At 38.8% G+C, this 121,896-nt stretch overlaps 3 protein-coding genes and 1 long non-coding RNA gene across 12 annotated transcripts; 2 read left to right on the top strand and 2 right to left on the bottom strand.

The window, feature by feature from the left end:
- Positions 1–8,798: 8,798 nt before the first annotated feature.
- LOC125183484 (uncharacterized) lies at positions 8,799–19,024 on the bottom strand. Its single transcript, XR_007165560.2, has 3 exons — positions 18,756–19,024; positions 16,059–16,138; positions 8,799–10,878 (listed from the first exon to the last, which is right to left on the bottom strand). It is a non-coding gene; the product is annotated as an uncharacterized lncRNA (long non-coding RNA).
- On the top strand, positions 18,922–56,853 carry FAR1 (fatty acyl-CoA reductase 1). 2 transcript variants are annotated; one of them, XM_048070005.2, is made up of 12 exons: positions 18,922–19,073; positions 31,251–31,445; positions 34,573–34,748; positions 37,324–37,503; positions 38,534–38,711; positions 39,735–39,779; positions 39,869–39,996; positions 40,565–40,632; positions 42,132–42,303; positions 49,912–50,041; positions 51,749–51,876; positions 53,963–56,853. In XM_048070005.2, the coding sequence occupies exons 2-12, from the start codon at positions 31,257–31,259 to the stop codon at positions 54,123–54,125; spliced, it is 1,557 nt and encodes a 518-aa protein (XP_047925962.1). In that variant the 5' UTR covers positions 18,922–19,073; positions 31,251–31,256; the 3' UTR covers positions 54,126–56,853. The 2 variants fall into 2 exon arrangements, with proteins under 2 accessions (XP_047925962.1, XP_047925963.1); XM_048070006.2 differs by having other exon boundaries at positions 18,923–19,073; positions 39,869–39,987.
- LOC136790883 (basic salivary proline-rich protein 2-like) lies at positions 19,094–20,462 on the bottom strand. Its single transcript, XM_066997506.1, has 2 exons — positions 20,397–20,462; positions 19,094–19,861 (listed from the first exon to the last, which is right to left on the bottom strand). The coding sequence occupies exons 1-2, from the start codon at positions 20,460–20,462 to the stop codon at positions 19,094–19,096; spliced, it is 834 nt and encodes a 277-aa protein (XP_066853607.1).
- Positions 56,854–57,057: 204 nt separating the features above from the next.
- Positions 57,058–96,334, top strand: OVCH2 (ovochymase 2). Of its 8 annotated transcripts, XM_013189154.3 has the most exons (23): positions 57,058–62,193; positions 64,316–64,424; positions 77,964–78,063; positions 78,759–78,868; positions 79,542–79,633; positions 80,787–80,959; positions 81,146–81,241; positions 81,824–81,975; positions 82,634–82,829; positions 84,025–84,048; positions 85,424–85,514; positions 85,617–85,750; positions 86,192–86,332; positions 87,335–87,465; positions 87,862–87,955; positions 88,786–88,917; positions 89,313–89,393; positions 90,072–90,258; positions 91,732–91,804; positions 92,374–92,569; positions 92,991–93,142; positions 93,478–93,646; positions 94,073–96,334. In XM_013189154.3, the coding sequence occupies exons 3-23, from the start codon at positions 77,973–77,975 to the stop codon at positions 94,093–94,095; spliced, it is 2,538 nt and encodes an 845-aa protein (XP_013044608.1). In that variant the 5' UTR covers positions 57,058–62,193; positions 64,316–64,424; positions 77,964–77,972; the 3' UTR covers positions 94,096–96,334. The 8 variants fall into 8 exon arrangements, 5 of the variants coding, with proteins under 5 accessions (XP_013044608.1, XP_047925961.1, XP_013044605.1 ...); XM_013189151.3 differs by lacking the exons at positions 57,058–62,193; positions 64,316–64,424 and adding an exon at positions 70,507–75,871; XM_013189155.3 differs by lacking the exons at positions 57,058–62,193; positions 64,316–64,424 and adding an exon at positions 70,507–76,325.
- Positions 96,335–121,896: the final 25,562 nt, after the last annotated feature.

Below are 121,896 nucleotides of genomic sequence, written 5' to 3'. Positions count from 1 at the left end.
TTTGTATTAGCAAGTGGTGTAGCACAGTAGTAATGGATCTGTAGAGTAAAACAGTTGATTCTGGGGTCCTGATTTCACTTTGTATGTGTCTTGGTAGGGGGCTACTCCAGACTAACTGTAGTGCTGTGGACTGAATAACCAGTTATCTGTTGGGGCACATTAGGAGGTCTCCCAGAGTAAATTTCTAGTTTCAGGTTCTCCACTGTATGAACAAAGGCATGATAATGAGAGAGGATCAGGAGATTTGTTTTGTAAGTGCATGCCTGATTTGAGTTAAAGTGCTGATGTAGCTGCACCCTAAATCATCAAACTTGCACTGCTTCTGAAAGAAAACCTGAATGCTAAGGTGAACAAGAATTGTTTTGTTCTACATTCTCCAGTGGGAACCGAAATGTCACATGCAATCATCATTTGAGTTATGAAATTATGCCCTTAGCTCTTAAGAAGAAAATAGGTTTCCAGGTATTAGAAAGGTTGGTGCTAAGTTCTGGCATGCAATAAGCAAATCTTACTCAGCGGAGTTCCAAATTTTCAGTTTGCTTTCTCTGTTCTCCTCCGTTTGGACTCTGGAACATGGTTTTGGATATGGCATGCAGTATCCTTTCTGAACCAGTTTTGATATTTTTTTTCCTCCTGGCAGAATTAGTCAACATGCTCTTATTTTCTTACATTTTAAATATGCCAGGAAAAAAAAAAGAAAGAGTCCTCCCTAACTGTGTCATTTCCTTCATCACAGGAGGATTCAAACAACTTCAGGAAAGAGAAAACATTCTGTGAACCAATAACCTACCTCTTTTTCATGTAACATGTAACAACTTGAATATCTAAGAAAATAATGAGTTCCAACAACTTTCTAAGCTCCTTTATTGTTTAGAGCTTCCTTTATCAATTGTCCTCCTCAAGATACTCCATGCCAAAGTTGCATGTGTGTCTTGTCCCGTTGTACATGGCAACACAGGGAATTTCTCTGTGAAGGGGAAATTTTCTTCCTTTCACCTAGCATTGGCTTTAACTTCTCTCAAGTGTGGGCTATGACAATTTCAGCAGATAGCCATGAGCAAGAAAATATATATTGACCCATAACATTTTTCTAACTTTTGCTAATGAAAAGCTTCATGGATTTTACAAGAAAATTAGATAAAACGTGGTTTTGAGCCATTTTTGGAAGAATTTCTATTAAAAGAAATATTACTTCTAAAGAACTCTGGTCAGCAATGATGAACCTTTTTTGTGTTTTATGAGAAATTTCTACAAAAACCTACTAGTTTTACCCAAGACTATAATATTTACCCGGAGTGTGGCACTCTAAGAGTAATATCCTCTGTTTCAAGGTAGAAGTGCTTTATTTAACATGAGCAGCCATCTGAAGTGTTTTAACAACACTCAAGTATTTTCAAATCAAATTATTATGATCATAATCATTTTCAAAACACAGCATTTTTTGTTGTCATACTCATTTCACGCAAGTGAGCCATCATTTTGAAAGTACTAAAAGAAGCTATCAGATTAAATATGATCCAAATGTGAGTTTTGTAAACATAAGCTTTAACTAATGGGAAGACCAGTATAAATGCTTCTTTAATACGTTTTAAAATGTCAACGGGAATACATAAATATTTTATTGTTTGAAAGATGAACTCCTCAGAATTCAGCTGGGATTTGATAACTTTCAATTTTAACTGAGAACAAGTCTTCCACCACTGTCTAGGCAGTAGAAATATCCTAACTGGGGAATAAGAAAGACAGACCCTGAATCCCAGAAGCACTATATTGCCTGTCACAAGGAAACTACCAGCAAAAATGGTTCAGGAGCTGCAAGTGAAGTGGATCTATAAACAGTAAAGTATTCTGGACAATGCTCCAAGGTATGGTAAATGTGTCTGAAGAACTAGAGGAGCGTGTCTGCAATAATCAGCTTGTGGCACATATTAAAAGAAAGTATGTGAGAAAATCTGAATTTCAAACAGAAAGACACAAATCCTTAATAATGTAACATCCTGGAGAAACTGAAGATAGCAGCTCAGGAAACAACAGAGGATACTAATGTGCACGGCAAGATTCCTTCAAAAAGTGCAGTAAATGAAGGTGTGTGGGTTGGTAATTTGGGTAATCTCATAAATTTTTCAAAGTGAGGCTGACCCTCTACTAAAGGATAGGGCTGAACAAATGAGATATGGTAGCCTTGACTACACTGAGAACTGCAGGATACAAAGCTAGCCACTAGTGCACCAGTGCACTAACAAAAAGGGTTATTGCAGCTAGAACAAACATAGCAGTCCATGTGAAATATATGTCCTGATATAGGATAAATCCTTGCAGAACCCCCAAACAAAATACATTTGTTGAAGAATTAGAACATGGTCCCAGGCATAAATTATAAGCAGGATTGACCTGCCTGAAAGTAAGATTAAAATAAAACAGCCATTGCATCTTTGACTGGAGGGAAACAAAGAACACTCATGAAGAAATACCATGATAGCTGGGGCAAAGAATAACTCTGAGCTGCCCTAAAAGAAGATTAAAGAGGTAGAAGAAAGAGATGATGGGTGAAACTGTGTGTTGCATATGACATGTGAAAGCCAAACTAAAACTAAAATCCAACTTTTTCTCAACCTTAAACAGCTGAAGCCTTGTAACAGAAACTCGAAGTCCTTTGTGTTACATTACACCACTGAGAGGATGATTCCATAGGTACAGGCAAGGGAAGAATAAAAGCATGTTTTCAACTTATAGAATCATAGAATCATAGAATATCCTGAGTTGGAAGGGACCCATAAGGACAATCTAGTCCAACTCCTGGCACCACACAGGTCTACCCAAAATTTTAGACCATGTGACTAAGAGCACAGTCCAAACGCTTCTTAAATTCAGACAGGCTTGGTGCAGTGATTCTGTGACTCTATGATTCTATTAAAGATATGCATTGCAGTGGACCTTAGAGTCCTTGTCCCCTGACCACATAGATAGTGAACCGTCTTTAGAATGCTGCAGAGTCTTGCTAATGCACAACCCCTAATTTTATTCTCCTGCAAACCCAAGCATGAGAGAAGAAAGAAGGGGTGATGTATAGTCAAGTCACACCTTGTTGTGGAATCAGAATAGAGCTAGGGCTTACATCTATGTTTGTGCATGCAAAGACGATCCCATCAATCTAGACAGAGAAAGACTGTTAATCAGCCAAATCTCCTGTGTGTCCAGAAGGCAGCATGTTTGATCAGCAAGGAAAGCCTAGCACTGTTTCTTACTTCCATTATGACTAAGCAGCTAACTCTGTCATCTGAATTTTTCTAGATTAAGTCACCTTTAAGAGAATATGCAACCTTGTCCAGAGCACAACTCCTAGTTACTTAACAGTGCCGCAATCAAAAAATTATTAAGGGAGATAATCAGGCTAGTCTCCCTTATACACTGACTATATGTGTGTCTATTGCAGACTGTAGAGATATCACATAACCCATCTGGCTGCAGTAACCTCAGAAATGGAAGCAGTATCATTGCATCCTCATGGCACTGCACTCAAATTAATTAGCTGGCCAATCAGAAACAGAGCTTTTCCAGTTTGCCCTGTGGTGTATAATATACTATAGCCTGGGCTAATATCTCCACTCTGCTTCCTTCTGGGGCATGTTAGCCTGCTGGGAATTTGCTTAGGGTTCTTTGTGCTCTGCCTCCTGTGGGGTGCTGTCAGTTCTTGATCAGACAACTCTATCTGACTGCATGGGGCCTCAGGATGGAAAAAGGCCTCTGAGTGCAAGAGGAATACAAGAGGAGCACATCACTGCATCTTCAGCTGGACGCACAGCTCCATTTAATGACATATCTAAGGGGAAGAAGTAGGTACTGATCTGACTACTAGTCTAATTCACTTACAAGCATCTGATCCCAGTAAAAAACACAATGGGTCAGCACTGCTGCTATGCTTTGGGAACTGTCTGCATTCTTTATCTTCCCCTTTGAGTGATGTAACAGACAAGCAGAGACATTTCATGCTATTACATGAAATTTAATCTGAGATCACAAGCCCTAAAATGTCTTTATCTCCCACTCCCTTGATTTCTGCCTGGTATCACCAGCGAGTGCCAGAGCTCCATTGCCCTATCTTGATACAGTTTGATTTTCCTTTCAAGGTAACCTTTTTTGTGAAATTTCTTGTTTTGTAATACTTGAATTGAGGATTAATTTCAAGATCTCTGCAGTGTATTTTGTCCTAAATTACTGCTGGATGCACTTACCTACATAGTAATTTAGGGTTTGGAAATTACAGAGCCCTGCAGTGCTGTGGTTGTACATGATTCTTTGTTCATAGGCGCACAGCAGAACTTACCACCTACACACTAATGCAAAGAACAAAATGAAACACTCAAGCTCTGTGCTTATAGTGCGTCTAGGTTAATTCCAAAACAATTATGTCTCCTTTCTCATGCATAGGCATTTATACAAGCAATAGAGTTGAAATCAGTATATATTAGAGTAATGGAAAGACCGGGGGTTGCAGAAAGAGCAGTCAGATTTCATTTTGAAGTTGGTCAAGAGTTGGCTCTGCTTTGAGTCGGGGGTTGGACCAGATGAAGCCCCTTCCAGCCAATTTTTTTTCCATGTTTTTATGATATGAAGAGATTCTAAGAGATTGTAGCATCCTGTCTAATAAGAGAAGAAGAAGATACAGGATAGTGAGGACAAGAATGGGAATATTGGAGGAAATGAAAGAAAAAGTTAGCCTCTGTAAAACAATATGGAGGCTTGATTTATCTCCAGTTCTTTCTACCAAATAGATTACTGTAGTTTAGGCAAAGTTCGTGGAACTTTGGAACAATTTTCATTCCCATGAAATACCAAAGAATGTTTAGCTAGTGGAAACAGTTAAGCTAAATGCAATTGATATGATTTTAGGGAAACCAAGCTTGGATAGAATAAACTTACAGTACAAAACAGTATTTTATGCAATAGTAATTTTGGCAAAATCCTGCCCTGCATTAAGCAGAAGAAAAAAGTAAGATTTAAACTCCAACTATACCCTGAAAGTCACACCCAGACTATGGCCAAAGACTGGACATCCTAGGCCATCATGAAGTAAGAAGAGCTATTAAAATGTCTCACGGAAGAAAAATGCTCAGTTTGATTTCTTCTACAGTTGAGCCTCAAAGTTCACCAAATTAGTCTGAATAAAGTTTGCAAAGGTGTTTGATTTTTAGGCATATGATTGCTTCAGATCCTGATTGGAAACCCAGGTTATCTAAGTAATGCACTCAAGTCTAATCCTGCTAGTCAGTCCTGCCAAGAACAGGGATAAGTGTAATTTACAACCCAAGAGATAGACAATTGTTTCTCTCCTGAGGAGAGTGGGATCTGTTTTCCCCCTTAAGAGGATCCTGGCTAGAAGGAGGGATCTATTTTCTAACTCACATACTGCTTCTTATCCACATCTCTGTTCTGAAGAATTTATTATATAAAGTGGAACAGTGAGCAAGAGATTATTGAAGATTCACACACAAGCTATATTATAGCCTGCTGTCAAGGTCTTTCTCATGGACCTTGGGAGAAAGAATTAACACTAAAGATACTAATTGGGCAGTGAGGACTGAAGTCATGTCTGCCAACACCTGAATGGAGGTGCCTTAATAACCAGATTACTGGACCCTTAGATATCTACAAGATGAGATCCCAGCTCAGAATTATTTCTGCGTCCTGCAGAGTTGATGAATGTTGCATTTAGACCGATATTCTTAGGGCGGGGATTCTGTGTCTCTGCCTGCACAGAAGTATATGTGCATAAGTTTAGCACTTAAACAGTGAGTCTGACACATTCAGGCTGCAGTAGACCATCTTTACATATGCTTCATGGGCAAACAAGGCATTTTCTGTAATTCCAACACACCCTGAGCTTGCTGGATTTGCTGTGCATTTGCAAACCATTGTTACAGTATATGCAAATTAAATCCAAATCTTCTGGGAAATGCCATGACTAATGTGTGTTTGTTAGACTGTTTGGGATTTCTGAACATCCTGCTCTGTGCTGAGGACTGAATGATAGTACAACTAGAAACCTTTGACAAATGGCCAATATCCTTCAGTTCTCCTTAGTCAAGATTTCTACAAAGTCTTCAGCAAAAAAAGGCTGGGTCCTTGGGAACCTGAAGACCTGATATCCTTGCTTTAAGAGTTAAGTCCTGTTTCAGATTGCAGAGATGTTATAGCAATATTAGAGCTGCAATCAAAAATCAAAGCATAGAATATAAATTCTAGTGTCTTAAATAGAAATCATTTAATGGCAGCAAGTGTTACAACAATGCCTTGGGAAAGTTTAAGTTTACTGTGTTGCCAAGAATATAAAAGTACTGTCTAATATGGCAAATGTTAACATGAGGCTCTCTAGTATGCTCAACTGACTGCAATTTTTCTGAGCAAAGCACTTTCTGGTGTTAGAATTCATATAGTTCATTACTTGATGAGAAATTATCTTAACAGAGCTGTCTCAGCACCGGTGGCATCTCACAGCTGTGCACCATAAACTTAGATTACATTGCTCAATAGCTGTAAATTTGCTCCGTGGACATTAACAAAGATAATAACTGCCAAATTGAGCCAATACTTTTCTCAATGTTATCCAAAGTAAGAGCAGTAGCAGACACTTAAGGAAATGGAATAAAAGAAAAAAAGGCAGGATGGTGCTCTCTTTGATATTCAACATCTGTCTTTCATTGGTGTTTACATGTCATAAATAAGCTGGACACTGTATATGGCATTGTGGCAATGGCTGCAAATCAGTGTAATATACTATTCTTACACTTAGTGCTTGTGGGCTCTCTCTGTCTTTTGTACGTTTTTTTTCTTTTTTTTTTTTTTTTTTTTTTTTCTGTTGCTGACTTGTGGCTGTGGGTGATTAAATTAATTAATTGCAGGAAGTTCCACAGTTTCTGTGAATGTGATCTCCTACCACTACTGCTATTTTTCTAAATTTTAATTTCTAATCACATTCCGGGTCATACCACTCAATGACCTACATAGGATTCTAGAGTCAGCCTCAAGCAGGTGGGAAGAAAGTCAAAAACCTCAGAATGGGTACCAGGACCATGGCTAAGAGCCAGAAGATACACGTATCCCAGACTGATCCTTTTGTCTTTGTACTGCTATATCTGCTGCATGCTATATCATTTAGAGATAGTTTCCAGACTCTGGCCAGGGATGATAGCAGAGCAACTATTTCACAGTAGCAACAGGAATTGCTTTTCAACATAACATTTGTTTCATCATGACATGGTTTCCTAAGGTAGGATTTGCATTTGTCCATACTTTAATATCTCTGACAACATGGAATCTCCAGCAAGGATATTGCTCTCATTTACCCACTGAAGTTTTGTTTTGTCATGAGTCTGTAGCTGTTCTTGTGGTTTATCCAGGGCTCTACATGTTTTGCCAGCCTGAAAACCTTGATGAAGAATGACAAATCTTTGCTAGGGGGCATGACCACATTACAGGAAAGAAAGTCAATGGCACTTCACATCACTAATGTTCAGCCACTCATTTTCCAAAATGAATTTCTAGCATAAATAAATCTTGCTGTCTCAGACTGTGCACTTATTCATTTCTGTTAAGCCAAAGATGTGTTTTGACCAGGGGAGTACAGCTATGTTCTGGCAAAGATCTGCAAAGAAGATGTAACCCTGTAGTCTCAACTGAAATAGCAGGAATATTTGAAAGAATTTTTCCAGCTCAGTTGGTCAGATGGGAGCTCATCAAACCAGGCTATGGGACAAGAGTTTATTAAATGTCTTAAATAGCTAAAAAGACAAAGGTGAAGATCCAAGGATGGGGAAAAATTTTGCTCTGTGTTGACTAGGCATCAAACTATTTTCATAAAACCAAAGAACATTGCAAGTTGGAAGGGACCTGCAAGGATCATCGTGTCCAATGCCTGGCTCCACACAGAATTACCTAAAATTTAAACCGTATGTCTGAGACCATCATCTAAATGCTTCTTAAGCTCCAGTAGGCTTGGTGCCATGACCACTCATCTGGAGATTCTGTTCTAGTGTCCGACCATGGTGAAGAACCTTCTCCTGATATCCAATCTGAACTTCCCATGTCGCATCTGTATGCCATTCCCTCGAGTCCTGTAGCTGGTCGCCAGCAAGAAGACATCAGTGCCTGCCCCTCCACTTCCCTCGTCACCACAGTGATGTCACCCATTTGACATCATTATATTCATTTACTCCATAAAAAGTAGGTAGCTGGACTTGTTCCCTTAATGTAATTAAGATTTCAGCATCAGAACCCAAGATGAGCATAAAATCTACCTGGAACAGTTTAGTGAGCTCTGTACTCTCTGTGACCCTTTTGGTGGTGGAAGTACAACCATGCATCCAAGTAAAGGGCTCAAACACATTGCAAAACAGAAAGCACATCACAGTCACTCACAGTACTTACATCACAGAAGTTTTAGCCTTGGCATGCGAAGCAGTTTGGAGGCAAACTCCAAGCTGACTTTGATGATTAACATTTCTGAGAGTTCAGTGTACAGATAAATTTCACTCGATATATTAGTTTCATACACAATGGAATCTTCAAGTTGTCTTGTGTTCAAGTGTTCTGACAGAGTTAAAATGGCACAGGAACTAGTAATAGTAGTAAAGGACCAGAGAGATAATTATTTCAAAATTACTAGCTGCATATTTTATTTGTTGATAGATATTATTATATGCATAATGACAAAAACCTATATATAAAAATAGAGATTTTAAATGTAGATTTTTAATAGAAAGAATATAGATTTTTAATTATATGTTTTTAAATTGCATCAATCTAATTCTTTATTTTTCATAAAGTATAGTTTAAACTTTCTCATATGTGAAGATAATTGATTAAACTGTGACATGTAATTACGGTGACATCCAAGCTCAAATGAATTAATCACTCTATGTTTCAAAGACCTTTCCTGAAATTTCTGGAAGCACAAGAAAAAAAAAATAATTTGCCTGCTGGAAGCAGTGTAAGTCAAAATAAATTTTGTCCTGGGAACAGAATGTCATAAAATCTTCCTGGATGGATTTTCTTTATATCATGTTCATTTTTAACTTTGTAAATAGTATAATTGCATACATCTTTTCCAGTTTTATATTCAAGAAGGCCCGTATTTGCCCAGTCAGTAAGTTAGACTAGGTTAATCATATGTGACAACTCAGCTGTCTAATTTTAAAAGATAACTTTTTAACTTCTTTGATGTGCTCTCATACTAGCCATCCTCACTTGTTTGGTCTTGTGTTGCTGATGAAGCACTGACATAAAAATGCAGATACACGTATATAAAGCCTATGCTTGTATACCTAAAAATATTGTTTTTTGGAAACACTGATATACTAATGCAGTCACAAAATAGGCACATTGCAAGTAATGAGTGTGCATTGTAATGCCGCTTTCATGAAATACGCACAAATCCATTCAGGATTCTAGTATTGTATCAACATCTCCATTTGCTTTTGATGGCCAGTCTTCAGCTCTTCCCCATCCATTCACACATCTTCATGTTTGCAATTCTTTTCTTTCTTTTACCTGCCCTAATTTCTATAGCCATTCTCTTAATTATGCCATTCTCTTCTTTCTTTTATTATTGTCCTGTTCAGAAAATAATTTTCTTGTTCAGAAAAATCCAGACAGGTACAACCTGGAGCCTTAAGAAAATGATACTCCTTGTGAATCTGTGTCAAGAGAAAGCCACATGTTTCTTGCATAGCAGGATTACTCCATGGCAGTACCAGAGGGTTGCTAGCCTTGCAACAGCTGTTAGGGTTGAACGGACTGTTGCATTAAGTTTGAATGAACAAAGGCAGTATTCATGAAGACCAAGAATGATAACTAGCCCTTGGGGCCACACAGCAGAGATGCGGCTATGAAAGAGAGCTTGAAGAGATCCGCAGATGGGAGCACTCCACCAAGCTGGCAGCTCCTCTGCTCTTCTGCACCCTCAGTACTATGGTCACTACACAGGAAAATGTGCCTTCCAGCATTGCTCTGGGGATTCAATTCCAAATCCCACAGACGAACTCTGTAAGGGCTTTGTCTTTAACTGTCTCCCCAACCCAATCAGCAATAGCAACTCCCTGTGCCAGTGCACCTGACTGCAACTAAGATAACCGTAGAGCTTTTTAGATAAAGTGTCTCTAGGGCAGAAAGTATGGGCTTCTGGTGGACTAACAGCAAATAGCTCTGAGCTGTAGAGAACTGATATACATTGCTGACCTGATGACAAGACCATAGTTCTCTGTGCTATCCCTGCAGCTCCGTTTGGGTAGGCAGTCGTATGGTATAAGCAAATTGATGCCCAGAAATCTGGTATGTATCTTTTCTGAACATATAGGCTTTACCCACTAACTATCCCTTGGAGTCACCTGAGCAAGCAGGAGTTTTTTGACTCACTTTTCATTCAGTGCAGGCTACAAAAAAATAACGGATCCACCTTTCTTTAGGGAATTTTTCTGTTCTCTCTGGCTTACCCAACTCTCTGTTCTCTTCCTCAACTGCTGCAGATGCCTCTTTCCATTCAGCATTTTTCTGCTACAGGATCCACAGGCAACTTCACAGGAGATACTTAGGTAACTGTGCCGGCCACGACATTGACGTAACTTATCACTACTAGGTGTAACTTCACGTTCAGAACTTCACTTCATCCATCCCTCTCAGTGGATAGTCAAGGCAGAAACAGCTCTGTCACAGTTCTTCCACTACCCTACTGAAATCTGTTCTTGAGAACCTGGGCACTGTGGGGACAGAAACCAAAGGCAACAGAAAAGTGCCCTGTATTTGACAGGCTAGGTTTTCTCACCTCTGCATATTCCTTTGATGAAGAGGGGCTTTAGCACAGCTTGCTTCAGTCTTCTGATCTTCCTGTCATGTCAAGTGGCAAAGAATATAATACAACATTATCAAACAAAGGATAAAAGATCCAATAAACACCAACAAACTGCGAGCTTCTGAAGCAGTGATTATATTACTGATGAAGACATACCACCTTATGTCATGGCTGAAAGCATGAAATGTCTTACTTTTACCAGACTAGACAGGGAAATGTATGAATTATTTTGATGTTACAAAATCAGAAACAGTCACTAAGCTAAAAAGAAATAGCTATGGAGGTAACACCGTTGAGAGAAGATGTGCTGCTTATAACAAAGGATATTATTAACTGCATACTAGAACAACAGCAAAAATTATGAAGTAATCATAAGACAAAAGCTTGTGTAATTTTATGTAACTACAAAGATTGAGAAGATTGTCCTTGACATTGTAATAACTTTGTTATTTAGATTGAGATTGTCCTTGTTTATGTGAACTAGATGTTGGTATGTGTAGTCAGTCCTTGAGAACAAACTGGAAGCTTATGCAAGAAAAATACAGCTAAAATGTAAATAGAAGGGGGAATAGAACATGAACTCAAAGGTAGCAAATCTAAGAATACGTTATGAAATTATTAAGCAAAAGAAATAAGCATATTTCAGCAATCATATATGGAAAACTAATAGCTAAAATGAGTGAAAGTGAAGCACGAAATAAGCTGACAAAAGGAAATGGCAGCAGGCAATGTTGATGTGTGGACACACTAGTGTAATTCAGTGATAAAATGAAAAAACATCATCAACACAAATAATTAATGATTACCAATTTGAATTGACATTAAAAGAGCCTATAGCCTAGAGAAATATGTAGGGGAAGAAATTTCATTTATATAGAAATGCTTATAGAAATGTGCTTAAGAACCAAAAACACTATGTGCTAGAGCCTCAACAGTTTTAAATAACAGAAGAGGAAATGAGAACATACTTAACAAAGTCACAATTTTTGTGAACTGCTGACATGAGGTAGTTATTAGAAAAACAAATATAAGGCTAATCTTTCATCAAGAGATCCATTTTCTGCAGAGGCATGAAAATATTTTTGTTTTGTAAGATCTCAGTGAAACTTCTTCTGGAATACTGTATACAATTATGAATTGAATCTGGAAAAGAAGTGAGGAAGGGCTCCCAGAATGATTAAGAAGGAGATTCTCTATACAAAAGAAAGTTTACAGAATGTGGCTATTCTAGCCCAATAAGATGAAAGCTGAAATGGGAAATAATTGTTCTCTACACATGGAATCATTGAATCAAAAGGCAAGTGGTGGCAGAGAAACAAAGTTGTACATTGATAAATACATTTAGAATGGAAATTAAAGGACAATTAAAAGAAAGTTAAAAGAAACAAACTAAAACTGTGTTAAAAATAGAATACAATCATTATACAAAGGGACCCTTCTGACTCAGTGCCTCCAATAGCTGGGCACTAGAGCCCATTAGACTTCCTTTGATCCTATGTACATAACTACACTGCCTGTCTTACAGCTTTTTTCAGCCAGTCTGCTGTTCCTAACTGAGCAGTAACTTTCACATCTGTAATATCTGGTACCTTTCAACAACCTGTTCTTTACTGGACTGTTATATTTTAGTCCTATGATCTGTATAGCCACATTCTTAAATGGTGTGATGACCTAAGCCTCACATGGCCATAACTAAGCCTCTGTCCTTCCTCTTAAAGGATCGCCCTTCCTCTTAAAGGTTCACCCTATAGCACTTCTTGTAGATATCAGCCATTCCAAAATGCAATTACATCAGAAAATTTCAATAGAAAAGAAGAGAGAAAATATCAAACACAAATATCACTAATATTGAGTTGACAGAACATAGCATGGCACCAGTAAAGGTAAGAAGTGTTTTAGTCAGCTTTTTCAAAATAAGGAGATTTTCTGAGATTTAATTTCCAATTTTCTGAAACTTAATTTCCAAAGAAAAAAATAAATTTCTTTGGAAATTAAGTTTCATACTTTTGATCATACCTGTCTCAGGACAGGTACTTTTGCTGCTTTTAAGTGAAGCACCAAGAATGCAAAAAGAGAAGTGACATTTGTGTGTAGTCATGCAGGAAAAGATAAGAATCAGCCATAGCTGATAGCTGAGCAGCTTAAGGCCTAAAAGGCAGAGTATGGCCCAATGAAAGACAAAGTGTGAAAGGCCAGTATTTTTCTGTGAAAATTTTTCTAGTGAATCTAGTCTTTTTGAACGAGCTTAATGCAAAGGAAACACGCCGTTGCAGACTGATTTTAAGCAAAGAAATCACATCTAATGATGACAACATCCACTAGAAAATAATCACCAGTGCTAAATACACAAGTGGAAGTAGAAATTACTTGCTGAATTCCTTTAAAGTCTGTTTTGGCAGTACAATATATAATGTCGTTATTAATGGCTTCAATACAAAAAGGGAAGATATAGTTAATAATATGTATGGAATCAGAAAGCTGAAACAGCTGAAGTGTACAATATCAGAGTACATTTTGGGAATATCCAGGTACTCCTGAATACTGAAGCAAGAGAAAATTGAATGAGATTTGATAGTACTGGATGTTAGGCAGTGGACCGAAACTGTTACAAAACTGCTACATGCTAGAGACTTGTTCACTGGAGAATGACACAGAAGGAGAATTACATGTGTACGCATATGTAATTTCATGCAACCACGAGAAAGACAGATAAAACCTAGGAGAAAAGTTTCCAGTAGGGGTGAGTTAAATATTGCCTTAATTGCTCTACATAATTATAGTTGCTAGGCTCACACTAAAGAAAGATGAAATGAGGAAAAGTGCAGAGAAGCACTACAAGAATGACTAGGGATGTAGAGATCTTTCATGAGAAAAGACTAAAATAACTTATTTAGCCTAGCAAAAGAGACCGCTGTAGAATATCATTATTCTTTATAAATTCAATAGAGAATGAATATTAATTAGCATGAAGAGATATTTAAGGTAAAATAAATGTGTATACACTTGAAGAAATAAGGGGCATAAAGTGCCCATGATATATTTTGTTTGGAAACTAGAATGAGGTTCATAACCATCAGAGGAAGAAAAATCTGGAGTCGATGCAAGCAAGAAAGCTAGATTTGGGAGAAGGATTATACAGTGTGGTTTTCCTTAATAGTGTAGTTTTGCAGATGATACTAAATTGGAAAAAGTGGATGATAAACCAGATAGGTGTGCTGCCATTCAGAGGAACCTCGGCAGGCTGGAGAAATGGTCCAGAAAGGGCCTTATGAAGGTCAACAAATGGAAATGCAAAGTACTGCTCCTGGGAAAGAACCCCGTACACCCATATAGATAGCATCAACTGGGTGGAAAGCAGCTTTGCAGAAAAGGCCCTAGGGATCCTGGTGGACAGCAAGCTGACCATGAGTCAGCAATGTGCGCCCACAGAAAAGAAGGCCAACAGCCTGGACTGCAACAGTAAGGGCATTGCCAGCAGGTCAAGGGAGTTGATCCTTCCCCTCTACTCAGCACTAGTGAGACACTTCTGGGGTCACAGTGCAAGAGATAAATGGACACGCTGGAATGAGTCCAGCGAATGGCCATGAAGGTAGTCAAGTGACTGGAGCATCTGTCATATGTGGAGAGGCTGAGAGAGCTGCACCTGTTCAGCCTGGAGAAGAGAAGGCTCAGGAGGCATTTTATCAATGTGCAATGTGTGTATGTTGTGAAGAAGGTTGTGTATCAATGTGAAGGTGGAGCCAGACTCTTCTCACTGATGTCCACTGACAGAATGAGACGCAACAGGCACAAACTGGAACACAGGGAATTCCATTTAAACCAAACAAAAAGCTTTTTTTTTTTTTTTAACTGTGGAGGTGGTCAAACACCAGTACAGGTTGCCCAGGGAGGGTGTAGAGTCTTCATCCTTGGATACTCAAAACCCAGTTGGACATGGCCCTGATGAACCTGCTCTACTTGGCCCTTCTTTGAGCAGGGGGTGGACTAGATGATCCCCAGAGGTCCTTTCTATTCTGTGATTTAGTGGTTGCATAATCTGTACCAAATATACATTGTAATTCTAAGAGTTGCCACTGAAAAATGAAGAACTAGCACATTAGCATGGAAAACGTACAGCGTGGAAAACATGAGCTGTACATTAGCACAGAAAATATACAGAAGATAGCAGAGTGCATTCAACTCCAAGCAATATAGAAAGTAACCCATCCAGTTTGTACCTCTACACCTAGTATGTGTTAAACATATTCAGGATTAAATTTAAAAAACACCCAGAATGCTAAGTAAGTATATTCAATCAGTTAATTCATTTGTAAAAGACAAAAGCAGCACTTGACGAAAACCAGCATTACATCCTGGGAGAGTAAAATTGTAACAGTTTCTTCTCATGAGAGGTTTGCTCTGTTTTGAAGCCAAAGAAAGCTTTTAGTACTGTGACTAGTTTTAATACACAGATGAAAATAATTTCCTGGACTTTTCCTAAACTGGTTTAACTACTTTTGGTCAGGCCCTTTGCTTTCAACCATAGTATCTCAAATTAGAAAACAAATAGTTTTACCTGTATTAATTACAGTATCCTGTACCTCATACAAAGCCCTGGATTTGTGCTTTTGCGAAACTGCATCTCCCATATCACAATGAACCACAGAAGCAAGTTTGTAAATTCTAGCATAAATTCTGCAGTGCATTCCAGGACTGGAATGCACTGCAGCTTAAGGGTAAGATCTGTTAATGCTCATAACATCATAAATACACTCTTTATAAACACCCATACATACAGCTGTTAACTGAATTTAAGTATCATATCATCACAAGCACAAATGAAGTGCTACTACCATGTAAGTTTGCTGTACAGAAACTGCTTGTGTGCATACTTCTGGCAGCATGGAAAGTAAAATTTGATGATGACTAATCCTTGAACTAAATGGTTGAATTTACCATATAGAAGCTCACCAAGCAGAAGTGAGCATCCATTTGGCTCTCATAAGTAGCTAACTTGTGGTAAATACATGCCTTATTTTATGCAGAAAAAAACACCCTTTATAGTATGTCCACAGCCTATTGAAAAAAGAAAAAAAAAAAACAAAAAACCACATGACTGTTGTTTGCCTAAAACCAGTAGTTTCTGAGGTATATAGTGATGAAGTTATGCACAGAGAAACAAAGTTTTTATATGAACAGCCTGTTCCTGTGGCATGGCTGTCATTTCTAGTGATACCTCATGATTTTGGTACTTGTCCTTTCTCACTTCTGCTGGTGGCACTTTTCTCAGTTTCCAAAGCAGGGAGACTGGGGCACCTAGTATGAGAAGCAGGGTGTAAAAGTAAAGATTTAAAGGTCAGTAATATGCACAACATTTTTACAACTCTTGGGCTCGTTTAAAATTGGAGAGATGCAACTAAGTCAGTCCCTAGAAGATTCCTGTGAATGAAATAACTTGTAGGTAGGGGTCAGAAACCTGAATGGATATAAAGACGTGAACTGGGTCTCAGTCTCTCTTTCTCTTCCCCTTGACTGTGACTATGGTGGCATTTGTTTCATACTCTCACAGATAACAAACCAAGGTTTGCCTTTGGAGGCTCTTGTGTTTGTTCACCTGGAGATTTATATAACCCTGTGTCACACTACATTTTTGTGCTGGGTAACAGGCTTTCAAACACCTTTGTTATTTAAACTAATGCAAACCTATGTGTTGGTTTTTGTTTGTCCTTTTTTTTTTTTTTTTTTGTAATTTATTCAGCATTCCCAAACTAGAGCATGTTTATGTGCCTTCTCATTTTTTTCCTCTGATGAAGATTTCGCATTGCTACCTAGTATAACCAGTTGGGTAGGTTCTTTGAGAAGCAGCCGTATGTTACTGTATTGAAGTGCAAATGCATTGTGATACCATGTCACTGTGATGTTTTCCTGCTCATAAATAATTCAGGAAGGATAAATTAATTGTGACTTTGAAAGGATTTTCTGGAAAAAAAATCAAATCATTGGATCTCACAGTATCCCTAAAATTTCTAAGGCTCTTGAGAAGCTGAAAAAGTTTTACAGCATTGTGAACTCACTCCATATCACTGCGATGCTTTGCTTTGTTGAGACATTTTGTCCTAGTGCAGTAAGAGACTGAGTCAGAAAAATGTTACTACATTGAAACATGTTGATATTTTGAGTTCACTGAACAGAACTCACCAATTATCAGTGCAAATGGATAATGCTGTGCTTTGGCTGTTCTTATACTTGTAATGATCTGATGGCATTGAAGGTAGCTTTGTGATGTTGTGCTCTGCTGTGTTGCCACTAAGTCACCTCGTGGTGCTGCACGGACCTGATGTGTGCTGATGACATGGTGATCTTGTCAGAGGTATGGAGCCCACAGAACCCATGAATGTGAAGAAAACCTGTGAATTTCAGCCTATCGATTACATGCTTGATAACTTCTACATGTATTTTTCTGGTTTTCCCCTATTCTGCCAAGAAATTTGATTTAAAGTTCTGATGCCAAAATTGCTTTATTATTATTATTATAGACTACAATTCATATTGAGTGCATCAGCTAAGGTATTGTCATTGCATTATAACATATCATTAATGAGCTATGACAATCATTAGATTATACAGCATTTATTATATAGAAAGTTTAAAACCCCACCATTTTTTAGCTGTTATCAAATGAGAAAATGAGACTGGACAAAACAGACTGCTTTGCCCTTGTTGAAATACCACTAATACCTGCCATTTACTTCCAGCTGATGTCATACACACATTTTACAAAGTGACTTCTGAAAAATGCACCCAAATTGAACCACTGTAATAATTTGTATGTGCCTGATAGGATGTGGACTTTTTTTTCTTTTTTTTTTCTTTTTTTTTTTTTTCTTTTTTTAATAATCTTTCCAAAGAGTACATATGCACTGGAAGTAATTCTGCAACTGTATCTCTGAGCTGCTATGGGCTCCACCATACAGGGGAATCTGAAATGCCTATTTCACATAGGCATTCATTCCTATAGTCAGAAAGACTACAATATGTCAGGATTTCACCAGAACAAGAAAGTGAAACATCGGTGCCGTAATAGCTATAGCGAAGTAGTAAAATCTTTCAGCAGGATCGTGGGAGATTTGAACTCAGACCTGTGCACTGCCTGGGTTTCCTGGTTCTCCTGTATAGCAGATGATCGGATAATGCTTCAGCTTTAATAAGCAGGTATTAACCTGAGGAATAACGTCTTTGAAAAACTGCCCACTAGATATTCTGATAGAGTCCAGCGTTGTGTGATTCTAAGTGCTCTGTTAAGAGATTAATGTTTTCATATCCAGAGTATGGTTTAACTGCTATGTAATAAATAAATCACGGGAGACTCATCAAACAATGAGGAAAACATAAATTGAATAGCTGCTGATTACATGAGCACACCTCCCATTCTAATGGCCTGGATCAGGCAGAAACTGTTCCGAAAAGTAGCATGCAGTTGCACAAGCAAAGTCAATGTTTACAGCAGTTCTCATATAATAATTTATATGCACTGTAATGTGAGCTAATACCAGTTGGGCAAGCTCATATTGGGTATTTCCTAATTTTTGAACACTTGATTTTTTTTTAATCTGATGCATGTCCACCTGTGCAATGCGTAGTTGTGAAACGAATGGTGTATGGTGACAGGGCATGGCACAACGGCACATTGCCCTGTATGGCCTGGCGATATTTGGTAACAAACGTGGGGTAATGTAGCACAATGGGTTTTGTAGCAGAGGTGCGATGTGTATGGGCAATAGGCCGGTAATTACAGCAGGGCACAGGGTCCAGGGGCGTTTGGCTGGCTGGCAGGCGCAAGCTGCCGAACGTTTCTCAAGCGTCAATTCAGCCAGTTACAACCGAAGCCGGCCTAGCGCCGCACTGCTCCAGCCCCCAGCAATTTCACACATACGAAAGCACTGCAGGGCGACAACGGGCGAGCGGCGAAGGCCTCCGGCCCTCCTCACGGAGCCGGCGTGGCGGAGGCCGCCTCAGGGTCGCTGGGTGTGACTCCCGCCCGGCCGCCAACCCCCGGCGTCCTCGTCCCTAGGAGCGGCAGGGCCGAGAGCCAATGGGCGGGCGCGAGCCGCGTGCGCAACGGCCAACGGGAGCGGCTCTTTTAGGACCGCTGCGCGGGGTGGCTCATAGCGCAGGGGAACGGCGGCTGGCGCGGGGGCGCGCGTCCGGGGAGCAGCGCACGGGGCTCGGCGGGGGTCGCCGCCCGCAGCAGGTAGCGGCCGCCGGGCTAGGCTAGGCTGCGCCGCGCCGCCCCCCACCCCCCTCCCCGGCCGGCGCCGGTCCTGCGAGGCGAGGCGAGGCGGTGGGGTAGTCGGCCGCCGCTGTCGTGCGCTTCCGGGGGCTGGCGGCGGGGGGGCCCTGAGGAGGGGGGCCCTGAGGAGGGGGGCCCTGAGGAGGGGGGCCCTGAGGAGGGGGGCCCTGAGGAGGGGGGCCCTGAGGAGGGGGGCCCTGAGGAGGGGGGCCCTGAGGAGGGGGGCCCTGAGGAGGGGGGCCCTGAGGAGGGGGGCCCTGAGGAGGGGGGCCCTGAGGAGGGGGGCCCTGAGGAGGGGGGCCCTGAGGAGGGGGGCCCTGAGGAGGGGGGCCCTGAGGAGGGGGGCCCTGAGGAGGGGGGCCCTGAGGGCCGGGGAGCTCGGTTCGATACTTATAAACGGGGTGGGATCCCGTCCTGGTGCCGTCGCGCTCTCGCGTGGTCGAGGCCTGCGGCCGCCGCTCCACCTGCAGCCGGGCCCGGGCCCGGCATCGGCATCTCGGCCCGGCGGTTCCCCCTTCTCGGAAACGTCGCCGGAGGTGGCCGTGCGGGGGGAGGCCACGAGCTTCTCGGCCCGGCACGGGGGACGGGGACGAGAAGGGAAATGGCCTCGTTCCGCAAACGGCAGTCCTGCTCGTGAGGAGGAGATCGGAAGTCGCGGCGGCCCATGACCGGTTGGGGAGCCTGGGAGGGCCTCGGGGCCCGCGTGGAGAAGGAGCCGCGTTGGGCCGGGGAGTGGGGCTGATGGGTGGCTAACAGTAGAGGCACACTGACTGGTAGCAGGCTTGGAATTGAAGCCAGCCTGAGTCCCAGGGAGGTAGAAACCTTTAATTTCAATTAATCTACTTTAGAGCTGTAGCAACTGGAAGCTTTTGATATTTTTATAACTGTTTTAGTAGTAATTAAAACAGAGTTGGAGCATGTAAGAGTTTTACTGGCTAGGACATCAGTCTGTACAAGCAAGCTTGAAATGCCCCTGCCCTTATCTCCTCCAATTTGTGATATCTTGTATACACCTCATAACTGAGGTACCAATACTTTAACAACTTGCAGGTTATGTATTAGGAGTATATTTCTAAGATCTCATATCTTCAGTTTTTCTACTCTGTTTTTGTACCACCTACTCAAATATAAATCATTAAAAAAATGCGCTTTCCCCACCCAAAAACTCCTAAAACTGGATATGAAAGATTGGCTGTATAGTTCTGCAACAGCTAGAACAAACTGTAAAAGCAATATGCAAATGCAGGTCTGTAACTTTTTACTGCGAGTACTGGGTTTAGTTACCTTATGCAGGGCTGCAGGTCTAATGAAGTTTACCAGAGACAATAGTTTCAACGGTAAATGCACCATATGCAGTTGTTTTCCATTTTGTGTGACTGATTAATGTAGAGGTGTATGTTTGCTAAATACTCCTTTCCTTCCAATAATTACAGTGGTACAAACCATCTTAATTCTCCCTAAGAGCTGATACTTGAAAATAAGTTAGGAATGAGGCAGAACTGTGAATCTGGTAACAGTGAATGTTTTCTCTTCATCCAGTACTTGGTGTTCCTCAGATTTTTTTTTTTTGCAAGCGTATAGGATGTCTGCTGGCTAGGTGTGAGCAGAGAGCATCACTAAGTGTCAGTTCTCTAGTGTGTTTCCTGACAATACCTTTAAAAGTTGGAGTAACGCATGTCTTGAAATACGTGTACTAACATATCTCCTGGAAATGGAGGAGATGGAAGTGTCTATCCGTAGAACCTCTTAGCTCCTGACAGGCTGAACTAAAGCTCCTCTGAAGCTAGCTACCAAGTGCTAGAGAACATGCTAGATGTAGTCAAAGGCACAGCTGTATCATTGCAGGGAGCTCAGGTTTGGCTAGCTTCTCACCTGAAATAATGTGTTAGTTTTCTTTTTGTGTGTGTGCCAAAATATTCAGTGTCTGAGGAAGGTTTGTGTTTGGTAAAACATGCCTCTTGTCTGTAGGATGCAGAGCGGCCGTGGAATTTTAAAATGCAAACCTTTTGAAAAGGAACCAGTAGCATCAAAACTTGAACTTTGCTACTTTGGTACTCTGTGCTACTTTGGTACTCTGTAGATGGATGGATGGCTTATCTCATGTAGTACTTTAATGGCTGGGCATGGTTAGTGCTATCATGTACATCCATACTGTTTCTCCCAGTTGCTAATTTTAAGCCTTGCAGCAATCTGGCTGTAATGCAGTCTTCCAGCTAGGTTTTATTTAGCCTCCAGACTTTGAAAGTGTGGAAGTTGCAAGCAGTCCTAGCAAGCACTGTCTTTCTGAATCAAATAGATACTCTTTTTTTTTTCCTTCTTATCTATCTGAGTATGTCCAACATGGGGTTTCTTATGAGGCTTTCTTTTATAAAACTTCCTCCTCGTCTTTGAGCTTTTTCAAAACCTTTTCAAAGAATGTGACTCCATTTGGGTGCCCTATTGTGTTTTTCCTTAGGGTGTGGTTAGAAAGACTGTGTCTAGTAGGTTTTGGTAAGCAGCCTTTGGTGTTACCTATACACAAACTACATCATGCCAACCTTTCTGTGTCTTTGCTTAGCTTGATGTTTGCACAGGAATTCCTACAAATTTACAAAATGGGCGTAATGGATAGATCCAAGTAACGTGTGGAGCCCATATCATCTACATAATCAATAACAGCTACGGAATTGGAATAAAAAAATCTCAGTTCTTCTGAGAACAGGGATAGGGGCTCTGTGTGTCATTTAATTGATGTTCACTTGTGTTTGTCCTATGAACAGGACAGGTAGGCAATAGGTTAGTAGCATTTGCTTTAACTATTTATGTGTGTGAGCTATTTTTTCAAGACACAAAAGCTGCAGAAAAAGGTCTTTTAGTTTTCTGATGGGTTTTATTCTACAAGTTTTGAGAAGAAGAAAGGTAAATTATTTTTTTAATAAATATATGATTAGGCTTCAGATATAACCTACTAGAATGGTTGTTAATGGGTTATTTTTAGGTTCTAGAAGTATTCTTAGGCACATCTGCAGGAATGTGATGGGAAAAGAAAGGATCTTCATTGATTTGCACTGGAAAGCTATTGAATTAACTCATGTTGAAATGTTATATTGCTTGATGGCAATATACTTGTATGAAAAATTTTGAAAATGGCTCATTTAATGTTAAAGAACTAAGTTCATGGTTATGGAGGACTGCTGTAAGTTTAATGGCTGTAATTTCTGGAAGTCTTAACTTGCCTTTTTTTTACAGCTGTTTTACAGTCTGCTCATCAGCAGTGAGTGTGTTTACTAGGTGTGTCCTTTACTACAAAGGCATTAGAAGCCAGGGTTTGGTGAAACATCAAGGGCATTTGAGGATTTTCTTGTGGAAGTGTAGGGAATTAGTACTAAACATTCACATGTACCTGTCAAATGAGGAATTACGGTATTTTTGTACCTTTAAATCTCTCTTAAAATACCTGAAACTATTTCAGTTGGGAGAACTCAGAGGATCACAAAGAGCGATCGCTTAGGATTTTCTTTAAATTGTAGAAAGTATAGAAGGAGCCTGGAAGTGGTGATTCCTAGGACTTCAGATCCATTGTATAATGTCTGTTGTAAAATGTGACTCACACCTTCCCATTCTGTGATAAATGTGTAATTTTAAAGGAAGGATAAGAAGGCTTTTTTTAGATAACACAGAATTTGCAGTCAGAATATTTTAATAAAAGTAATCACACAGTTCAAGGAAATACTGCTAAAAGACTAGCTCAAATGGCTCATTTTGGCCTTCTGATGTTTTGAACAGCATGTCATAGAGGCTGCAGTTTGAGCTGTTGTCTCTGTCCTGGCTGATCAATATGAGGAACGTGAACCTGGGTTTTAATTACCTAGCTTTGTCTCTTAGCTATGAAACTGGTGAATCCGTTTCAGTTGTTGTTGCTTTAGTTTTGTTTCTTCCTTTCCTCTTCGCATTTTTTGTTTTCTAAACTATTTCAAAGAATCTTCCCTGCCACTGCAAAATGACAGTATCACAGTAACAACTGGAGCAATAATCCTGCTGCCGTTCAGGCTTTTCCTAGTGGATACCTGGACCGGTTCTCAGAATACTCTTGTATGAAGTTTTAATTGATGCCTTTGGCTTTTCTTAATGCAATGAATAAGCATTGAGCCATCTTGCCTCTTCAGCATTTTCAGTCGTAGGCAACTGTGAGACAGTGTTACTTTGTCCATCTATGTTGCAGGCAACTTACGCAACTATCTTGATACACAGTAAGACTTTCTTGTAATGCTTTCCTAACCAAAAGTGCAACCAAGACTTCTAATATTGATTTCTAATTAGATAAAATGATCTGGGCCTATGGTCCTGTTTGGTTAATCTTGATTGAAGCCTGGCTCTTGCTTCCTAAAACAGGTTTGGAAGTTCTTGTGGTATAAGTCTTAAGCACAGTTGCATGTGAGCTGGAGATGATATACAGTAAATGTTCTTTCTCTTATGCGGTATGTGCTTTATTATAATAGCTTTTTTTTTCCCTGGGCTGACTTATGCCTTTGCCTTCTGTGCAACTTGGAGAAATGAGGTTAATTATGTCAAAAGATATTTTCTTTCAACGTGTGCTTGAAGACTAAGTTCAAACAGTAAACAGTTTAGAAAAACATCACGGTTACAAGTGTGACTTATTATAAAGGGATAATAAAAACCTTTTACTTAATTGAATTAAACTAGCTCTTAAAAGAACTTTTAATTCCTTTTCAGTGCCCTTACTGCAAAGGAAGTATAATTACAGCAGAGCATGGGTCTCTCTAGTACTCTGTGGAACACAATGCTTACTAGTCAAGAGTCATTTCCATGTTAACTGGTACAGAATCCCTGAATAGAGGCATAAGTGAACGCAAACTTGTAGTAAGATCAAAATTATGGGTGAAAGGTGTGCGAACACGCACATAGGAATTAATTGTATAACTACATGCATCAAATTTGTGTAATGACAAAGTTCTGCTGAGATATCTCAGTGCAGGCCACTTGAGTTTACCTTCCCTGCAGTAAGACAGAAAGATTAGAGGAGGTTAAAGACCCCATGACTTCAGGCACAGCTCTGGCTTTTTAAGAGTCTTGTTTTCACAAAGGTGTTTTTGAACTGCAAATCAAATAGTTTGTGGGTTGGTTTGAAAGGGAAACTGAATATTACTTCAAATTCTGCTAATAAATTATAGGGTTAATTGGTTCGAGTTCACTGTCTTACTAAAGCAGTTGAGTGAATACTGTACTTTTTTGTCAGGGTCTTAAAGGAGTTCACGGAACTACTTCAGCTTCTGATATAAATTTAGATTTCTGTATCAGAATGCTGTGGTGTAGTTAAATAGTTCATATGCAGCATTACTTAAGCCTAAACTAAAGCAGTTTAATAACGCTTCTTAACTTGAATGTATGCACTGGAAAGGATAGTATTTTATCCAGGATGAGAATAACTTGTGGAGTCTGTAGTCCAGGAAAAACTTCTAGTATCCAATGTATTTCTATGGGCAAGAGGATTTTTTTTAAAATCAAGCCCACTCGATTTGTGGGCATACATCTATATGCTTAGTTATGTAAACTTTGGCCTGACTATATTAGTTGCTCTAACTGGTGTCTTGTTTCAATACTTAAATGATTTAAAGTAGACAGGTATCTTCATTGCTAGCAGGCTGGTCTGTGAACAATTCAAGATTGAAGAATATAGCTAGTTCGAAGCATTTATTATTTAGAAAATCTCTAATATACCCAGCGAGTGTCAGCCACATGTTTGCCATGTATAGTTTCAGGGAAGCATGAGACACTTACTGTCTAGCATACTGCCAGGCATAAATGAAAGACCAGCTAGCTGGTATTAAATTAGCAAACCTGTTTTGATAGCTCTTCAAAATGTAGTTCTTCTAATTAGCTTCCAGACCTGGCAATATGTTTTCCAGCTCCTGGAAACATGATAAATTTTCTTGGCAGGTTTATCCTGCAGGGGACTGTGGCTTACAGCTAGTAAAGAAAATGACCTTGCAGAGAGGAGATAAGAATGTTAATGATAGTCTAAAAAACGGATAAATGTCTTTCTCTAGTTGTGGGAAGAATCCCAAATCTTCCACATGACTGTCAAGTTTGGAATAGATACGTTTTGAGGTTAACTTACACCAAAAGCAGTTTACAATAGGAAATACTGTTCCACCATTTCAGTCTCTACTCGTCTTCCAAAACAGGTATCTTTCACAGATAAGGTTTCTCAATGGATATAACCTTGGACCTTGAAGACAAACAAACTATCCTTCTTTGGTGATATGCTGGGTAGGTATTGCCCAAATAGGGCAGATCACTGACCCTTGTGGTTGTTGAAAATGTGGACATTTTGCTGATAGCATTCATTGATTTACGTTTGTGGAAACAGGGCACCAGATGAAATGAGACATGATACGACCCAAGCTTGTCTTTCTGGCAGTAACTTTGTTTAGATGAGTTAAATATTACTTCCTTTGCTGCCTGAATCTATCCAGTTCTTAAATTTTATTCTGGCTTGCACTAGTGTTCTTCCAATATGACAGCTGAAGCCCTACATGACGGGCTTTACCTTCTGTAATGATTTATCTGTGATGTGGATGCACGTGTGTACAATTCTTGAAAATACTTGTTGCATTCAGATTTGACGTCTAGGTGGATTATATCCCCTGAATATACACAAATGAAATGTTTCTTCCACCTTATCTGTAGACCTTTTTGTGTTGCACTGCTGCTAGGACTAGGTTCAAGCTGTTAGGGAAAGGGGGAAGTGAGTTTATCAGGCTCAGTTTTGTAGAACTTTGTGGTTTGTTGCAGGTCCTTGAGAGGTTGGTTATGGACACTTCCAATTTCCTGTGACTGGATAATCTCAGTATGATTGAATTGGGAAGGAGCATGTTGCTGACCTAATGCTTGTCAGTGATAATTTAGAAAACAGGCCATTTATTCTCAAGGACATCAGTGCACATTCCTAGTTGCTGGATTTAGTATTTAAACATTTGCTGGAACTGCAACAGGCTCTCTTGGCAATTAGAAGGCAAATTTTTAAGTATCTTGATTTGTGTTTGGAAAATCTGAGAATTGTTCTTTTTCTCGTCTACAGACAGACTCGTCCTTGTTTTGAGAGCCATAGAGACCTCTGAAGCAATGAGTTAAATATTGCAGCAGTAGCTCTGAAAGCAAACAGAGCTGCCATTGTTTGCTCCATAATAGCTCTTGCCCAGCCTCAGACAGGAGATTTTTTTTTACAAGATGGCTAGGATCTGGGAGGTGGCTTTTTGTATGCTTGTTTTTCTGAAGTGCTTAGGAGCCCTTGATGTCTTAAAGCACAACACCCATCCAATGAACAGTATCTTCCAAGTGTCACTGTTGGATTAGCCCTCAGCCTGTGGATTTGGAAGTACAGTAGTGTCAGTTTCTCTGTAGCAGTTTAACAGAAGCTTCCTCTTCCAAAGGCAGTTTATCCCCATAAGTCATCCGGTAATTTTGATCATCCCTGTTCTATACCAAGAGCTCTTGAGAGAACTCTTACTAATCCTTCCATCTTTTAGATTGTTTCCCCCCCAGCTGTTATTAGCTCAAAAAGTAGCTACATTATAGGAATTCATGCATTCCAAAGTGTGCATTAGACAGTGTTGTATTTGGTAGAACTGTCACCATGTGAAGGAGCTATTAATAAGTCATTGGATAATTGGTGAAAATATGTATTGCTGGTTAATAGATGCAATTCAGCTGTTGCAAGCATGTAACAAATTGTACTCTAAAACTAGATTAAAAGATTGCAGACACTTGAACCTTAAATGCTAAATTTGATTTTGCTTCATTGTCTTGCAAGGTAGGTATCCTTTCTGGACCTACTTCAGCCTGTTTTGTATTAAAAGTCAAACTAAATTTACTCTGGGAAATACCAGTTTCTTAACTATTTTTTTTAAAGCATAGGTATCATGTCGTTCTTCAGTAATTTGCTTTCATAGGATGGCTTCTTGTTATTCTTTGTATCCCTTGCCAAGTTTAGTTCTGTCAGTGCCTTGGCACTTTCCTGATCCCATCCCTGCACATCTGGACAGCATTTCTGCACTCTTCCCAGGGCATGTGGCCATGTTCCCACTATTTGTGCATTTTCTTCTTTTGCTGAAGTTTGACCAGCAGATCCTTACTCAACCATGCTGGTTTCCTACCTTCCCTGCTTGATTTAATAACATATGGGAATAGAGAGCTCTTGCATTCCAGGGAAAATATCCTTAAAGAGTTGCCAGCTCCAGTCAGATCCTCTGTCCCTAAGGACTGTGTCCCATGGGATCTCATCCACTAATTCTTTGAGCAGCTGCAAGGTGGTTCTTCTGAAGGTCATGGTCCTGATTTTGCTCTTAGCCAGGCTCATATCCCTCAAGATCACAAACTCAACTAGAGTGTGGTCACTGCAACCTAGGCTTCTTCCAATCTTAACCTCTTATTGAGCTCTTCTGCACTGGTGAGCACCAGGTCCAGTAATGCTTCTCTTCTGGTTGGTTTGTCTAATACCTGGGCGAGGAAGTTGTCTTCAGTGGACTTGAGGAGTCTTCAAGATTGCTTACTTCCTGCCACGTGGCTTTTCCAGCAAACATCCAGGTGGCTGCAATCCCCCAGGAGGATGAGAGCCTTTGAGTGTGATCCTTCCTGTAGTTGGAGCAAGAAGTCTCATCAACAGGCTCCTCTTAACTGGGCAGCCTGTAAGTAGACCCCAACCACAAGAGGTCCTTTGTTGGTCTGGTCCTTAATTTTTACCCACAGGCTCTCAGCCTGCTCTTGGCTGTTCATTACAGGGAACTGTTCACAATCTATCAATTTCTTAACATAGAGGGCAACACCCCCACCTTCCTTCCCTGCCTGTCTCTCCTGTAAAGCTTGTAGCCCTCTGTTCCAATGTTCTAGTTATGTGATTTGTCCCACCACATTTCTGTGATAGCAATTAAATCCTAGTTTTCTAATTGCACCATGGCTTCCAACTCCTCTTGCTTGTTTCCCATGCTGGGTGTGTTGGTGTAGAGGCATGTCAGCTGGGCTATGGGCCACATCACCTTTTTAGAGGAGTCCTTCCTAATTTCTATGTTATGATTCACAGGTGTTTCCCAACACCTCTAAACAACTTAAGCAAAAAGAATGTTAAAAGGTAACACAACTAATGTATCATACCGGTAAGGAAAAACCTCTTCTGAATTTGAAGTTAGGAGTTGCCAGCAATACTGTGCTAGCTGGTGTGTTTTGACTTCTTCTCAGAGAAGGCAGGAAAGGGTGGGTGGAAAATGGGACCATTCTTTTCCTTTCCTGCAGTTGAGATGACTCCCTTTTCTTTTTGGTAGGGCATAGCATAGGCTGCTGCTTTATTAGTTTTTTCTTCATTCATCTCCAAATTCTGTGGGTGCTTTTTTATCCTTAATTCAACTGTAGTGCTTCCAGGCAATTCATTCACAATCCCAGTATTTATTGCTGTAACTTTGACAGCAATGTATGCTTATGAAAAGGTAAATATCTTTTGTAGCTGGAAACTTCTGGAGGAATAAAGTAGGAGAAGACAGTGTGGAAAATTGCTATTAATAAAGACTACCAAAGGCTGTAATTGTTGGAGAACAGGATAAAGGGAGATGCTATTGAGACTTTCTCAAAGGAAATAGTTCAGTTAAGAATCCTTTTAAAAAAAAAAGACAGCAAAATAAAGACAGCAAATGTAGGTGTTCCTGCCTCTTAAGAGTGGATATGAGTATTTATACATGTTTGTTTTTTTTTGCCTAGTGAATAAATTTCTTCGTATGTAATCATAGCTGGATGATGTATAGGATGATATATATGATGATATATTTTAACTCTGTAAAAGTTTCAGGAGAATAGTACTGATATTTTGGATCTGATACCAGCCCCATGCTCACAGGAGCATAGTCAGAAATAACCGAGGCAGGAAATTTTATGATTGTTCTGGCTTTTAGTTTTCTTTATACCACATGACCCTAAATATTGTCAGATTTTTCAGCTAGCTAGCTGAAAGTTGGACCATAGGAATACACTTATTTCAATGCCAGCAGTATTAATTTTTTCAGTTCTTTACAAAACGAACAAACATTGGACTGTAGCCTGTGTGCTGGGGGTTGTAGTGAGGTTCCTGTGCTTAAAGATTGTCTCTGGCCATGCAAACAGGTTAGCAAACTGGGGATATGGCATTGTCTGAAGTAATACTAAACTTCTCTTAAATGAAGGGCAGGTGAAATAATGGTGCGATGTGCTGTGGCCAGTAGAAAATAGCAGTACTTGTTCAGTTCTGAGCCTGCTACTGTATCCCGCTATTACTTTATTGCAATTCAGCAATAATTGCAAGAGCTATTCTTGTTAGTGAAGGGAGTCAAACAAAGTGTTGGCACATTGGACAACAAAGCACAAGACTTTGTATCCAAATTCCTGATACTGAAGCTTGTGCAGGTGATAACTCATTTCTGGTAAGTGCTTAGAGCACATTCAGAAGCATTGCCATGGTATGAGCACATGAAAAAGCACAACACAAGGGCTCTAATATAGAAGGTACCTGACATGTAGAAAAGTATTCCAAAACTACATGTATACTTTCTCTGGGCAAAAATGCAAATTAAGCCTGCAGTTCTTTACACGAGATGCTGTATGTTAGGAATATATTCCATGGTAAGTTCCTGCTTGCAATACTCTGCCAAAAAAAAACCCAAAACAAACAATAAAACAACAAAAAACCACTTTAGAAGTTGCATCCCTGTATTCTTGGGTGGTAGGTGAAAAAAGGCTATCATCCTCTTCAGGTATTCAGTACTGAAATTCTTCTTTGCTTAAGAAACAATCTCCACCTTTGTTTAGGGGGACTTTTTTGTTTGTTTTTAAACCATGTTTTTTATGTAGTCTGTCCATTCTGGTAGTGTTTCGTAGATCTGCTATGGGGGACCACAAATATTCTTTATAGAATCGTAGAATGGCTTGGGTTGGAAGGGACCTAAAGGGTCATCTAGTTGCAAGGCTGCCACCCACTAGATCAGGTTGCCCAGGGCCTCATCCAACCCGGTCTTGAACACTTCTATGGGCAACCTGTTCCAGTGCCTCACCACCCTCTAATTCTACTATATCAGCTTGTTATTTTTTATGACAGTCTAATTAGATTAATATACCATCATGGAACTATAGCCATGTTCTGTGGTCCTGTACAGTAAAGTTGTTTTAACGTTCTGGTGAAGACATTAGTGTATTGGACTGCACAGAATGGACTGAAGTTGGCCTGAGGTGCAGATTGAATTCTAAAGGTCATTAAGGTCATGTGAGAGAGCATTATATTTATCCTTAGGAATTGTTCCAGTTTCTAGAATCTAGAACTAGATATGGTCCCCAAACAGTTGACTGGGAGAGGGGAGAGAAATAAGAATTTTATAGTAACTGAAGCAAAAAAAAAAACAACCCTACACCACTTGAGCTCTGTGCTAAATTTGAGTAAAAATTCCTTTCTCTTTGCTTCATTAGAAGGCATATTTAAATCTTCATTCTGCGTGAGAATTCTAATACTTTTTTTGGATAAGTTTTATATTGATGAAAAGATTAGAACCTTGTATCATCTGTGGAAATGTGTTTTTTGTAATCAATAGAAAAAACAACAGATCTTATGCCAGGCAACTAACAACCGACTACCTTCTCTGTGACATAGCATCCTTTGTAGAAAGGCTCAGCCTAATACTGACAGGGGACTTGGCTCACTCAGGCAAAAATGCCAGGGCCAGTGTCAACATATTTGAAGTATCTACTTGTGATTATATTTTAATGATATGACCTTTTGTTTACATGGAACAGCCACTTAGTCTTAAAGGACTATGCACACAGATAAAAATAGACTAAAAATTGAGCTAATTAAATGGGGTGGATGTCCAATTCCTTAAAGAAACTATTAATTGAGACAATTTACAATAAGATCTAGAATGACTGTACTGACCCTGTGGGACTCTTTAGACTCTGGTGGGAAAAAAAAGACATCAGGCACTGGTTATAGGTTTAAAAAAAAAAAGTCAGGTAAAAGCTTCTTTCGGGTATGAAGTTCAGTGTTTACATCTGTGCAGTTTATGTATCTTCTGCAAATCTGAGCTCCTAGAGGTTCATTAATATATTTTTGCTTTTTTAACTTCTCTTAAGGTCATAATGGTTTCCATACCTGAATACTATGAAGGAAAGAATGTCCTCCTGACAGGAGCTACAGGTTTCATGGGAAAAGTGCTTCTGGAAAAGCTGCTCAGATCTTGTCCTAAAGTACAAGCGGTGTATGTATTGGTAAGACACAAATCAGGGCAGACACCTGAAGCACGAATACAGGAAATAACCAGCTGTAAGGTATGTATCATGTGCTCACAAAGTGCATTTTTGTCATTCTGTATCTTGTTCACGTAATGAAATGGAAACAACTTTGGTTTGCCTAAAGCAAAATATTGTTACTTTTTTTGTTCTAACAGAAATCCTAAACCTAAGATCTTGCAGTGTTTGTGACGGCTTTTCAAACTGTTATTCTCTAGCAAGTCCAGTAAAGGAAAATTATTCTGTATTTAATTTAGAAGGAGGGTGTTCAGCTGTAATGTAGGATTGAGAAGTCAAATACCTGAGTTAAAACTTGTTAAGAGAATGTGTAATCAAGTGCAAAAGGTAGTGTGGCCTGAGACTTGTAAAACTAGATTAAGACCCTTCTTAGGAGGGTCTCAGGTCACTTTTTCTCCATGTGCCTTATTTTCATTTCTGTAAGATGAGGTTTAGTGCTTCACTTCTCTTGAATGTGCTGTTGGATCTACCAGTATGCAAGGAGATATGTTTTCAACAGGGTGTTTAAATAGCTCGAACTGTCTATCAGTATTGCGTCTCTCTCCAATATGGTGTGTCCCATTTATAATGGGAAGGGGAGTGATCTCTAGCATAAATTTTGCTAAAACAGAGTTTGTTTATTCCTATTTATGCCTTCTTCTCTTATGGGATGGCAGGGTTGGCAGTTTAATATTTCAGGCTTAGGAAATGTGTTCAGATGCAGTATGGTCTGTTCGAAGTGTGTGCTTAGAGGGTGCTTAAAGGGACTTGGTAAGAGCATGACTGCATTTAGGACAGGAGAAGGTAAGTTATTTAAAGCAGGACTCTGAATTTCCTTACATCTCTTGACTGGTTAAGATTATAGCAGATGAGAAGATAGCTTTGTCACTAATAAACTCTTCTCGATAACCTTGTCAAAACTCTAGCTCGTTGCCCAAAAGCATCTGCTTGCAGTTCAGTACCATGTCATATAAAATGCAGCAGAATCAGGGTTCTGTCTTAAAATCCAGTTTCAAATTCTGTACATGAAGTCGTCAGTTTTTTACTCTCGAAACAAAATTTCAAACTGAACTCCGAAAGGAGAAAGGAAGAGCTTCTCAGTCCATCCTTTGTATACACTATTACCCAAGTAAAAAGTGGATAGTATTCAGGCAGAGGGGAGAGTAGTGTTAGTCTGGGCTGACTTAAGCCTTGCTGAAGTTCAGGCCCCTGTATGTAGCTTTTGGGAAGCTCATGTCTTGTAAGAGGCTTTTACATTTCGGTCCAAATCTTCTGCTTATAGCCTATACTAACTTGTGCTCAGATAGAACAATCTGATGTGTTTTTTGAATCTGGGTGAGCATTTATTGCTGGAAAAAGTTCAAATCTGATGTCCTGTTAAAAAGAACTGGTGCTTGAGATAGTCCTACATCTTAGTCCCTAGAGTAAGAGTGTAAGTGGATGCTGTTCCCCAACTATCTATGGGGATAGCTAAAACCAGATGTTCTGTCTTTATCTCATGGTTAGGCAAAATAGGTTTGAAAGTGTATAGATTAACTGGGATGCCTCCAAAAGACACCAAACATTTTTAATGGGACCTGTTGTCTTGATTTGTCCTTTGTAAGGGCCCTGCCATTAACTTTTTTTAATTTAGATGGGCCCATTAATTGGTTCTACAGATGCTTGGGCATTCTCTTTCTTGAAGAGTCTAGTCTAAGTGGGTCAATGCAATAGTTAAGATGAACTGGTCTGCAAATAGCCCCAAAAAATTGAGGTTTCTGTTTCTATTGGACTTCAGATATCTAATTCTTATGTTAATTTGTCATGTGTTGCATGTGCTCTAGCTGTTTGTTCTTACTTCCCTTTTGTACTGGTGTTAGTGCTAGTATGAGTAATGCGATAAGAATGTATGGCTATTCATGTGAAAAGGAGCAGAACATACAGATTAAAAACACCATACTGGTTCTGTGTGTTTTAAATGCTTATCAGTGGGACTGCTTTCTATTATAATTCATGTCACACATCTTAGTATGGTTAAAGGGCAGTGGTTTCAGTATGCTAGAGTCAGGCAACGTTCTTCTGAGTAAAAACATTTTTGTTTTAAAAATGACAAAAGGCTTCCAACCGGTAAGTAAGCACTATTTTGCTGTAACATGTGAACTAAAAATCACAGGCTTTAAATGCTGCCTTGGCAACTTTGTCCTTTAAGGTGAAATCTCATACTTGGAGGTCAGTCTAAGACTTGTACCACTGGACATGTCCCCTGTTCTCACTGCAGTGTTACCACTATAAAATATTGGCACATGTGCAATTAAGAAGGGCTTGCTCTGGTTTAAAAAGGAAAAAAAAATAGGTGTTTTATTTCAGTCCCATAGTATTTTGCTCAGGAAAACTTGCATGTTGATTAGCTGTGTGTTAAGCTGCATGGTTAGAATCCACTTAATTAAGAGGGTATATGATGAATGCAGTTAACACAGTTGTGGGTAAGGTTTTCTTAAATGAGTAAGATTTGCTCAGATGTTCTAATACCGCAAGAAGCCTTCAATGCTGGCTTTTTCTTTCTTAACTGGCCAGAGAAACAGATGTTTTGTTGTGTTTTTTAATCTGGAAGTTCCCCAGAACTGGCACAAGTCAAGGATTTTCTTAAATGGTTGGATTTTTTTCAAGTTTGATGAAAGCTTTCTAAATCTAAGAAATAGAATGACTTGTGCAGGTTTGCAAGAATCTGAATACACCATCTACCTTGGAAACTGGCTAAGCTGTCATCTTTCCCCTGTTGAAAGAAAAGATAACGCTATTTAGACTGCTACTGAAAATTGTGTTAATTTTGGGTGTCTAATAGCTTCTTCTGACATTGAGAGATCTGATCTTAAGGATAGGCATGAGCATTAGAAAAATTTTTTAAAAGTATACATTGAAATCTCACTGCTTTTCTGTGCAACGCATGCAATACTTCTGTTTTCACTGCTTGGGATAAAATGCATACAAACAACTTCACTGAATATGTTCATGGTAAGTCAGTAACATGTTGTAGGACACCTAAAACACTATCCTAACAGTACTGATTTTGAGAAATAAGGCAATATAGTTATATGTGGGCAGAAAATGTCTTTTATCTTCACTTATAAAACCTGTGCTTTTATCTTCACTGGCTATTAGTTTGAATTTTTAGTCCTGTTTTTTTTGACAGCTCTTTGACAGGTTGAGAGAGGAGCAGCCTGACTTCAAAGAAAAAATAATAGTAATTACAAGTGAACTTACACAGCCTGAACTGGACCTTAGTAGCCCAATCAAACAAAAACTTATAGACTGCATTAATATTATATTTCATTGTGCTGCTACAGTCAGATTTAATGAAACGCTAAGGTGAGTTTAAAATACTGTACTATCTAGTTTGGTAAGCTGATGGTATTCAGAGGGAAGGGGTAAATCAGGTGTCTGCAAAATCTTGCAAATATTCAGGCTGATTACTAATCTCATTTGGTTTTTGTGTGTCTGGTCAATTTAATGATTTCCCCTCTGATATTAACCTTTTCTCCCTACCTAAAACTTGCTATTGGGTGTTCATTTGCTTTTCATAAAAAGACAGAAGATACAGTATTTAAACCTGCTTTGCCAGCAGTTACAATACACTATTTGACATGGAAAAAAAAATCACATCTTTTTAAAGCTTTAGGCAAAGACATCTATTCTTGGTGCTTAGAAGCAAAATAAATGATTTTTGTACTGTTATAGGCCCTTTAGTGTTTTTACTAAATTCCTGTACCTGAATTTCAAAGCCCTTTTTGAAGGGAAGCTGTTGAGAGAGACTTGAGAACATGTTGCTTTTCCAAGTCTTCCTAACATCACGTGTTGCTCTGATTTCTGGGATGGCTGAAGAAGGTATAAATAGTGTGTAGCTGTATGTACTGTGCTCACTACTTATATCGGAGCTTTCTTTGTGTAAGAGAACACAAACTATTCCTTTAGCTCCCCTTGTTAGAAAGCAAGCGTATGTGTTTAGAGGATGACTTTTCCCCAAAACTGGGGTGGGGTGGAAGCTCTAGTACTTGCTTTCTTTACTTGATGAACAAATAGTGAATTAAATGTTGCTCAGCCTTCAGAAAGTCCTCCAGTAAGAAGAATGCAAGTTTGCATTGGAGGGTGTAGGGAGAATTAGGTGCAGAGGGAGAAAGCTTAAAACTAACAAATGAATAACTTCCATCTTGTGCAAAGTTTATTAAGGAAATAAACAAAAAAGGATTCACAAAAGCAAGAAAAGATATTTGCTCTTTAGAAAAAATGACCTGATTTAGTGTTGAACCACTAGAATTAATAAACAATTTGGAGAAATGACTTTGAAAAATAACTCCAATTTTTATGAATGTAAAGCGACTCTTAAGTAAAGAAAATCTGAGTTGAGAAATATTTTGAGTTTTTAACATGTTGGCATTGCCTCTCTGAGTGCTGTACTGTATACTGAAATGACATAAGGTAGCCCATATTTATCGCTGTTTCATGGACCTTCAATGCTAGAGAACTGCCAGCCTGTTAAAAGTCTAGAGGGACTTAAATGCGATTGGAAAAACTGGTGGAAAGGTCTTGATACAGCAAGCTTCTGGCAGTTTACACTTTCCTGGAGGGCCTAGTACACTGTTTAGCAAAATAGAAAATCAGTTTCTTGGGAAGGATTTGAGGCCGGAGCACATAGCAGATGTGCTAGAATGGCTTTTTTTTTTAGAGGAATCTTACAAATCTGAATATCACAGCAGCCTTCATATATTTATTAATGGAATTAATTGATGTAAAGTTCAAAGTATTTAGCTCAGGGTCAGTGATAGGAATAAAGCAAAATACTTTTGGCTTATTTTGGAACCCTTCCTGATTTGTATTGGCTGTGTGTTTCTATATCTTAAAATGATGCTTACAGCTATGATTATGAACTTCTTTCCTTTGACCTCTTCGAAAGAAGCACTGAAGACTTAAAAACCCCTTATTTTAGATAAAGTAACTTTTTCCGAGGTAACACTTTCTAGACTTAATTGCTTTGGGACAAGGGTTCCTTGTCCATTGCCCACCTAATGTTTTAGTAATAATGTGTGATAAAGAAGCCTTAAACTGTAACACCAATGCAAAGATTTTGATGAAGTTTTATTTAGCAGTATTCTTAAAACTTAGTTGATTTGTAAATTGTAAACAAGGCTAGTGCTTCTAATAAGTCTTTAGAGGCTGGAGAGAAGGTCTGAAATACATACAAATCATCATAGCAGTTGGTCCATTAGCTGTATTCTGATACAGTGCAAAATGTAGAGATACACCTTGTCTCCTCCAGTGTATTTAAGGAGTCTATTTTAATGAGAAGCAGTCAGGTTGGAGGGATGAAAGTGTGGATCTTGATTTTTTTCCTCCTTTCACTTTTTCTGCCTTCCTGTAATCCTGTTGTACTATTGAGTCTTGTGCTATCCTACATGAAGATCAATTTGCTAGCACCCTAAACCTTCATTCTGAGGTCTTGACCTAGGAAGCTCAAAGCTGCTGTTAAAATTGACTGGCATCTGTATCCTTTGGTAGCTATGTGTCCTTTTGCAGTTGTTCCATCACACTTTAGGAAACACTTACTGGATTAGAATTTAGCTTGAGCAGATCAAAGGTACGCTGACTTTGCCTGTTTAGTAACGGAGCATGAGGATGCCAATAAGAACAAGGTGAAACTTAAGAAAATTATCCTGAACACAGAGAAATTTCTAGGTGGAATGTGTCATCTTTTAAGTAGAAGGTTAGGATACTACTGTCCATAGTGTTTTTGGGGGGTGGAGGAGAAGGGGTTCAGAATGTTAGAATTACTGTATATACACCCACCACTGAAGCATTTAGGAAAGAATTAGGGGATTGACCAGTTATTTCTTTTTGCTTGCTGTTTTTGTTTTGCTTTCTACTAATCAAGTTTCTGTTTAATCAACAGAGATGCTGTTCAGTTAAATGTGCTTTCCACAAAACAGCTCCTCTCACTGGCACACCAAATGACGAATCTAGAAGTATTCATACATGTTTCAACTGCATATGCATATTGCAATCGAAAACACATTGAGGAAATTGTTTATCCACCTCCTGTTGATCCCAAGAAACTGATGGATTCTCTTGAGTATGTGTTGTTTTATCAAGTTACTTCAGTCTGTAACTACTTGCTTCCTAGTAATGAAGTACCAAACAATGATTAAGAAACAAAGATGAAGAAACTGGCTTATGGTGTTCTGTTGGTCTAACATATGGCTGATGCTACCCTTTCCTGTAAGGGAAATAGTCTAAGGTTTCATGGTTGCTTTTTAAGCTGAGCTAGATGTGGAACAGTGCTGAAAGAGGGAGATGCTCCAGGCTATTCCTGAAGCCTCCTGTATGCTGAGACTGGTGGCTCTTCAGCTCTATGAGGAGCTAGATCAGGAGCTATTAAAAACAAACAGAAGAAAGCTGCGCTGTTCCAAATGTACTGGTGCTGGTACTGTGAAGGACAGAGAGAGCTAAGATAGCAGCTCACCTTTGGCAGCAACCTTCACTACCTCCACCGAAGGCCATTGCAAGATGAGTCTGATATACTGAAATACTATTATTTAACTGCTCAGAAACAAAAATGTACAAGCAGTTCTGTTAGGTCTTTAATGTTGGTGCTTTCTGAATACCTGTGTTCTATGGATTTTTACTCTTAAATTGGATATTACTAGGGGAAAGTTACTTGTTCTGTATTGTCTGTACATTTGCTGTCCTGAGATCTTATCTAGTAGTCTTATTTAGTAGTTGTCAAGTCCTAAGTGAAATGGGACAAGTATGAGATGAGTAATGTAATTAATAATAATAATCGTATCTCTAAATCAGTCTGTTCCTTCTTCCATGTCATACAAAATCTTACCTCTTGTAAGGTAATCATTTTTAGTTTCATAATTATCAAGGTAAGGAAGACACTTTACTACTTATTATAGATGTAATTGCACAAGCATTAAAAATGAACTGAGGTAATGATAATACTTCTATGTGTTTGGTTTCCTGGGTGGTGTTTCGAAGAAAAGATTGTATTTTAATTGTGGAATTATTTTTGATTTATCTGGTTATCCTTTTTTCTTTGCTTTCCCAGTAAAATAGTATGCAGTAACTTACACTTGCCTCTTATTTTATTTTTGTAGGTGGATGGATGATGGCCTAGTGAATGATATTACACCTAAACTGATTGGTGATAGGCCTAACACTTACACTTATACAAAAGCCTTAGCCGAATATGTAGTACAGCAAGAAGGTGCAAAATTAAACACAGCCATTATAAGGCCATCTATTGTTGGTGCTAGCTGGAAGGAGCCTTTTCCTGTAAGTTGAGTTTTCCCATGACTCATGCCTGTAAACTGTAGCACATACTGACAGCTTGTGTATGTAGTGACCTTCATAGAGGAAAATCTCTTAAACTTAAAGCTGTGGCTTGACTGCTCCTGGGTAACAACTCTCATACAAAAGATACCAAATACAGCATTCGTATGTGGGAAGCTTGGGGGGATAAATTACTTCTAAGCATAGAACAATACATTTCTGTCCCAATGGGAGATACTATTTTACACACAAAATAGTTATACAGAATCTTGAAGGAAGAAAGGTAATTTAATCTATTTTCCCTCTTCAAGGTGCTTTGGTGTGTCAATAGCTGAATAGTACCATTAAGGAAACTGGGGTCTGCAGGACATAAAAATGTTTGGACTCCGCTTGTTTTAGTCAAGGCAGGAGATGGCAGAAGTTTTATGTACTTTGTTATATTGATATATAGTATATATGCTATATGCTTCTTCCAGTATGGGAGATAGTGCTGAAACAGCTTTTCCAGTTCAACGCTGAATATTTCTTAAGCACTTAAAAATACATTAACATCACATGCCTTTTTGAGTAGGTACAATGTACATATATGTCAGACAGTAAGTGTATAAATTTTAATTAAATATATAATGTTTAAACATTGGCATTGAAGTTGAGTGAAAATGTTTATGTGAAAATTAAAATAAAAAAAGACAGATAAACAGTTCTGCTGTTGACTGTTAAACTGAGTTGATGTGAGCTAGTGAAATATTTTCAACATAATGTATTTATGTAGAAAATACTTTGCGGTTTATTAACTAAGAAATAAGCAAGCCAGCTACTCATTTGGAGGGGCCAATGAAGCTACGGATGGATCTCATGTCTGAGTTGTAGCAAAATCTGATGATATAACAAGTTACTATGGAAGAACTTCATTTAGACACATGGAAATTAGTATTGCTCTCCTGTGGTAACTTGTCAAATTTTCACTTTAAACTGTTGACTTCACTACACTAACTAAAACCTTTCCTTCCTACCTGTTTGTGATAGGGATGGATTGATAACTTCAATGGACCTAGTGGCCTCTTCATTGCTGTAAGTAATGAAAAAAACGATTCTTCCTTTTGGAGGCAGCAAAGCTTCATGTGTTTTACTGGTGGGTCTTGTCTTTTTTCTCTTTTAAGGCAGGAAAAGGAATTCTTCGAACAATGAGAGCTACCAACGGTGCAGTAGCAGATCTTGTTCCAGTAGATGTTGTTGTCAATATGACACTGGCTGCAGCCTGGTATTCTGGAGTTAATAGGTACAGCAGGTGATGATAGAAAGTACTGAGTACTTTGAAGTGATGGTATTGTGCATTTTGATAAATCAGTCTTCTGTTGAACTTCTAATCAGTGTCCTGCTGTTCATCTAGGACAAAAGGGTTCTAAGGTTTTGACAGCATTAGTCCACCAGAGTGTAACTTAGGACAATGGCCAACATTTGACGATGAAGAGGAAGACATCACCTATGATACTATTGTATAAGCTATACCTGATTCCTTTTTTCCTGGGCCTCAGTGCAATCAGTATGACTTAAAATAATGTAAGCAAAGCCTTCTCTGGGGAAAAATATATACATTTTTTGTCATTGATGTATGTATATATACACACAGTTTATATATATACATAGTTATAATTATAAACTATCATATATATAGTAGTTAAAGATGGATTAAAATACTGGAAGGATTCAGGAAGCAAAAAACCTAATGTGAGGCTGACAACTTTTGCTTTATGTAAATAATGGTGAGGGTAAAGATAACTTTAGATATGGCTTTTGATGTGTTTTGTGTGTTTTTTTGGTCTTCTGATGTGCTCTTTGGTCTTTTTCCCCTCCAGGCCAAGAAATATCATGGTATATAACTGTACAACAGGTGGTACCAACCCTTTCCACTGGAGTGAAGTTGGTAAGACATATTTCTTTTTTATGAGCTTTAATAGAAAAATAAGATTAGTAATAAAAGCACAGGCTATAGTCTGTAGGTCAAATTTTATTTTTATAGTTGAAATTAGTATAACAGCCATAACTCAATTTTGCAGTGCATCATGCTTTTTCATTCTCTTCTGTTAATTTTCTCTCCTTGTAGAGTTATCGTTCCATTTTGTTCTTGTTTTTTTAATTCAATTTTTTTAAAGTATGGCAGAACTGATTTTTCTGCTTGATGCTTCAACAACTTAATCTGTAGAGTGTGGGTAGTGTGCAGAGAAAAGCATTGCTGAGAGGAACAGTACTAATGTTAGGTTTAATGCCAACCTTCCTGTAAATATATGGGTAAACAGCTCAAAATTGGGATTACTTTATACAGCTGCATAATTGAGGGTGTATGATAAGTTTTGCACTTGAAGCTTTTCTGTTGTGTCTAGCTTCAGTTAATTGTTGGTTGAGGTGGCTCTTAATCTTTAGATGGTTACATGAGACGTCCTTTATTCATGCTGAGGGAAAAGTAATCTTCTAAGAAGGTGTGGCCACCTATTTTCATCTTAGATATCCTGACTAAAACGTAACCCACATCTTAAGAGCTCTGTAATAGACTTTTATTATAAATAACAATGCAAGTGGGCTGGTATGGTAAACCTGTTAATTAGCTCTACATTTTTTTAGAAATAATTTCTCAGTAAAGATCATTATTTTTATTCTTTATCTCAAATGCTTAAATCCCTGTTATTTCTGACGACTTTCTTCACCCTTTTACTTGCTTTTGCTGTCTTATGTATCTGTATTTATAAGCCTTATCACTTCAGCTGAAGTTGGAAAGTTGCTGGCTTCGTTTATATTGCGATTCTAATTGGGGTATTTAAAGACTTCCTGTAAGCAATGGAATGAAGTTACAAGAGATGATTACAAAGATAAAGTGAATTTTGATACATATGTACAGAATTTTTAGTTGTCAACGAGAGTTTGACCTGGAGTCCAATCCTAACTATTTTTTTTTAGAAAAGCTTAAATATGGATAATTTGTTGAATGTAACTTGAAATGCACTTCAGATACTTGCAAAGTCCTCAGTCTACTTTTTTAAAGTGTTCTTCATTTAAAAGATTAGAATAGCCTTCATGAAATACAGATGGATATTTAAATAGCTTTACATGCTATATAAACTGAAATTGCTGTGAATTCTCAAAATCAACTGAAGGTAGGGAAGAAGACCAGAAAGAGAAGCTACAGTAAAGCTACAGTAAAATATTCTGAAGATAAAGGTATAAAAAACTTTGATATAATAAGAACCAGTTTAACAGTATCTTAGATTTAAAGCTTATAGCTGTTTTAGTTTTTGTGGTTATTAGAAGAGTTAGGATGGTTACTTAAATAGCATACTAAAGTAAATATTGTACGCTGTAATGTACTTGGAAAACCATTGAACTTTACATGGTTACTATCAAAGCTGTTACGCAACTTTTCTTTCTCAGAATACCATGTAATTTCTACTTTCAAGAGGAATCCTCTCGAACAGGCCTTCAGACGGCCCAATGTTAATCTAACTTCCAATCACCTTTTATATCATTACTGGATTGCTGTAAGCCATAAGGCCCCAGCATTCCTGTATGATATCTACCTCAGGATTACTGGAAGAAGCCCAAGGTAATGGTGACTAGCTCTGTCTTCTCTGTTACTCTTACTTTTAAACAAAGCTATGCTTACACTGTGGTGTATATTGATTTCTTCTTCCCCTGAATGTTGTGTGACTAAAACTCACCTTTTCTATTTCTTTTTTTTCTCTCTGAGAGCAGGTCATTGAATTCAAAGTGAGTTTAAACTTTCTTGCAAAAATGAGGATGTTTTTTGTTGGATATTTTGTTTGGGGGGTTGAGTATTCAAGGTAAACAGAGTACAAGATATAGAAAATTATGTTCATTCTTGAATGATAAGTAATTAAAATGTTGATCCTTATCTTTTCCTACAGTAAAGCACCTATATTTGAATTACACGACAAATCCGTTAAGCAGTGCAGTAAGGCACCCTAGCATGAGTCTTTGTTCAAACCCCCTTTTGCATCACTGTCGGACCACAGTCTCCCATATATTGCCTGCGTTTTTTCACGATGTTTTGCTCAGATTGACAGGTCATAAGCCATGGTAAGAAGGACAGGGCTAAAAATATTTTGATAAGGTGGTGGAGATGAAGACAACATGGCATGGGTACTATCTAGACTTACTAACTATAAGCAATAACAATCCATTGACTGCATTTCTAAGAGATTAATGTCTGACTCACCAATGTTGTCCAAGATGTGTCTCAGGTCAGAATCCTAGTCAGTCATTAAACTCAGGGAAGTGGTTGGCATTAAGATTGTTGTTGCTATTATAAACTGAAAATGGAAGGGAGGCAGAGTAAATAACTGCAGGTTATTCCTGTAGATGATACAGGTTGATCTGGTATACTTTGTATCATCTCAACATTCCATTCAGTTTATAATAATTACACTACTAGCTGACTAACTTCTGAAGTGGTGAAAATTGCATAATTCTGCTAAATAGGCCAAACTAGATTACATAGAAAGAATATAAGATGTCACTGCAATCTGTTTCAGATTTGCCAAGCCATATGATCTTAACTCATTGCATGTATTATGTTTTCAAAAGTATTCGTCATCAGACTCTTAAATCTCCACTGTGGTGACAGTGTATTAATACAAGTGAGTATTCTTTCATTGTCCTGTAGTCTAGGTCTATCTTACAAGGAGGGGAAAATTATTTACTGCTTAGCACTGGATCAATAAAAGGAAGCAATGTAAGTAGTTTGCAGGCAAAAACTTCTAAACTGCCTTGGGTTCCATTGTTCCAAGCCTACTCAATAGCATAGCACTCACAGCAACAGTAGGGACAGACAGCTGTGCCTGTGCAGTTATCTCCACATTGAAAAGATTTAAGCTCTATGTATCAAAGGAAGGTATTAAGCATGAATTCCTAGCTTTTTAGGTGGTTCTGCAATATAAAATGTTCTTAATAAAAACTGATAGAAATTCCCTGATATATGTCAAGACTCCATCACTTGCACTTAAAAATAATTACACTACAAATATCAACCTGCTGTCTTCCAAATGGGAAATAATGCTGCCAGAATCATGTCAGTCTTTGGAAGTCCAGTCTTTTAAGTATTTGACCTATGGGAGTAAAACAAGGCTATAAATAAACACATTGTTTAGAACACTCTTAAAGGCATGAAACGTTGAATCTTGTTTTTTTTGCTTTTTCTGGAGTTCCTATTTAGTGTTCAAACACAATTTAAATCTTAGTCTGTACTAGTTCAAGAGGTGACATCAAACATGTATCTTCTGGCCTGTGAAGTATAAATTATGAGTATTCCTAATTAGTTTTATGTAGTAGCAGCTGAATAGGTTTCCTATCATGTACAAGATTTCAGGTTTGGAGGAAAGATGGGAGGTTCAACTAAATCAAAAAGTGATTATTCAGTTGCTAAGGAAGCAAACTGTAGCACACTTTATTCAGTTGCTTGGAATTAAAACTTTTTAAATTTGATGCCCAGCACGCTTACAGGAATGTAGCTTTCATTATATAGGGATTCTTTTCTTTAATTTTAAACCTTTTTAAAAAGAGCTTTTCTTTAAAAGAGTAATAGAAGGAAACTCTGATAGAGGTGCAAAGGAGACATGCAGTTTTAAATCCTAATGGGTTTCATGCATTATTTAATAATAGCAGAAAATTGAGCCAGATCTTTATTCTTCTGCTTTTTTCTAATTGTCTGGCTCAAAGTACTTTGAAACCTACTTTAACTGATAGGCTGGAGATGGCACTAGTATAGGGGTGTACTGCTGTTGCTGTTGTCATTCTGTCTGGTTGACCTCTGGTTTTAATTACCAAGTAGCATGCACTAGGAAGCTTCTAAAGCCTTGGGAACATAATTGCAGATTTTTGAGCTTGTTATAATGCTCTTCTGAGTGAAGGGCTAGCTTAATCTAAAATGTGACCTGTCTGCACCACAATTTAGCATGAAAAACTTGACCGTGTAGTAAAAAAAATAAAATAATTATGAAATCAGCACAAGCAAATCTGAATATTGTAGACCACATGAAGTCAAGTTAGCACAGTCTGCTGTCTGTGAATCTGAATACATTTCTAGGCTCTTTATTGCATATGTTATAAATGACTGAGTCCCAAATAGGATTGCAATCAAAGTTTACAATTTATTAAACGAATAGAGGCAAGCAAACAGCGCTGGATGTGCTGGGAGTCTCTGCTCCAGCAAGATGCACACCTGTTACATAAGACAGCTGATCTTTATGATCCTAGGCTAATACATCTTCATTACTACTTCTAGAAGAGGCAGGGTTATTATAATTGATTTCCGGAATCCGAAGCCCTCCCAGGGGTGCCTGCGTATCAGTCTCTGGTGGTCTCTCAGGGGTTGTTCATGTTGAAGGCTCATGGTCTTCCTCCCAGACTTTGCCTTTCAATCGTCCTTCAGCTCCCCCTTCCTCCTTATTTGGTAGTCTCTTGGCCGGATGTCAGAAACTACTGCATATCCTGTGCAGTAGTCAGCAGTTTTTCTCAAAAAATCCCTTTGTTCTATTATCACCTAAACCTGGGCCTCAATGTTAACCCTTCAAATTCCTTAGTGACATGAATTGCTAGACCATTCCTTACACGTATAATGTAGGAAAAACTAATCAGTGAAATTGCTGCATAGGTTGAATTGCACTATTGTCATACTGTCAGGATATTATACCGTCACTATATGAGAAACTCTTAGCAAATAGAACTACTTGGGTTTTATAACCCTTTAGAACTAAAGGAATATGCTCATAATTATTAAAAAAAAAAAAAACACACAAAAACTAAGTCTTCTGTTGAAGGGTTTGAATTTTTTTGGAAATGTAACCTATTGAAATCTTTATGCAATATGAAATTGTTCTGGTACACTGTACTCGTGGAAGCAGATAAAGCTTTTAGTGAGATGGAGAACTTATTTTTCATTGCTTTTGCATCTAGTGAAACATTGTTGAAGTTAACAATTCTCTGAGTAAGAGTTAAGGAAAATGAAGGAAGAAATAATGCATGTAATTCTTCCGAACATTGTAGATGGAATAAGTACAATAAGGATCGAAATAAGTACAATAAGGATTGAATGACATAATGAGGATTTAATATTTTAAACTACTTAAGTAGACTTTTGTAGTATTATGCCTCTATATAAATAGTGGTGATAATTCTCACTGTACAAGTTTGGCAGTGTTGTCAGTAGCTTGCTATATGTACTTAGTTGCATAGCAAAGCTTATTAATTGTCTAATATAAGGCATAGTTCTTGCCTGTAACTTTGCACAGGACTTATCACAGCAGAACCATCTCTTCTCAAAAGCAGCTCAGTGCGTTTGAAATCTTAAAGCCATTGAAAATATACACCCAGCAGGTCTTTCCAATTACTCTGGAAGAACAAGCACAGGGAGTACCACCTGAATATGACAGGGCACTTCTTTACTGTGAGGGTGACAGAGCACTGGAACAGGTTGCCCAGAGAAGTTGTAGAGTCTCCTTCTCTGGAGATACTCAAAACCCAGCTGGATGCCATCCTGCACAATGTGCTTTAGGTGATCCTGTTTGGCAGGGGGGTTGGACTAGAAGATCTTCAGAAGTCCTTTCCAACTTCAACCATTCTGTGATTCTGTAACAGAAAGTAACATGAAACATTGAAGCTCTAATTCATGTGTTTCTCCAGCAATTCATTTTCTGCTACTGCTTCTTAAAAAGCTTCTTAAACTACAGAGGAGGTAGAGCTGATGAGTGCAGGGAGGTATAAAGAGATCAATTCAGTTAAAGCTTCTTAAAACTTAACATGAAGCACCCTTGACATAGTCTCTGTCTTAGAAACCAGAAATGAGCGAACAGTATACTTTCATTGAATAGATGACTGATTTTTCCCCTTGCAAATACTTTGGAAAAAAGTTCTGCACTTACAGGAACAACAGAGTTGCTAGAAACAAAGAATTCCTCTTTGTCTTATACTTCAAAACTTACAGCTAAATAAAAACTTACCATTTGACAAATGTGAATACTTGTATCATATATCTTAGGAGGAATCTTAATTTTTTTTCCGACTGTCTCTAATGCTTATGCAAGGACTTGTGTATTAACAACACAGATCCTCTGAAGGATATCTTGTATTGGCTTCAGAACTTTTCAGCCTAGAAACAATAGATGGCGTAAGACTTGAAAATGTGTTGATAACCTTAAGCCAGGTTACTTTTTGTCTGCTACAGAAACATGCCCACCTAATTTATGGATACTTGATTTGTTTAACTGTTGCTTAAAACTCAATTTCTCTGTGCTTCTTGATTGGCTGTGTTTTGTGTGTATTTTGTGCTAATGGCAATAAGGGCTAGCTAGTAGAGGCAAAATTATACCTACTGTAGGTGAAAGCCTTGCATATTGTCACACTGGCTGACTGCAGCTAGTGTTCAGCTCCTTATGATCAGCAGGTCTGATTTTTCTGTCCTAAGCTTATGAAGGTGTGATGCAGTGTTTGATATTACACTGACTGGTTATATATAGTTTTGATATTGAAGAATTGTAGCTAACTGCTATCAAGTGTGTATATATAAATTTCAGGCTGAGAGAGAAAGCCTCATTACATACTTCTCACATTCTTCTTTGTCATCTGTATTTCCATTTGCAGGAGGAATGTGGTGCTATTAAAGTTTGAAAATCTCTCTAACAAAACTTAGTTTGCTAGAATAGGTGTCCAGTAAATGACACTTATTGCTGACATCTCTGAATATAAGAGGTTGTCACCATAAGTCCTTTTCTTTTGCAAAGCGGGTGGGAGAGGGAAACGTAGTTTCATGTTGATTTAGTGCAGGCTACCAAGTTGTCACTGAGGAAGCTGCCCTCCTTTTGCCACATGTTCCTGTCACTTCTTTTGTGTCAGATCTAGCAGTTAAGAGCATGTAGAGACATTTGATTATTTTGGCTGATGAGAAGCTAATCCTAAAAAAAAAAACCACACTTTTCTGATGAAGAACTTAATTATCTGGTTCTGTTGCCAGTCACTAAATACAATGTGAGACAGAATCTGCAGCTGAAGTAAAAGAATTGTCTTTAGCCACTTGGGTTGTGTGTTTTTTGTTTTGTTTTTTAAATCGGCTTATCTGTGTTCTAAAACCATACCCCTAAGTAGAGACAGCAGGATTCCCTGCAAAGGTTAGAGACTCTTCTTAGAAAAAGAACTAAAAATAATGTCAGGGGCTGGTAGCAAGCTCCAAATCTACACTTATTCAGATTTTCATTTATACCACTTAGTTTTTTGCAGGGATGCAAGTTTTCTTGTACTGAAGCAGTCTAGGCACTCTAACTAGAATCCAGCTATTCTTCCAGTTTAGCATAACAAACCGGAGAGGCACAATAAGTTCAACTACATTAAATAAACTTAAGACTGTCAGTGGACAGGCATCCACAGTGTCTAAGCATGTAGCTGCCATGTCCTATTTTGCATTATTGTTATCCAGGGCATTTTACTAAGTTGTCTTTCTGGCTATTCTGACCAGTGAGCTCTTTGTTTTGAGTTTATATTTTTGACTTTTTTGGACTTACATCTGTTAAGACAGTTGCTGGAGGATCATTCCTTTTTTTGGATGTTTAGTTCAGCCTTGTTAGCACTGGATATATACTGGACACAGTCTACATTCTTAATTATTTTTTGAATCGGGAACTCCAACTAAGCTCCTGTATAGCCAACTTGCCCAGCTGGGGAAACTGTAAATGAGTGTTAGTTTAATTTGAAAGCATCTAGGAATGTCTACTAACTGTTAGTCTAAAATTGGAATACAGTTCTTTAAGTATACTCCTGTGGAAGGTTTTAAGGAAGTGTTCATATTTTTTGTACTTCAAATACATATTGCTTTTTCAGTGGTCTTGGCCATTTGTAATACTCCGTTTCATGAGACTTAGAGGCAATTTCACTATTGCCTTACATAGTGAGATACCAGTCATTAATATTAGTCAATGTAAATGTTTGGAAGAGTTTCTGGGATTGTGCTGACTCCCCTACAAGTACGAATGTACCCAGGCAACTTCCAGAGAAAAATCAGGGAGTTATATTGCAGCTATGTATTTTATTGAACAAAACTTATCTTCAGAAAGCCATTTCCTGTTACTGCTGGGTTGTTCTGCTTTCTTTGCTTTTCCTATATGTCCCTGTGCTCTGCTTAAAATGACCATTGTGCCCTGCTGTAAGGATCAAATTGGAAGCAATTCTGTGAGATGGAAATAGCTCAAGCCCTGTAAGCAGAAATGTAATAGCATTTCATGTAAGTACTACCTAGTACTTACTGAAGCTGAGTGATCATATGTAGCTCTGTAACACTTGCAACGTTCCTACCTTTACAACAAGAAAATTCTTTCATCTAAGAGTGGATAACTCATGTTTTTTGGGTCTACTTCAGGTGTTCTGATCAAAGGGAAATTTGCCCAAATTGATCCTTATAACATAATTTCTCTGTATTCTGTGATATTTTTACAGAGTTGTCACCCCTGCATAATAAAGGATAATGGAAGGTTATTTTTGCATATTTTGAAGTAGCCTGGAACTGATCACCCAACTAGTGGGATATGCTATGGTTTATCTGCCCATTGAATAGAACCTGCTGTTTGCTGCAGTAACAGTAGGGATAGGGGGCAAAGCTGTATTTCTGGTTCTAAGCCTTGGTCTCTTACTGACCATAACAAATGAGTTTTCTTAGAGACATGGCCATGCGCAGTGTGCCAGAAAGTTAGGGAAACTTACTTCCTTGCTGTGTTCTGCACTGTGTAACTCTATTTTAAACATGTTCATCAAGTTAAATTGTTCGGTACAACTAGATGCTTGTTATGCTGAAGTGAAAAGTGTTAGGTATCACTGTCCTAAATTACAAAGAGAGGATGGTAAAATGCTGTCTTCTGTTGGCCACTCTTTTTAGAGAGGAAACTTACTGTTCCAATGTAGAATTAAAAAAAAAAGCTGTCCAGCAAGTTCTGCTTTCATATCAAGATTGGACAGCTAAAGTCCAGTAACATCTCACTTTCGACTGATAGGATATTTCTGTGTATTAATAACTTTTTTCATGGTTTGGATACAGAGTAGGATGGGTTATGTTGAAGGAGAGGTGCGGGGTTATAAAACTTATAATCCTCTTGTTTTACTTGTTTGAACTAATACTTACCACTGTAACCTCTACATTCTCATCCTTGGACTGTAGGATGATGAAAACAATATCACGTCTTCATAAGGCCATGATGTTATTAGAATATTTTACAAGCAATTCTTGGATCTGGAATACTGAAAATATGACTATGCTAATGAATCAGCTAACCCCTGAAGACAAAAAGGTAAGTAGCTGTGTGATATGGAGACAAAGTGAAATACAAACTTGCTGTTCTAAGATGACATGAATCAGTAATGCTGCTTACTGCAATGTGGAACTAAGCATGGTATTAACTCAGTTCTGGATAATCCTGCCACAGCCATTTGAGTATGCCAAGGTGTCTGTACAGGGCTGTGTTGTAAGCCGGATCAGTGATCTGATCAGAGATGAGGAAGGACAGGACCCCTTGAAGGAGGCTGTATACAAAAGATGGTTCTTAGGGTGGCTTGATCATACATGATCAGGTGTTGTCCTATATGTCAGCCAAGTAGCCAAGCTCTTACTGGTTTTACATGCATCATGAGTAAAACAAGGCTTTATTTCTTGACCACTATCTCCTTTTCCTGAGGAACAGGAGGTAGGTTTTGAGGGGCTTTTTTGTTTGCTTTTTGTTTCAAACTAGTGACAGCTTCTGTGTATGCTTTTCATGCTTTGGCAATACAGTTACCTGTTCTCAAATTCTCTCACTCATTGTGAACTAAAACTGCCCCATGCAGTGGGGAAGCATACCTAGAAGCAGGATGACAAAAGTCCTGAAGGTGGTTGAGGAAGAACAAAAACTGTTGTTGAATAGAGGACCTGAGTAAGAGTGAATGACACTTCTCATAAGAAATATCTTAATCTTCCTGCTGTTTCATCCCCTCCTCCCAGATTTTGATAGTTTTTCCAGAGTTACGCATGTTATTTTCTGAAACACAGTGGAACTGTGTATTTATTGTTGCTAACTACATTTTATATCATAAGCTGTAGTCAATTTCTGACTTGCCCTGTTTGGTGACATTTCACTATCAGCTTGTTCAAATGTCATTAAATACAGTATTCCTAGTAGTTAAGCATCAGACTTCCCATCTCTGCTCAGTGGATTATTTTTTTCTGCTCTTTTAACATGTCAAAGCTGATCCCTCTGAGCACTGCAAGACATTTAGTGGGAACATCCAACCTAGGAGGGATTGGGAACAACAGAGGAGTGAAACTTGCAGTAACAGTAAACAAGCTCTTCTATTAGCTTGCAGTTTCATAGAACAGTCCTATTAGGCAGGTTCTTACAGAGCAATGTTTAAGTATTTAGTTCAGAAACTGAGCTAGAGGTTTTATTGTCTTTGAGACTTAACTGGCTGCTGTACTGTAGTATTGTTTGAGATGGGGGTAATGGACATCAGTGAGAAACTGAAGTTGTGAAGTTACCGTAGTAACTTCCGCAGTAGATATTCTTATGACTCTTTTTAAAACATAGTGGTACAACTATAAGCACAGTTAAAAGAACTGCATCTCTATCTGTGAACTTGATACAGAGCAGTGTGCTTATTCTATAGCATGTGAGAATTATTTCCTGGCTAGAAAGGAAACAACAGAAAATCATTACTTCTAGAATAGAGTTCTTTACGGAGAGATGAAATGTGAAACTAGCACACTTGGAAGCTGAGGGAAGAATATTACTCAAGAGGAAAAACAAGGCATGGAATGGTTGAAATTTGCAGGAGATTGATTGTATGAGAAGCTGGTGGTTTGGTCACAGATGGATCTAAATGTGAATCATTCTTACAATAAAGGACAAAAAATTTATCATTGCAACAAAATTAATCTGATAGAAAGGTAGTTGTTTTCTTTACATCTTTATCAGAAATGATTGACTTTCTTGGCAGTTAATAATGAAAGCTTTTATTTTATGCAGACTTTTAATTTTGATGTTCGACAACTACATTGGGCAGAATACATGGAAAACTACTGCATGGGAACAAAGAAATATGTGCTGAATGAAGAAATGTCTGGCCTCCCTGCAGCTCGGAAACACTTGAATAAGTAAGTGTGCATCTTATTTTCGTTTCTCTGTCCTTGTCAAGTTTTGCTTTTCCATTTTATAATTTACTGTTCTTTATAGCACTTGCTTAATTCCACCAGAGTTCTTCTATTCCAGGCATGTTGTCTAAAGCATTTTCTAATGCTTTAGTCAGATGCTATCTTTCTTTCATTTGTAGATCTTGCTTTGTTCTCTGTATTAATAATCCTAGTATGTCTGGGTTTATGGCTATAGCTCTGATCACTAGTGTATACTGGAATCCAGGTTTCTGATGTTACTTGTGTATGCTTTTTGGAACATCAAAAAGGTACACAGTAATACAGGGTCAGAATGGTTTGTTCAACTACGGTGGTTTAATACAACAATAATTTTCTTTTGGGAAGATTACTGCTGGAAACAGGCAAGTAAACAGGCATGGACTTTCCACCTCAGTGCAGGAAACTTTGATGTTGGTGCTGTAAGATGAAGTCTTTTAGCCTCTTATCTGTGGCTTAACTCCTCCAATTTGAATGCGTTGTAATTATTCAGAGCTTCACTGGTGTAGTTCCATTTGTTTTATTCTTGGGCGATTCATAAAGACAGTTGATAGTCTTTTTCTTTTTTCTCTTTAAAGAGTGAAAAAAGAACAATTTATCTTGTTCTGCAATATTGTTTATCTGTTATGCTGACAACCTGAGGGAAAGTGGTCTAAGTCATCTTCAAAAGAGATTAGCATGGCACAATCTCAGTGAGAATTTTGGCCAAACTTGCCAGTGTTAACCTTACAATAGCATATTCAGAGACACAGCTGTAATACGTGCTTGTAATATACACATGGTATAGCAACAAAGTAATCTGAGTATGTGAGAAATTATGGGTTTCAGCTAGATGTGTTGTAAGCCTGAATTACACGTTTGCAGGCAATTTTTAATGGGAATGAAGGTTTTCTGGATTTTCAGAGATTAATTTTGAATCTTGACTAGGACTTGACTGACAAAATTAGTGCTGATAGAAAAAGACTGAAAAAAGTGAGGGATCTAGAGGACTAAGTGAATATCCTTGTATGTTTACTTTGACTACATTTTTCCTGAATTCTCTTATGATGTGGCTCTTTTCAAAAAAGTAAAAAATGAATAAATTTAAAATCTCAAATATACTCTTTAAAGTTGATAATCTTTGATAATGGTGGGCATAGCTGAAGAGGTGTCCCCTTCTAGTTTTGGATTTAGATGCAGTTCAGAAATGCGCTGAACACAAGTGACATTCTTTGTACAAAGGATTGTGCCAAAATAACATGAGAAATAGTCTTATATTGGAATTGCAACTGGTCATCCTATGTAACGGAAGGCCTGGCTGTAATAACACCCGGTATGCCTGTACAGCAATGTAAGGCCAGTGAGTATTTTCTTAAAAAGAGCTGCCTTTCAAATACAAATTGTTATGGTCTACTGAACCAAAGATGTCATGTTCTTTTTAAGAAATCTGAGCAAATTCTGGTTTCAAGTCATCTTGGAGCTTCTCATTTTTACATGAGAAGATTGCTAAAAATCACAGATACCCTAAAACAGCACTTCCTTTTTCCTAATCCTTAAAGGATTTAGAAGGAAGGAGTTTAAAATTGCCATGGAGGCTATGAACTTTGCAGCTGGAACAATCTTAAACTTTTTTGTCAGCAGTAATAGATGTTTCTACAAATACGTAATTTTAAATACTTGGAAGGGAGCTAGGGTGAAATTAGCCCGGTTTTGGGTGAGTGGCTGTCTTGAGGTGAGTCAGTGTGTGACCTTGGCATTCAAAGGGTTTACCAAGCAACTATGAAGCAGTTGTATATGTAGTTAGCTACAAGGCTGGTTCTATTCCTGAATTTTCATGTTTCTCTTTGAGCAGCGAACAATCAAAAAGGCCTTCTCTGCTTGTTCTTCAACCTTCTCTGCTTGTTCTTCAACTTACTAGCTTACTTAATGCACTAACTTAATACCACTTTAATAAAGTATCCTGAGATTAATAGATGAACAAGTTAAATTCTACATTAGAAGTTATTTTAATGTTCTTTTCCCTGTAGTTCTTGGTACCTTGGCTTTTATGTTTTTTTTCTTTTTCCCCACTTAGGTTAAGGAACATACGCTATGGATTCAATACAATTCTTGTGATCCTGATCTGGCGTATCTTTATTGCAAGATCACAAATGGCAAGAAATATCTGGTACTTTGTGGTTAGTCTGTGTTACAAGTTCCTCTCGTACTTCAGAGCCTCCAGTACTATGAGATACTGAAGAAGAGAATTGAGCATTAGGGCTTCTATGCATATGGTGGTTTAACTACACAAAGCCTGTAACGTAGTCATCTCATATTTTGTAAAAGCATAATTTCATCTTAAATTGGAGTGCAAAATAGATGGTATGGTATATGTACTGTTAGTTACATATCTTCCAGAAGACATAGAAAATAAAATGGTCAAGTGCTGGTCTGAACTGGTGTTAGACAAGCATTTAAATAACTTTAATTCATTGACATGGGGGGAGAGAATGTTTTAGACCACTGACCAACATAACTGTGCAATTTGGAACATTTTGATTGAAATCTGCCTTAACATACTTATTTTTTTCTTTTAATTTTTACACCACATTGAGGAAGGTAAATATTGTCATAGTAATTGCTAGTTTATTGACCTATTTATTTGAAATCCTAAAACTTCAAAGGATTTTGAGTTTCAGAAGTGTATAAATGCTGGTGGATCTCCTGGAAAAACTAGTGGAGGACTTCTATAATTTGTCTTTACTTTTGCCGCTTCTTCCCTTCTCAAAGTAGGGTCATAATGGTAACTACTTTGCTTTTAAAAGCAAAAAAAAAGTCTCCCTTCATTATGGAAAAGCCTTTTGTCCTATCTGGTTTTCAGAATGCACTCAGTGATTCAATTCTGTGATCAAAATTGGCACCATTCTATTTGTGTTTGTCAGCATGAGCAATTTGCTTCTCCAAAAGCAGAACTGATCCTATCATTGAAAAGATGAAAGGGAACATTACCATGAGGGGGGAAATATTCATTGACCATCCTTTTTTAATGATTTTTGTTGGGAATACAGAGCCAGCACTTGATTGTTACATTTCTGACTTTAAAAGGTAAATGTATTTAAGAAGTATTTATTATGCCTAGTTGATACTTGTATTACTGGTAACTGTAGTTGGACAAACTGTAGGCTTTCATTGAGAGATACCTGTTCTTAAATTCTAAGTAATGTTAGCAAATACTTCATGAATTTATAGCTTTTTAAAAACTGAGCTATGAAATTTGATGCATGGATAGACCATTGCATAAGCACACTCTCATCTCTGCCCCAATAAAACCCTTTTGTTTCACTGGGCAAGCAGAGCAAGAGGCATCTTGCTTCAAAATTTCAAATATGTTAACAGTTTTTCATCTATTACTTAGATTTCTTCAGATTTAAACCTAATAATTTAAACTGTTTTTTCTGTGTAATTTGTTTTGGTAGGTAAAACTCAGACAAATAACAAGTTGTAAGAAAAGCCTGAGTCCCTGTTTAAGGCAATACATAAAGATTCCTTGAAACTCCTGGTTGCACAGAATTCTATTTGAGAATACTGTTCCTCTAATTGATGCACTGACAAGCACCCTTGCCCAGTGTTTGTTTATTAAAATCTATTTATACTGTATGTGAATACGTTCTTGGAATCTGCTTGGAAAGGCAAATAATGACTTAATTACTCAAGAGCTACATTATACTTGCCCTTGGTAGTTTTTCGTCCTATTTGAATTAAGTATGTAAAGAACTTATTTTGCTATTCTTGTGGAAACTTACTTTAAAGAGAACACCTTTCATGCAGGTGTATATCATTTTGAAAAGATAATGGCTTCCTTGTTGAAGCTAAGTATTCTGTAGTAAGTAGTTAGGCTGTAATTCCTTTTTAAAATGACCTGTGTGTGTATATATATAAAGCTAGCGATGGAAAGCCTGAAAGGTCTAGGACCACACCTTGTGTGAGAGACCTGACTGTGGCTGAAAATAAATTATGGCTTCTGTGACTGAAGATGTTATACTTTAACAAATACATTAGGTATGCTACATTTTTAGTTACCTCCCCAAGCATCTTACTAGATCTGAAAGTATGCTTAAGCATTCCTGCACTGCAGACTTTTTTCAGAGGTGCCTACAATCCAATGATATCCCTCTTCCCGTGTTGGTATGTGACTGAAGTTTGCAAAAAAAAAAAAATGCATCATATTCTGAAAATTATTTCTGTGAAGCAATTGACTTAAAATTTTTGTTCTTTATCACCATTACACGTGATACTTTTAATGTTGATTTGTTAATACTGGGAATTATGAAGCCAATTAATTGATTATTTCTGATCCATGCTACTTAGGGATCTATTCTGTTGAATGTGACTGAAGAAAAGGATTGCTTCAAATGTAAGGACACTTAACCTCTACTCTTTAAACACTTGGCAGTTTAGAAACCCACCTTTTTCTTTGGAGGTTGTGGTTATCTGTTGACTATTGGTATCTTAAGCTCATCAGTCGTTCTGTTTAATTGACAGTAGATTCAGTGTCACACTTATTACATCTGTTTTTTGTGGTCAGTCTGTGAAATTTCTATCTGAAGATAATGTTTTATTTCCATATCAGAACCCTGTTTTATTGCATTTCTTCGTAAGTATTTGCACGTAATGGATGTTGGTCAGAAACAGACTTGAACTTTGTTTTGATAGAGAAAGTTCGATTCACTATACTGACTAGCAAGTTACAGAAGGTATTCTAATTGGTTAAATAAGAGAAGCAGTTGAAACAAGAAACAACGTGGTCACTTAACAGTTACTGGTATTTAAATTTGGGACCAGGGAAAAACTGCTTTTTCCTGTAATGTTTTTCTGCTATAGGAACACATGTTTGGAAACAAATGCTAAATCTGTGAGCTTTTATAAGACAAACAGAAATATTGGGTGCCTTTGTTTGTAAACCAAAAATAAACAAATCCCATAAAAGTGTTGTTAGTGTTTGTTGTATTTTTACATGGTTTTAGTGTAATTTGTGGAAAATAACTGAAATGTATAAATTCTGTCTTAATATACATATATATGAACATGTTCTTTCCCTTACAAGAGACTTGGAAAATGAAGTTAATGGCTAAAATTGCATTTAAAACTCAAAAAAGCAATCCAACAACACCTCCTTTCTCTCCCAGCATCCCCCCCAAATCAACCCAAAAATAATCAAAAGATAAAAAATTAAATCTTCATGAAGTGATAACGAAACACATGGTGCATGGTCATGGAAACTTCTTGAACTTCAGGTAGTTTTCTCCTTACTATTACTGTCATCTCACTTGTAGTATCAATTTCGATTTTGCTTAAATAGGTAGGTGCTTTTTCACATAAGTTAGAAGAGAACTGTAGTTTAGCAGTAGCTTGTGGATTACCATTTCAACAACTGCAAGAAACCACAGCTGTTGTAGCATCTACATTTTGTGGTGAGGCAGAGGAAAGTACCATTGTTATTACCTAAATGCTGTGGCTTAGTCTGGCTTCTGTTTAAAATGTTATTTTCTCAGAATCCTCAGACTTAATGGATAACAACCTTAAGGTGCTGTCCCTCATGTTTTGTGCTGTTAAACATTTTGCCCTTTCTGTGTAGTACAGTATTACATAATGTATTTTCAAAAATGATGTACAGGCTGATAGTGGTAACTTGAATCTGAGAAGTATTCTGTACAGTGTTGGGAAGCATAACTCTTCATAATACTTTTTTTTTTACATATTTCACAATCTGATGAGCAGACAAAAAGAAGGGAAACAGTAACCAGAGAAGGGCTACTCAGGAAAAATGTGGGTTGCATTAAAATGTGTTTTGCTGTTTGTCCAACTCTGTGCTGACATATGAGATTTGTTTGGAGGCATTCATTGTGTATTTGAATAAATCCATAGAAATTTTAAAACAGCTCTAAAGGAGCTAATATGAGTTGTCTACCCCAATTTTTAATATATACTATAACTGTAAACTTAAACACTAAAGTCAGCAGGTCTCACTCTTTAAATTCTAGGTTTTCTTGCTTTCTTTTTCTAGAGCTTCTTCAGACACCTTTGTCTTCCTTTCTGTCTGGAGATGATTGCAAGTTAAAGGCGACTTAACCAAACTGAGCTACTTCTGTCATCTTGACATAAACTTAACCCTGTGCTGCTTTTTAGATATTTGTTGTCTTCTCTAATGCTATCCTGGAGCTTCAGTGCATAGTTGATACATACTTTGGCTTTCTTTGCTTTGCAACCACTATGACTCACTGGTAATTATACAATTGGCTTTTCTGGAATATTGAGCAGTGACAGCTTTGAATGGCTTTTCTGTATGTGTGTGCTCTTAATTCAGCTATATTCATTAATCGCAAGTGTATTGATTATTACCAGAAGCCTTTAATTTCAATCTAATTGGTTTTTATTTTTTTCAGGGTGGTAATTCTGTAGTTACAATCACTTCCAAAAAAAAAAATCCTGGTGTAGAAGCAAGACCTATTAATTGTTTTTTATGGACACAAGGAAAATTAAAGCATAAACTTTTATCCTGAATCATTATCAACTTCCCATAAGGTTCTTTGAGGAAGTGAAAAGTTAAAAACCACTGTTTGATTAACCTTTTCTGGATGTAGGAAAAGGATTAAATCTTCAATTGCTCTTGGCTCATAAGGTATGGCATACAAAGGACATACGGGACAGTTCTATCTGTACTGTAGAAACAGCAGTTCAGCCTCCTACCAGAAGGGTCAGAAAGTAGTTGTGCTCTTGCTTTTGTTGACAAAAGTCTGATTTACTAATTGCACTTCAGTGCAAATTATTTAATGCTTAGCCACTATAAGTAGCATGTTACCCTTAATTCAGATTCAAGACAGTGTCATGTACCTGAAAATTTTTATCCTTATGAAGTTCCATATTTCATCTGTTCCTTCATTTCTGATGAAATTATCTCAGAACTGGATGTCTAGAGACACAAATAGTTACTGTTTTAGACACACAACTAAGGTGGAATTCAAGAATCTGAAGTTAGGAGGCATGATTTCCTCTATTATAGGTATTTTCTTAGATTCAGAATCATAAGGCAAATGTTTAAAATAAACAGGGTCTCCTCAAAAGCAGTCATACTGCAGGGTGGAGAGAAATATATCCTTTGGAAGTGGAAGGAAATAGTATTAAGGCTGTTCCCATCATTCAACTGTCAGTATTTGTTCTCATTTTAATAGGTATGTGGCATTGTGGCTGTATTGACACTGTTGTTACGTGGATCATAATTTGCATTGTATATAAAGCTTCTTGTCCAAGAAGATAAATCAGAGAGCAGAAGTTAACTCTTAGTCTGAGTAAGTCTGTCATCTGGTAGGTTCTCACTTAATATACTCTCCTAGGACAGTAGTCATCCCAAGTTAAGGGACAGCAGCTAAGGATATTTCTGTTTACAATATTGCTTACAGTACATGGAAGCCTGCAGAGTCTGTGGAAGCTGAGATCTTCTTTGCAATTTATGGCATAGAAATTTTCTTGCAAGTTTATTTACATGACATAAAAGGCAGCAGTGTGTTCCTCAAACACACATTAACCAGTCCTATGCAATATCTTTTCAAATGGGCTTTAAAAAATGTCATGTACTTCAAGGAGCTAACTAATCTTGAACAAATTGCGTAGGCTAGAACAAGACATCTTGGTATCTACTGTAAGTCCTTAGCAGGGAGAATGGACACTTCCAGATCCATTTGCTGTACTGGACACTTCCTTGCTTTATGTTCTTTCAAGAACATCTTGTTCAACACACTTAATTTTTAAATTGTAAATTAATAGGTAAGTATAATTATTCAGTTGTTAGTCTAGCTTTTTTTGCCTGTATCTTTCAAATCCATCTTAACCTTTTCAGTTTCACACAGGCCCTCCCAATTTTCATCAGAGATGCTTTTTGTTGCATAAAGCACACAACACATACTTTCAGAGTTTTGTGCATAGTAACTAGGAAAAGGATTCAAGCCTAATATAGGCCAGAACAGCACAATCCTCCTGAATCTGATGAGCCTTCACAGAGTAAACTGTGAATCAACAAAATGCTATTCTGACTGTTAATGTGATGTTTTCCAAAACTGCAAGTAAAAGACCTAATCTGATGTTGAAGGACTCATAAAATCATTTCCCACTACATTGTTTGTTGTCAGAGCACTTGTCTGTAATCAACTATTTAACAGTAGATAACTTAGGACTCACAATCATCACTTGTCTCTATATCATACTGTATGAATGACAATCCCATAGGTTGCTTCTGTGTTTGGATTTTTACTCTCCCATTTCTGAGGGGGTGGTTTTTTTGGCTTCTTTGGTTCCTTCCCCCACTCAAGTTCTACCATTGGTTCCTATGCTCTTGCCACCCACTCAGTTGAGTGACCCTAGCCATAGTGCTAGGCCTATTGAGATTAAAAAATTGTATGCTTTTGATTGTAAACGCTTCATTAATTCCAGGCACTGAACACATGGGGAAATTGGCTGGTTTGTTTCTTTAAGAAAATATTAAATTCTGACTCTTGGAAACAAATGAAAGACTTCTAGTTCCTCTGATAACAAATATCAGTTTAAATTATATGCTTGTATGGTCACTTAGCAGAGCAGATCCCTCTACTTTTCTATCCATGTGTGTGGTTTTAAGCTACAACTAATCTTTCCTTATCAGTGACACCTGTGTTTTTCCTCTGTTAAATATTTGATTTGGAAAGAAAAACATGCAATGTAACTTCCACTCCTTGACTCCAATATAAAACCAAGCCTATTCATTTTTAATAGGAATGTGCTGCTCTTAGGCTAGTAAGTCAGTTTCTGGATGAATTAGTTACTTCAGTGCTGTTTTGTGCCATGTAGTTTCTGCATTTCAGAACCAATAGGTGCTTAGCATCTATATATGCACATTCAAAGAGTATTCCATGAAGGCTTTCTTTATAAAAACTTTTGGTTAGACTTTCTTTATTAAAACGTTTGGTTAGAGAGAGGCAAAGAACACTTGACTTTTACAAATGCTAAGTGATACCACTTTTAGATCAGTCTCCATTATTAGAATGGAGAGAGAGTTAAACCATTAGTAGGAAATACTAACTAGCTATATCTAAACTATTTTTAGCTTGTTAACCCAACTTCATAGAAGAGAAATACTGGAAAAATTCAGAGCTGCAGAACATGGAAGCAGTTGGTGCTTTTCTCTTTAAACATGGTGCCAATACCTATCATAACTTTCTTTTCAACTAGAACTTTACTGTTACTTTGTTAGTTTTTTTCCTTACAAACCCAACAACAGAAAGTAAGTATTGGGGGTTGGGGTAGAAATCAGTCCTTGACACTTTTTTTCTTCTAGAATTAAGTGTAATCTTCTCATCTTAATCGTTCTGTTGTAGACTCAGATTTTGTGCTTCTTGTTTTTCTTTTGTGGAAATATCAGAAGTTATTACCCTGTGTGCCAGCAGTGATCACTTTAGCTGGCATATTAAGCTGAATGGGGAATCTGAAACAGATGCTCCCTTCACTCATGGTAGCTTCACAGGTGCTTGGCATCCAGATTTAGTAATTAACCTTTCTATGTCTTACATCTGTTAGAGTAAACTGGATATGAAGCTGGATATGCAATGTCATGGTAAGATAGCTTGCCTGAAAAGGCCATCTCTTTCAATCACCTGTGGTGGGGAGAGCAGGAAAAAAACAACACACCTAGAATAGCCATGCAAAGTGGAAAGCCAGTGTCACTCACTGTATAATTAAAGTAATACCCTTTCTAACTCCTGAGGTGGTGTTACCACCTGTGAATGTTTTTGCATTTGAATGTTTTGCTCCAAGACCTGTTAAAACATAAGTGAGGATGATGACTTGTGTCTTGATTATAATATTTAAAGCATGAAATCTCTTTCAGGACATCTATTTATTAATTCTTCTTCCCACCAATGAAAGCATTGGATGGCTCCTATGTTATGACAGATTGTCTGAGAAACCCAGGTGGGAGAGTTTAGAACAGGTACTTAGCATCTGTTTTTGTAAAAAGACACAGGCATTGCATGTAATTAAATGCCTGGGGCTCTGATATGGAACAAGAAGCCCACCTGGGTCTCCAGTCCTGGTGAAAGAGTGGGCTGCCACTACTTTCAACTGAAAGTGTCTGTTGTTAGTTTTTCTGCACGGTTTGCTTCCCATTCCTTTCATTCTGTGATCTTCAAGGTTGTTTGCTGCTGCATCTTCTCACTTTTAGAAGCTTTTGCTTACTGTCTCCATCAGCAGTTTCATAAGGTTCCATAGGAAGTTGGTCTGGAGATGGACACAGGCTTTCAGGTAAGGCAGAAGCACAAATGAGTGTTGTTTCTCTACAAGGGGAGAACAGAAAAAGGCTGAGATGTTCTTCCGAATAGCAGCTTGATTGAACTGACCAACTGTGAACTCCTTTCTGATCTGCCTCTTTATCTTTTCCACATAATGGACATGCCCCTCCATACTGGCATGTAAATAGTTGCTTCCAGAATGACTGTTTGCTTCTTCCACTTTGCTGCATTTAATTAAAGCATTTGTCCTCAAATGCAGGCCTTTTGGCAAGTGTAGCTCTTTTGATATGACAGCAATTTTTTCTGTTGGAATTTATATTGTGTTAGCTGGCATTCAAATTTTTTTAATGGATTTTGGGTTTTGTAGAGCTCAACTGTCCTAATAAATAGACTGCAAATGACTTCCTTTAAGTAGTCCTTTATCAGTTCAGTGCTTCAACGTCCTTAGTTTGACTGGCTGTGGAGATGTAGTTCACCAGAAAAATACTGATGTGATTTCTTGTGCACAGTCAGCTGTCTGTAAGGTAAAACATTTTTTTAATGTGAAATGTTGTATACTGAAAAATGACTTTTTGACTTTTTGTCCAGATGTGTAATGTGCTATTTCTTAATTGTTAGGTTTTATGTGAATAACTATACATGCAGTACATATAGTTTCTGTTGTCAAGCCTTCTGGATTATTGCTCTTCTATTTACACTCCCTGGAAATAGTCTTTGGCAGAACTTGATTTAGAGCAGATTTGAGTTGTCTTGTTTCTTTGAAGTATTACTCACCTGTGTTAATTACAATGCAAAAACTAATACTAATTTACATGCATAGTATAGTAACTTAAGAAATTCACAAAAGGTGAAATGTGTGCACATCTCATCTCAATATTCATGCATATGCATATAAAGAACAACATATATATGGCCAGTTTTTCTCTGCTCTGTTTTTATTCAGGGCTTCTGTTTTGCTGTTCTATCAGGGACTATTTTTGGAAATAAGGGAGGAAACAAACATTGTTTTCAAAACCTAGCTGCTTTACTAGAAGGCTAATTACACAATGCCTGTGGTAACTTGTGTGAACTATTGGATACCTGGCTTGTATCAAAACTGCACTAGTCTGGTGTCCTTTCTCTGTATGAAGGAGCACCCTCTGGTCTGAGGAGAAAACATGAAGTTGGCCTGGGCACAGCATTACTTGAAACTTCTGGGCTACTGACTTGATGCTGTGATGCAGAATTAAATATTCTTAAGCATGTGTCTGCCAGTAATCTTCTACAGAAGGCCTTTGAAGCATACACAATTAATAGATGTTAAAATGTTAATAGATTTGTTAATAGAACTGAAGTGAGGGAAGCGCAGATTGTCACCTGGTATCTCCAGTATGTTGATGTAAAGCAAAGCAGGGGAAAGAAGCCTTTTACCCTTATTGCAGAAATTACTTCTCAAGACTACTCTAAAGCCTTCTGCCCTGCTACTTTTTGAAAGTAAGAAGCACAGGAGCTTAAAAGAAAAAATTGGGAAGTGTTAGAAAAAGTGTTATTTTATACAACTGGTTTAATAAAACTTGTATAGCATGTGGTAATATCTTCACTTGTCCAAAGGAGAAGTGGAAAATGCAAGTTAAAATGGAAGCTGGATGATGAATCAGCTCTTAAATATTCCTACTCTTGTTCTTTCAGGGTGGACAATATGAGATTTGTTTTGAGAGTAAATACTCTTACTAAGTTATTTCGAACACTGATTTTACCCATGCAGGAACTGATCATAGTTCATTAATAAAATTGCTGTTGGATGACTTTTCTTGGGCTTTTTAATTCTGTTCTGCCAAAATATTTTTTGGAAAATAAAACTTTAAAAGGCTGTAGTTGAAATTTGGATTGTACAGTAGGTTTTGATCAACAGACTTCTGGGCTCTGGCTGGGATTGCTTGGAGCTAAAGTAACCTGAAGAGATGTGGTGTTAACTGGTATGCTCTGCTTAGATTTAACTGCTGAATCAGTTTGGACTGTGTGCATTAATAAGCACACCAGAAGAGCAATGTTCAGTGTTCTAAGGAAGCAACATAATAATTGTCTTTATGAACTCACACTGTAATATCACAGTAGATTTTCTGACATCCCTGTTCTTTCACCTTTTTTTCCTTTAGAATAAAAGAATGACTATGAAGATTAGTTGTTGGAAACTGTAAGAAACAGATCCCAGATCTCTTACTTGGCAGTTAACTTCTTTAGGAGGGAGTCTTGCTTCAAAAGACTGTAAGTGATGCATGTCTGCCCTTATAGGGTTTTTAAAAGTACTGCAATAAGTCATCTATACAGTCAGTATTTTTCAAATAAATTGAAGTTTAGCACTGTATGGACAATACCTGCTGCATTGTGATTTTGGCAGAAAGCTCTAGCTTTAATTCAATTAAACAACGTCCATGTCATTAGTGACTAAAATACTAGCCCAAACTTAAGTATTTCCAAATAAAAATCATCCTCTAAAATATGACTTCCTTATTTTTGTCTGAACTCTAAGCATGTGTATACATATATGAATGGCTTTTCAGTGTTGATCTCTAGCAAAGTCTTAAATGTTTGCAGTGCAAGGTGTATGAGAGGGTTTTCACTGCTTTACAGAACTAAGAGGTTTATCATCATAGGTATATTAAGTGTAGTATGCAGTTCAGACCAGTATCATTGTATTTTTATGATGCATTATTAGCTATTGCATATAGAGACTGATGCATGTAATGTTGATAAGTTCTGCTCCAAGACAATTGAATTTTGAATAAGAAAGTATTAGAGCCTGGAAATATTAAAAGCTGCAAGTAATAAGAACTACTTTTTTTTGACTGCAGTAAGATATGTAGGCCCTAGTTTATTTACCATTGGGTTTGAATGTTTGATGAATAGTAAGTAAACCTGTATGGAGTCTATCAGAATTTTAAAAACACTTGCTACGTGCTTAAGCAGGTAGCAATAAATGGAAAGGTGAGAGAAGAGTAGCAAGTTCAGCTGCAATCCATGAAAGACACTTTCCTGCTGCCAGTTAATGAAAACAACCTGGGAGCTTGTAACTGCACATGCACACCTTGTGTGTGTCTATCGTGTTAGTTTTATTTTTTCCTACAGCTCTGTAGAAGCTGTATTCTAGGATTAATTTTTAGAGCAATTTAAATATACATCTAAGCAGAAGCTGAGTGAAAGTGCTGATACAACAATAATGATATTGCAAATGCTGTTGCTTCAGTGAGTTTGTGGACTGGCAATTCCTTTGTATTGAGACAGCATGCTAAAGGAGAAGGTTTTAAAACAGGGATCATACAATGGACTGTTGTTGCACTGCAAACTGTTAGGTAAGCAGTGATAAATAGACTGAGTGCATGTCAACGGCAATTACTGTGTGCTCTGTTTTGAAAATGTGTGTTCTGACAAATATCAGCCACTGCAGTAGTAATGCAGTATTAAGACTGTTGTCTGACTTGCTTGGTGTAACAGAATTCCCTGGTGTTGGATACCTTGAGACAGGTATTTAATTTTTTGTTTCATATACCTGTTCATCTCTTGTTACATGGTAATACTTACACTCTTAACAGCTGGCATGGCTGTGAATGTCCTGCTTTGCAGAGGTGAGAAATTCAGATGTCTGGCTCCAAGTTGCTTATATTTTTGCGAGGTTGCTCCAAGCCTCTGTTGTTACAAAACTGTTTCTATAGTAAACTCCAGGTCTGCTGCCTGCCTTCAGGGTGGAACTTGACCAGGCCTGATTTTGCTGCCACTGATCTCAACTGCGGGATCATGAACCAAAAGAGGGAGTACGGTCTTCTGAGAGGTTTGAAACAGATTTTGCATCATGGATACTTTACATGGCAAAGCCAACTCTCTTCAAGTTTTTGTGCGCATGCACATGCGCACTCTAAACTTCTTTTTGGGGAAGAGGATTGTTCTGATTAAAGGTAACTTTCCCAATAGAGGAGGGAGGAAAAATGACCAAGCAGGCAAACAACACAGCTCAAATGCTGTTTGAGGCTGATGGCTGATTAAAGCCACAATGCAGCAAATGACTTTGCCTAGCAAACATTGAGTCCACAAGTATCTTCTGTGACTCAAGGAATCATAAGCTACTACAGAGAACTTCATGTTAGTGAAGGCTGCAGTGCTTGCTGGGAGTTTGTGTACACAAAGTATTCCAGCTGTGACAAAATGGAGCTTTCTGTGGGCTTGATTGTTCTGATAGGAAGTCAAGATAGTTAGCCTCTGAGCTTGGAGAGTTTCAGATATTGACACTTCTGGGTGATCAAATGGTCAATGTGTATAAAATGATGTGCAACATAAGAGTGATGTTACAGTGTTTCTGAATTGATGTTTTTTTCTTCTCTCTGATTCTAAGTTAATTTAGCCATTGTGCTATTCTAACCTTTGCAGTGGCCACTCATGCAAAGTTAATTCTGAGAGATGAAATTCTGGCTGTATTTAAATATATCCTTTAATAATAGGGCTTTGTACAGGAAACTGGATATTTCAACATGAGTATGTGAGGAATGAATGAGGGTAACTTAAAAAAAAATCTCAATTTTAAGAAGTCTTTAAGCTGAAGTGTTTCTAGATCCTGTTCTCAATGTTTTTCCACATCTGTGAAGTTTAAGCAGTTGTTTTGTGCCTTTCAAGCTTATTTTTTTCTAGGAAGCAGAAGAATCTAGGCTAAACACAGCTCACAATTGAAGGTCTGTGAAAGGACAGAAAACTGGAATGTAACTGGAAGTTTCTTGTTCTCAGTGTTAAAGCCTGTCCTATGGACTGGATGTGTGGCACAGCAGTGTCAAACACACTGATTTATCTTGGGTTTAGAAATGACTTGGTGAACACATCTGTTAAGTAACCAGTAGTTTCTTGCATGATTCTTTACTGCCTGTAACAATGAAGATGCTGGACACTAGTTGAATTATTCTCTTCATGGTCTTAAATCTGGAATCCTTCTGGCAAAGTGAGATGAGGGGCTGAAACTACAGAAACCTTTTGGTTTGCTTTCTTGCACATGGCAACAGTTCAGGACTCCAAAGAATATATTAGGTGCATGGAAGAACTCTAAAATAGTCAAAACAGCGTGGGAAGAAAATGGCTCTGTTTGTTTTGGTGGAGAAAAGCATGCAAAATCTGCTAACCTGATGGGGTTGCCTATTTGTAATATCTACTTGAATGTCAATGGCAGTGACTCCATTAGCTGTCTTCTGATGTTTAGCCCACAGCCCTGGTACATCACCTGTTTTCAACTCCATATGATTTCAGTGTCAGGAAACTTTTTTTGCTTACTCTGGAGCTTAAGATGTGCCTCACTGAAATTTGCTATACTTAGGTTACAGGTTTATCTAGCCTATCCCATTTCTGTTCATCCATTCACATATGTACACACACAGTTGGAGTGATATATATACATATATATATACATTCTTTGTTGAATGAGAAAATAACAAAAGCTATAGCTTACCTCTGACCTCTGTTCTGCAGAAGGCAGAAAGTTCCTGAATCATGAATTAGTGATCTAACCCTATGCATATTGCATTAGGGCAAGGAACAGTGCAGCAAGTGATGTACTGTAATTCAATGTAACCTAGCACGTAGTGGCACAAAACTACAGTATTCTGCAGTATTTGTGAGCTGCAGTGTTCTGTGGGCTTGACATGGCACTTTCCTACATGAAAAGGGTTGCATTATGTACAAAGTTGTAAAAGAAACATTGCCACTCAGTGTTCTTCAGCTGTTTATCTGTAGGGAGTTAGTGTTTGATGTCTAGTTTTTTTGTAGAATTGGCCAGAGATTTTGCATGATCAGCATGGTGCTGCTCACAAATGTGTGGCAGACCCCTATGGCAATGAAGTGTAAGTCAAGCATGTACAGAATTTGTGGGTGTTTTTGTTCTATCGCCTCTCCTCTTCTTCCTTAAGATCAACTTAAGAATAAAAGTTGCTTATTCTAACTGAAAACTGCTTCTGTATTGGTTGAATTCACATCGTTTTGAGCTTGTAATAAATGTACGAACTGGTCTCCTACTGCCACATAGCATTATTCCAGAAATATTGTAAGTTGAAGACAGAATTGACATTAAACCTTACGTGGCCTATATTTCAGTTGTTCTGTGTAGAAAGAATTTTGCTGCTTAAACTATTGCTGATTGTGTGGAATATCACGTCTGCTGATTAAAGGCAAATGCCACTTTGAACATAATGTGGTTTTTGTAGTGTTGTGATGTTCATTAAAGGCCTTCAGTTTTTGACTGTAGTGCTTTAACAGAATCGACCAGTGATATGGTTCAGTTTTTGTCATACTAAGGTCTCATATCACCACTGGAACTCCTTTAAAGGAACTCCTTTAAAGTTAACTTTCTTAAGCTATTAAGAATCTCCTATGATCATCTTGTTGCCATGTGCTGCTTGGAGCTTGTTCTGGCCTGTCATTGCAGATATGATGGCAGTAATTTAAACCCTCAAACTCTGGCATCTGTCAAATCTTGCTGAGACAGCTGAAATTCACCCCCTCCAAAGCGGGGTGGAGATGGAATGGCTGTACATCCATGTCATCTCTTCACAGCATGCATGATCACACTTCTGGTGTACAAAACATTTTAGTAGCTGCAGTATTTAACTCTTTCATATTGCACCCAGAGTATTTGATGGAAGCTCTCTGTATTTACTGGCTGTTCAGCAGCCTCAGCGTACTCAAATGCTTCTTCTAGTGTTCCCTAAGCTCCTCTTTCCAAAGAAAGACCACTGTTTGTCTTGAATTCATTAGGACATTTATTAAAACACTTACCCAGTGTGTAACAGACCTGAAGTCTCAGCTCTGCCTGTTTTTAAAAGCAGGGACATGGACTTCATCCCAGATACCAGTTCTTGCTCCTGGTTCTTCTTGCCTCATCTCTCCACAATTCTTTTTGCAAAGACCTCAGTTGTTGTTTACATATCCAAAACACTTAAACCACTTAATATCTTGTAAGACAGACTTCTAATTTCCTTTTTTGTACTCATAGCTACATCTACTGCTGCAGAGACAGGGAATCTGTCTCCTTGGCTTTATTAGAAGGGTTTTGTACTTCCCCTCTTTAATCCTCCTGTGTGGTATGTACTGCAGCACAGCATGCGCAGCATGTTTCACTAAAAGGGAGAAGTAGTAGTTCCATTGCTGGTTGATAATACTTAAGTAGTGAGTGCCCTGTGGCAGAAAATACTGCAGGTGGTTGTAGTGGTAGAAGCAGCTTGCTGCTTCTTTGCTTCTTGGCGGCAGAGGGCTAGTTACAGAAGTGGGAAAGTAAGCATGTTAATCCAGTTAGGAAACTTCAAGCTAGCTAAAACTTAAACAATTCCAGGAAACTTAGCCAATGCTGTATCAGTGCATATCCACATGCTAGGATTATCAACATGCTAGGATGAATCCTGCTTAGACTTGTCAAGGGGAGAAATGATTCAGAAATGACTGTCACTTGCAGTCAGCAAGGGTAAGATACAAAACTGGCAAAGCCATACAAAAATCATGTAGGAAGAGCTGTGTTGATTGTGTCACTGTTATTTGTAGTAATTTTCCTTTTGATTAGATAGCATTTTAGGCTTCTTGGTTTTCTTTAAATTCTCTCTGCTGTCATGGAAACAGTTTAGAACTGACTCTTTGAAAGTCTGTTAGGATTATGAACAAGACTTCTGATCAGTCTGACATGACTTTAGATCTGACATGACTTTAGATATTTCACTGGATTTAAATGAGGTTGGTCTTGCACAACCAATAGCAGTACAGGAGGGAAACAACTTTTCTATGGATACTTTCATAGCTGCATGCTTGCAGCAACTATCAGGCTGTCACACGTAGCTCAACTACACCTGTGACAGAAATGGTGTTGCTCTGCCACCTTATGGCAGAGCTGAAGCCAGAACATACCACTTCCTACTTCAGTTTCAATGGAGACTACTGTGTATGTATTAATGTGTAGAAGCTAGAGCAATAAATGAGTGCAGATGCTTCTGAAAGGGGCTGTGTTTAAATTATAAATAAACAATTTTATATTTTGTCTTATCATTGTTCTTATTAACTTTTCACATCTCTACTAAATTGCCTGTTCTGTGGGCTTGGGCTGACCTTCCTTGTACTTCCTGTATTCCTGTGTTACTGTGACAGTGTGAGATAAAAACAGAACTGTCTACTGGCTCTGTTAAAGATTTCTTCTCTGGCTTTTCTGTCTCTATTTCCCTATTTAAATGCAGGAACTGCAGTTTCTGCCATCTTTCACCAAAAAAACCCACACCCTACTGCACGCCCCCCCCCCCCCCCCCCCCCCCAAAAAAAAAAAACAGCAACAAATAAAACAACCATCCTCCTCTGATTTCAGTCTGAGAATTACCCCTAAAATTTTAAAATCTGCCTTTCTAGTTTTGGCACAAAAGGTTTTCTGGGCGTGCTTCTTCTGCCTTTCTCTTCTTCCTGGACCTCTTGGTCTAAACCAGTAGCTGCAGGCTGTTACCCTGCTCTCTGCTTCTTCCTGTGCTGACTGCATTGCATACTGGGTCCTGAAAATAAGCTATTAAGCCACAGAGACCAAGCATGGTCAAGAGCACATAGAGCATGGTTATGTGCTACTTTTCTGCAATAGTGGAAGCTGTCTCATCGACTGCTCAGGAGCAAATACATGGATTACTTTAGGATTTCTTGCTCCTGGAATTTTAAGCTACTTTGACAAATCTTTCATCTCTAATACCATACCATTTGGACTTTGTTTCACCTCTGCACTGGTAAAGCAGTGATACCCTTTCTGAAATCAGCTGCACAATGATACTGAGTTTTAGACTTAGTATGTTGGACTTAATGGAAACATGGAATGTGGTCCTTTTATGTCCTCGTGTTGATGTGATGTGAAGTACAGACATCACACTGGCAGCATATCCACACTAATGTGCTACACATTTATCTTTAGTATGCTTCTGAAAGAATATGCAAGAATTTATCTAATTACTGTTTGACTGAGATGGAGCAGTCGTGTATTTTGAGCATATTTCTTAGCACTGTAGTGCTGTAACTCCTTTTCCCAAGTGTTAAAATCAGACTTTAGAATGTGTGTTCACTATGTTCTCTGAAAATTAAGTTATTTGTTGGCTTTATTTTGGATGATGTGTCCGTCATGCATCAATTTAATCAGAGATGTGCAATTTAATGAGAGATGTTCTCCTTCTAGGCCTTGTTCTGTTTTATGTGTGCAAAACTTCAGACTGAGACAGCTGGTGGGAATGGAGGGCCTGTTTCTTCAGTGTCAACCATTTATCTCTTGTAGTTGAGATGCCTGCTGAGTGGGGAGATGCCCCGTGCCCTTTGTGCTCATAACAACTGTGGTACAAGGCCTTGTGAGCTCAGGTTCGTTGCGTTTCAGGCTTTGTTCTTCTGGATGTGAGAGGGTGCTAAGTGTAAGTTCTAGATGCCTGCAGAGGAGGAAAAAACAAACCAACCAACCAAAAAAAAAAAAAAAAACAGTAAAAACTAGTATGTTAGCTCAGCATATGGTAGTACAGTTGCATGAAACTAATGCTTTAGTGTTCCTACATTTGTTTTAGGTTTACACTGAGGAGCTTCCACTGTTCTTGGACTATGTATTTCATTAGTAACAATACTTTCCTGAGGGGATGCTATATGTCTGGGAGGTAAGCAACGAGGGTACTTCTGACTAGCACTGATTTCCTTAGTACATACGGCAGTCTTTCCTTAGCTAAAAAAGGGTAGTATTGATCTTCTCTTATGAAGCATTTTGAGATACTCTGACCAAATACTTAAGCTAAGCCAAATTTTGTTCCCTTTCTTCATTTGTCCTTTACCAATTAATCAGTTATGCCCTAGGTCTAAGGCTGGACTTTATCCAAGGAAAGCTTTGGCCTCTTTCTTAACATGTCATGCTTTTTATAGTCTGCAGTATTTTTGCATTTGTTGACATTGTTCATCTTGGTTGGTTTTGATCTTGTTTACTCTGAAGGATAAAATCATCATCAGTTAGAAGGCTTAGCTACAGAGGGAAAATGTATTTCACAGCATTATCCATTACAGATACAAGTAACTGAGTGTACATCTACGATACTCATATACTGCTGAGTTCTGAGAGCACGAATAACAGAGCTACTGTGAAAAATGGGAAAATGCTAGCAGGTGTTGTTTCTTTTGGTTTCCAGTCACTTTTGGCTAGTATAGCAACTATTCCGCTTTGCTTTGCATAATGGAAAAAAGCTTAATGCATTTTCTTTTGAAGTTGCACTTTTTCTTTGCACAGGAAACACAAATAGATTTTGATGCACATCCAGAAGTTTGAAATAAAGACTAAATGTTCCGGAGAAATAAAGTTTTGGGTCACTTCTTCTGTGGGTTTTTATTCTACCAAGTACTCTTTTGAACATTCTTGCTATTGTGAGCTTTGTTTTGTGCCTTGACAGGTCAACTTAAGAATTTAGAAGGGTGTAGCAAGTTAAAGTAAAGACACTATCAAAAGCCAACCTTTCTTGTTTTACTGCTCCCTCTGAGTCCTTGCCTTAGTTAATTAGAAGCAATAAAACATAACTAAATGTCTCTCTGTGAGGCAAGAACACTGGCCCTTTCAGTTGTGCTTAAGGCTGTAATGGGAGCTCAGTGGTAGCGGGGGAGGAAATGATGAACACAGAGTCTTAGAAAGAAGTCTTAGAAAGTAGTCTGTATCTAAGGGAATTTGATATATTGGGCTGACTAATACTTGGGAGGATGAGGAGTGGGTGTAAGCTGTGCAGGGGTGGTAGCAACTATACTGTTGGAGCTATGGAGATACAGGGTGACCGTGCCCTTTAACTTTTGTTATGCTGCTAAAAATGTATTAGGATGCTTTGTCCTTTCAGGGATCTTCATGCTCTAAGAAAAAGAACTTTTTAGTTCCCAGAGTGTGGTAGTTGAGAGTTAAATATTGCAGAATGTTCAGCTTAGATGTATTTGCTAACCAGAACCAGACAGGAGGTCGTGGCAAAGCTTAGAACAGAACCGAAAACTCTTAAGTCTGGTTTTAGGACAATATCATGTCTAAAGTCCAGTCTGGCTTCAGTTTCATGGTTGGTTTAGGTATTCTTAATTATGGAGGTTGCAATCAAAAGTGGAGGTTGCAATCAAAAAGAATGAACTGATCTGTTTAATGCATGCATTCATTCCTCCTCTTTTGTGTTGGCACAAACATTCAATTTTTGAGTAACAGCTTTAATCAAGAAGCCAATCCAGCTATAAAATCAAATCCAGCTACATTAAAAAAGAAGAGTATTCAGCTCTCCTCACAGCCTGACCAGAACTGGGGCTACCACAAGGGGAATAGTAGCAACAGGGGCTTTTTTTGGAGATTGGCACAGCTGTCTTTTTGGTAGCAGCCTGAACTTGGGTTGGTTTAAAGCAACTGTGAACCTACAAGCACAATGGAAACATACTTATCACTTGTGAAGAACTTGCCTTGTGTGTTTTTAACAGTTTGTCCTTCGTAGAGTAGCAGTCTATCATCAGCACTGTTTTTGTTAATAGATTCAGAATGGTCAGGATGGTCCTTGCTGAACACTTTTATCTCTGGCCATTTTTTATAAATATTTCTTTGCTTAATTTTCAGTCAAAATCTGGCTTCCTAAAAATGTTCTAACTGAAAAAACATGGGTATGAATCTTTCTGGAAAATGAGTTGATAGCATTATGAGCATTATTTAGCAAAATTTTAGTTTGTAGATCTTTTCAGCAATGTTTGCCAAGCTTAGCTATAATCATAAATCATAAAATAGCTGAACTAGGAGCTGCAGGATTGATGTGGGAGTGTTGAGGTGAAACTCTGTGGTTTGTAGTATGCAGGAGTTCAAACGAATTTATTGAATGATCTCTGCTGGTCTAAAAGTACACGAATCCCAGCCATGTAAATCCAAGCTGAAGGTATAATAACATGGCAGAGAAGCATGGTTCTGCTCTGAGATGAGACATAATTTGCAGAGGCAGAGGAGAAAAGATGTTTGTGAGTAGGTGAATTACTGAACGTTTTGACTCTAGGAATGGATGATTTCAAGGAGGGAACTCCTTCAGCTTTTCAATACATTGCTCTCTGAAGTAAGATGAAGGTTTTGTCTGAAAAAAGTGAACAAAATGTTAACCATTCGTGTGTGGGTTTGTGTGTGGTTTGTTTTTATGAACGTTAAAAATGAAGTGACTGGTTTTGTGCTGGTTACATGCGGTGTCTTTTATATGCATCTAAATTACTTTTACTTTGGGAAAATGTTAGGCGATAATGGAATAATGAGAGTTAAACTTGATTTTGTTGTTACATCAGACTGAAGCATGATTTGAATCAAGTAATTGGAATTACAGTAGGCTAAAATTGCTGAAAAATGAGTTTGGAAAGTTGAGATACATTTATTTCCTATTGAACCTTAATTAAAATATTTGGTTCTGTTTTCAGTTAAGAACTACTGGATTCATAAATGTAATACACAAATTATAACATTTATGAAGTTTAATATTTAAACCATATCATTTACAAAATACAGAATTGTTAATTTTATCGAACAAGTTTTCCAGTTTTCAAGCAGTGACCTTGCAAACAGTTCACATGACCGGTGAGCCTTAAAAGCACAAGCCAGTGTTTTCAAAACAAAACAAATCTCCTATTTAAATATCTCTTTTCTAGTGATCTTCTAAGAGCTTAATTACTAACCAGCATTTTCTGCTTATGTTACCATCCTCATCCTCCATCCTTCACTCCTTATCTCTTCTTCTCTTAAACTTCACGTTGTCACTGTTATTTTCCACCTTTCCTCTTGGATGGATGGAACAACATGAAACAACTTTTCTAGTCAGAATAGAATAATTTCTGAGATTTATTTATGTATTTACATTTTTCGGTCTGGTCGTGTCAGTGGTCCACTGACCTTAACTGAACAGCAGCCTGCATTCCCTCCTACCAGCCCCAACCACCCCCCCAGACCAGAAGAACCGAGCAACCATTCTGGAAGGTTCTGATAATGAATGTTATCTATATTCTTTGCCTTCTTCCAGTCTTAAACTTATTTGTACTTTTTTTGTTTAATAACCTCATAGGAAGAAGTAGCTATATACATTTCTACAGCATTAAGCTGTATCCTACGGAGAATAAAATGTTTGTAAATCAAATGTACAGCAAAAGAAGAGACAGGGCAGACCGAATGTTATTGATTCGTGCTGTTATTCTGTGGCTAGGGACTGGATCTACCTGCTAAAATGGGGATCAAATCTAGATTTCAAGCACACAGTAATTTTGGAAAACAGGTGATTTAGTGGCTTTGACTGGTCTTACTATGAAGATACAGGATGCTAACGGGATACATAGCTAGCTCTGCACTGGGATTCGGAGCACATGCGTGGATGGAGATGAAGTCTGAGATCTGACCTTTGCCTTTCTTTCAGGAACGATGCTGGCGGCGCTGCCTGCCAAAGCCACAAGTTTTAGGAGCAACAGCAGCTAGCCAGTGAGAAAAGTAGATAAAGTCATTGGTGCCTCTGTCTGTGCACACAGTATAAAGATAACGGCTTCAGAAGGAGAAAGATAAATCAGTAGTGAAAGAGGAAAACAAAGAATAGTTAGACGAGAAAGGCTGCACTCCTGTTTTGTCATCCCAGATGAAGGGCAGATTGTACAGAACATGCCATTCTGTGCTTTTTCTTTCTGACCTTTTTGGCTGCTGCACAGTAAGTGTTGCCTCACTGTCATAAATTTGAAATGAGCTGATTGTTTCTCTGTTTGCCAGTGGGCTGGATATTTCTATTTCTCATTGGTAATGTGACAGGTAATGTTTGCACAGTGTCACTTAAAAATGCTGAGATCGTTTCTTCTTTTTTTTATATCATCCTGTTGGATGGCATCATTCCAAGAGATGTCATTGTGGTGGATAACCAGAGAGCTCAAAAGTACACAGAACTGATTTTGGGGATTGGGACTTCTGTTTTGTCACAAAGGAATTAATGATAGAACGCAGCCTTCAAAGTTTTTGATTACAGCTCGTCCTGTCTGTTTGGAGCGATGTGGGTGATGCAGGTTTCAGAAGCTGCAGAATTAGGGATTGCTGCGTAACCAGTAGAAAAACTGCAATCTTAAGAAGTTCTGTATATTGATAACAGAAGAAGCAACAGTTTCCACGACAGGGTTTGTATTCAGTTGCTTGTTATGAAATTGCATAGTCAGGGTAAAGGCTTGTTTCTGTTTCCTCTGACCGGCAGAGGAGAAGAACAACAAAACCCTAGAACTGAATAAATACATAAATGATAGTTGGGATGTTTACTGGTGCAGGATTTGGGGGTAGGAGGCATTGTGAAATCCTTCGTCAAATAATAGAACACATTCAGTAGACTGGGGCTGAAGGGTTGGGTATAAGATAGTTTTCTTTGGGAGACAGAGCAGAGTCAAAAAACCTAAGTCTTCTCCATTGGGATGATAACCACAAAAAGAGAAGCTGTTTCATTACTGTTGCAAATTATTTTAAAAGCAGATATATTTTGCTTTTTCCTCTTGGCATCTTGAAATAATAGATTTTTTAATAGGTTATGTTTATGAAACTGTTCAAAATTGAAACTCGTATTAACATGCATGTATTGTTCACCTCGTATCTCTCTGTCTTCAAAGTTTAATGCATCTCCCATGTAAAAATTATGTTTCTTGTGGGATAGTTTAAGGTGGAAATATTGAATTATGTTTTACAAAGACAGGGAAAGCTGAGGATCTCAACCAGTTAAACCAAGGGAAAAAAAAAAAACAACTATCCTTTTCCCTGTCTTGTATAAATATTTATTTGTTTGAAGATATAAATATCCTTTTCCCTTTCTGGTACAAATGAAACTTATTGCTTCTGTCATCTAGAGTTAGTTCTGCTGATTCTCTCGATGTCTTTAATGTCTGTCTTGGTGCTTATATATTTCATATGGATTTATGATTGTTTGTATAATATTTTGATGGTAATTACCACTTCATTCAGTCATTTCTAAGGCAGTACCTGCTAAAACTGATGAGACACAAGTTTTAAGTGATGAATTCACAGGGTAATTTAACTTACGGTTTCTGTTTTGTGAAATCTCTTAATTGAGCTGCTAATGTGTTCTTTATTTAGGATTCAAATATTCTTCTAAGAGACTCATACTTAAATTGCTTTAAAAAAATGGAGCTTAGTCATCAAAGTGACTGGTGCTGCTGACTGCAGTAAAGCTGAAATATTTTTAAAAAGCTGAGCCCTGTCCTCCTTAATTGCTTTTAAAAATGGGATGTAAACGCCAGTCCTTTGGAAAAATGATGCTTTGACACAGGGAGCTATCTTTGTCTCATACAACACAGCATACTGTCAACAAAGTGATAATCTCTTGGTATGTTTCTGAGGTCTTTGAAACTGGCTAAATATAAAATATACAGGAAATACAAAGTATTGCCTGTTCAAGAGCTGTAGAAATTGTCAGCGCAAATAGCAACTGATATTTTATTCAGGTGTGTTCTGCGTGCAAATTAGCCTGGGTAAGTGTCAATAGAAGAGCGTGCAATGGTAACTTCTGGTTCTGTCATTTTGCTTGAAAAAAACAAGTTCTGGGGGGATTTCAGCTACTATTTTACAGCAAATACCAGTATTGAATTATAAAAGAATCATGCTCTGGTGAATTTGGAAAACTTATTTGTCCAGTTAAGTGCTCTATGTCTAGATTAATGAGTAACTTCTACTTCAATTAGTTGTTCTCCTGCGGTGTAATAGTTGGGCTTCTTTTTCTCTATAAAAACTCTTCTTGTTTTCACTTCATCACTTAGCACCCCAAGATGCACATTGCCCCTGGTAAGCTGCCGTTACTCCTGATGGGGATAGTTTGTATTACAGAGTTTCATGCTGTACCATTCGTTCTTCAGAAAGGTAGGATCAAAATTTCACATCTAACTTTAAGAGTTTTCTAAGTACTAAAGCTTTTGTTCATACGCAGTGAAAAGCAAAGGAGTTAATGCTGAAATAAAGAAGCTGCGTTAGTTTCACCCAGTGGGGTTTTAACCCTGAGAGCTTGTAGATCTAGGCACAAGGTAGCATTAGACTAACTTGTCTGGTTTTGATTGTTTGCTTTTGTCCAGATCCAAGTCTGTAACTGAAAGTTAACTTTTAATAAGTAATTCTTATGCAGCTTTTGTCAGATTCCTTGATGATTCAGAATGAATAAAATTAAATAAATGTGATTTATAACTAAGTAAATAAAATTAAATACTCTCAAATTAGCAGTAAGTTAATGAAGGTCCTGGTTTAGCATGTTACCCATGGGCTGCAAACAAAATATAGTGAGTCTTCTCTTACATTGTCTTATATCTTACAATCCAGGGCATACTTCTTTTTGGCACAATCAATGATTGCAGTTGTTCCATTTCCTTCATTAATATTTACTAATTTGTGTAATTGTACACAAATGTACATTAGTGTACAATTGTACATTTGTGTACAAAATGTACACTTTGTACATTAGTGCCTCTGTGCCAGGCCATGCCTTCCAATTTTATGCTGCTAAAAAGTAGAAAAGCATCAACCCAAAATAAATCATTCCTTCTTTTTCTCCTTCAATCCCTCAGATCCTAAGTGTGGGCAGAAAGTTCATGAGACAAATCCGTGGAGTTACCTTAACCTTTTCACTCGGATTGTTGGGGGGAGCCAGGTGAAACAAGGCTCACATCCATGGCAGGTTTGCACAAACAAATGAGGTTTTATCTTCAGAACAAAGTCCTTGCTTTCTTCATATTCATAGAAATGACAAAAGAAAACTGGTATACTTTGTGCTTATTGACACTTAATGACATATTGTTGAGCTCCACCCTGCATTTATGAAAAGCAGTGAAGCAGGCTGAGAGGACATGAATCTGTCCTGCTCTCTAAGAAACCTTTGCATATTGTTTATCATTAATTCTGAAAGAGCATCTTTAGATTAGTCTATGTAAAGATGCATGGGCGAAACTGCTCAGAAATAGGATACCCCAACACCCATAACCATTGTCAGGCATCATGGATTTGCACTTCAGAAGAGGGTACCTCATGGTGCTTGGTGATTTAAGCTTACAAACTGAATAAAGGTTATGGAATAGATGTCAAGGACTCTGCGGTGTTCCCAGTGACCTACAAAGGAAAAAAGAGCGACTAGCCAGTAGCCTTTACAGCATGCTGAATAAGTCAGTGAATTGGCATTTCTTATTATTTCTTAGATGCTTTTATCTGGGTACCAAGTCATAGACAATGAAAACAGCAAGGTTTAGCATCTCTTAGTCTCAAGGAAAGTAGGAGTACTGTGAAAGCATCTTTGCTTGAAGTGCAGCATGTACCTTAGCTATGTGAATCTGTAAAGTCTTCTTTATGTGACACAGGTTTCCTTGAAACGAAGGCAGAAGCATTTCTGTGGAGGCACCATTGTTTCTGCTCAGTGGGTGGTCACAGCAGCTCACTGTATCTTAGACAGGTATGGATGTGATATTTCAGGAACAGGTTGCAGGTGCAGAAAAACATTGATTATGAAAGTGTGTGTGCTGTAGCATATTTCTTTGGAGATTACTTCCAGGTACTGCTCTTTCATGTGTAACCAATATTTTCCATGTTTTAACAAGAAGGGAGGAAAAAAAACCACCTTTGAACGTTTCAAAACTAAGAATAAAATAGCCTTACAAAGTGAGATGAAGACTGATTTTGGAAGAGTAGGTAAAAATCTAATATAGATATAACCTAATTATAATTATCAGGTGATTGCAATATTTTTTTTCACAGGTAGCATCTAGCACCATAGGTGCAATTAAATGGTGAATGGACACAGTACTGATTTCTTGCATGCTGATGACATTAATGACATTCAGCCTTAGTTGAAAAACAAAAACAAAACACAAGGTTTCAGTCCTGATTCTGTTGTGGCTTCACAGAGATTCTGAGATTCTACATTCTAATTCCCTGACAGTTAATACTGAATCTTTGTACTAACGGATCACTTAGAATTTTACATTTGATCTGTATCAGAAATAGTATATGACCACATCTTGGTTAAATTAGCCAATAATAACTGGAGAGTTTTTATTAATTACAGAAGGACGGGCAGTACCTGAATCAGCATAAAGCCTCCTGACACAAAAGTAATTCATCAAGTTGGTGAATAAATCTGAAGCAGAATAGCAAGTTCATCATGATTGTTTTTTTGTTTGTTTCCTTGCTGCACATTTTGATTTGGTACTAGGAACCCCGAAGCAGGATTCACTACGTTTTAAGACATAAACAGAGAATGCTAGAAAAGTGGTATTATTTTTTTTTGTACTTCTCTATACTCGAATTTTCCATCCTCTGAAAATGCAGTGTGATCAAACATTTTTAAACACAAGAATAGGAGCTGGGTCTTTAGCGAACCTCTTAAACACAATCAGGAGTGTAGCAAAATGTATTTCTCTCGGTTGTTTTATCTCTCAATTTCTACTGTAGGGCATGCATATTGACTGTAGATCTTAAATGCTTTAAAATCTGAAGATGAAAGGTATTAAGTATCAGTAGTAATAACTTCTCTGTTTATAAACAACTACATTTTTACTTTCGTTTTGAAGATTCTATAGTTGAATTTTTATTTTGCTCTTCTGCAGGAACGTACTTGAGTATTTGAATGTCACTGCAGGAGAGCATGATTTGAGGATCAGGGAGAATGGAGAGCAGACACTCCCCGTTAAATATGTCATTAAGCATCCAAACTTTGACCCCAGAAGGCCGATGAACTACGACGTTGCACTTCTGAAGCTAGATGGAGCCTTCAACTTCAGTAAGACCATAGTTAAATATGGGAAATGTGAAGAAGAAAAAGCAAGGATAAATTGTCAAATGCCTGATTAATATTTCAGACACCACAAAAATAATTAGTTTTAAAGAACTAGATGAAAAATAAAGTACTTTTTTGTTGTTACTTTTTCAAATATTTATCCAGAAACTTCATGTCCATGTGTGGCAGGTTCGTCAGTTTTGCCAGCATGTCTTCCTGATCCAGGTGAAAAGTTTGAAGCAGGATATGTCTGTACTACTTGCGGCTGGGGACGTTTAAATGAGAGTAAGTCACTGGAATTGTTCTTAGACTTTCTAGTTTCATTGACATTGGCTGTGTCAGTCTTTGCTTCCTTTGTTCATCCTTCTCTTGCCAATGGGCAAGGACTTGTATAGCAACTTTGTATCTGTGTAGCAGGTAGTTATTTTCAGATGAGCAAACATTCTCTTACCATATTGTTTGGTTTCAGATATTTACTTGAAAATTATGTCTGTCCCAACATGCAGTGTTAGCTTATTTCTGAAGCTAAGAGCTTCTTTACATAGGCTATAGACAGCCCAGAAGAAATGATAAACTGGTCATAAGAATTGTAATCTCAAAATGGGATCTTTGCTAGCTTTTATGTCTACCTGTGAATTACCTCAAGATGGATCACTAGAGTACACAGACCCGTATTTCATGTTGGAGACACTTTGAAGTTTATTCAAGTAAAATTGCTTATGTATGCAAAACTGGATGTTTATCAAAACATGCTTGTAAACATAAAATGGCCCAGAGCAAGTTTCCAATGTGTTTTTCTTTGTGTATTAGCAGTGACATTAAGTTCATCTCTCAGCATTTCTTATGAACATTTTTTTTTTGTTTCAGATGGAGTACTCCCTCAAGTTTTATATGAAGTCAATCTACCAATTCTGAATAGGAAGGAATGTTCAAGAGCTTTGTCATCTTTAAAGAAACCCATCCAAGGTGACACTATAATGTGTGCTGGATTTCCAGATGGAGGAAAAGATGCCTGTCAGGTCAGCTGAACAGAGGGCCTTGTCTACTTACAAGTATTTCTCTGAAGCTCAAGGCTCTGTGCACCTAAGTGAATAAATACACTGCACATTGTGATATTTGGGGTATATTTATTTTGATGTGTGAATTCTTGGAAAAGTTCTGTATGGAGGAATGCAATTAATTACATGACTCTATTTTAATTATTGTGCGAATTGCATGATAAGTGTCTGACAGCAATTTCACAGTGTATCCCAGTGCAGTAATGCATAGAGCTTTCTAACTTTAGAAAACTTGATAAACATTGATTAGTGAATGCTACTAACATAGTATGGAGGAAGTTAGAAAGTTTTGCCTTGGAAAGAAGTGAGATAAAATTGATTGTTGCTTGTCATGTAAAATTAAAAAAAAAAAAAAGAAAAGAAAAGCAAAGCTCTCATGCTGAAACACAGCAGATGTGCACTTCAGAGTGAATTAATCTCTCCCCCTCTTCAAAATCCTGACTAAATATGATGTCTTTTTTTCTTTTTTTGCTTTTTTTTTTTGAAATGACTATTCTGTTTTGTGGCAGGTTTATTACTGTGATTAAAAAAAAAGGCAACTCAATAAACTCTTAGAGGCTTGCTCAGTGGTTGGTATGCATGCACTTTTGTAAGCTGTGGGTTCTGGGGGTTCTTACAGGGAGACTCAGGGGGCCCTCTTTTGTGCCGACGTAAGCACGGTGCCTGGATTCTCGCTGGTGTGATCTCCTGGGGGATGGGATGTGCTCGTGGCTGGATAGGTAATGACAAGAAGAAATATTACGAAAGAGGATCACCAGGAATATTCACAGACCTCAGTGCGGTGCTTTCCTGGATTCAAGAAAATATGAGTGCTGGTATTAAGTCTCCACAGTAATTTCTCTCTCACTTGTGACAACTCTTCTGTCTCATAACAACATTTCATTTATCTTTTTCAAGATACAGTACTAATATTATCCCATTATTCCTGTCAAAGTATTACAGCTTTTCACAATGCCTTTAAGTAGATGGTACTGATTGGTAATTGCCAAAACCAAATTGAGATTATTGTAAACGATTGTTTCTCTTCCACTTTGTCTTCTAACTGGGTGATATTTGTATTTATTTATTTATTATTACTTATTTGTATATTACCTTTAAGGATGGTCTTTTTATCCAGCTAGCCAGTTAACCTGGTATTTTTGGTTTTAAGTGGAAATTTAACCAGTTGAAAGTGTCTGAAATTCCATATGCACCTCTTTGAAGTTGCTTATCGTTTTCCTCAGCTAAAATGTATTTATTGGGCATTTGACTATATGGGCAAAAGTCGTGGTCTCAGAAGCATTTCTGCTTACTCTGCCCGAAAGGCTACATGTCCTCTGTACAGCAGAGCAGCATGAAAATTATCAATCACTTCCAAAGTCATGCAGCTGGAGATATAGATAACATTATGTCTAGGTGTTAACTTCACTCAGAGCATTAAGAGTCTGAATTAATATTTTCTTCCATTTTGAGCTATGTTCTTTAAAAGATAAAGGAGATTGTATTAAAATGTATGTGGAGAATTGGAAAACTGAGGAGGTGTGTTTTGAGAGGTTTTGTTAGTCAATGGTTTAAAAAAAATGGTGAGAAAAAATAACAATTTCCTAGCTTCACTTGCCACTCTTTTACACTGTTGGACTGGTGCAAAGAATCTGGACTGTAACTGCTGTCAGGTTCAGTGTCTCTGTGTCCCTGATGTGATGGAAGCAGTTGGATTCTGCTATCCTTCCCTGAAATGTATCATATCTACTCAACCCATAAGTACAGAGACAGTGCTGCTCAGATTGGTTAATTCTAGCAGTGGTTGCTCTAGAATTGTTTATTCTGAAATTAGCATTGCCTGAGCTTGCAATTTTGTTTTAGTTCCAAGCCTAGTTTACTGTAGGTGCTATGTCCCCAGGAAGCATTCAAATTTGCGTCAGTGCTAGCTGTATAAACTTACTATTTCACACTGTTAAAAATAGAGTGTATGTTGTGAATACAAAACTACAGTAATATATTCTTTTTTTCACCCCCTTCCTCCCTTATTAGACCTGAAAATGAAAAGTTCTACACGTGAGTACAGTATTTTTTCAGAATCTTTTATCTATGTTAGAGCATAACCAGCCTTCTCCCTGAATAGTCTGATAGATAATCCGTGAAAGAAGAAACCTATTTGTAGCGTGACTCATCAATGCACTTTAAAAAGCATAAATGCATACTTTCAAAATACACTTTTTTCTTCTGGCTCAGTTAAAAAAAAAAAAACAAACAACTTATGTAGGATACTACTTAAGTGCTGGTGACTTCAAAAAGGAATTTCCCTTAAGACAGCTACGTCTGAAAAGTAATATTTTTATTGAAATGTAAATAGGATTAATGGGAAAAATATAGAACAAAGCCTCAAGCAATGCAAGAAATCCAGTTAGTGAGGTTGATTCTGTATAACAATATAGATTCTAAACAGGAAGCATGAGATACATTGATAGTACTTCTGAGCAGTTTATGATGAATCTACTTGTCCGATGTCCATTTCTGTGAATGAAATGTAAAAAAAAAATCAAAACCAAAAATAACTAAAACCAGCATATATGAATATAATTTGTTTTACAATTGAAGTTTTATTTTGATTCTGTCATGTTTATGTTCTTTTTGGGCGCAGTTCAACTAGATACAACTTCACATAAGGATAATAGTAACTCCTGTGAACTAGATCTTAGAATTTCAGTTTTTACTATCTAGAAATTTCTCAGATGACAAATAAGCTTAGGCATGCAGTCAGTTTGCAATAGGCTTGTTTAGACCAATGAGCATTGGGTGTCTAAGTGCTGTCTGTGTCTTTCTGAAAATTTTTACTGGTCTTCCTAGGACAATTTAGGAAAGATAATCTTTAAAGTACATGACTCATTATTTTTTTTCCTGTAAATTGTTGATAAATGTCTTACTAGCTTACCTTGGCAAGGAGAAAGAAAGGCAAGAGGAGGCAATTTTTGTAAGTAGTTGTAGTTTCTAGCAGTAGCTATCTCAACAGAAAAGCTTTTGCTTCTTCCAATACCATGTTGTACTGTTACAGAAGTATCCTGCTGTAATATAGCTAAGAACATTATTATAAATGGACAGCAATGAATGTCTTGTGATATGTATTTTTTGTCCCTGAAAAATACTTTTACCAAAATCTTAATTTAGCAAATGGTTTATTCAAGGTAAAAAGCAAGCACTGCCATTTTTACAGTAAAATATGATAGGGCTCTGGCAGTGCTTGGTTTTTGCCTCCAAATTCTGTGCTTTAAAAATGGCTTGCTGTAATTTTAAATAAAAGAGAGAAGACAGGAAAGACCCAACAACATTCTGCCATCAGTAACAAGGTACTGCTGAGCAGTCTTGAGTCTCACAATATTCTCAGATGATTGCAAATGTATTCTTCCTATTTTGTTTTTACTCTGCAATGCAGCATTTTGTGGTGTTCAAGATGGCAAACTCCCAAACAGTGAAGGAGAATTACATTTTCCTGGAAGTCTCAAACAGTTCTATCAAAACCACCAGTGAGTAGACAATACAGAAACCTTGTCCGGAAACTCTTCCTGGTACCTGTGTGGTTGTTTTTCGTTGTAGTTTTGTCAACAGGAACAAATCTATCATTTCAGATTGTGTGTATGGACTCTACTTGTACCGGAAGGAAATTATATATTCCTTCGTTTTTCCCACTTTGATATAGAGCCAGAAACATTTTGTGACTATGATTCTTTATCAGTCTATTCAAAAGACAACAGACTTATTGGTGAGTTGCTGTCCCCTTGTTCTTTGAAATAATCTGTTAGCATATCCTTTCATTCTAAAGGCAATTAAACCTAGAGAGGACATTGCAGTTGATGATGTTTTACTTGTGTTTTCATAATGAACACATTGTGACATGTGATCTAAACTAAACGATGAGAGGTTGTGAGAGGAAAAGAATGGAAGAATACCTGTTAGGGAGCTGTGTCAGCATGTGAATTGATGGTGTCAAGGATTTTCAATTTTTAATATTTTAATTCTATTTTTAATATTTTTATTTTCTTTTATTTGGGCTAATGGATTAATAGTGAATAGAGGGGATTGGATAGGCAATTTGCTTTTCATCTATAGTTTTTTATAGCCAGGTACAAAAAATGGTACATCAAAGTTTTCTCAAGTGACTAAAGACTTTGAACTGTGATTACTCTCTGATATCTTGTTTCAGGGAAATTCTGTGGAGGAGATCTTCCATTACCTATTTTAATTGGCTCCAATAGTATAAGGCTGAAATTTGTTTCTGACAGCAAGGATTATGGAACTGGTTTTTCCATGACGTACAAAGCTCTTACACCAGATATACTTCCTAGTAAGTCTAAGTCTACTAATATACCTGTCTGTGCTCTTGGGTGATGGCCTGAAAAAATAAACTGGAGGAGAACATAAATCAGAGGGAGTTCCTTTGACTTTTTCTAAGAGGATGGTGTAGTGAACGAGGTAAGTGTGCTTAGATAGCTGTGTGACGTTGTGGAAAAACTGGGACGTCAGAAAGAGAGAGGATAGATGCTGTTAAGAAAAGCCCTCATGTTACTTTGCCTCTTCTCCATCCACTTCATGTAAGATTTCATTTCCTTCCCTACTTCCAGAATATTCTAAAACTTAGTAAAATTAGTTTAAAATGAGGCAAATTTCCAGATGAAAGGTGCTTTGCTAGTTCCAAGCATGCTTTCCTGTAGGGGCCCTGAGGGAGGCAGCTAAAGCTTACGTATATGTAGTGAAAAATTGCTTTCAGGTTTGCTGTGTAGAGCAGTTTACCATTGCTAGGGAAGGAGGTGCAAGGGTCATCTACTGAGTCTAGACAATTCCATTAAAGACAGACACCTGTTTCTGTTTCTACAGTTTTTCCAACCAGTTTCTTTCCTTTGTGTAGTGTAAGGGCACCTTTGTGGAGTGTATAGGGAGAAATCCCTTCTGAGGGGCCTTGCCACTGCATAGCAAGGATTGGGAAGACACATCCAATGGTTGTGTTTTATATCTCCACTTTCATTTCTAAAGCTAGCAAATGTTCTTCTGACATGCCTGTGTCCCTCTCTCCCCACAGAGAGCAGTGCACACAAGCACATCAGTCTGCAGTGCACTGCCTATAGCAAAGGGGGAGTGCTATTGTCATGGTTGAATCTGTTCCACCTGGGAACAGATGAAAAATTTTCTCTGCATGTTTTTCATGCAGAAAAATTTAGCTTGCTGCTCTTTTTCTGTTTTCTTTCTCAATTGTGTGAAAGCACCATGAGAGGTTTTCCGAATTTTATTTTTATTTTTTTGCAAATGATTTAAGACGTGCCTCCATTTTTGTTTTTCTCTGGATTTCCAGATTCTGGCTGTGAGTCCATAGCTGTCCTTTTTGAAGAAGGAGTGTTACAAAGTATGCACTATCCAGAACAGTACAGTAATCTGGCAGACTGTCAATGGATTATTTGTGCGCCAGAGGACCATGTAATCAAGGTATAATATGAGTGCTTCTTGAGTCTACAGAATGGAAGTGGGTAGCATTTAGTTGACACGGAAATGTGCAGCTAAGGACAAACAAGATCTAGCAACATAAGCTTGAATAATGCTGCTGGATACAGTTAAGAGAAATTGCTTTCCATCCCAAAAGCCAGAAAGGTTTTGATTTCTCCTTTAGGTTAATAGTAAAATAGGATTTTCTGGTTTATCATGTGTCATTTTATTTTGACACATTTTTCTATCAAATTTAATATGACGTGTCACTTGTGAGAGGTCTGAATGCCACAGAAACCAGACCCTAAAAGAATCTTTGAGACTATTAAAGACATTATTGTAGATAATTGAATTTTAGTTTGTGAATTTAACAAGATTTTTTTTTTTTTTAACGTAAAGCTTACATACAAATCTTTTGAAGTAGAAGAGAGTGAAGATTGCTCTTACGATGCTGTGACTGTGTATGAAGATGTGGGAAAAGAGGAGGAAATTGGTTTGGCTTTTGATTTTCAACATATTTTGGGGATGAACTATTAGTCCTATGAATCTCAGTAGCCCTGTTTTACATCATAAAATCAAGTTCAACATTAGAATCTCAGGTGATGTTGTAGGTACCAGTATGAGTACCTTGAAAATACTTACATGTATTGGTTCTTCTGTTCCACTTGTTGAGGCAAAGACATCTAATAACTGTTTGCTGTATTTAAGTTCTATATGGAATGCAATCTGAATTCATGTAAATGAAGAGAAGAATTTAAGACAATAATTTGTTTTTATAGTAATTATGTTGGTCAGATCAGGAAGAGAAAGCAACCCACAGATTTCAGAGTCCAATTTTTCTTCACTCCAGATGTGCATTCATGTTATTCTTACCACCCTGCTGGAGATTCCCCTGGCTTATATCAAAAGAAAGGAAGACCTGTGCCAATCAAATCTTTTCAACACTAATTGATGCTGTTGCTTAGATTAGCACTGGCAGATATTTCAGCACTACTGAAACAGCAATAAGGAAACCAATTTTCCAGTGTGTTCTATATGTAATGGCAACCTAAGAGCATGAGTGCCGCAATAGTATCTTGCGCAACAATGCGTGATTCTCCTTGTTCTTATGAGATAATTACTGAACAGACTGACAGGAATAATAGAATTGTCCTTCAGCCTCAGTCTGGTTATCTATTTCTCTCTTGTGTATAGTTCTTTTTTATTTATTTATTTATTTTTTAACCTTCCTACGTAGCAACTGGAATGCACAGACTGTTGAAAGAGATAAGGATGAAAAACTACCTTCTAATCTGCTGTGAACCTTTGCTTTCTGATCTTTAGCTAAGTCTTGTGGATTTGACCTACCAGCACCTGTTTTAAGCTCCTCTGCTCTGATGCTTGTTGTCTTTCACTCTGATGAAACAGAGACCTTTGAAGGATTCAAAGCTACAATCTCTTTTGTACATGTAACAGGTAATAGAAGTAACTTGGGAGACTGCCTCATTGGGGCAGCACAAAGGGCTCTGTGCTGAATCTGGATATTCAGAATGATTTTGTTCTAGGAGATTTCACATAATACATAGTTTCAGTGAAAAATATTATGAACCTATTGAGACATTGAACAAAGGACTTAATGAGCAGGTAAAGAGAAACAATGGATCTCCCCCAAACCTCAGGGTTTTGTTTTGTGTAAAAGTATTTTGGTACATTTTGAATGGTACTTTAGTACCATGTGAAGATGTAATACAGCCCCTGCTGTAGAAATCTATTCCTTCTACAGAAATGATAATAGGGAAATAAAAATAATTTAGAAATAAAAGTATCATTCAAGACAACCCACTAACACATTTGCTATTCTCATTTGCTAGATTTAGATACTTTGAATTCAACTAGTGAAGAAGTTTTTGAAGATACGGATACGACTGTAGAAGAAATACAGATTACAATAGGTATGTCAACCTGAGGTATGTTTTCTTCATGGGAATGTGGAGTACCTCTAGGACTTAAATGGTGTTTTCTCCAAATATTTAATGGCTGCAGTCTGAGGTGTCCAAGGATTTTTCATTAAGATGTGTTGAGGAAATAAAAAGGTGAATAGTAACCTTTCTATGTTTTAGCTTTTGAATAATAGAAGGTATTTTTTGCTTGTTTCCTTCATTTTCTTAAGTCACTTAGAGCAATACACTGACATTTTTACAGCCTGTCAGTCAGTTTTACACCCTGCTTCTTGGAAAATAATTGCAAAGTGTACAAGGTTTTTGAAACTAATAACCAGAGTTCTAGAACTTCCTTTTTCTTTTTTTTTAACCTCTAGCAGTTTATGGAGAATGGAATGTGTCCATATTCGTTGTAGGTCTGAGGCTAAAATCTTTGAAGTGGCATAGGATCTGAGAATCCTCTCATAAGCAGTTGCTTTCACCTTGGTGAAGCTAAGTTTTTTGCAAAGATCATCTCCTCATGGTATCTCTAAACATGCAGATGATTTGTCATGAGAAAATTTGAAAGATGTAGCAAAAATGGTGTTGGGAGGGGAGCCTGAGAAGTTGAGGGGTAGCTCTTAAATAGGCTGCTCTTTACCAATCTTAACTTCTAAATACTTCTTGAGACATTTGTCTTTTCTGTTTCAGATGATATTTGTGGAGTGCCTTCAAATCAGCCCAGGTTCATTTTCAGTAGGATAATTGGAGGTGAAGAAGCAGTACCATACTCATGGCCTTGGCAGGTCAGCATACAAATTTCAAATGAGCATATCTGTGGAGGAGCTGTCCTTGCCAAAGAATGGGTTGTCACAGCTGCTCATTGCTTTAATTCTAAGTAAGTACACTGGGATGAACCCTCTACTGTGAATGTCTGCAATTGCACAGTGCATCTCTGCAGTGTGGTGGTCCTGCCAAGGGAGGCTGGCATGGTTTTGGTTACTACCTACTTGCAACTCAGTCAGGATTCTTTTTCTCTACACACATGTATTAGTGTTACATGGCTACTTAGGAAGCAGCCTCATTCTGTAGGCTTGGTTTTCTTTCAGATCAGTTTACAGAAGAGATGACAAGATATTGTCATCTTGTCATCCATCACCTATTCTCAGGCAGTTTCTCTCTGGGTCATTTGCAGAGCATGATTTCCTCTAGGTAGAATCAACGTATCAAAAAGTTTTAGAATTGCTACATTTATATAAACTATAAGAGGATGTAAAGGAAGATTTTGTGCACAGAGTTGGTGCCATTCCCTTATTAGGAAGCTATTGATCTGTTAAATAGGATTACATGGATGCCTTTCTGGTTTTATTGACAGAAGCCAAAAGGGCAGTCTGTGAGACTTTCAGACTCTTTAAAATACTTTATAAAATGTACTTTAATTATTCATCTCATAGGCTGAACTACCTGGCTGTTTTCCAATTTCAAATGAATCACAAGTAGATTAATTTAAACTTCACATACCTTTGGTCTTGGGTCATTAAAATATTTTATAAAAATCCTCCCAAGATTGCTGATAATTAGATATTCTGGACCAATCTTTAAATAAAGTAGTAATTACTTGAAAATGAGAGGAAGCTTTCAAAAGCCAAGAATGAAAAAGATGCTTAGACATGTATATTTTCTATTGGACTCTGAAATGAAAATGCTGTTTTGAATTTTGGACTTTGGCTTTTAAGTTTCTAAATATTAGTTTGCAAGATTTTATGTCTGGAGCATTGTTGTACTGTGTTGAAAGTACTGCTCTAAGAGCCACAATAAGGAGGATTTTTCTGTCACACATTGCCATCACATCAGAATTTGTGTACATGGCTTAATGTGATTTTATCAGGGAGTTATGACAGGTTTTCAAGGAGTTGAGAGGATTTGGTTAAGATAACAGAGGATGAAATGAAATGTATCTGTTACGTTTCTTCATATCATCTGATGAGTAGTTATGATTTGTTACCCGTTTTTTCATTAAGATAGGGACCAGCGCCATCCCTGGATGGTATTGACCATGCAGGCCTTCAGTCCTGCAGCAGACACTCTTAGTCTTTATAAAACTTATCTTTCTGTTAGTTCACTACGTGTTTGAGATATGCCATGGCCTCATCATGAGATTGTTTCATGCTCCCTTGAAGTCAATGGGAAGATTTCCATAGATTTGTATGGTAGTGTGGTCCTCAGGTGGTCAGGTGGTGTTGGTCCAGGAATATGTAGGGCACTAGTATTTGTTTTGGGTGGGGGAGGCTATAAGATTCTCAAGTTTTATGAATGCTGTTATACCAGCCTGAGAACATGCTTATCTTCTTTTTTTTTTTTTTTTTGGCAGGGAACTGTACAGAGACCTATGGATGGTGGTCACAGGACTTCATGATCTTACAGAGCAAGAAGGATACAGACAGGTACTATAAATTCTGCTTAATAACAAAAAGCATATCAACCTTACAAAATATATTTTTAGTGTAAATGCATCTTTCAAGTTGTTCATGATGCAGCAATCTAACAGCCTGAATGCTGGTTTTAATCTGCATTTGTACAATATTTTTTATGTGACTGCCAGAGAACTTGCATCAACATAGACCTGTGCGTTCACCATTAATAAAGTGTAAAGCTCAGTATCCTGGAGGATATCTGAATGAGGAGTGTATTGTTTCTAAATTTTGGTAATAGTTGGCTCGGTAATAGTTCCCAGAAATAATGAGGACACAGCTTTCCACTTTGCTCAGACTGGACAAATGTTTTTCCAAGACCCTTTTCCTATATTTGGTGAATGAAGTTTCCTGCACATTTCCTGATCCATGTCCAAGAAGCATAACCTTGACTTCTTAATATAAGAAAACCAGTAACTTCAGCAGCTGCTTTTAAATATTTCTTCCTCCTCAGACATTGTGCAAATGTCCTGAAGATTTATAAAACCAAAGACTCAAATTCTCAAGTCACTCAGCAAATGTCAATGTCCTTGCTTTCCTAGAAAAGATCAGTGAAGCAGTGTATTATACATCCAAGCTTTAACAAAACCACGATGGACTCAGATATTGCTTTACTGCGACTGGCCGAGCCCTTAGAATTCAACCACTATGTGCGGCCAGTGTGTCTCCCTGCGAAGGAAGAAGTGGTTCATCCCTCCAGGGTGTGCGTTGCCACAGGATGGGGAGCACATGAAGAAGGTATGTAGTCTTTGCCCTTTTGAGGGCTGATCAGGCTGTGGCTGTCTCTTATGGTTTGTTCTGTGTTGTAATGTTAATTCTATCTATGCTTGGGTTCCTGGAGAACTGATTTGTTAAGAAGTTTTTGCTTGTGTAAACTCAGCTAGATGTGCACGGATCTGAGTAGGAGTAAAGCAATCAGATAATACAGATTTAGACTATTTGAAAAAGAGAAGAGTAAAGCTGCTTTCTGGAAGCCTTAAATAAGCAGGCTGTATAAAGCACTAGAGATATATACTGTGGACAACAGTCCTGCTCTGGAGGAAGAAAAAGCCGAAGGGACCCAGAGATATTTCTCATTCTTTGTGATGTCAGGTGAGGCAGGCAATGTATCATTAATTAAAACCTCTGCTGGTTTCTAAATTTTTTTTTTTTATTCAAGACAGAGAAAAGAGTAAAAAACTGCATCAGGTGGAAGTCCCTATCCTGGTGCTTGACACATGTCAGACCTATTACATAAATCTGCCCAGTAAAGTGACTCAGAGGATGATCTGCGCTGGATTCCCTCTGGAAGGAGGCAAGGACTCATGTGCAGTAAGTTGCACACATCACCTTTGCTTTCTAATACTTGGGGCATGGCCAGATGGGTTCTGAAAAGACGGGAGTGTTGAAACCTCCCTAGGAGCTGTTTTCTTGCAAACCGGCTGTAGGTGATTTACAGTGAAACACACCTTAACAGTAGGATTTTAATTACTCATATTGTATAAAAAGGTACATCCCTTGACGAAAGGTTATTTCTCTCACTGCCCTTAAAAACAGAGACACCCAAACACACGAGCAGCCTTGAACCTATTGTGTAGCTGAAGTTATCTTTTAAAAACGTAAGGAGTGCTTTTGGATTGTAACAAGATTCCTTTGTCCTTGTGCAGGGTGATTCTGGTGGCCCATTAGTTTGTCCTTCAGAAGATGAGTCAGGATTTTATACCCTTCATGGAATCACTAGCTGGGGCTTGGGCTGCGGAAGGAAGAACTACCCAGGAGTATACACAAATGTCGCTGTTTTTGTGGACTGGATCAAGCAGAGTGTTAATACTAGTGGTATGTATGAATGCAAGCAAGCAAAAACTGATTAAATGAATCCTTTTGCTGTTGCTAGTGGCTCTTTTTGAGGCCTTTTCCAGGGTGCCATTTTTGTACTTGGGTGTCTAGCACTTTCTGAGATCTAGGCTGTTTAAAATACAACTAGCTGAGTGCCCAGAAGCTGGTGAATCTAAATCAATAGTCAATTCTGAAAATCTTACTACTTCAGGATGTATTGTTATTCCTCTCTTTACTGTATTTCCCCTCCTGATGAACAGTGCTTTTTATTATTGTTGCTTTGCTGCCTCATTTCTAAGGGTTGGAGGAGGTAGGGTGGTGCGAAATGACATGTGATGACAGCTGAGTCCACTTCGAGGAGTTTACTGACAGACTTTGATGGTCTTTGCAAAGTTTACCTGGTGTTTTTTTTTTTCTTTCTTGTAGATGTTCCCATGTTCATGGTGTAGCTGTCAAAAGAGGAGTTCTGATGGACTACATTGTAAAACACTTCCAAAGTGCAAATGTCATTGAAAGCAACATTTGGTGAAGCATATTAGATTGTGATTGGTGAACAGATTACAAAGTAGCTGATACTTAGCTTGATTCTTGTACTGCTTATTTATCTAAGAGAGACTTTGACCATACCTGTATGTTCTTGGGAAATACAAAAGTTACTCACATGCTTCTGGCACTGTCAGTCTGTATTAGAAGGAACAATAGGGAAAATGAGTCACCATATACTGGATGTCAATCATGTCCTTGAATGTAGCACTGGAGAGAACAAAAATGAAGATGAAATAAGCACTTATGTAAAACAACTGAAGGAGTAGTCAGTTATCTTTCTATTAAGGTCAACGAGAGTGTTACTTCTGGCTCTGAAAGGACCTAGGCAGTGGCAGTAGTAGTGCATCTGTGAGGAGCAGAAGAACATTGTCTAGTGATTAGTGATGTGAGTCAATCAAATTGCTGTGAAAATGGCATTTTAATATGCCCAAGTGAAGGTCCCTATAGGCCTGATCTGACCAATTTGAGTGCTAAAATACTCTTTTCAGCTGAAAAACCTGGCCAGTCATACCAGTAATAAAGGTACCTGCTGCTCGAGCAAGGAAGCTGAATTACAGTGTAAAATACTATTTTTTTCTGGTTCTTACCTATTATTTTTACTTTTTAAAAGCAACGTTTTTTTAAAGAAGTCATGCAGTTTTGAGGAGTTAGAATGTGCTTACTCTATCAATTGCCCATTGTTGTAACAATTTTTCTACATGTAACTGCATCAAAAGAACTTCTGTGCTTGTAGAAAGCTGCTACCAAATGCAGAGAAGGCATAACCATCTCCAAAATAACTCAGGCTTTTAAGATATAGGGTAGGATCAGCAATGAGCCAGGATGGCTTGCATGACCACCACCTTCTGGTCTGCCTTCACAGTGGAATTGTCCATTAGTGTGAAGCCCTATGTATTAGCTCATGTATTCTGCAAGATTTTCAAGGCTTGTTAAGATTAAAATTCCTCTGAAAGATATTTTCTAGACATTACATGAGTTGTTATGGATGTAGGGAATTCTACAAAGTCAGGGCTGCGCTGGGTGGAAATGCTGATCTCAACTATCCACAACTTTTCAATAATCTCTACAACCTGGGATGCTGGAGGTATGCTTTTCATACTTAATCAGAGGTTTCCCTTGCATCAGCCATGCACTCACTTTAATTCCATGGTTGCAATATTTTTTTAGTGATTGAGAGAAAAGAGAATCTGGGTCATTAGCTTAAGTTTTCACTATACTTTTGTGAAGTCTGTATTTAACTGGACTGTTTGACATCAGTTATGTAAAGTATATTATTTTAGGTCGGTTCATCTTGGTTAGCAATGGAAATATAGACTGAGGTCTAAATGAAGTCTTGATGACTTGTCCAATATTTGTAGTGTGGTGTTGCTATGCCTGCAGGGAATACAAAAATGGCTGAGATTCCAATTACTTGTATTCAGGACTTCAGTAATGGTCATCAGAGTTAACAGATGTGCTCACAAAGCATTAGATATCGGATTGTCTTTGGAATCAAACCACTTGCTGGTTGCAAACTCTGTTGCAATTTTCTGGATTGAAGAAAAGTTGATGTTTTGATTAAAAAGTAACATCAGCTTTTCAAGCTGTTGGGCATTTCATATATTCATTAAGTTTTGAAAACAGCAACTAGTATTTGCTATTTTAACAAATTGCTTGTTGTTCAAATAGAAATGTTTGAAAACTCTGGTGTTCTAGGCCAACCACCTTTGGCACCATGCAATAACTGGCAAATGTCCCAATTAATCTATCCATATAATCAAAGAGGTACTGTGTAATCCACATGCTTCTAAGTGAGCACATCTGCTTGTAAATAGCGATTTGTTTAATGCCCAAGTGGCTGCTTGCACAAAAAGATGTGATGACAAGCTCCAATTAGATTTGCAAACTGTGTGGGGAAAGAGAGAAAGTGCAGAGTCCTGCTGTGTGTGGGGTTGCATAGAAGCTCCCAAAGGGAGTTCAGGTCCACCCAAAGGCTTCCGTTGGGAGCACTTTTTGATGGGAGAAAATGGCTATGTATGTTTTTGTAAGGGTCATAATTAGGGTTAGGTTTAGGGATACGTTTAGGGTTTTTTGTTACAATAATGCGCTCCTAATTGGCAGGACTCCTGTCATTGCAATCGCAAATAAAAGAGCTTCACCGAAGATCCTGTCTGAAGGAAATTATTGAAATTTTTCTCACAATTTTTGGCTCATTCGGGATCTTATCGCCTACATAAGAGTTCTTGCCACCACAGACAGGAAGGTGCACCCCGCTGATTTCAGCAGTCCTGTCGGGGGTTGTGGGTTGTCTAGGTATGGCTGCAAAAGGACTGAGACAGTTAATCTGAAGACAAGCTCTGCGAAGCACCGGGGGGAAGGGAGGCCAGCACTGACATATGACAGACACAGCCCAGACGAGATACAGGCACAGGGATTACTGCTGATAACCCAGACTGCGAAGTCCGTGCACAGACCGAGGTAAGGCAAACTTTGCCATATATTGCCTTGGGGTGGGTTTGGGGAGACTCTTGTGTGGAGTGTGAATGAGATGCACTTTTAGTGTGAAGCGAGTGTGGAGTCCCGATATGTGGTTCCGTAGTCCCGCGAGGGGCACGGCCAGATACGGACGAAGCGAAAGATAGATGAGCGAAAGAGAGTCTCGGGGGTTTGGGCCCTTAGGTGTAAGGGTACCCCGAGCACGGTGAAGTTAGGTGCTTGGCAGTACACTCCACCTCTGTCCTAATCCTAGGTGAAGGCAAGTGGTAAACTGTGGGTGGTAAAGTCCACAGCAGCACGTCAGGAAGAGATGGGGATTAAGGGTTCAAAGAGTCAGCAGGGTGGGGGTGGAGACCCCGGGATCGCTAGGGAGAAACTGGTGACGTTCGTGTTTTTTAGGGTCCTAATTAGGGTTATGTTTAGTGTTAGGGTTAGAGTTATGTTTAGGGTTGTTTGGAAAGAGAGAAAGCGCAGAGTCCTGTTGTGTGTGGGGTTGTATAAACGCTCCCAAAGGTAGTTCAGGTCCACCCAAAGATTTCCATTGGAAGCACTTTTTGATGGGAGAAACTGGCGACGCACATGTTTTTAGGGTCCTAATTAGGGGTAGGCTTAGTGTTAGGGTTAGGGTTATGTTTAGGGTTGTTTAGAAAGAGAGAAAGCTCAGAGTCCTGTTGTGTGTGGGGTTGCGTAAAGGCTCCCCAAGGGAGGTCAGGTCCACTGAAAGGCTTCTGTTGCGAGCACTTTTTGATGGGGGAAACTGGCAATGTATGTGTTTGTTGGGGTCCTAATTAGGATTAGGTTTAGTATTACGTTTAAGGTTGTTTGGAAAGAGAAAACGTAGAGTGCTGTTGTGTGTCGGGTTGCATGAAGGCTACCAAAGGTAGTTCAGGTCCACCCAAAGGTTTCCATTGGGAGCACTTTTTGATGGGAGAAACTGGCGACACACGTTTTTTTTAGGGTCCTAATCAGGGTTAGGCTTAGTATTTCATTTAGGGTTACATTTAGGGTTGTTTGGAAAGAGCGAAAGTGCAGAGTCCTGTTGTGTGTTGTGTTGGAGTGTGGCCATGGGGGCCGACAAGCCCCATGGTTGGTGATAACATCAGACTCTTAATGATGAGACCAGGAGGAATGTAAAGTGTTTAGAAGGAACAAAGAAGGGTTATTCAGGAGATGCCTTGCCGTCTGGGACTGCTTGTTCTCCAGTTGTTAAGACATGGAAGTTTCTGGATGTTTGCAGTTGGTGGGCAAAGTTGTTTGACCAATGAACATTTAGTGGAAAAGTACTGCTGTAGAGCAAATGGTATAAGAAGGGAGGCTGTCCTCAATAAGAGATAGTTGAAGTTATGCCCTCAGTGAGAGAGTTCTGTCATCTGGAATGAGCCTGAGAAAGTGCATTTTGATATGGGACTGCCCTGCACTCAGATTTTGTCCTTCCTTCTTGCCTTCCCCTCCTCACCACCTCTCCGCCTTTTCCAGCTGTGAGCATTTCTGTGCTCTCAAGGCCTTTTCCAGGCACTGCCGTGGACCTGCAGTTTGCTGACCACAGCAGCTGACAGATGTGAATTTTGGATCAGCTGACAGGATGGACTGTTCAGGAAGAGCATCCTTAGCCTTTCCTCACTTGTGAGGAAGACATCAAGGCTAATCTGTCCTGTGTCACCCTCATGACAAGCTGATCAGGTCAAGTAAGGCCTGGCTAGAGTGAAGGCAGTTTCATTAACATTAAGCCACTTCATGCACAGTTCTTCCCCCACTTAGCCATACGAGGGTAGTGCTTTGTTTTCACCCCAGACCAGTGCTAGAGTAGTTGTCTGGATGCTCTAAAACAGCATGTGTACGTTCAGTGCATCTGCGAGAAACCAACCAGGGAAGTTAGGAAGATATGCACTACTCCGTGACCTCCTCCAACTCCTTCATTTAATGTTGACCTCATTTTGATATGGGTTTGTCTTGCCAGTTCTCTTCGTTATTTCACCAGATTGATACCTGTATTGACTTAAAGGGAAAACAAGCATAAAGTCAATTGCACTTGCTGTAATTACCTAGCTCTTAAAAGGGAAAGACATTTATTTAATTTGCTTTGCAACCTGTGAGCTCATGAGGTTCATTAATTTTCTAGGAAGTAAATAAGTTCCAGTGTTTTGTTCTGGAATTTATCACTTTTTGTCTATTTCCATTTTAATTCATAGTTCAAGCTCTGCATCCTGCTTGACTGTGCTCTGTGACAGACCACGCCTGGGCCTTTGCAGCCTGGGGGACACTTGTGCAGAAAAATTAGAGGTATTTGTTGCCTCATTGCTATTGCAATTGGTACTGCATGGGTCCAGGAGCACAGATAGCAGCGTTGCATTTGCATTATCTGTCTTTTACTGATACAGGGGTGGGCTTCTTGGGCATGGATGCTAGTGGTCTTGGGATACTTGCCTCTCTCACTGAGTGGCATGAGGAGTGCTCATGGGCATGTCAGCCAGATAGGCATCTTGTAGCCAGGAAGATAAAAGTGTAGCATACTTGTCATCTGTCTTCTAGCAGATGGGAAGCACAACTGGATGAAGAAGCTTCATTTAAAAGAGTAGAAGTTCTCCTGAGGCCAATATATCAGGAGTGCTGGGGGGGAGGGGGAGAGGACGGTGGGATATGTTAGATATTGAAGATCATTTCCCATTCTATTATTTTAAGTAGAGATAAAAATGCAGACTGATTATCTTATCTCTATAAACTTTTTTCCTTTTTTTTTTTTTTAGTATTTTACCACCCAAAGCAAATGCCACACAAAGAGTTGTGGTTAGGAGGCATACAGTTATTTATCTCAGTCAAAATGTCTCAGTTAAAAAGCTATCAGTAGGAGATAATAATAATAAATACATGTGGCATTTGGCTAGATGAATACAAGATTATTCTAAACAGAACATATTCCTGAAAAGAATTATTGTAACCAATTAGAAATCTCCAGTTATGCTTAGAGTTGTAAGAATGTGAAATCAAATTTAATTATGCAAGGTCCCATTTGTGCCAAAGGTGTTATAAAGAATATCTGTACAGAAACATTCAGTATAAGAAGATGATTTGGTGCTATTATTAGCATGCTCAGTTGCACATTTTCTTTATAGTAGTTCAAAGTTTAATGATGGTATTTGTAGGGCTAATTACTGAGAATCTGCACAGCAGACATTGGGGTAGCCATACAAAAAGCATCTGTTTTTGCACTGGCAAGTTATTGATAACTCCAAAGCGAGCTTTGACTAAACTCTTTGTATTAGGTATATGTACAGACAGGTTCTTGAAAGTGGAAATACCTCTTGTTGCTTTGCAAGCCTGATCAGTGAGCATCGTTCCATCACTCGTGCGTGCTAGTAGAGGACTGCTGGCAAGCCATCAGCGCTTTCTGGGTTCAGCAGTAAGCTGGGAGATGTTCCACAGAGCACATCTTGGGTGATAGGAATGGTCTGGAGACAGGGAGCAGGGAAACATGGACAGAAAGGAAGGCAAACAGTCAATATTCATATAAATATTCCTTCATAGCCAATTTTCTAGGAACGGTGAGAAGGAAAGCTAAGGCATCAGGTGTGGTCATAATAGCCCAAGATAAAATCCTGGTGCACAGCAAGGGTATTGTGCATCTCAGGCCTGAGGACAAGGAGTTATCTGGGCCACCCTGAGTGTGAACCAAGCACTTTTCCAGCAGCACTCAGTGTATTCTGATCCTGGAGACCATGGTCTCCCATGGAGAAAGCAGCTTAGGTGACGCTGCTCACCAGTGTAGTTGCGGAGGAGAAGTGATCATGAGAAATAAGCTGTGATATTAGAGGAATGTGGGAAGAAAACTTGATGAAAACCCGTTATGTTTGGGATTGACACAGAAGTCAGGTATGGCTCCTGGTTAGGGCTGTGCTGCCCAAACGGTTTTCCCATCCTCTCCACATGGAAGGAATCTGCTCCCCCTTCTCCCCCCTGCAGCACCTCTGGAGGCGATGCTAACATAGGTGAATTAAGCTTTCAAAACCACGCAAGTCTTCCCACTGATACCGTCAGGCCCTGTGAGGGTAAGTCTTTTCTTCTCAGTTATGAGGGCTTTCCTTTCAAAGAGTGCTATGTGATTCCCAGCCCCAGAGATGGCTGTCTGCTGCCAGTAACAATCCCTGCAGGCCACAGCAAAGCAGTTTCATCTTTCAGCCCTCCTGACCTGGCACAGAGGGACCGTCTTTCTTCTCCTCCACCTACCTAGAAGGTAATCGCAAGGCATCCATCTCTCTCAGTACCACTCCTCTCCCCTGCCTCGCCAGCTTCTGTGGAGGTGCAGCTTGGAATTGGGACTGAAAATCTCTGGGTTTGGGTCCTCTGATCTGCTCAAACAAACCTGAGCAGTGACAGGAGCTGTGCTGCGGAGCTCAGCCTTGCCCTGTGTGTTCCCGGGCTTCGCACTCAAGTAACTGGGGGTCAGCCAAGGGAAGGCAGAGAAGCACAACACAAGCGCTTCTCCCAGCTGATCTTTCAATCTTGTTGGAAGAGGAGGGTCGAATCAGCTGGATCAAGGGGTCATCCTGCTACTGAGAGTGACTGACAGGAACCTGAGCTGGGATTCAGTTCTTGTATCTCAGAAATCTACAGCTGAGCTGGGCACTCCAGGCTTCCCTTATTAGTTAATGGAGAGGATTAGGTATTTTTAGGCATGACTCACCTGGCCTATTTTAGCTCTCTGATTCAGTGCATGATGAATAGTACTTTATCCATTAACTTTAAAGGGTGTCTAATCCAAGTAGCTCAGATGTGGACCTGTTAATTGATTTATTCAGTTGAATTCTACCCCCGTGTGCCAAGGTCTTTAAAGCATCAGCTGACTTTCAAGGCTGAAGCAGACACAACCAGAAAGAGAGAGGTAGTGCAGAAAGCTGCTCTTTGCTTGAATTTTTTAATTTTTTTTCCAGATAGTGGCATCTCTTCAGGTGTGATTGTTGGTAGCCAGACACTTGAGTTGGCTATGGTCATTTTGTACTCTGAGAGGTACTGGTCCTCCTAGTTTAGGAGCAATGCAGTCTCCTCCACCTGTACGACCTCCATCTATCTGGTGAGAAAAAGAAGAGTTTCAGTTGCTTTCTCTCTGAAACATCTGCTTTCCTGTGGACAAACCCTTCTCTCTCTTGCTCTATCCCTGCCCTCCTTTTCCTCACAGTCCTCCGTTTTGACCCCTCACGATGCAGCCAAAACTGACAGTTCTCTGCAGCTTCTCCGAGGCTGCTACCTTCCTTACCTTTTGCTGGAGTTAAGCAGAGAGGTTCCCTGGCACAGGGGCAAGAAGAGCTGCTGCACCTCTGTAGTGCAGCCAGTGAGACCAGCAGCAGCATGCTCAGCTCATGTCCCATACCCCTGCCGCTCCCTGCAGAAGAGGCTGCAAGAGGGAAGGCTGGGTAAGGGCTTGGCTGGTCCACAGGGACTCCCCAGGGGCGGTTCCTGTGCAGGGGCCAGCCTGGGACCAGACAAAGGCAGAGAAGCACGTCCTCAGGAGTGAAGTATGGAAATGATGAAGCACGCCTTGCATGCCACCATCTTATCATAGCTTATTGTACTGATAGAAACAAGGGCATCCTCCTTTAGCTTTCTGAAGCTGACGTGGGACAATGCCATTTTCCCCATGGGTGGAATTGACACGTGGCACAACACCGAGCCTCTGGCTGCGTGGGGAGCCATACAAGCTCCCTGATGACACTGCAGGCTGCACACCACGGGCAGCCGCTGGCTCCTGTAGCCTGCCTCACAAAGCGCTAGAACAATCAGCTGGCAGCACAATGCTGGCTCGCCCGGTGGTGGACTCTGTAATGACATTCTTGGGGTGAGGACCTCAGAATATAAACTAGAGGTAGTTTATTTGCAGAGTGAGGAATGAGGCAGTATTGATAAATTCAGGTGTCTGATAGAAGAAGGATGGAAATTCTCATTTCTAAGCCTTGCTTGTAACCTCAGTGTTGGTGTACCTCTTCCTTCCCTTGCTCTGTTGTCTGGAGGATTTAGCTTCATCTTTTCTCAGTCCCTTCTCACATCACATAGTTGTCGGTGGCTGAACACTCTACTTGCTATTTCCCTGATCTCATTCTTGGCCTTTGTGTCCATACCAGCTGTCTAATGATGGCACAATCATGAGCTCTGAGGGCTGTCATCCCTAAACTCATTCTTACTCCATTCTTACCTGCTCAACTGCTCAACTCATTCTTACCTGCTCTAAACTGTCACTACACACACACGATGAATTTCTGCTTGCTCTTGTCTCAGCTAACATAAGGAATCCTGGCTGGACTGAGCACACTGAATTCCCTTGTTTTGCTCACCTTTTTGCACTCTGATTTCAGGCCATCGTTCCAAGAGAGCTGAGGAACTTGGCCTGTACAGGCTCGTTGAAGGCTGGGGTAAGCATTTTGATGAACTGCAGAGTCTTTGGATTAAGGACAAACACTGATATGGACAGAAGGGATTTATTCTCTACAGGAGATATGTAGATGTCCAAGGACCTGCAGGATGCAGAGAATTCATCTTGTGCAGCTGACACTTCATAAATTGGAGTTCAGGGTGCATGTCCAGGTATTGCTGTACAAGAACGACAGTGGTGCAACTCCCAGCGGGCATTGTCTCTCTTCCTTCTGGATCTTTCCACAGTAGAAAGGGAAGATGGCAGGAAAATCTTTCCTGCTATCACCTGAGCTTCTTCAAGCTCCCTGTGCTAGTGCAAGATGGTCCTGTAAGATGTCTAATACTGAGTGCTGTGTCCATGTCCTGGGACCATTTCCCAGTTATTTACTTCTTAAGAAGGAGAAGAGAGCGCACACATGGCAGGTCCTACGTCAGCTACTGCACATCTGAAATATGTCAGATGCTAGAAGAACTTCTGCAAGATAGCATTAAATATATAACATACAAGTTGTTTGGCAATACAAGTCAATTGGCACACTTGGGGAGCTCTGTCCTACAATTCTTTCTCCTTTCACTTCTCTTGTTAATGAAACAGCTGCTCTTTGGTTTCAGGCTTAAATATATTTTTTAGATTGCTTTTATGCTGCTGGCCTTTGGAAATGCATGAAGTGCTGTGAAAGAAAGCCATTGCTGGGAGGCAAGAGGAAGGCCTGTAGGTGAAATCATGTCTCGTAATAACAGTCTGAATCTCACGTATTCATCTCATCCCTTCCTTTGTTTCTGTAAAGGGTCTTGGCTCCCTTGGGCACATGGTTGCATGCCTTTTCTGCCTTATTTAAACATTTACAGTGATATCAGCCAAGGTCCTTCACTAGCACAGCACTAGCTACTGGGTTGTTCCTTTGGGGGCTGTTTTCTTCACGGCTTGGGGCTGCAGAGCCCATGCGGTCTCAGTGCACAGTCCTGCTCCCACCATAGGAAACATGCTGGTCTGAAGAGAAAAGGGGGTGGAGGAGCTTGAATGTCAAGGAGAGAAGCTGGAGAACAGCACAGAAAGAAGGTGGGTATTAAGGAAAGCTGTGGATGAAACAATGCATAGGGAAAGTAGGATTTATTTATTGGATGAGCAGTAAGACCGCGTTTCTTTGAGCTGATGGATTCTAATTGGGATGTCACATTGCATTTGTGCACTAGGGTTTCACATAAAGGGGTGTGGGTGGGCAAATAAAGTATAATGATCTAAATAGTCAAGTTATCCCAATGATTGTGAATCCAGAACCAATTAATTGGTGTATGCAACTCCTCTGTATACTATGATATGACCACATATGTTAGGATTACTGTGGTTTTAAATGTGATATAAATAATTGCATAACTTCATTAGTTATTTACTACCTACAATGAATTAGTTCAGCACTAAACTACCTTAAGCAGTACTTCCTTACGGGATTTACACTCTGTAGGCTGAATGCCCGGCTGTGTCTTAGCTGACAGTAATGAACATGCTGTGGCTAATTGAAGTGGGAGGTGTTATGGTTGCAGTACTCAGCTGACTCAGTGTTGACAACTTAGTCATTTCTTAAAAAAAACAAGTCAGACTCAGCATGTTTTGGCTGACTAAAACAAAAAAAATAGTTTTGTGTCTTGCATTCCAAGTTTCAGGCTCCTGAAAAAAGGTTTCTGAGCTGACAAAATAAAATCTTTTTTCCAGACCTTTTTTCTCATTGCTGCAGCCATAGCCACCTTGAGGGGAAAGAGGACTTGTGTTTGCTCTGCGTCCCTGCACTAACACAGTGTTTTACTGGAATCTCTGTCACCTCCAAAGTATCAGTTAAATCCTGCCTAAAGATAAGGAGGACTCCACGGAGCAAGGTTTGGTTTTCTTTTTATGGTAGAAAAATGTGGTTTCACTTCTGTGCTACAGAGGAGATCTAGCACTAAAGTGAGTCTCTGAGCAGCAATGGTGGCTACTGCTGCAGTCTCATACGACCTTGGTTACGGATGGGTAAGTTTGTACAGGGGAAACGAGGAACAGTCTGTAACACTCATGGTGCCCTATGGGCTCTGCGTGGGTTCTGCCACTCATGAAACTGAATTTTAAGTTGGATTTTTCAGGGCGCGTGTATGCAGTATCTCATATATTGCAACTAACTGCCATGGTTTCTCCTGTCTAGAACAAGACTGTGACACCTGTATGAGTATTTGCATGCTCGCTTATACAGAAGACTATGCAGTCCAGAAGAGCTGGGAAACATCATCCTTCCTAAAATTATCAGTTCTAATTCTTAGCTGCTTTTCTTGCCCCAGCGCTCAGTATCTTAAGAAAATGATAGGCATTTGCTGTCATCCCACAATGCAGTTGAAAACACCACAGCATTAAAACAGTGTTGGATGAATGGAATATAAGGTCTAATAAAAGTGATCGATGGGAGCAGCTTCAGAGACAGTGAATATGTCTGTGACTTTTTTTTTAATAAATAACAGTGGAATAAAATAAATTTGTATTTTTATAATTTTGTGTTTGACACAATCCCCACTATCAAGTCTGCTTTATGTCATTGTATAACAGTCAAGAGAGACTCTCGTTTTTATAAATTAATCTAAGGTTTCAGGCCATAAGTTTCTGAAGCTGACGTAGAATTGCAAGAAAAAATACCAACAATGTTTTTTTATTGACCACCATCAGAGATCACTGCAGCTGGGAAGGGGTCTTGACTGTCCTTTTGCCAGTGAGCTCAGTTTCTTAGAGGAAATGTTTTGTGCAGAGCAGGCAGATTAATGAAAACTAAGGCTTCTCTAAAGGCCAGCAGCTGCCTGAGCTGGCTGAGCCGGGTTGGTTTTGTTCTATTTTCCCCGGGCGTAGCACCACTATCTTTGCATTTTAAGTGGTCAGCCAAATAATGGCTGGGAATTCAAGCCAGAAAGCAAAAGCAATTTGATGACGTGAAAGGGGAAAAACAAAAGACAGAAAGGCACACCAAACTAGTGTAATGTGAGAGAAGGGGAGCCACGCACAGGAGAGGAAGCACTGGGGTACTGCTGCTGCATAAAGGGTGTGCAAGGAGCAGCGTGTGGGGTGTGGGGTGTGGGTGCGGGGCTGGGGCTGGTTAACAAGATGCTGGAGGCAGAAAGGGGAGCAGCACAGCAGGGGAGCTTAGAAACCGTCTGCTGCAGTGGCACCCCTGTCCCCACAATTCAATTGGAGGCCGAGGGAAGGAGCTGGAAGAAAAAGATGTGTGTGCGCAAACAAATCCTGAGCTATGGGAGCACAGCGGAGCACAAAGGCCCATGAGACCACCTCCTCTGGAGCGTGAGGATGTGCCTGGCCCCAGCTGTGGTGCTGCTTTCCAACTGAAAAGCTGAAGACCAGTTGAGGAAAGGGAATGCAGCAAAGATGTACCAAGGGGAAAAATGGGGGGTGGGGGTGGGGCGTGCAGAGGCAGGTGGGAGCACCCCAGGTGGTACCCCAACATCTGCCGTGCTCACAGCAGATGAAGGCAGAGAGGGAGCGCGCAGACGGACTGGGCCTGGGGACGATGAACCCCACCACTGATGACACCCTCAAAATATCAGCTGAGAGCTGACCTTCTCTGTCAAACCTGCCCAGCACATGGACAGAGGGACCTCAGGAGAACACAGTGACCCAAACTGGAGCCACGTGTAATGCACACCAATGGGGATGGAAGCAGGACGTGCGAGGGTCGCAGAGAGAGGGCAGCAACACGGAGCTCAGCTGGCACCACCCCACCCTGCCGAATACCCGGTGTTAAAATCCCAGAAATGTTACTCAAAACCTTAGGCCTCACGTGACCTCTAGTAACCCCATGAGTTAATTGGGTGACCTCAGATGACCCCAGAGGATAGTTGGTGACCTCAAATAACACCAGAACCCAAAAAACTTAGCAGCGCTGCCCTCAGCTGACCCCAGGGCCAATTGGTGACCTCAAATGACGCCAGAACCCCAAAAACTTAGCAGTGGTGACTTTGAATGACCCTGCAGGCTAATTGGTTACCTCAAATGACCCCAGAACTGAAAGAATTGTGGTGTGGTGACCTCAGATGACCTCGCAGGCTAATTGGTGACCTCAGAACGCAAAGAACTTAGTAGTGGTGACCTCAGATGACCCCAGAACCCCAAGAACTTAGAATCAGTGACCTCGAAAGACCCCAGCGGCTAATTCATGACCTCAGATGACCCCAGAACCCAAAGAATTGAGGAGCAGTGATCTCACAGCAGTGACCCTAGAACCTCAAGAACTTAGCCGCGGTGACCTCAAATGACCCCACGGGCTAATTGGTGACCTCAGATGACCCCAGAACGCAATGAACTTAGCAGTGGTGACCTCAGAACCCCAAGAACTTAGCAGTGGTGACCTTGGATGACCCCAGAGGCTAATTGGTGACCTTAAATGACCCCTGGATGAACTGTCAGGCTTCACTTGACTCCCTAGTAACCCTCTGAGTTTATTGAGTGACCTCAGATGACCTATATCCAAATATTCAGATAGATCCATCCATCCACCCCCCCCCCCCCCCCGCCATGTGTTTGGGTTACTTGGATTTCTCCACTATCTCCTCTGTGGTTGTTTGTAGTCTCTGATGACTCCACCTGCTGTGGTCATCTGGGGCATCATCATCAGTGCAGTGGCCTCCAGCGTTTTCCTGCAATATCCACAGAGTCATTTCAGATCTTCTGTGCTCTGGTTTCACTTTTAAGATGTTGGACTGGGATGAAACCACGTTAAGAGTGTATTTTCCAGCTTCAGCTGTCACACTCTAGCTGAATGAAGCTTTCAGGCAAGATCATTTGAGTGTAGCATGTAATGAGAAAGAAGGGAGATTTACATCAATCTTCCCTGCTAATTACCTCCAAGGAACATACAGATAAACTATGAGGTGCCAAAAATGGAAAACAGGCACCAGCCCATTTTTATTTCATGAAGGAACGAGAGGCTGCTTGTTTTACTAAGAAAATTATTATGATGTGGTACATATAAAACAACTTCCATCTGCACACCCTCCTTATATTGTACAGTCTATGAAGCTTTTGCAGAGTATCAACCCCTGAATGATGCTGATTTCATCCAGGCCTTCAGCAACAGGCTGCATGTCGCTCACTGCCACACCCGTCTTCTCCACGCGTGTTGACTGAGTCCATTCAGCTTCCATTCTGTCAGCATTCACCTCTTGGGTTTGGTTAATAAAAACTGTTATGTTTGCTCACCTCAAGCCAAGCAGGAAACTATCTGCTTTGTAACTATCTTGGTGACACCGCATTAAAATACAAGACAAATAAGGTTTCAGACTAAGCCATGCTTTGATGAAAAGTGCATCATACCCAGCTGGGTTATATTACTCCCGTATGCAGTACTGCACATGTGTTTGTCATCTAACCAGCTCAGATTAGCAAACTGACCAGCACACAGGGCAAAGGCATCTTACTCACTAACAGTTGCTTGTAAGGAGGAAGCCAGGAAGGGAATACATTTCCTGATATTAATGCATATTGCTGGAGAAGCAGCAACATCTGCTTGGAGCCTCTGTGCCTTTCACAAGCAGCTGGGTCCCCCTGCTTGGAGACCCCTGGGAGTTCTTTAAAGTGGGATTCAGCATTACTTCAAGTGAGAGACCTGGATGAAAAAACAAACAATCAAACGTAAATTATTCCAAGAGGGGAGGAGAGAGACTGGCTACAAGGAAGAAAATGAGACAATGCACAGTCCAAATGTTCATTTCCAAACACCCAGGCTTTTAACAGCACTAGCTGAAGCCAAAAGAACTCTGTTTCCAGCTTCTCCCTCCTTGCTTTTCTGTAAGCCATGTCCTGATTAAGAGTTATTTATAACACAGGGAACAAAAAAACTCAAAAGCCCAAGATGACCGGTTTCTATTCAGGTACCAAAATACAGATTCTTCCGTTCTGTGTGAACCTGTTGAGAAAAGACAGAACAAGATCATAAGCATCCAGCAAACCCTCAGGGGTCCTGTGGGAGTCTGTGTGGGGGTGTCCTGTGGGGCAAGGGGGCTGGGGCAGCAGAGGGCACCCACCGGGCAAGAAAAGCAGGGCTGGGACAGCAACCAGGGCTGGCCAGGGCCCTTAGGCCCCCAGACCCAGCTGCGGTGGCGAGCAGGGTTGAGGTCCAGCCGGGAGCCAAGGCAGGGACGGGGATGTGCAGCTAGCCGAGCACAGGCATGGTGTGACTCAGGTAGAAGGGCAAACACCAGGGTGCAAATGCAGGGCCTGGCCAGGGGCAGAGGGTGCCCAAGTGCCACCCCCAGCAATGGCTGCTCAGAGCAATCGGAGCCTCTTGGGGCACCTAGGGCCCTGATGCATGCTGAAAATATAGCCTTACGCGTAAACATGCATAAGTGATACAGAACATGGTCTTTCCTCTATCAAAATCAGCATAAACCGGGTACAACCTTAATAAAGACAATAAACAGTGTTGCAGCATTTTCAGGGTGCATATTAGAGGATGAGTAGATCCCTAAATGGTAGTATGCTTGCAATGCCCTGTGCCATGAAAGGTACCACAGGTCACATCCCGCTCCCTTCAAATCAACAGCAGAACACATACCAACAGCACTGCAGCTGGTACGTGGCCATTTTGGAAAACACCATCAGCTTCAAGTTTGGGGTTCAGTCTCTATTCTGCGTTTAATAGGTTTGCTTATCCTGTTGGAAAAAAAAATTATTCTGCTGTGACTCCAACAAAACCAGTGGTCAGAGCAGAGCATCAGATGGTGTTAATGAACTTTATGAATTTGCCATACACTTACTCAGAAAGCAATGCCCAGGAAAGTGAAACACCAGGTCCTCAGCTAAACTGTGGGCAAGCGAGGTAATACCAAAGGTGTTGGTTAGGTTGACCAAACAAATGTTGTTTGGGCCTTTATTTAATAGTTTAATTACATAGCAGACTGCTTTTCAATACCATTTTAAATAGACATTATCATTAGAGTTAATAAATTTGAGGGCATTTTTATCCTTCAGCAACAGGATATTCTGTTTTTCTCTGACATCTCATATTTATTTTTTCCTAGAACTTGGCAATAAAACATCCAGGAGAACCATGTACTTGTGAAAGGATGGAGCTGCAAGTGAACACCTGCCTGGTAGCAGGAAACGAGAAGCCACGCTGAGCTCCCAGCTGACAGTGCCTGTCAGTCCCAAACTCTGCTGTAAAATCCACAGAATCTAGAGAATTCTCATCTTACTGAAATTTAATGCTTTGGTAATCCTAGTTGCTCCTCAGAGACTCTGGGCTTACTCTGTATAAATATCTCAGCTTGCAGAATCTGGGGCCTAAACTGAGTTCCTCAGTAAAAAGCCCCATGGAACTTGCAAGAGTGAAGGAAGAAGCCTGGAAATAAACAGCAGCAGAAGAGACACCAATAAGTGAATTCAGTGGGTCTTTGCAGCGTTACTTTTAGGAAACTTACCTAGCAATTTAGCTATGTGAATGGAAGAACATTTCTTGAAGAAGTGGAGCGTAACTTTCTTACTTAAAAGTATTGATTAACTGAAGTGGGACTATTCAAACCAGATTTTTCTCCTAGTGAGCAATTACCAGCTGCATCCTCAGAAAGAAGCGAAGGAGAGCTGATGCTGTCCCTGCATCCCTAGCTGTTTCCCTTCCCTATGGGGCTACAGTCTCGGTGTGGTCACAGAGCACACCAAAGGCTGCCCTGGACTCTGCCACCTGGTAACAGTTCCCAGAGAATGAGAGTTGGTGGTGACAACACCCTTCTCCTTTCCTGCCTTGATAAGACTTCAGAACTTTCTTATGCATGTGGGATGCCTTTCAGATCTACCAGCATTATTTTAATAAGTGGAAAATTCAGGCATGCCATGGCATCTCCAACTAGAAAAACAGCTAGTTATCCTTCCCTGCTACCTCTGCATCAATAAAGCTTCTACTCAAGCTTTGGTGTTTAGAGTAGTTTTTGCTACCCTTTGAATAGTTTGTTGGGAGCCAGAAGTTATTAAATGATAAAATGGAATAAATGTGACATCAGGAGCTAAGGATTCAAACATCAGAGAACGAATTTTACAAACTACTGAATGATGTTAAAAATAGTGACGCGGTTGGTTTCATAGCAGAAAACCTGACAAAAAAAAATGTATCACTATATAGAATTAATTCCCAGAGGAAATGTTGGCAGCCCATTGACTGAACAGTCAAACACAGACTTATGGAAACATGAGAAATTCAGTGCAAGACAGAGGAAATAGTGAAAGTCATCTCAGAAGTGTGTGCCATTTCTAACTTCTGTTAATGCTGAGTGCCATGGAAGTATAACTTCTGAGCAAGTTGTAATTAGAAAGCAAGGCAGGCCTCAGAAATTACTCTTATTTCAGCAGTTTCTAAGGGCACTTTTAATTGGCATTATTCAAATGCAAATGCCCCCGGATACAAGTAAGGATGTAGTCTTAAACTCTAAATTATTCCAAGTTTCTCAGTGAGACATTCTTCCAGTATGGGCTAGTTATCTCCTGCTGACCATTTAAAACAATAATAGCAACTTTGGTAAATTCTGAGCTAAGCCTTCTTGAAACTGATTTGCAGCGAAAAAGAGAGAGAGGAGGGAGTCAGTGAATCATCAGCAGAAAGACTGTTGGTAGGCAAAGCTTCAACACGTTCAGAAGATTGTGAGCACGGAGATACAAGTGTGTGTATCTATAACCACTTCCAAGAGAATCAACAACCGCCCTTAGGGTTGGTGGTCTGGCTGGAGAAGAGGTTTGCAGCCATGAGCAGACAGCTGTTGTTGATTCCCTCTCACATTTGAAACGGCCCGTCCTTGTGACTGAATATAATTCAAAGATGTCTAGCACTATCACCACTTGCTACGTTTAATCAAAATAAAGCATCCTCCCATTAGTCACTCATATCAAAAGGATAATAATACTTAAAAGAAATTCCTTATTTTCCAGAGAGCTCACTATTACTTAGATAGTTCTTAACATGACTGTTTTGTTGGTTATTGCATCACAACATAGGATGCAATGACTTTCTCTTATCTTATATTTGTGAAGCAAAGCTGTTTCCTGATGTAAATTAATAGCAGCAGCTTGTACGAAGCACAAAACCGATGCATGCTAGTAAAGTATTTATTTTATTAAGCTAAACAACAGACTCTGCCAGATGCATTCAGTGACTAATACAACCCAGTGAAGATAAAAAACAAGAACTGGAAAAAAAAAAAAGTAAAAGACCTTGTCTCCTAATCAGCTCAGTTTGGCAGTACTGAAATTTCGCCCTGAGTAGTAATACATACTGCTGGAATGTATCATTTCACAGAGAGATGTTGTAAAGGAAGCAAAGAGGTGCGAGGCAGGCAGGACCTGTTATAATTCATACTTCATTGAAATTTAGTTCGCAGATTGGCTGGTGTTTTCCAATTATCTGAAAATTGTCACATACTAAATAGCAGCAGAACACACAGTACGTTACAAACAGCGTGCACCACCAAAGGCCTGTTTGTATTTTAGTACAAATCCAAACCTCTAACAGCTTGAAACAAAGCCCCCTCTGTGGTTTCATGGGCTGTAGATAAAGTTATTATGCTCTCAAAGCAAGTTTTGAAATTTCTGACAGAGAGGAATTGGCATTGTCAGACCTGCTTGAGCCATCAAGGAAAACTGAAGGCCATACTTCTCCTGCTTTAGGCATTTATCAGCACAACAGGGTCACAAGGTCTGAGATGCAGCTCTTTTCCCTTAATTTGTTTTTCCTTTCACTTAGGATAAGCTCCCTTTTGAACACTGTTTGTTCCAGACAGGATCTCTGAAGCAAACTGCAAACAGAGCAGCCACCTGCAACAACTTCGTGCTATCTTAATATAGCACCGATAACACAGGAGTTACAGTATAGCTCATCTATCCTTCTGAAGGTTGAAGAAACAGCTATAACTTACAGGAAAAAAATGCTCAGCCAGCAGTCTCCCTCCAAGTCCCCCTTTCCCAAAGACGCTGCTTTGCTCTACCCTGTTAGCCACCATAAATGTCTCTTACAGAAAAATGTGAATTTAATTACAATACATCAAACAGACCTAGGAATGAGTCAGCATGGTTCATCCGACCGCATCCAGCATCTCACAATGAAAATGACAAGGGGAGTCACAACAGTGACCTTACTTTGGGTTCCAGAATAAAAATAAATAAATAAATAAAATTCTATGTTTCAAGTAAATTAGGGCTGAACTTCAGGTTTAACTCATCAGTGAGGTAATTACTACAAGCAAATATTGTTTTCAGGTCCAGACCTAAGTATCTCCAAGATATCTGAATTTGTTATTTTGGTTCAGATGTGCTTCTAATGATTACTTACGCACTGTAAATGTAAAGGATTACATAATAATGTAAGAAATAGGCACCTATGAGATAGATGTTTATTCTCAGTATTCTCCCTGTAATGAAATGCGGTACTGGTCAACTGTTTGGTTCAGTGGTGTCAAGTGCCTTAGGAATGCCACCAAGTAGGTACATTTATCGATAAAAATCAGGCAGTTGTACTAAGCACTTTTTACAGTAGCTCTTCCAGAATGCAAAGTTAACAGGGTGGCAATGGCACCTGTATTCATGTCCCCCACCCATTTAAAAGATCACTACATTTCTACTTCACCACATTTAAAATACAAATGAATTTCAGATATTAGATTGAAATCCGTGCACAATTATGAAAAAAAATATGAGACAAATGTCATTATCACTATATTATAAAACTGGAGTATCATTGCTTTGGTAACATAGCAGAAATGGACCTGTAATAGACACAGAATAGATAGCTGGAAAGGAAAATAATGAAGCTGCCCAGGGTGAATTTGAAGCAGCAAACTCTTTTAATTAAAGACAAAATAACTGGAAAGTTTTAGCTGAGAAATAATGGGAAAATGAACAGAAGCCTACCATAGAAATAGTTTGCGTAGGCTTAGATAAAAAATAGAGCAACTGAGACTTGAAGACAGCATTGGCAGTGATTAGAAATGTACATATGGAAAATTAGAGAAAATGACAAAATGTTATGCATAGATGCCACCCTCTTTCAAGTCATCATTTTCTATAGAGTTGTTCAGAAACTCAAGTGTGAGTTGGGAAAAGGGGTGAAGAAATGAGACTGCACCATTTTAGAGGCAATCTTTCTTTACTGAAGAGTAAATTGTCTCCAGATTGATGTTCTCCTGTGGTGTTGGGGTGCATAACCAGTTATCTGCACCGTTCTGTTTCTTCATTTGTCAGACCTTGGATAGAAACACAGGCACAAATCGCAGTGTTTCCAAGCCTGCACATGTGCATCACCACTGCTAAGCACGTGCATAATAAGTCGCCAAGCGCTAGACTTAGCACCCACACACAGCAATGCTACTTGGTAACAAAGGTGCATCAAGCACATTTTGCAGCCCAAACCTAATGGGCTTGTTGCATAGGTCCAGTTCAATGGAGCAGCTGATCTGGGTATAGGGAATGGCATTTCTCTCCAATCCTCAGTTAAAACTACTCTCTCCGGGGAGCTGCCAAGCAATCTGAAGGATTAGTTACATCACTAAGTTAATCTTTTCTCTCTCTCTCTTTTTTTTTTTTTTTTTTTTTTTTTTTTTTTTTTTTGCCTGGACAAATTTCTGAGAAAGTAAGAGTACACCTTTGGGACAATGTGTATGGCATCTCTAAGCCTGTTACTGGGACCCGTAGGATTCATTCGCACTGTCACCACTGTTATTTTGCTTATCACACTGCAATTTTTGGCCATTTAAATCCTCGAAATAAACCAGGAAGAGAAATAGAATCACATAAGCAAAATAATGTTCTGTGCTCCACAGCAATTTTGCAAACTGTTTGCACAGACTTCAATGCCAAAATTGCATGAGCATTATAATTAAGGTAGCTTGGCAATTGTCCCACTTGTTAATAGGGTGGTTTGGTCATAGACCTCATGCTTGGCTCAGCACCCAGCCTGTGACTTGATTGGGATGCAGAGTTGATTTCATTCTCCCCACAAGCATTCCTTATTCAAGAGTAAACCATCACCTGATGTAAGAGAAAACAGCCTCAGATTCCCTGACGTCTCTCGGCTTCCTAAGGGGTCATTAAATTGGTGTAAGGGTGCTCCAGTCACCTCTGCTTCTGGGTCCACTTCACCAGTGAGAATGAAGTGGCCTGGGGCTACAGCTCTGTCCTGTAACCAGCACATTACACTCTCAGGAGATCTTCAAGCTGCTGTCACCTCCCCTGTGCCTCTTCCCAAAGGCAGTCTATAAACTGGAACAGCATATAGGGCAACGTTTGAAAGAATGTAGTACCTTCGGCATATTGTGTATGATGAGCAACAATATGCCTAACTTCCTCATAAGAAATAGTTACAGTAGCAACATTTTTTAATCAGCTAATCCTAATGGTCCCAGCTTTCTGCAGATTGTCCAGTCTCTGCCTAGATTTTCATTTGTTCCAAATTTGATTTTCTACGAATTGGTGCAGATGTGCTTGCAGAGGGATTTGTAATTAATGTATGCAGCTAACTCACAACTAAAATGTTGCCAAGAGTACTACAGCCTTTTTAATAGATGATCCTTTCCTAAAAGATGCATTTAAAATCATCAGCAATAACCACAATCAAATATATAGAGTACACATATAGAATAGAAACATCCTTTCCTACAACAGTTAAAGATCTCAGATGAATGTTTCTGAACTTGATAACATGCAGACGTGTCAGCAGCCTCCAGTATCTGTTCATTCAGTGTTAAAATTGATTGAAGATGTTTACTAATATCCACATCGTTTGCTCCTCCCTATTTTCTCCATTCTTTTCAATATCCATTAAAATACTTCATATAAGATTTTTCCTTCATTGTTTCTACACCAAGGTTAAATCTTTTTATTTCCACCCAGGAGCTGAAAACGGAGTTTTGAAATAAGCAGTACTGGTTGAAGAACTGGAGCAAGGTTGGATGAACAATTAAGATAATGGCTGGACTATCCAGCTGAATAATCATTTAGATAATGATTGCTGTCTTGGAACATTTTATGAGGTATGGAATAAAAAGGAAAATCAAAAGGAATTCCCTCTGAGTAGATGTTTGGCATAGCTGAGTGCTGCTGCAGTGTATCTGAATGTTAAAGGATGTTCAGTAAGACAAAAGCAGTATTCTTTGCTGGAGAAGAGGAGGATTTAATTTATTGCTTTTCTTTCCCTCTCCAGATTTATATTACAAATGCAAAGTGTTGCTTTCTTGGAGGCTCAGTTATTGTTTGAAAGGATAAAACCTACTGTTATCTTTCCCCTGTAAAGGAATTCTGTCCCCAGTGCCACCTGCGGTTCCAGGAAATGACGGGGAAGAGCCACCTAAGATAAACGATCCTGTAAGTCCTCTCTATCTAGGGTTATTGCTGCTTAAGTTGGAAACCTGCAGATGGGGGACTTTTTGGAAAGGTCATGGGGGTCAATCAGAGACATTATGGTGAAATGTGTGGATATAATTTCTTAGAAATTCTGTTAAGTTCCCCCACATTAACGCCATTATTTCTGTAAAGAGGATAAATTTAATAAGGCCCAAGAGCTTAACAAAGAAGCTCTAGAGGGATATGCTGGCTTCCTGCAGGTCCAAATCCTCCAGCCAGTTTTTTTGCTTAGATTTTTTTTTCACTCAAACTGACTGGAAAAAAAAAAAGGGGCAAACTCCTGAGCAGAAGCTCATCTGTCTGTCACATTTCACTTCACAGTCCTTGACTTTACCACTTACCCTGGCTTCTGTTGGAAAGATAATAATGCCTCTAAGCACAGGTGGGAATTGTCTACAGACGAACCATAGAGCCATACAAGCTGTAATGCACCTGACAGTCGGGTGAACCACTGAATTCTCTAAAGTGGAGAATTTGTGAAAGGATAAAACAGAAAGGAAGAAATTCTACCTTGCAAGAGTTGTGTGGTTAGTACAAATATGAAATTTGTTAAAATAAAACTTGAATTTGGAGAAATTCTCCTCTTATGCAAGAATGGTACCTGACAGTACAAGGAAAATTTACAACTGCTCCTAGTCTTGACATTACAAGGAAAATCTCCAACTGCTCACAGTATAGTTTTTAACTTTGGATAGTAAGTACAAGATTTTCATAAGCTTTGATACGCTATCTAGAAAGTACTAACTTTTCTTAAATGGATTTTTTTTTCCTTTGTTTCTGCTAATAAACCATCCATCAAGAAAATTTCTACTTATTACTATATCTTCAGCCATCACAACAGGGAGATGAGATGGTAAACAGAGTGAAAGCAGAAGAAATATTTAGTTAAGACCTTCTGCAAAACAATGTATTTCACTTTCCCATCACATCTGTATTTGATTTTTTATTTTCGTGTAATAAAATTTACTTGTATTTACTTGTATTTGCTAGTGGGAAGTTAATGCTATATCATCATGATATGACATTTTGCATTTTAATGCTGGTAAATGAATTAGTGATAGCAATGTTGAGCAAGGATTTAGCAGGTAGGGAAATGTTGAGCCAACTAATCTTACTTCAGCCTACTGAGTTCTGACACAATGCGTGTCTCTATGGTTTCATTATCAGTAACAAATTGCTAGGGCTGTGTAAATAGTATGTATCAACAGGGTTAGGGTCTTGGCTATATCTGAAGGATCTGAGCTATGCAATTAAATGTTAGTCATTTTTGCTAGCATGGTATTTGTAAATCTTTGTAAAAACTTGGGACAGTCACATAGTAAGCAAGCTGTCTTTTATTTACTTATTTTCAGCCAGTACTGTCCCTGAGAAATGTGTAATTCTTCTGACAAGGCATAAAAGTAGCATTATGAAATAGCCCCAGTAGCCCTTCTGCTCTACACAACACTGATAAACCTAACCTGAAGTCCTGGGTCAAGGCTGGGACATCGCACTTGAAAAGCCATGGGAACCCATTTAAGAAAATTCATGCACGAGCACCAAGTATAATCAAAATTCTAGAAAATGTACTCAAGGGAAAAGAGGAAATACAATAAAGTCTAGACTGTAGACAGTTGAGGGGACGGCACCAGGTATTAAAATGCTGACACAAAGAGGAAGGTAATAAAATATTCTCCATTATTTAATTTGACAATGAAACAAACAAACAAACAAAAAAAACACCAACACCAACCAATGGGTGTAAATTGAAGCAGACACTTGGCTTATGTACTAAAATGAAGTCTTCTACTGCAAGCTGAGAAAAACAGACTAGATAAACAGCCAGGAATAGTTTATTTACAGCTAAATAGGGAGTAGTTAGCTTCCTGTAGTCCTTTCTCAGTTACTTTTTCTTTGCTTATGACTCAATAATAGGAACATTTCAAATGAGGTCACTCATTTGTGCTTGGAACATAAGGTATGCAAAGCATTGCTTCCTTGAGCAGAAGAAAGAGGGCTAACACAGAAAGAAGAAGAGAATAGGACAACAGCACAAATGTGGAGAAACGGGAGTTCCTACTTTCATTACAAAGAAGATCCTCTCTGTCACGAAAATGAATAAATGCCTTGAACAAATAAATTATCTACTAAGTTACTTATTAATATTATTTGTTATATTTATTACCCCCAAAGCATTTACAGTAACCACTCTGGAATAATGAAAGCACACTCATACGCAGAAACCACTACCATCGATTCTGGGCCCTATACGCGTCAACAGTGGCAATGATAAGTAACATGCCCTTCCTCCCCAGAAAAAGCAGGCCAGAAACTAGAATCATCTTCTTCTACGAGTCCTGAGCCCAGGTAGAAGACAGAAGCAGCTCTTTGCTTTTTGTGTTTCACAGCCACAGACTTCAAAATGACAACTGATTTTCTAGAAAGAGGACTCATAAAACTTTTGAAGTTCAGATAGATTAAATCTGCTGCATTTCTTCAAAAATCAGTTGGCATACTTACAGCCATTTGATTATTCAGACAATTTATCTTTGGTTCATTTTGTACCCTTTTTTCTTTGTTTCTTTAATTACATACCGTTAGACCACAGCACTTGTAACAACCCTCTAACTGCTCTCATTATCTCTTCCTTCAAGATCTGCTTTAAATTCTTGCATTTCGTTGAGGTCAGACAAATGACACCATAGTTGTCTAGACCACTATTTTACAATGCCACACAAAGTTGGACGTGATATGGATTAGAAATCAAACAGAAAATAAACAAGATGAAATGCACTGAGGAGAGCTCAAAAGGGAACATCAGGCTACAATTGAAAACCTTAAGTATTGGATTTGTAAGACTCTATATTTTCGTTCATAGTTCTGAAACAAAAAGTAGGAATGTTCTAACAGGATTTGCAGACAATGAGCAGGTAAGAGGTATTGCAAATCTTCGAGAGAATTAATATATCATGCTGTAAAACTCTGAAACAGAAAAGGAATGAAGTTCAAATATACACTGTGCAAGATCAACTTCTGGGCAAAATGCCCAAACTTTTTACAAATTGGGAACTCAATCTGAAATGGCTAAGGATGAGATTGACTTAAAAAATCAAAAGTTACCAAGAAACACAGAGGTGGCTGTAAAAACTGACAAGGTAGTATCCCTTCAAAATTGCATGTACTTTGTTACTTTAACAGCACTGGTAGCAATCTACAGTGAAGAAGATACCTTACGGTAGCACTGGAAACATTAGTACGACTGAAGCACTTACGAAATTTCACCTAGAATATAGCTTTACAAATAGATAAACTGAACTGAAACAAGTATAAAGTCCTGCTTAGATGGGGAGAGAAACTGAAAGTTTGTTTTGAAGCAGAACCTAAAATGACTGACTTGATTAGTCAATTAAAAAAAAAAAAAAGAGAAGGCTGACAGTTAACATCATTACTTGCCTAAATTTATTTCTATTGGTACAAACGTAGACAGGTACAGAACAATTGTGAATAAAATGCAACAAGAAATTAGAAGTTTTAATTTTTGATATAGTCAGATGATGACACAGCCTTCCAGCAAAGAGTGGTATGGGAGTCCCTGAGAACAGACTGCTTTTAAAAAGAGGAAAATAGAAATCTAATTAAAAGGTATAGCAATCAGCAGGGTAGAAGTAAACTCAGGGCAGATTTAGCACAACAATCTTCTGTCTACAAGAGAAATTGGTAGCTGTGGTAGAATGACCATATCACCGATGCTGGAAGCAAAATACATGGTACAGAAAGGAAGCCAGCAGCAAAGGCAAGAGAAGATAAAAAGAAAATTAATCCAAATACTTTACATTTATATAGTGGTTTTTCAGGTTTACATGAAGAAAGAATGTGTTGGTAGTTCCTTGCAACTTAAGCATGTTTCCCCTGTGTAAAAATAATCGAAGTTAGAGCACTCAGATATTGGTTTCACTGAAATAACTGTCAAGACATTGCGACTTGAAGACAAAAGACCTACCTACAGCACTACAATGAAATAAATTTTAATTTGCACTTAAATATAAAGAGTTTGACTGCTAAAACTAATGCATTGTGCTTTCTTTCTTGTCTCCATAAAAACTTAATACACTATAGAGGAAAGATAGTGAGATAATGAAACTGCATAACAACTCAATAAGACTGTTTTAAAACAGCTGGCAATCAAACACGTAAGACAGTATTCTCCTGTTCACAACCTCTAAAATGGATGAACGCTGCTACGTTCATCAGAGCTGCTGAGGAAAAAGAGGTATGAGGAAAACAATGAAAAAAACATGGAAATACAGTGCAAAAATTTCTGAGCAAACTACACACGAAGGAATTTTTCTCCAGATGACATGCACTTGCTAATGCAAGCCATTAAGAGACCAAGGGGAGCACAGTTTTGAGTGACCCTAAACAAAAGCATTCATTAGACAGCACACTGATAGATGTGAATATAAACTGTATGTCAGAAACTCCCCGTGCATCTCAAAAAACTAAGCTAGCATAATGCTTGCATGATCTGTCATCAGCTCCATCCTGTGGCTTTTCCAGCATTTTATGTAGTAGAAAATTACAATGCTGATAACTATATTTTTATGGCACTATGTACCACTTTTGTTCTTAGCAAAGAGCCAACCTGTAATAACAAATTACTTTTTATTTATTTTCAGAATCCTGCTTGTACAACACAATTTACAAGCTTTCCTGTTCTTGGGGATCCTCTGTCCCATATAGTAATGCAGAGACGTCATCGAGTCTGGTAAACTGATAGGTTGCACTGACATGCAAAAATAATATTTCTTCAAAAGCTTAGACACTGAAATTTCTAACTCAAGTAATATCATATCATAAATTGATATTATGGAAAAAAGCGTTTAAGTAAAAATGTTTCTTAGTTCATACTACTGTTTATTATGGCTCATGCCTAAATCTGAATTTGGGAAAATTAAATACGTTGAGCATGTTTAAATGCTGTTCTCTGTAGGGTGAACGGTGCTGTTTACAGTAAGAATCCAATACTAAATTATTTGGTACAAATCAGCATAGACACAGTAGTGTTAGTGGAGGAACATCAATTTAGAGAAGCAAAGAAACCAGACATTTACACAAACTTCTTCAAGGATATTTCCAAAGTGAAGGTTTGTGAAACAGATAGTGACCATACATATCATGCATGTTTTTGTAAGATTAGTTTTGACCTTGTTTTGTTGAGAGAGCAAATGTAAAACTATTAACATCTTTAGTTTCTGTTTTCATGGTGGAGATCAGTTATTTTTGTAAAATGAGATTTCACATTACATGTATTTAAAGGTATCACGCAAGAATGCATTTACCTAGACAAACATTCTTACTGGAAGTCTAGTAAATTCAAATAATTGAGCCTTAGGATAATATTAACTTTAATAAATATGAACGTATTGACTGAATGCATTTGGTTTTCAGATTT

This window comes from Anser cygnoides, chromosome 5, assembly GCF_040182565.1.
Source record: "Anser cygnoides isolate HZ-2024a breed goose chromosome 5, Taihu_goose_T2T_genome, whole genome shotgun sequence".
Lineage (NCBI taxonomy): Eukaryota > Metazoa > Chordata > Aves > Anseriformes > Anatidae > Anser > Anser cygnoides.
This window is presented reverse-complemented; position numbering and strand designations above follow the sequence as displayed.

Bases quoted from the DNA above. Each gene is read 5' to 3' on its own strand.
- FAR1 (XM_048070005.2), top strand. From the start codon at position 31,257: ATGGTTTCCATACCTGAATACTATGAAGGAAAGAATGTCCTCCTGACA. The intron at 39,997-40,564 runs GTGATGATAGAA...TTTCCCCTCCAG, and splicing joins GGAGTTAATAGGTACAGCAG to GCCAAGAAATATCATGGTAT. The intron at 42,304-49,911 runs GTAATGGTGACT...CTTGGACTGTAG, and splicing joins ATTACTGGAAGAAGCCCAAG to GATGATGAAAACAATATCAC.
- LOC136790883 (XM_066997506.1), bottom strand. From the start codon at position 20,462: ATGGTGCATTTACCGTTGAAACTATTGTCTCTGGTAAACTTCATTAGA. The intron at 19,862-20,396 runs GTAACTAAACCC...CTCTACTGTTAG, and splicing joins GACCTGCAGCCCTGCATAAG to CCACCCATCAGCCCCACTCC.
- OVCH2 (XM_013189151.3), top strand. From the start codon at position 75,803: ATGAAGGGCAGATTGTACAGAACATGCCATTCTGTGCTTTTTCTTTCT. The intron at 78,869-79,541 runs GTTTGCACAAAC...TATGTGACACAG, and splicing joins AAGGCTCACATCCATGGCAG to GTTTCCTTGAAACGAAGGCA. The intron at 89,394-90,071 runs GTATGTCAACCT...TTTCTGTTTCAG, and splicing joins AGAAATACAGATTACAATAG to ATGATATTTGTGGAGTGCCT.